This window comes from Gouania willdenowi, chromosome 7 (assembly GCF_900634775.1).
Source record: "Gouania willdenowi chromosome 7, fGouWil2.1, whole genome shotgun sequence".
Classification (NCBI taxonomy): domain Eukaryota; kingdom Metazoa; phylum Chordata; class Actinopteri; order Blenniiformes; family Gobiesocidae; genus Gouania; species Gouania willdenowi.
In genome coordinates this window covers 33585481-33729659 of record NC_041050.1, presented here as the reverse complement: position 1 = coordinate 33729659, position 144179 = coordinate 33585481, and the positions used below count along the sequence as shown (strand labels likewise).

The window sequence follows — 144179 nt, the reverse complement described above, 5'->3', positions numbered from 1 at the left end:
AAAAAGTGGCTAAAAAAGCTACGTCATGCACACGAAACACTACTTCTTGGTCACGGAATACTATTTTGGGGGCCAAAAAACAATTATACCGTATGTACAAAATACCATTAGCATTAGCACTACAGTTGTTGTCAAAGACCATGGAACGGAGCTGCCCTCCTTGATACCGTGCTGCTTTTTTTAGTGTTGTATAACCGAGTGTGTGTCCCACTCAGTGTATGTGTCACATTCATAACACCAGGCTTTTTGGTGGAAATTGGACTCACTCACCATGACCTCGGCTGTTGTTTTTGCACATTGTCAACTCTGTGTTGTAATGTGAGGAAATAATAAAACAATGGACTTTCTTGATTGCAGTTGCATCATTCCAGGCTGACTTTTGACGAGATCACTCCAAGCCCTTAGAAACCAACAAAGTGAGTGTGCTTGGTGTCAGTTGTTTTAGACTGTAGGAATGATGTAGCTGTAAAGGATTCATCATGCAACGCTGTAATGGACCAAGGTTAGCACTGCTTACACCACTATGCAGATGATCTTGTAATATTCACCTGTCAGCAAGTGTCTCCTCTTACTGTGTAACAAGATTAACAATTACACTGTGTCTCATTACAGAAATAAGGAAACTTTTCAAGTTGCCAGATGCCCAGAGTGCTACGTCAATAAAAACTGTGAAAAGGCTGACGACCCCTACCAACATCAAAAAAAACTTTGAAATCGATCCAAAATCATTCAGGTAATTTGCTTGATTACAGTACCATCACTTCAGATTGACTTTTGACGAAATCACTAAGCCTTTAAAGAGTCTCTCAACCTCAAAACCACTTTTTTTCTGCTGAATACAAATGTATTTGGGTATGAAGTAGTGCTGTTGATTGATCCTGGTCTAACATTCAACATTTTATTCAAAGTATTTCAATTTGTCATATTTTACCCAGCTATTACGATTGATTTTTGCTCTTGGCTGAGAACAAGATCATGTGACGATTTGGGAACATCTTGCGTCACAAACAAACACTGTTAGCCCCGCCTCTTTTATAAAAACTAGCACCCATGGGCTCTACAATCTGTGGTGAGTAGGTTGAATTGAGAGAGGAGTGAATAGAGAGATATATTGATTAATGAGTAGCTAGTTATCATAGCATAGATTGTTCATTGGAGATTTTATAATTTAGACTGGGTGTGTCTTATCTGCTCCAGGAGCCCCGCCCATAATCAAGGCATTTTTTTGAATTTACCACCTCGTGGCAGGTCAGGTGAAAGCAGGGGTTTAGTTACTCTTTAAAAACAAAAAGACATCAAGCAGACTCACACAGTAGGGATTCTGTAACTGTAAAGGACTTTTGCATCATGTTTTCATTTGAAAAAAAACAAAAAACGTTGTGTCGTTCTTGTCGTATTCACTTGTCATTAAGTGTCTCCTCTTTCTGTGCATGCCTCTAACGTATTATGTAACAACATTAACAAGTCCAGTCACATGATCATGACAGAAGCAATAATGTGGATGTTATAAAATCCACAAAGGGATGTTTGTCTAAACAAATCCGATGTGTAAAACTGCAAACATAGCAACTGTTCTTTTTCCAGCCACTGTTTCACCTCATGAATGTTAATGATGAGGTGTTTGGAGGGTTATTTACAGCCAAAGATTGAATGCAGGGTTTATTCCCTGCCTGATAATGCCCCACTGTTTGTCTTCATGTGGAGATGGAGCGATGTTTATGCTCAGAGCTACAGAGCCTCCAACACGCCCCTACACAGACAGAGGCAGAAAAAGAAGGAAGGAGCCTTAAATAAAAGCACTAACATGGATTACTCGGGGTGTATTTGTAAGGAATGTCTGTAAGAATGGGACTCAAACACACATGCATGTTGATGCAGGACACAGTGCGTGCGTGGGCAAAGTCGCCAGCTCAGTGGACACAACACACAGCATGCAGGAGTCATCATGTGCTGCCATAGATGATCATCATAATGAATGTAAGGACCCAGACATGAGGAAGACACTACTGCAAAAAAAAAAAAAAAAAAAAAACCCCTGAGCATCTTAACAAAACTGACTGCTGTCCACATGATTATGAGCAAAAGACACGTCAGATTCTGTAAAAGACAAAAAAGCCCTGCTAAATAATTAGTTAATCCTATTGATGTGTGCATTATTTATGCTCAGCAGTCACAACTAACGATGACGGGAAAAGTTTTAGAACTCAGTTCACTTTTTCTTGGCTCTCAGAAATGATAAAAAAACTTTCTTCTTCCATACTTAGATATTACATCTGCCTTATGTCAAGCATGCCCTGCAATTGCCCTGCCAATGCTTTTCAAAGTGTGGAAAGATCTCCAGGCCTCACACGCCTTATACTTGTTGAATAATGCATGCTTAAAATTACAGTTGCAGCGATTGCCACCGCAGTTAGATCTGTGCAGCCTCTTCCTATTGATCACAGTCCCTATAATTCCCTCTGTCAAAAAGTGGGAGGGGACACAGCAAACTCTGATTGGATATTCAGCTTTGTCATCCTTGTAAACAAGGTCTGTCTGGGCAGGGTTGCACTGCGAAGACAAATTGCACATTTCTACCAATGCAGGGGCAGGACCTTTAGCTATAATGCTTTGTGAAATGCCTGAAATAACCACTCAGCAGATGTGCAAATAGTGCCTGTGGGCGGTTTCCTCTATATTTAACCACACTTTTGGACTTGTTTACAATACACAGCCGACGGCTTTCGCTGTCGGTAATTCCGTCATTACCCCCAGCAAATTGTCCACAAACAAGCCTATCATTTACCACTGAAGTAGTTACCGGGTAAAGTGACCCAGGGGGCTTAAAGCCAGCTTTATGTCTTCTGCCCATGCTTTTCTTTCTTGGGATCACATGGATCAGGAGCCTTTATTCAGGTAAAATCCATTAAAAGTGGGCAGGCTTGCAGCCAAAACTGTCCTCTGCTACACCACACCACTGTTTCACTATTTAAATTGTCCATATTCATTTTAGATAAGAAGGTAGTAAAGAAAAAAAAAAAAAAAAAAAGGACATTATAGCAGTGTTTTTCAACCTTGGGGTCATGACCCCATGTTGGGTCACCTGGAAATAAAATGGGGTCACCTGAATGTGCAGTTAAAACTTATTTCTATTCCTTGGCTTTTAACCCTGTATGAGACTCTCCCTCCCTGGTTTTAGTGTCCTAGGGTTTGTCATTATTCACTGTTGTGCTTATTAATTACATCAGTTTTTGTTCTTGTTTTACTTAGTTTATTTTACTGTTTTGCTGTTGTTTTTATCTATTTTGTATAAAACTTTGTGTCAGCAGTAGCTGCCTTAAAAGGCCATATAAATAAAGTGATTAAAAAATGATAAAAAAAAATAAATTTTTATATTTTAAATTTTGTTAAAATGGTTTTATTTATTTTTAAATTATTTTTGCACTGAACTTTTTTTTTTTAATTTTTCATTATGTGCACAAACATAACAAAACAACATCCCAGAGTTCCCTATTAAGCCCTTAAAGAATAAATAGAGTAAAAGAATAATAATATAAAATAATGAATAAAGAAAAACAATAACATACTGTACATATAATAAAATATATACAATCTATCACATAAATAGATATGAAGTGCAGGAAAGGAGCAGAAAGCTCAAAAAACCTAAATAATTTGTATTCTTCTTCAAATTAAAACATATACTATACTATATACTATATACTATATACTTTCTCAAATGTAAATCTATTTCAAATAAAAAGCAGTTTGTAAATATCTAAGCTGACACATAGTGTCACTTTTTATTTGTAACACAAATCTTTCTCTAAAACTAATTTTAGAGAAAGAAATGTATGATATAAAAATGGGGTCACACAAGAAAAAGGTTGTTTTATATTGATCAAAATCATTTAAAGAGGTGTATATTCAATAATGCTTGAAAAAAACTAGGATACTGTAGTTTAATGTAATACAATCTTTTACTCACACTTCAAAGAGGGGAAGCTATTTAGCTACATTTGTTCCTGATGTTGTATTTATGTACACCTGCTTTTCATGCTTGAGGCTGTGTGTTTGAAATCATGAGATGAAACGACAAAAAACCAGAAAAGGCTTCTCTATGTTGGAAAAATAGGTAAGCTTACGCACACCATGTTGAGAATCTACCAATTTACATTAAAAGGAACCAAACTGCTTTTTAATGGTGTATCTCATTAGTTAGCATTATATTAGATGTCACGTTGCTCCAACCCTCCTTAATCTCTGTGTGAGATCATACAATTACAAATATACTGAGAGACCACTGGGCATCATATTCAGTGTCAATGTTTAATTTGAACACTGTTGTTTTGATTTTAGCCATTTTGAGTTCATTGATAATAATAATAATAATAATAATAATAATAATAATAATAATAATAATAATAATAATAATAATAATAATAAAAATAAATTATTTTTGTACAGCACTTAAAGCTGGGGTAGTCAATTTATTTTTTTAATTAAAAAAAAAAAAAAAATCTTATTAGCATTGAAGCATTGTAAAAGTAATAATTTCTGGAAAAAAACGTACGTCTGCGTGCTGTCTGTGCCTTATATTAAGTATTTTAGTTAATAAAACCCCGGAAGACAAAGTCTTGGCGGTCACCCCTTCCCGCTCCAATCACAGGATTTAGAAAAAGGAGGGGTGAGCAAACCCCCACGAAGGAGCCTCCTCATTGGCTGCCGCGATATATAGTGAAGCGTGTGAACGGTGCAAACTTGTTTTCAGTCTTGGACTAACTTTGGACGCGCAAGTGGCTGTTTACCTTCTAGACAGGTCATCTAATGTTCCATTTCCCTTTATTTTGTGTGCATTCTTTTGCGTGGCGACACGTTTTACAGGTAGTGCACGTTCAGCTCTCGCACATGATTTTGTAGGAGGAGACTGGGAGGGATTATCAGAGTGGGGGGCGGGATTTAAATTCAGCCATGCCCCTCTGACATGCTTCAAGAATCAGGTAGTGCAGCTTTAATAACTCACTAAAACAAAAAAGAAAAAAAGAAAAAAGAAAGAGAGAAAAAGAAAAAAAAAAAAAAGAGAAAAAAATTAACTCACTAAAACTCAATGAAACAAACACAATAAAAAGTCAGTAAATGTGAAACATATCTTCTAACTAGTTTTTGAGCCATTTTAATGATGAAAGTAACAAAATATTGAGAAAATTCTGGATTTTTTTTAATTTTGAGAATGCTATGGTCCGGGATGCGGGGTGGCTACTGCTCGAGGGCGGCTATGGCATCCTGGTTGCGGGGGGGTTACCGTGGGCTGCTCCGCTGGCTCGTCTGGGCGCTTTGGCTTTTTCCCCTGGGGCTCACGTTCAACGGGGTTGTCGCTGTGTAATGGGCCAGCTTTAGTTGAAATTCATTTTATTTTGAAATATAATTTTTCTTACTTATGTAATTTTGTACCCGTTAAGATAAGATGTTGCTTTTCTTGTCACATAATGTGGAACAAGGAAAACAACCCCAAATAAACCAAACAAAAGCTGACAGAATCAGCTGTTTGTACATGTGTCTGACCACAGTCAGTTTTGATAGCAGGGGAAAGTTTTCCCTCTCTTCTGAAACAGAACAGAACATCACTGTGTTTTATGATCTGCAATTTCTTTTCTTATTATCCTCCACTGCCAGCCATGGATGTGAGCCAGAAGCTGTATATACCAGCGATCCAAGCATGGTCCTTCAATAAAGGATAATAGAAGTGACAATAAGATTTACCATCCTCATTCATCTTCTCCATTACTGTCTCCAAGAGACTGGAAACGAGCCCGTGCCCTGTCCTCAAAGACCACCTGGATATCTGCAAGATTTGGCATACATTGGAAATCCTCACATTCAATTTTAATTTAATGCAGTTGTGCTTTAGGGTTATATATATATATACACACAGTGAATATGTAATACAGTTATTACCCATTACTTGAACACTATAGACACATGCTTTAAACAAAGTAACATAACTTGAAGCTGCTGTTACTATACCCTGAACAGTGTAACCTTACCTTAATCAAAAGTGCTGCTTTGCACTTTAGTTGCATTTCTGCTACACACTTGCTCCTGCATACGACACACTATTTCATACATAAGACACTTAGTTCAAAAAGGAACTCTCAGGGTACCGTCGTGAAAACACATCTATTCTAAACACAACGCACATTGGGTAATTGAAAATACTTTGACACACAACTGAAAATACTTAGTGGCAAATATGAACACCAATCAGCAGCTGCTGTACAAAAAGCCATCAGTTTAACCATTTTGAGAACTTTGAAAGCATAGTGGCAAGGGGAGAGAGAGCGAGAGAGAGAGAGAGAGAGAGAGCGAGAGAGAGGACATGGTCGAAGAGGCCATGCAAGGACAATTATTTCAGATGATATCAGAGCGACTTTGTTGGACCATCTCATAAACCATGGTCTGACTATTAGGGAAACTGGGCACAGAGTCCACCCTAATCTAAGCCGGTTCACAGTTTCATCCATAATAATGACATTACGACTGGAAAACAGGTATGTCTTAAACTCTCTACTCTACTCAGACTGTATCTAGAGTATTTACAGTACTGTACCATATCACATTATGGTACAGTGGTACAGAACTGGTTCACCAACCATGATCCATTTGAAGTATATACTTGCCCCCGTTACTCGCCATTTCTGAATTCTGTATTGGACTTTGCTTGGAGATGGCGTATATGAAAGCCAACCACATGCCCGTATGCCTCTTCTGCAGGAAGTGGATATTTTACCAATGCTTAGCGAGAAAAGACATTGCTTGTGATGCTGATGAGATCCTGTGGCCAGACCCCAACAGACGGATGGATCCATCCACTGTGTTTACAGTATTTTTGTTTTACAGTATTTCTGCTTTAACTGAATTTACTTTACTGTGAAATACACTGTTGTAATTATTTTGAATTGAGTATTTCATTTTTTGATTGATGTGAAAACTGAATGGAACTGAATAAAAACAGTGAAAACTACAGACTGCAGTGTTTTGTATAAAGTAGACGAGTGTGTCGGGTATCATTTTCTTACCACAGTGACATTTTGAAAAAGGATTGTTAGGTTTTTATAGCAGAGTTTCAATTGGACATAAATGTGAATGCTTTATTTCTCAGTCTTGTATCTTATTTGCTTGTGTTTAGAGTTTTGACACAATGAGCCAAGTTTTAAAAACGTGTTCAAGCAATGGGTAAAAACTGTAATATAATTGAAAAAACATGGTGTATTTGGTATGAATACAGCAATGTATAGAAATGTGGTTCTATGTACACTATAGGTGAAGTCTCCACCTTTATTGGTATACGGTAGTAATTATTGTGTTTATATGTATATATCTTACGTTATGTTTTTAACTTATATATGGATAGTATATAATATTACTGTATGTACATTGCTTTTGTATATAGATGTATATAATGTATGTATATATAAGTAGATTATATCCAGAATTGGAGTGGATGAGGGTTTTCTGAAATTTCCTAAGAAACATATTATGATATATTATGTCAATCATTAACACAGGAGCGCCAAAAATGTATCTCTCTCCAACACAGCTACGTCCTCATATGCGCTCTTATTTTGAAAACAGCAATTTGACAACAATATGAAAAAAACTGGCATTTTTGTTTGTTTGTTTCTGTCTTCTAACATAAGAAATTAACAAAAAAAAAAAAAAAAAAAAAAAAACGTTTTATTTATCTCTTTTTGACCCTGATTAAAAAAAAAAAAAAAAAAAACACCTTGAATTTCAATCTTGATTTTTTTAATAACAGAAAATCCATAATCCAGGGGTTCAGACTATGGAAAAATCTAAATGATGACATCAAATTATCAAGATCATTTAATATGTTAAACAAGCTTGTGGAATGTATTACATTGAAGAAATGTAGAAGTGAGACTATATTGTGGTTTCAAATGAGTTGTGACTATGACTGTAGTTTGCCTTTATTTAATGTAATTGTTTTTTTTTATGGAGGGGGCAGATGTTTTTTTTTTATGTTTTTATGCTGCTTTTTATTCATCTTTTCTAGTTTTTTTTCTAATGTGGAGGAGAAATAAATTTGTTTTAATGTCTTTAATGAAATAAATAAACAAAAAAAAAGCTTTCTATAATATACTTTCTGTTCATATTTCTATGTACATATAGCCTCAATAATTGTACGGTTAATTTAATCTCCTTTATTATTGTGCTATTTTGTTGTCTTTTTTTCCTGCACTTTATCTGAGCTGTAATGAATGAGTAAATTTCCCCACTGTGGGATCAATAAAGCAAATAAACAAACAATGACAGAATCATATACTGCATTAGTATCTTTGTGCAAAACCCTTTAAAATCCTCTCATTTATGGCATGTTCGTACACATGTCACCTATGAGCCATTTTTATTAAAAATACAGCTACAACCAGTGAGGCTAGAAATGGACATGTAGACATAAAATTGCCATCACACTGAGCAAATACCCATGCACCTACAGTGAATGACATATGGAGAGGAGTGAATTTCACACTCCCTCTTCTGTAGAGCTGAATAAGGCTCCATCACAGCTGAATAACTATGATAGGAAAGGACAGAGAGAGGCTTTCTAGTAATTGTGCTTGTCAGGAGAGATTTCTCCCAGGCAGAAAATGCGGAGTTAAGAAGAAGAGTGAAGCGCGATAAACGGGCAAGGCAAGACTTGATGGATTCCGAAGGAGGATGACTGACCACTAATCGAGGAAGAGGCACCCCTCTTGTGTCTCTGTATGTCGCCCAGACAATGGAGGGCAAATTAGGTTTTCTTAAAGTCATACAGGAGATATAATGCCTGGTGGAGGATAAGGGACGGACATGAAATGAGGTGATATGGACTGAAAGATGCAGAGGACGCAGCTCCTTGAGGGAGTTTGCAATCAGTGAAGCGTGAAAAGAACTTAAGCATTATGAGCTGAGACAAGTCGTACTTTGTGCTCCCAACTCAACACGAACAAAATGTCAAATCTATCACTGCAGGTGGAGTTTGACACAGTGGCTACGTGGATCTCTGTTAGTGAGAGCAATGTGAATACATTTGTTTTTATCAACTTTTAAAAATGAGACTAATTTACCGTTTTAAAAACTGTATTCCTCCATCTTGAAATCACATGATTGATGACATCATACGGCCCCACTGCCTGTAAACATCCCATTGTTTTCTATTGGAGTATACATTCAGTCGGCTTTTTAGATCATTTAGCAGCTTTTTCGGTCAAAATGACAATTTGTGCTACTTTTGGTTGCTGTAAATAATATTCAAAAAGTTAAAGATGTTGATGTAAACCTCTTGGGTTTACCGAAATAGGATAAAAACAGTTGTGACCCAAAAAATAATCTATGACCGCTGGGGGCGACAGTTCCAACCCTGTGGATAGAAGTCCTGTTGGGTGGGAGTACTTCAACAGTCTGTCTCACTAACTTCAGCCACCAGAGCGTGTCAGCGCACTGAGCTAAAAAGCAGGCTGAATGCTTTACTCCAATAGAAAACAATGGGATGTTATAAGTTGATAAGAGAGAGGAATTACTGCAGTAGATTGACGTCGGATGGTCTATTTTACTGTCATGATGAGTGAATATTGTAGAATAATTCCACACTAGTAGTAATACAAGTGCAACAGCAGCTCGATGGCTATTTGCTGAGTTTAGCTTTAGCATTAGCTTGATTTCTAGCTTTAAATGCTGCATACTCAGTGGTGTGGTGGTTTTTTATGGTGAATAAGGTAGAGTTTTGTTTGCAGCGCCACCAGGACTTATTTCTGCATTATAGGAATTACAAATTGCGATCCTTTGCTCTCTTTTTTTGTGTATGACTGCCGAACTGCCGACATGCTAAGCCAACCGTGTCTCCGTGTCCGTGAGTGTTGTTCTCCTGTAGCAGAGGCATGCGCACGCAGGCACATGCTCACATGAAGTTTCAGAGCTTTCAATTGTGTCTTTCTGATCCATTTACACGTATGATTTACACCATAACTAACACCAGAGCGCTACTGTTTACCTTCATATTTAAAAGTGCAACGTCAAAAAAGGTCAGGTCTGAATCTTGGCGCAGCTTAGCGTTCTGAAAATTGTGTAATTAAATACACCGGTACGGCAGTATATTAAAAATTCACATCATAACAAAAATATATACCGGTAGTGGGTATGAACCGGTGTCATGAACTGAGTGCGCATCGTACTGAGATTGTATATGCTCATACAGTATATGCGCATGAGCGCACATGCGCACTACTGGAAAATTATTTTTTGCTAAAGAACTAATAATAATTTTTTTGTTTATTTTTGTTTTCTAAGTGATTGGACACTTGTTTTATTTATTTATTGGATTATGTTAGGGTTAGGGTTATAACCTCAGTACAGAGGTAAACTCAGACAGTGACACCGGTATACCGTCCAGCCTTAGTTTACTCTATATTTAATTATGTTACAATTTGACATTTTATGGCTTTAGCCCCACCCCTTTAACTGAAAGGCTTAGTTTGCATTAACAAGCAAGTAAACACTTGTCAGAAAAAGCAAGCTGTGAGAGTAAAAGCATTCATTTCACAATCCAATCCAGTCTGCTGGGGTTTTTTTTTTTTTTCTCCCCTGCCATGCATGTTTAGAAAACTTTGTTGAGAGCTTTTCTTCAAACTTCATTAACAACCTGTCTCTACGGCGCTCTTCTAATCATCAGGATGGAGGAAAATGCTTGCTGAAGTTTATATTTGCTTCCCTAGTTGTAACACTGAGCTGACTCCTCCGGGTGGTGAAATTAAACTGAACGCAAAAGAAAGAGGCGCTGCGAGACGACATGATTAAAACAACCACAGTCAAACTTCACATAAACAAAAAAAAAAAGATTCACATTCTCAATTAACGGAAAACAGTGAAGATGTTTCACAATGTGGGGCCACCTCTAAAGAATAGAGTCTGTGAAGCACCTTTTCCTTTTTCTCTTTGCTTCAACAATTGCATTTCTCATGATCTATTCAGTCAAATCTTACATTCACAAGAAGTACTCGTAATCCCTGTGCAGATTTCTGTCGACTTCCTCTATTTATTCCACTGTATGGGTGGCTTTCTTTGTACCACCGATCTGGCAGTAATCAGGCTGATTCAGTGTGTGCACATGAATCTCTAAGTTTAAAAAGGAAGAATAGTCACAGATGACTCGCTTTTTTTGTCTTAAATAAATACAATTTGCATTGAAACAGAATAAGAATTTTACTACATTCGTTTGATGAAAGCATTTTTGCTGATTACCATTAATTACTGTCCGTCATTTTAGCCCCCCCAAAAAGCAAAAAATTATAAAGTAAAATAGTTTTTTACCAAACTTTATTTGTACTCTTTGTTCAAATATGATGTTCCTAATTTATCCTCTGTGCTTTTGTCTCTCAGCTTTAAACCCAAAAGTCGGGTTTAACGCTGTATTTAATTTAGGATATCAAAGCAAAGGTTGTTGGTAAAATATAATACCTAAAAAGCATGAGAGATAGAGCAAGTAAGAGCTGAACCAGAGTCGTTATTAAAAACAGAAAAAGTTTAAAAGAAAGAAAAATGCATTAAAAATGTTAATATATATTTTATACACAAGGCTGTAATTATCTTAGCATTAATAAGGTGTCATGAACGCTGTCATTAAGTGTCGTTCCCTAAATTATGACACCTTTGGAGCAATGTTGGCATTTTTTAGGTTAGGTGGAGGAATTTAGTGGGGTTAGGTAGGGTTAGGGTAACCAAGGGTTAGGGCGGGGGTGTCATTTTGGTTCAGGGGCCAAATACAGTTTGATCTCAAGTGGGTCACAGATTTTAGGAGGGAAAACAAGCAATTTTAACATTTACGTCACCAACTTTGCACTTTATACGACATGTAAATGATACATAGAGTATGTAAGGTTCGACAATATCCAGGCATCAGTCCTGCAGGATTTTCTCTTTTAAATTTCATTTATTTTGTGACCAATTTTTATTTAATTTGGGGAAATTATGTGAAATAATTTCAGGAAAATGTGGTTCTTTGAACATTTTGAGATTTCAAATGACTGCAGTCATGTGATCCTCCAAATATTGTGGAGTTTCATTGAATTAGTTACATTATTACAACTGAATTATTTGGCAATTTTGACAATATCTTAATTTTTCTTTCTTTTTAACTTCATTTTTAGCCTTCCTGACACCTTCTTCATGCTAATGACAGGCGTCATGTCATAATAATGTCAACCTTTACAAAACTAAAGCGTTACCATCTTAAGCTTAACCTTCTTTTATCAGTGACATCTTCAGACGAGTGTTTAGTTGTCTGAACTGAGCCGTGTTGCTGTCGCTACCACTGAGTTGATTACAAACCATTTAGAATAAACCAGCAGCTGCAGCAGCAGAGCCAAGCCAATGGAACAGAGCAATCTGCTAAAGACACGGCTTTGTTAAAACAACAACATCCACACTTTGGTATCACAACAACCACTGTCAGTCAATGCTTTCATCAGTGTTTGAACTACTCCTTACAGGGACGCCACATCATTATGAGGGCTCATTGCTGCAGTGTAGAGCATGTGTGTGTGTGTGTTTGAGTGTGTGTGTGTGTTTGAGTGTGTGTGTGTGTGTGTGTGTGTGTGTGTGTGTGTGTGTGTGTGTGTGTGTGTGTGCGTGTGTGTGTGTGTGTGTGTTTGAGTGCTCAGCAGCCACATACAGCATGCACAAAGAATCAAATATTCTATGTTGTCGTGCTGAACAAAACCATTATAATAAAAATGAGTCTGTGTTGCTTTTCACATCAGCACTATAGCAGTATTTGTTAAGTCGATTTTGAGAGATTATGTCTGACCAACACAAACCGAGTTACTCTCATTAAAAGGAACTGAGGGAACTGGAATGGAAACATCCTTTTTTCAAAATTAAATACCCGAAAGCCATATTAAAAATAAAATACTGTTTTTCTTTGCAGCCCAGCACCAAATGTACAACAGACCAGTTTTTAAGGACCACAGCACAGTAAACTATAACCTTTTTGCCTTTACAGCTTTTATTATGAAAGGCCATGACTTAGCATTAGCATAAAGCTATGTAGCACAGTTAATACAGAACTTTAATTTGAATACATTTGTTAAAAGAAGTACTGTATTATTTGGAGGGCTGTGTGATACGGACCAAAACTCCATATTTTTTTCTCGAAATGTCAATATACGATTTGAATTTCGATATATTTTTAACTCAATAAAATCTAACCAGATAATTATGGGTTAAATTTGCTGAATTTTGCCAAATGCCACACAGACACATTTATTAACAAACAGTTGCACAATATGTGACACTTTTGGCTTTTTCTCCTATAAGGGACAGCATGTGTGAGTGAGTTCTGTAGTGTGACTTGTAACTCCTAAAACAGGTATTTTAATACAAAACAAGCTGTATCATCCAAATTGAAATCTCGATATATTGCGCAGGCCTTGTTATTTGTCCTTTTGGGAAAACTAGTGCACACCAACATAAATAGTGCTGCTTTGCATGTGTTAAATGCAAACGTAGATAGACAAGCATTGTTGTAACTTTGCCAGAAGGGGAGTCATGAGTAGAAAAGTCAACTACATTTGTGTATCATTTCCAAAATATTAATGTTGCCACCCGGCTGAGTGAGGACTTAAGCCTGAGGCACATGTTTATTTGTAACAATGTAAAACACATAACCACTTAATGCATGGAGTCTTTGCATATTCAAAGGTCTGAACTATCGAAAGGATGAACTGAGCCTGAATGACTTCAGTTCAATATTGGGGATATTTTTATGTTAGATCAGAACACACTGTTATTACTAAACTCTGAGGATGTAACGATTTATCCTTTAGAGCAATGAATTGATTTATATTCCTACGATCCAACTACATTGATCTGTGCTCGGCAAGTTGGCCTTCTGGATGACATTAATCGATCTGAAATCGTTTTAAAAAGTAATGAATTGATTGTATGGATACAAGGAAACAACACATTGGATTTAAGCACGACATATTTTATAACGATGTGCTTTAAGTGTTAGCTCGTTAGCATTAGCTTTGCAGAAGCCATGGTAAAACAAAAAGTAGCAGGTTTAACCATTACTAATTTAACAGGAACAGATCTTGATCGCACTTCATTTTTTATATTACTATTGTATTATTGTTATGTGTAAATCTAAGCAGAAAAGTCAGATAGAGGAACAGGTAAACATCATGTTGGTTGGACTTTATTCAAATAAAATGTGAATAAAATGTTGTTTACTTGTTTGTTTATGTCCATAATTAATTCATAGACGATTCAATTACAAGAAATATCAGGAATCTATGAAACCTCACCTGTACTGTATATCATTCAGGCATTTATTTCACTCACACTGGTTCAATTATTATTTTGGCTAAAAAGTTACTGAATCGATTTCAAGTCACTGAATTATTTTGGATCAAATCGCTCTAAATTAACCAATAATATTGTTCATGAATCGAATCTGCAACAACGAGTCGTGATTTGAATGGAATCATTGCTAAAATGAATCGTTACACCCTTACTAAACACCTTAATCCTGGGAGTCATTAAGAAGATAATCAGAGTAAATGTTCCACAATAATGGCAGCATTTGTTGACGGAGCAATGATGTCAATGAACCACCAGACATAGGCAATTGGCGGCCCTCAGTCTAATTTAGTGTGGCCCCCAAAGTAAATGGACAAAATGACAGAAAAATACACAAAACAAAAACAAGAATACATTAAAAATACAAAGAATTACAATATTGAGGAAAATACAGTAAAAGAACAGAAAATACTCCAAAAAACACACAAAACTACTACATGAATGAACAAAATGACAACAGCAATACACACAAATACTCCAAATAACACAAAACAACAACAAAAGTACACAAAAAACAAGAAAAATAGAAAAAAAAAATCTAACAAGCAAAACAGAAATACAGTACACAAAAATGACTCTAAAAAATACAAAATAACAACACGAATACACAATATGACTCCAAAAAATATGCAAAAGAACTACAGAAATGCACAAAATGCAATCACAACAAGCAGAATGACAGAAAAACACACAAAATTACTATAAAAACTTTTTGTTCTTTCCTGCGTTAATGCTTAGATTGCTCATTATTCAAAATGCTGATGTGAATGTTCATAATGTGGCCCTTCGATCAAACAAACACATTTTTGTGGCCCCTGCTGTGCAGAAGTTACCCATCTCTGCACTAAACCTTCCCTAAGGCAAACATATCTAGTCTGATTTGTGCGAGACACAGACTGTTATAAGATGAATGATAGCTGCCTCAGAATAAGACTAGTCAAATGTGTGTGTGTGTGTGTGTGTGTGTGTGTGTGTGTGTGTGTGTGTGTGTGTGTGTGTGTGTGTGTGTGTGTGTGTGTGTGCGTGTGTGTGTGTGTGTGTGTGTGTGTGTGTGTGTGTGTGTGTGTGTGTGTGTGTGTGTGTGTGTGTCTGTGTGTGTGTGAAACAGGTGGCAACTGATTTCCCATTTGCATTTCTCCCCCAGTCGGATCCACCAGTATTAATGAAGCTCAGCTGTAACTGGATTGTGGACACAACAGCAGCAGTTACACCTGGTTTTACGCGCAGCTCGTAGCAGTCTGTGCTCATTAGGCTGATTACAGCGAGTGGTGAGGAACAGGCGGCAAACTATTTAAAGTATGACGGATGAGCTGATGCGTCATGTGGGAATCAGGCTGAGTTCAACTGCAAACAACAGAGATGGAAATAGAAACATCATATTTGGTGTGTCACTACAAATAAATCTTGTATAGATCTGTTTGACAATCAGACGCTGGTTTAATTCAACCTAATAACTGTGATTGATCATCTCTGCAGCATCTCTAGTCAAACACACATCTTTTGTTGTACTTTATTTACTTCTTCAAGTGGGTTATCGCTCCAAAGGGGTCCTCGCTGGCCCACTTCTGTCTCAGCGTGATCATTTCTCATTTCAAGCCTCAACCTGGAAAAGGTTTGCATGAGTGTTTGGAGACATATCGATCGAAGCCCTGTGTGTCGTTGTGGTCGAGTCGGGTGATCAAAAGCCTTAATGCATCTTCTGTGGCTCATGCGTGTTATGCAAATTGTCGTGTTTTAATGAAGGCATCATGAATCATTCAGGAGTGGTACACAGAAAAACACACCGCAGGAACCAATTCCAGTATTGAAGTGTTTCTGCCTGCTGTCTTTTAGACAGAACTTAACGCTACTTGCTTATTAACTAATGTGGTTGAACTAAAATAACCTGTTTTTGCTACATGGGCGCACAAAACTTTAACTCAACCACCTAATTCAGTTTTGTTTGACCATCATGTGACAATAAGGTTACTATACAGTTTAAAATATAGGCCTACTCATATGCAGAGTTTGTGGGGGGGTGGGGGGGTATAAAAATTGTCAGGTTCTGTTTGGTTTTAGTTGATTTTAGCCCTTGTGGTCCTCTTTTTGTTTTTTTTGTGAGTCTTTTTTTATTCAGTCTAGTTTCCGTTGTAGTTTTTATTTCATGTTTTAACTCTCGTGTCTTTGTGTTCCCAGGTCTTCCTGCTCATCACTGTGGTTGGGTTGTGAGTGATTAGCTCCCTCATGTTTTCCACCCAGGTGTGTCTTGTTCCCAATCAAGCCTCCATCACTATTTAGCTGAGTGCTGGGTCACAAAACGATTGCTGGTTCATTGTCAATGTTACCTTCGTGTGTCCTGCTCCCAGTTTTCCATGTGCCTCCATGTGCCTTTTTAAGATTTGGGTTTTTTGTTAGTTGTATAAATAAATATAGGTTGTGTTTGAAATTGCAGAAACCCACCATTGTGCTACTGACAAAGCTTGAGTTTAACTTCAAAACAAGAGCCCTATTTACGAAAGAGATGCTTTTATTTTGAAAAGGGATTGTTTGACTTCTAGCTCGAAGGCGGTCCCAGGACAATTTTACATTCCGCTCGCAATGCATCATGGGGCAGTTGAGTATGACTAGTATGCCCTTCGTGCATACTTCAAAAATGTCCCATCATAGTAGACATCTGGGTATTTCTCGCATACTTGATCATACCATACTAACTAATTTGAATGCATTAAATACTTGTTTTGACGTCAGACTTAGTAGTATGAGTATGAGCACACTTTTTCTGCAGGAACGGGACGTACCTGGTCACATGACTACTTCTCTCCAGGTAAATATGACGTGCTACGTGTAGACAGAAGAGGAGACTGCTACATTTCTTAGTGGTATACTTAAAAAATTATTACTGCCACATTAGGCGTGAAAGAACAAAGGAATACAGACTCTTATAAGGAGGTTTGGAGCGTCCGTCTTCTTTCACCGAAGTCTCGCGGGATGAGATTTCAGGGGGGTTGCGAGGTTCCAGCCCAAAATAACGTTCAAAGCGCAATTATACAGTTAGAAATATCGCTATTTTTTAAAATCTGTCATGGAAACCCAGCTAGTGATAGGTTTAAGTTGACCACAAATCAGGACCATGGACAGCTCTACACCAACTGCTTTTTTATGTTGCTTTGTTATAATCCTAAAGTCAGGCCCAGGGACAGCTCAGCTCGAAGATAATGAGGTCAATAGAAAAGAGCTAGTAAACTTTGTGACCGTGTTAGCACTGATGTATGTTTAGAGCAAATTATTCTGAGGATATGGCACTTTGTAGTACAAAGACGCAGGATTAAATTTAGCCAAATGGTGGTGTCCATCAGAGGAACAAAATTATAGAATACAACTCCAGAAAACATCAAAAACTGTGGCAATTACCAAACCTTTAAAGCACTTCTCAAAAATTGGTTGAAAACAAACCACTCATACACCCATTGATAATAGTGTGCTTTTTTCTTGGGCTCTTTTGTTCCTGACTGCTTTTTTTTAAATTGTAAATAAAGGCCATTAGTGAGCTTTCCTCTAGTGGTAGTGCAGGCCCTGATGTATTGAAGTCAAAATTATTAAGATTGCATCTCATATTCTTTGCTTTCCTTTAGCTGACCTTTTTAATCTATATTTCTCTACCTGTGAAGTGCCTTCTATGTGGAAATGTGCAAAGGTTATTCCCCAACATTCATAACTATAGACCAGTTTCAGTAATTAACTGCATTGTCAAAGTTTAATCAACTTTCTGACCATTTATCCAACAATAATTTGTTATCACCACTACTGAAATTCACTTATATTTTTACTGGTGCTTTATTAATTGACTCTACCAAAGCATTTGACATGGTTGATCACTATCTCCTACTAGACAAAATTCATGTGATTGGTCATGACACATACTCTCTTCTCTGGTTCAACTCATTTAGGTAGCTAACCAGATTTCAGGGTATAGATAGCGGTGTCCGTCAGGGTTACTTTCTTGGTCCTTTTTTGTTCACAGTCTTCATCAATGATCTCTCTCTCACCTGCACAGATTGTAATATTCATTTTTATGCAGACGATATAGTAATTTACTGCTCAAAGTCTGACATCACCGATATTCAGCTATCACCTCAACATGACTTTGATACAGTGCAGCTATGGCTTCAAGATCATGAACGACTACTTAATCAAAAAAAAATCTCACTCAATATTATTTTGGTGGAATAATATTTGTACATATGCCCGTGAGGAGAGCTCACTGTTCCACAAATGAAAAATGATATGAAATTATGGAGAGGGTACTTTTGATATGAAGAGGTGGTAATTGGCAAACTTTCATTAATTATAAAGCCCCCTTTGATTGGAATGATCTTCCTACTTCTATCCGCTCTATAACCTCATTTAATATGTTTAAAAATGTTCATGTGGAACACCTTCAAAATGTATATGTCACTGTTTTTGAGACTTCTTGCTCATACCTTGTATTTGTTAGTTTATTTCTTAAATGTTGTTAAAACTTATATGACCTTTGACAGTAGAGAGCCCTGTGTGTTTGGTGTGTGTGTGTGTGTGTGAGGTATGTAACATACTGTAATGTTTGCCTCTATGTATTATTGTTTTATATTGTGTGAAATGCATGTATAGCTGCTTCTGTCTTGTTTTGAACACTACTGAGGACTCCCTTGAAAACGGGATGGTTCATCTTAAGGGGTTTATTCTATAAATGAATAAATATGTTGATTCATGTTTTCTGTCGTCAGTCAGTTTAATGTTTGTCTCATTGTGCCATGTTGCTTAACTGTATTTTAAATGTTATTCAACTGTATTATGTGTTATACCACATGTTTACCTGCCTTAGGATGAATTTAGCTATTCATACATTTCAGTAAATTACAGTAAATTTCCCCACTGCTGGATCAATAAAGCTGCTTCTTCTTCTATTGTGCTAACTCTGGCATATTTATGTTGACACATTGATTAATATGCAATGTCCTAATTCAATTCAATAAATACATGAAATGAATAATATATATATATCATTAATGCTCACAACCTCTTGTCTGTAGCTCTGGCTCTGTTTTAGTAGTGATGTTGATGTTTTTTCGTTAAAAAATTCACTTTCTGCTGAGAACTCTCTCGACACAATGCGAGCGCACATCTCATTGTCCACTTTGTCCTGTGCAGATGTTTCCAAAAATTGTCCCTTTCGGCCTGTGACACAGGCAGGCTGGCTTTGAAATGGTATTACCTCTGCATGTCTCATTAGATCGTGCTACGGCTGAGTGTCTCTGCTTCCCCTCCCTCTCATCATCCCCTCTCCCTCACACAAAAGCATGCGCTCACACACACACACACACACAAACATCCACTCAATTGCTGGCTGGCATTCGAGGGTGTCTGGGCTTGCATGTAAAGCAGTTTACTGTGGAAAGAATAGCCTTCTTAAAGGATTCTCTGTATGCAGAATCATACCGATCTATTTGACTTCGAGTGAGAAAATTCAATTTTAGCAGAAGGTGCGAGCAGCAGCGTGCTGAGATGAAGAAATAGAAACAGAAAGGGAGTGCTTAAATTAGATGGGAGTTGTTCTGGTTGTTGCTGTCTGTGCAAGAGCTTTCATTTGAGAAACGAATGCGTTTAGAGTTTCTTTTATTTAACTTTTGCCAAAAGTGGAATCAATAGAAGTTATAGGTCACAAAGTTTTATTAAGAAAATGAAGAAAAACAAATCTTCCAGATATATCTCTGACGGAAACCATTGCTTCTTAATCTACTTGGAAAATGCAGAAAAGTGAAAACTGTAAAATATAAAGCAGTGTTTCTTAAATAGGGGTACACAATGGCGCTACAGAGGGTACTTCAGAGAGAGAGAGGGAGGGAAATTAACAAATGAAAGCATTATAAACATGTTTTATAATGTTTATCTTTAGTTAAAAATTCTAATCACACTGAATAGTACCAGCAACTCACAAAACGACAACAAAACACACAATAAGAGGAAAATACTGTGTACTGAAAAATAAAAGAACAGACAAACAACAACAAAATACACAAAATGACACCAAAATGACACACACTAAAAGAGAAAAATACTTACAATTACCAGCAACACACAAAATGACAACAAAGACACACTAAATGAGAGAAAAACACACAAGTACACGACAAAATATAACAGAAAAACATCTGAAAACGACACCAAAAACTCCCACACTAAGAGAGAATAATTTAAATCATACCAACAAAACACTAAAAAACACAAAATACAAGACAAATATACTGAATAATTAATAATACACAAAATTGCACCAAAAACACACACATTAAGAGAGAAAAATACTTACAATTACCAGCAACACACAGAACGACAACAAACACACACTAAATGAGAGAAAAATTGACAAGATCACAACAAAATACACAAAAATTACATAAATATACAAAACAACACAAGAAAACAACTAAACGACACCAAAAACTCCTGAGAAAGAGTAATTTGAAAAATACCAGCAACACACAAACAATGAGAAAATACACAAAATGACACCAAAAGCACGCACACTGAAAGAAAAAAATACACAAGATCGCTACAAAATACACAAAAATAACAGAAAAGCAGAGAAAATGACAAAAACAACCAAACAACACCAAAAACTTGCAGCTTGAGAGAGAATCATTTACTAACCATACTTAAAAATAAAAAAGAACAAACGGCAACAAAATTCACAAAACGACACCAAAAACTCATGCACTGAGAGAGAATCATTTAAATAATACCAACAACAACAAAATCAAACAAAATACGAGACAAATATGCTGAATAATAAAGAGAATGGACAAACAACAATAAAATATACAAAACGACACCAAAAACACACACTGGAAAAAAAAAATACACAAGATCACAACAAAATAATAACAGAGAAACAGACAAAACAACATAAGAAACAACCAAACAACAACAAAAACTCACAACCTGAGAATAATTTAAATAATACCAACAACTCACTAAGATAACTATACTTAATAATAAAAAAACAAAAAACACAAAACAACACCAAAAACTTACGCACTGAGAGAGAAAAATTTAGATAATACCAACAACAACAAAAACATACAAAATATGAGACAAATACATGAGTCAGTATTGGTCCCACATTAGGAGGGAGATAACAGTAAATTATAAAAACGATCATTCTATTCAGGAGGCACTAAATACTGTATCATTGCAGTTAGTTACAAAATGAGATTCTTTAAAATGTGTTATTACTCATTAATTTCATTATTAGCTCACAGAATTCTGAGTAAAGTGCTGATATGAAGTGCTATCCCCAAGGTTAAAGGTCAATCTTGGCTGCTTTTTTTTTTATTGCTGGAAAGTGTTTAAGACGTGACACGTAACCTCCAGGTTTCTCACCCTCCATTACCTCCTGAGGTGAGGGGCCCCCATCAGAGAGGGAGCTGTCCCTTTAAAAGTAGAAAGGAGTGCCTACATTAAACGGCTCCTATTGATCCCTCTGCAGATGTTTTAAATGCATTCATTCAAAAGCCGCCCAGAGAGGAGTGAGTGTCTCCTTTAAGAGCATTACTAGGAACACCTGTCACGGTTCCCCCCTCTCTGAACCCAGCAGTGTTCAATATTGATGAGCACCTCACCTCTGCGTTGCACTACTTTTCCTCTTTATTGAGTAGTAGCGGCATGGCCCCGTGACCAAACTGTGAATCCTGTCCACTGGTTGAGTGTGTTTTATCCCGGATTTCAGCTTGAATTGTGTAAACATTGACACGAGAACAATCTCAAACTTAAAGCGTACCGTGCAAGAACCCAATCGATTTCCTCCCACCAGGCAATTTCCAGAGTACTCGGCCAAAATATCAGCTCCGATCAAAGTGAAAGGGAGTGATCTGCTACATGTGGGGAGTTTGTGGAGGAAGAAAATCTGATGCATTGAGCAGGGACTTATTCATGTGATGATGTAAATAAACACAACTGAAATTTAAAGAGGTCACCTGCACACAGGGGCGGACTGGGACAAGAATCCGGCCGTGGCGTTTGCTCCCATGGGAGCCTCTGTTGCAAAACTACAATGCAGGAATTCCTCATACATTAGATTCCAACCTGGTGTCCGGGACCCCCCCAGGGCGGAGCCAAGGATCCTAAGGGTGGTGCAAGGCTTTGTCTGCTCTGAGGCTACCAAAATTAGATTTGCAACTATTTACTAAAATCACGATAAAGCTGTTATTAAGTCAGTGATACTCAACATGTGACTCTATATTATTCCCTTAAAGATGAGGAACATTTTTAACCCCTTTTACCTTTTTTTGTGTCCAATTTCCTTTGTCCCATTTTTGCCCCTTTCAACATTTGTGACACTTTTTTTTTTTTTTTTTCATATTACCGCTACCTTTTCTTATTTTCACTACATTTTGCCTCTTTTTGTTTCACATTTTTGCCTTTTTCTCTGGTGTTTGCCACATTTTGCTCCTTTAGGCCACCTTTTGCTATTACATATGATTTGTTTCTTCTTTATTTGCCCTTGTTTGCCACTCATGATGATTGCTTTTTGCCCATTTTGGTAACTTTTCACTCTTTTCTTGCCACATTTTTACCACTTTTGGTGCATTTCTATTACCAACGTTATTTTTTGTCCTTTCTAAACCCATTTTTACTACTTTCTTACAATTTGTTCACCTTTTCCTCCCCATTTCACTGCTTTTAATTCATTTTGCTGCATTATGACCATTTTCACCCTTTAACTTGTTTTTTTTTTTTTTGCCACTTTAACACACTTTTCACCTCTTTCAAAGGTATTTTTTAACAGCTTGACTCTTTGGGTGAACGAGATTGAGTAACACAGTATGAAGTAGTTTCATCAAATGTTTTTACATGAGAAAAGAAAATGAAGGAATTTGCACCGCCCCATATAAGCCTTCTGATGGGTCATGTCAAAATTATCAAATTGGGCCGGACCACTTCGGGTCGACGGCCCACCGGGTTGATGCCCAGTATACCAGATGTCCAGTCCATTATTATCTGTGAGAATGACCTTTATCTTTCCATGAGCAAAGAATACGTCTCTCATCCACCATCCTCCACCGTTTGATTACGACTACAAATTGTCTATTTCTAATCACTCAGCTCAAAAAGGCGTTACAGCTGTGCATTCAAAGGTAAAGACAAGAGCCAGAGACATATATTAGAGGAGTGTTTCTCAAATGGGGGTACGTGCACCCCTAGGGCAGAGGTAGGCAACTTTTTTCACAAAAGGGCCAAAAAAAGTGATTTTCTCATCCGAGGGCCACATTATCAACATTAATGTCAGCATTTAGAATAATGAGCAATACAGTAAAGTGTTTTTGGTGTCATTTATTGTTTTGTTTTGCTTTTTGTGGTCGTTTTGTGTGATTTCTTTCTTATTTTGAGATTTCTGTTGTTGTCTTGTGTGTTTTTACTGTCATTTTATGTGTGTTTTTGAAGTCATTTAGCGTATTTTACTCTCATTTGGTCTGTATTGTGTTGTTTTGTGTGTTATGTGCCAATTTGTGTATTTTTGTTGTCATTTTGTGATTTTGGAGATATTTTTTGTGTATTTGTTTTTTGTGTTTTTGTTAAGTTTAAGTTTTGTTTAGTTAAAAAATGATTATCATAATAATGATGATGGAAATGATCTTAATTAGAACATGAACTGACAATACAAAGGTCAGACTTGGGTTCTTGAGCCAAAAAAGTTTGAGGACCTGGCGCCACTCACCAGTGAGGGATGTGAAAAAAATCATTCCACTCACTTTTCACAGAAGGATTAATTGTTCTAAACATATTGGTCCAGTTAGATTGATTGAATGGTGATCATGCCAATCACAGCTATTTGACGAAGCTGCCGTACCGAGAAGGTAAACAAAGAGTTAACAGCAATGAGTAACGCGTAGGTAAAGTGACAAGAAATGAGTTACAGGTGGCAAAAAATGGTCCAAAATGATCAGAAATGTGACAAGAAAAGACTGAAAAGTGACTAAAATGGTCCAAAATTATCCGAAATGTGGCAAGAAAATACTGAAAAGTGACTAAAATGGTCCAAAATTATCCGAAATGTGGCAAGAAAATACTGAAAAGTGACTAAAATGGGCCAAAAGCAGTCAAAAGTGGCAAAACAATTGTGAAACAGGGAAAAAATGTGGAACAAAAAGAGGCAAAATGTAGGGAAAAAAGGAAACAAGTGGTATTTATTGGGCAAAAGGTAGCTTATTTGGATGAAAAGTGGCAGAAAATGGTTAAAGAACCAACAAAAATTGTATAAAAGTGTTAAAAATAGACAAAAATTTGAAAAAAGGGATATTTATATGCAAAAAGAAGCTGAAATCCGAAAAAAAAAAAACAAAAAGGGTTAATGTTTTGGAAAAAGGGCAAAAAATGGCCAAAGAAAAAGGTAAAAAGGGGTTAAAAAGTTTCCCCTTTTAAGGTTTTCTGGGGGAATAATAATTTAAATTGAGTCATAAAGAGCCATATGGTGGGTATCGCAGACCTAATAACAGCTTTATCATGTTTTTTGTAATAAATGTAATAAACTAAACTGGGAGTTGACGGTTGCTCTACCCTTAGAACACTCTTACTTTTAAAACAGCTGCTCCCCCCTGTTGAGAATCATTGTATTACAGGGTTGTAAGAAGCCAAATATCAAGAATTAAGGAAGAATAAAAACTTCAGAAATGATGAATCTACAATAGATCGACTTGTGACTTAATTAAGCCTTATATCGTGACTGCCTGTAATCATGAGTTATTAGCATGTGAATAAGTTAGATATTAGTTTTGCTTTAAAAGAATTCATATCTTCTTTGGAGGAATCAAAAAAGTTAGCGCGACACAGAAGGTTGGTTAGACTTTTGAAGGAAAACGTAAAAGGTTTCCAACAAATGATGGATGACTCCATCACTCCCTGTCTTAGTTGGAATTTCAGCATCATCAAAGGTGACACATTTTTCCCCCCAGAGCTGAAAAACGAGAGCGAGTGCAGCTTTGGTTTGGATAATTGGGGCTTCGGGATTTAGTGGCGTAATGGGAGCACATTGACTGCAGAGATAACTCTTTTTTTTATCTCCTGACTTTCCAGCAGATGACCACCTCTGTTATTTTCTTCATTTTGTTTTATAGAGACAATAATAATCATAATAATAATGCATCATGCAGTTTGGTTGTAAAACATGTATCGTTTTATACGAAATAGGTTTTAAAACACGCTTGGATACATTTTTATGAACTTTTTTGTATAGTCTTGATTATACACTAGATTCATCTAATTATGAAAATAAAAGTAATACATGATTATGTGCTTAACTCATTTCTAAATGCTCCAAAACTGTATTCTAAATGCTCAATATACAGTGTATGTGTGTGTATAAAATATAGATATTCGACTGTTTTCACTGGCAATAAAACATTCATTTACGTCTATAAAAAGTTTTTTTTAGCTTTCGAAGTAAGAGAGCTATCAAAAATGTAAGAGGATTCCCAGGAATTTCACATTGTATGTACAGTATATACTGTATTTTAATGTCATGGTACTTGCACAGTTGCCCATTGGTAATACAGAATGCCAGGTCAGGTGGTTTTCTGACTTGTATAATTGATTTAATATTTTCAAACCATGCAATATGCATGCATTACAGTGATACATTAGGGAAGTCTTTCAGTGGAGTTAAAAAAATATAAAATTGTGTTCAGGTTTTCTGAATATCTGTGTAAAACCTTTCCTAAAGAGTGGAAAAGTAAACCATGAATGGGATACCAGTTCATTATGGGTCTTACTCACAGAGACAACTACTAAAATATATACCATTCCTCACCCCTTCTATTGTTCTACCCCGACTCCCCCTCCCTTGTTCCCTTCCCCTTTAACAAGGTGTAACACTACCCGCTTTTTTATATTCTCCTTTTAATAAAGTTGTTTTTACTGTTCCTTAGGGAGGGCTGGTGATGGTCACAATTATGCAATAAAATGGATTTACCTCTGAAAATGCAAAAAATAAAATCAAAATCAAAAAAGGAAATATATATATCCTCTGTTATGGATGATTTGGAAGCTACAAGAATGAAAACTTGTGTACTATGGAAGAAAAAATGTAAATAAATCACTTACATCCTTAAGCATAAAACAATAGGTTATATAACGATAACAATTCCTCCAGCATCTCCATATTTAAAGTTCTTGAGTTAGCATATATTTTACAAAGTGTCTAAACTTCCGGATCCGAATCTCAGACATATCTGACATCCTGTGAGCAGGCGCAGCTACGTCACTGCCGGACATTTTCTACATAAGCGTAATGTACATGTGTTAACACTGTTACAATAGCCGAGTGGTCTAAGGTGTGAGACTTATAGATGTTCCTTTCCGCTGACATGGGTTTGAATTTCACTTCTGACATATTTATTTATTTTTCTTCATTTTAACATATTTAGCACAGTAAATTTCACTTTTAAAAATACATATATGAAAAAAAGAAACATTTAGGGTATGTCCTGGCTTAGGGATAGAGTTAGGGTTAAGGCTAAAATGAAACTGACGAAACTATAGCTAGAAGGACACGGGTCCTGCAGTGACGCGCTACTACCAGCATTGGGCTTACTGCGGATCTATAGTCAGGATTGTCTGAGGTCCGGGTCTGGACCAATAGCAACAGCCTATATTTTATTTAAAAACTTTAATGTCATTTCTGTGACTATTAATGAGGAATTACAGGCCTGTATAATAAAATACAGTTATAGCACCCAATTTTTGATGGAAAATGATTGCAATCACAAAAAAATGTTCAAGCTCTTTCATATGTTGGAGATAATCATTGAATTTGTAGGAATTCAAATGTCATTTTCACTGATCTGGACTTGGCCATTGAGTTTGAAACACCTACCCTAGAGTTCTCTCAAACTCTTATCTTTCACTTTAAAGACAGACTGTAGATCTATTTCTGTCTTTTTACACCAACCACTTTGCTGATTAACATCCATATCCCAAATTGCTTCTTAAAAGTGCTTCCAAAGTAACTTACCTGACTTTTTTTCCAGTTTTTCTCCTGCTTTTCAAGTTTTTCCTTTAGTTTTGAGCTGTGTGAAGTTAACCTTTCGTAAAAGCCCCGCCCCCCTTATTTACTTTTGGGATGTACGTCATGGTGTGCTTTTTGGAGCAATACCTGCACAATATCCTCCAGATCCAGGCAAAAGGGGTTAAAATATGCTGTGGAGGGATATATTCAACATATTTCAATAAACAACAAACGGGACGTTACAACTATGGAAGCAAAAACATGCCGGACCAGTAATTTTCCTGCACTACTGGGTACATTTTATTATATTATAGTGTTCATATCCTCTTTAAGCTATTAGAGCATTACCGCAGCTAATGGGGATCTTATTAAAACAAACTGTTACATTAGCTCGCTAGCTGAACCTACTGGTGACCCAAGGCTAATAAGATAGCAGCTATTAACACTGCTAAGTGGTAACAAAGCCTGTTAATGTAGATGAATAGAGATTGGGAGACTTGTATACTTCAGGAGGATGTTGACTATTGATAGTGTTATAGTAATATAATAGTTGCTAACAACTGTATACTCCGACAAGATGAATTAACGTTAAAAACATGCACATCTCCCATACTACACATACACGCATACCAGAGACGTGCTGTGATTACTAGGGTTGGGTAGGCAGGGCGTTGCAAATCGAGACCACCAATGTCAACACCAATGACAATTTCATATGTTTCTGCTGGCAAGTGTTAATCTAACAAAATCAACATTGTAAAACACCATTAGAGAAACAATTACTCAATATAGCCTGCACTCCCAACAAGATATATCTCATGACACGGCAGCGCATCCGTTGTTTGTGTTGAAAACACAGAAACACTCAGAACAGCCAATCCTTCCTTTTGTACGGTGGCTGGGAAGTGTCAGGTGAATGCATTTACAGAAACGAACACAAATGCAAAAAGGTCACAACACGGATGCAAAATGGCCACAATGGAAGCGTTTCCGATGGACCGGTATTACAGACGGACACGTTTCTGGCGGATGTTTTTAACCCACCAGAACAGAGAAGAACAAGAAGAAGACATCTAAACACGTATGAAAGTAAGTGAAAGTTGATTAGGATACTCTAATATTTTTCATATCAGGCTATCATTTCCTAATACTGGTCCGTCAGAAACACTTCCGTTGCGGAAACACTTTCGTTGTGGCCGGTTTGCATTTGTGTTGTGACCTTTTTGCATTTGTGTTCGTTTCTGTAAATGCATTCACCTGACACTTCCCAGCCCCCGTACATTTGTATCGTTCCCTGTGGAAAATACCAACAATGTTCTGACCTTACCTTTGCTGAAAGTCTGGTAGCTCAGGTGTTGGTCTCCCATCTTCTAAAAGCTGTCGTTTTTCCTCAAAAGAAAGTTTATTTATCGTCTCTAGCGCTGTCATCCTTCCTGTAGTGTTATCTCGCCCACTAGCTAGAGAACATAGCAGCAGTCACGCTGGATCAATTCACTAATGCACTGTGAACTTACGTATAGCATTTAGCATAACACGGATACGTCCAAAGGCAGCGTACAGAGCTGCCTTTTTACGTAAATGGTTTTCATCTTGGGGAACTGACTGCGCATGCGCAAACACATAAAAACACGCAATGGGAACAGAGGCAGAGCAGCAATGTGCTTTTGGGAGAGGGCGTGACCTCCTCCTCCGTACAGCAGAGTGAGACAGCTGTGCAGTGTCTCTGGCGTACCAGGAAATAGCGCTGTTTAGTCATTTGGGCTAGGAAAAGCACAAATTGCTGACACTTTAAGACTTATAGGTATTGTAGGCTATCAGAAATTGAAAAATAAATGATTTATAACTATATTATAATTAAAACAAATAATCAAAATATCAATTCACCCTTGAGTAGGCACTGCCGACCTTGCCTACCCTGACTGCACGTCACTGACGCATACTGACAAACAGAGACGTTTTTATAGTTTTATTGTCCATTGTAGACATTGCTGCAGTTGAGTTTTCGGCTTTGGAAATGAACAGAACATGACTCCCCCAGCTAAACTCTTGGGGTACCTGGTCTGACCTGCACAAGCCATAAGCACACCGCTTTACCATTGTGCCTAATGTGAGCATGTCGGACCTTGCTTACATAGTAACGGTTACTCGGATGTATGATTGGACAATGACTGTGTTTGTGGGCGGGGTTTTGCCTAAGGTCAGTTGAACCAGGCCCTTAACCATTGATCCTAGTCTGTACCGCTTAAAACCACAACCGTCCTGCTGCAAGGTTGTAAACCTTGCCAATAAATACAAAACTCTACCAAAAATATGTATTAAACATGTACATTTGGGAGTAATCACTATGCAGACGTGGGTGCACTTTACATCACAGAAAGAAGGCAGCAAATAAAAAGTAATACATCAAACTGCGTTGAGGAAAAATGTACTGGAATGTAATTCTACTTAACAAAAAGCTCTGTTTCGCTGTAATTCTAAAATAAAACCACCAAAACTCATCCAGTAATAGCCAACAGTAAGAAGATGCATGATTTACAAGCACTAAAGCTTGTAAATACTATGACAAATTGCTGCACTTTGAAATCCTTCCCATCACTAACGCAGAGGCCTGAAGATGAAGGCTTTATTCACAAATTAAGCGCTTAACAAACTCGCTAAATGAAGGAACGTCTGCGCTACTTAATCCTTCCTAATCTATTTTATTTGTTTCCATCACCAACCCAAACTACCAAGAAAAGGCACAATGGCTTCATAAGAAGAGATATTTATATTGTCTGATTTGTATAGTACAAAATGCAATAAGAGGTTTAAAAAAACAAAGGATTCATGTATCAATATAAAACATATCAGTGCCTTACAAATAATCAATAGTGACACATTTGCATATAAAAAGAGTCACAGAGATAGGAAAGAATTAGCTCCGGAATATTGGTCATCATGAGGTTGACACTGTCCTCAATAAATAGGATTTCCTGCAAGCATGGTGTCAATGCTTGCAGGTACAGTGTTATCATTTACAGTGTACAAAAAATGACATGTCTTTACTATGTATTGGTTTGTGTTACAGTATAAAAACCATGTACATTTCTGAGGATTTTGGCTGAAAAGGTAGAAAAACACTCTATTTTCATGATAAATCCACACACTCTATCAAACTTCAATCATTCTTTTTACAGTATGTACAAAGACTGGGCGGTGTGGTCTTTTGTTTTCACGTAAGACTTCTGCAAAAAAACTTTCCTCAGTGTTTGAGTCACTTTTATTCCAAAGGCTTTGGCCATTGGAGCAGTATTGAACAGCAGTACAGCCGACTTTGAAATGTATCTCCAAAGGATTTGAAGTCGAGCGTTTCAATTGGAGCCAGGCTTTATGCAGTGACACGGCTGAGTCCACTGGGCTCGCTTACAGAGTCTCTGTGCTTGAATCCAGAATATTCTCCGATAAATGAGCCGTCCTCGCTGAATTCTCCCCCGCAGTCTGTGTAGTCGACCAGACTATCTCTGCTGAAGCTGTCCCCGACCACGTCGTTTCCGTTCAGGGAGCACAGGCTACTGCTTCTCAGCGGTTTTTCATCGCTGTCACTGCCGTCAAGAACAGAGGACAGGCGAGTTCAGTGTTGCGGTGCATAAACAAGTCAATTTGTACAGCGCAGAGATGACATTTTCAATGCAACACACATGACACTGAATGTTTGTCTTTGATAAACACATACAGGCAGGGATGGACTGGGACCAAAATTCATCCCTGGCATTTCCTGTCCAAACTAGCCCACTATACATTATCAGCAGACACCTCAACAAGTGGCACATTATGTCTTCATTTTAATTATTATTCCTCCAGAAAACCTTAAAATGGGAAAAACTTTAACCCCTTTTTACCAATTATTTTTGGCCATTTTGCAACTTCAATTGTCCCATTTTTGTCCCTTTTCAAAAAGTTCTGACACTTTTTTCAGATTGTGTCAATTTTTGCAAGGTTTTTTTTTTACACTTTTATCCATTTTTTGTCCTTTCTTTAATTTTTTGGCCACTTTTTATCCCAAAAAGATACCTTTTGCCCAATAAATACCACTTGTTTCCTTTTACCCTACATTTTGCCTATTTTTGTTCCGCATTTTTGCCCTGTTTCACTTCGTTTGCCACATTTTGCCCATCTGAGTCACCTTCCTCTTTATTTGCCCATTTTTTTGCTACTCTTGACTGGTTTTTGGCCCATTTTCCTATTTCTTGTCCATTTTTGCAAGTTTGTTTTGACACTTTTATCCAATTTTTGCCACTTTTCACTTTCCAATAAGCTACCTTTTGCTCAATAAATACCTCTTGTTTCATTTTTCCCTACATTTTGCCTCTTTGTTCCACATTTTTGCGCTGTTTTACTATTGTTTGCTACATTTTGCCCATTTCAGCTACCCTTTGCCATTACATACCACCTGGTTCCTCCTAATTTGCCCATTTTTTTGGCCACTCTTGACTGCTTTTGGCCAGTTTGAATCACTTTTTACTCTTTTCTTGCCACATTTTTGCCACTTTTGGACCATTTTTCCCCACCCGTTACCATGGCTGCCTCCACTCGCTCATAAAACAACAAAACATGTAGCGGACCGGACCGGTCCACCAGGACGATGACCAGTATGCCAGATGGCCAGTCCACCCCTGCATACATGACTATGTATTCCACAAACACGAAGAAGCTACACAAACAAACAAGAACCACTCATAATGTTGAGCTACATAAATAAACCAAATGGCTCCTATACTATAAGCTGGGTTTTAAGGTTTTTAATGCATCACTACAGACAGCAGGCATTGGTGGATGCAGCAGTTACACAGCAGGAAAAGGGAGCACGAGGGAGGTAGAGAGGGCTTGCAACAATCACTTCACTAATTGCTAATTGCCAAGGCTTCAGGACCAAAGGCAATTTCAAATCTCTTTAGAGCCAACGATGGAAATTGCAAGAGTGCAGAAAGAAAGAAAAAAAGGAAGAAAGAAGAGAAGAGGGAGGTGTGTGTGTGTGTGTGTGTGTATGTGTGTGTGTGTGTGTGTGTGTATATTGGGGGAGGTGAGGCTGAGATTGAGAGGAGGAGGAGGAAGCGAAGGGGCATATGCAATCCCAGACAAACAGCCTGTCATTCCCAGTTTTCCCAGGGGCGCCCACACGCGGCTGAGAAGATTAGATGCCAATTTAGTGCCGGGCAAATGGCTAACTCGCAGGTGTCCTACACGAGACGCATGGTCACCTAAAAGCAGGACAGAAATGTCCTTTATCTTTTCCCTTATCCCCTAATGGAGCAGTATTTGCTCAGCCTCTGCTTACTGTATTACTTTTGTATTCATAACACTAAGCGTCTGCGTTCAAAAACACTCAGGTGGCTCATATATGAAAGTGCTATTTGAGACGTATAATAGTTGACACTTGTGTGCAGAATACAAGCTCGTATCTTTGAGGGAAATTTCCGTGCAGACGTGGTTCGAGCAAAGATTATAAATTGAGTCTCGTTCATGGGAATTTTTAATAAGTAATCTTATCTGTTCTATTTCATGGAACCATTTATGATGCAAACTGCAGGTCCACATTTCAGTCCTTATCAAACCCTCTTTCTCTGACGACTGTTGAGCTCGTGAAGATAAGTGGCTGTTATCTAAAAGCAGAGTAAATGCCACAGCCGCAGCAACCCGCCCACCCTGACTTTGACTACACTGATAAAATGGAGGCTTGAATGCTTTTTGAGCCCCGGCTCACTTGAGACTCCGGTCAGAATCAGCTCAGTCTCAACTGTTCCAGTGAAGAGTCTTTCCATCAGGCTCACAAACAGATTAGAGATAGAAGCACATCACTGAGCAGAAAGCAATTAAATTAGTGGTGCCATTGACCCATGCTGACTTGGTTTGAGGGCAGCCCGCAAGACCTCACGCAAAAGTTGTATTTCGATTCCTGGCTTTGTACCTGAGGTAGTGTTTCTTCAACTTTAATGGCTTGAGGAAGAAAACTTGCCAACTCCTGCTAACTCTTCCAAAAAAAAAAAAAAGTATGAGAAGATGGGAGCAAGGGTGTAGAAACCAGGGGTGAATGGGAAACAACCAAGTTGGCTGTGTAAAATATTGCCTCATACTTTGGGCTTATCAGGCTAAGACACCTGCTGTTCTATCCATGGACAGGGGCAAAGCAGTGGAGGCCTGTCTCTAAAGAGGAATCGTCTCAAGCATAATTACTACTTGTCATCTCCCTCTAGACCTGGAGCAGAGCAGTGGGTGGTATGCTGCCATCAGAGATTTAAAGGGCAAAAGAGAACTCAGATATCAACTCTAAAACGAGGAAACGGGTGACACAGACTTGATAAATGTACTGGTACTCTTGAGATAGGGGGGACTGATACTCTGAACAGCCTCATGAAATCAACCATGAGAAGCATTCCAAGCTGAAAACAGCAGGAGAACATCTGCACTGGCGAATAAACTAACGTCAAGTCTTTCCACACCTGCTGTCTCAGAAGAAAGTTGATTGGCATTAGTCTGGTGGCCGTAAGTGTGACGACTACGTTGTTTGTTCCCACACTTTTTTCCACAACAATTTTTCAAAACCTTTCCAAAGAATTTTACCAAATATCCATGACTTAATTCTGAACCGCTAAAATCTATTTAAGACCATTAGAGTACAAACATGAGTCTACTAGTGTAGACTAGTGTAGGTAACTAACTTACCTGGAGAGTGAATTTGCGTGAATTTGTGAGATCTCGTGATTATGGGTCAATAATGCTGCCGATTTGCAGCTCTTTCACTTTGTAACGCTTTACATCTTTGGGAGTTCATATATTTCAAACATTAAAATAAAATAGGCAATATTTCCAAAACTTTACATTATTCCATGACTTTTCAAGACTGGAAAATCTTTTTTTTTTTTTCAAATTTCATAACTTTTCCAGAAATGTCATGACCTTGAGCACCCTGTCTTTAGCAAGAACTTGCTTGCAGTTTTCAGCAGGTGCCAAAATCTACACCAGGGGTCACCAACCTTTCTGAAACTACGAACTACTTCAAAACTAGTGAATAATCCGAAGAGCTGCCGGTTTGATCTACATTTTGTAAATACAATGTTTTTCCTTGTTTCACTTTCATTATTGAGTGCAAAAAAATGAAACTGAGCAATAACTTTAAAAAGGTAGGAAATGTTTCAACATGCAACGCTTTCTTTTCTTAATTCAAGCAATTGTTTAAATTTTAATCTAAGTAATCATAGAAGATTTAACATTTGTAGAATTGAACAATTTTTGTCACAAATCTACTTTTCCACACATTACAATCTGCAGCTTCTTTAAAAAAATCCTATTTGTGACACTGTCAATGAAAATACATGTTTAAAGTTTAAAGTTAAAGCACTTTTCAAGTGCAGCAGTATGTAACTCTACTAAGGCTCTGACTACAACTGTTAACCAGGGCCGGCCTTCCCGACAGGCAACACAGGCGGCCGCCTAGGGTTCCCTCGAGACATTTGCATTATACCTGTAGGTGTTGTATTGTATTATAGTGTATTACACAACATTTTAAAATAGGTTTCATTTTTTTCAATAGTCAGTTGTGTCAAAGAATTGCATTGTTTTTTTCATGATATTTAAAATAAATAATGTGTACACTGTGTATAGACTTGGAAAAAAAATTAAAAAATTTCATTAAGTAATAATGCCTAACTATGCCTCGAGGCTACGGTCGGCCCTGTTGTCACCTGTATATTTATCTTTGTGAGTTTGAAGCCTGGTGAGTAAATCAGATTTTGGACAAAGCTCATTGGTTACCAGTGCTGCTGTTAGAACAGGCCTGAGGGACCATGTTGGTGACCCCTGATCTACTCAGACAAGTTAAAACGTTGACAAGATGACATAAAATGCTTACCCACTGCACAGAAATGCCTCCATCACATGTCCAGGTAGGGCTTTAAAAACATACAACAATTTAGCAAAACAAACTCGGTGAAAAACTGTGGAATTAAGTGATGGGAAGGACATGAGAGAAAAGGTAAGAGTCGACCGAAAAGCCAAAGGTTGCTTGATGTTCACTGAGAAGAATATTTGACTGTTTCTGAGCTTCAATCTGCTTTTTTCACACGTCATGACTTTCTTGTTTTTTTTGTTTGATTGCCAAAACAAACTGGGATTTTTGATAAATTCTTTCACTGAGACCAATTCATCACTCACTCTGACTTTTTTGGTAAAATACTGAAATTACACTCAAAGCATGAAATCTAACTAACTGTTCTTTGCAAACGCAGGGAGAACATGCAAGATACAGCCTTAAACTTCTGATGTACTAAAGGCATTGATGCTCACCATTACACGACCGAAAAGCCACAGGCTGCTTGAGAAATATTTCCAGGGAAGCAAGAATATTTGACTGTTTCTGAGCTTCAATCTACTTTTTTCAGGTGTCAACATGACCCCTTCTGTCCTTTTTTACCAAAACAAATTTGTTTTTTGATCAACCCGTCACTCACTCGGACGTTTTTGGTAATACACTGTAATTACAGTCAAAGCAATGGACGGAAAACAATTGTTCCGAGTTGTTGTAAACGAAACCTTTCCTTCCACTTAAGATGAAACTTATTAAAAACAAAAAGAGTCACGAATATTAGAAGCAAAGCATTCACTCAATGTTTGACAAAATTATAGCTTAAAAGAAAACACAAACACAAATGGCAGCAGCCGCGCGATTTGTGAAAAATGATGTCGGGAATAAATACAATGACGAGCAGAATCAAAGCAGACAGAAGAGGCTATTTTAGGTGATTTCAGCACAAACAAAAACACACCATTGTCACAGAGTTGCGGCAAAGCTGTCAACCAAAAAAGGATTCAGTCTATTTCCCTAAACCATCAGTTTGCAGCTCAACAATGCAAACAATGGTAAATTCTACAGCTATTCTGAAATACAACAGCAGTCTGCTTCAGACTCAAAGGAGCAGCTTTTCCTCCCATTTGTATAAATGCTCGTTCCACACCCACTTCATTGGATGAAGGAGAATATTCTCCATCAGCATTTATAACAATTTAGATCAGGATCTGAAACTGTGAGCTACTTCATAGGTACTGTATAGTTTGAAGGGCTACCGGTTAGAAAAGCTAAATACTACATTTTCAGGGTTTCACTTTAATTAGAGGGTAAGATAAGAAAGAAGGCTAACAGTGATATAACCCTCCTATTTTCCTTGGAGTCAGTTTGACCCCATTCAAAAAATAATATTTTTTTTGGTTCATATTTCATGACTTTTCCTAATTTGATGGGTACAATTGATTAAGCATAAAGAATACACATATTGCAAGCATAGGTGTTCCTCTGGGGTTTATTTGACCCCAAGCTGTTTTAGCTGTGTTTCATTATCAAGCTGTTATTCATGTAATCAACAAATAAACAAAGTGCCTGACACACACACAAAAAAAAAAAAACTTGGTCAACAATTATCTGAAAATCATTTTTTGGAGGCAAATAACCCTGGGGTCAGATTGACCCCAAGTGTAAAAAGTGTTCGTAATATTTGAGGATAATAGGAGGGTTCAAAAGGTAGGATAGATTAAGGTTCAACATGAAACTCTTATTTCTCCCAATTCCTGCATTTGTTTAATTTACGACGAAAAGAACCGGGGGTGGTGAACCCACATGTCCAAGCGGGACGTTTGCGGCTGGATACGCACTTGAAGTGCGTGGAAGACGTGGAGGACATCAACATAATTGGAATAATGATAGTAGGCATGCTGCTGATTGGAGCTGGTGGTTTCCTTATCTATCGAAAAGTCCGTACTACGCTGGTGACTGTTTTGGAAAAGCTGCCAGTGATTTCTGAAGGATGGAGCAGGGCTCTGAACACTCAGACTCATGTGTTGATTGATATCAAAAGCAAGCTGCTTTTGGATCGTCTACGCGTTATGGATAACAATTGGGAGAAGTTGGAGGCCCGGCTTGGAAGTGGAAGTTAGGCCATTCATTGAATTACAGCAGAGAGACCGAGGACAGAAGGCTATTGAAAATTGACATAGCCTGTATCAAATCACATTGCTTATCTCCCTTTCGGCTCCCCAGCCAGCCAAGGCTACAGCCAAGGTTGTCTCATCTCTTATCACCAGGAAGTTTCTGCAGACGGCGGCTCTTACCACCACTCCCCCCCCTGCTCCTTCCCTACATTCCCAACTGCTGATGCTGAACTTTGCCACACTTCATCTGGCTGTTGTCAGTAGCGCAGCTACAGGTCTTCAACTTCAAACATCTCCCCCCCCAGCCCCCAACCCCTCCCATCCGCAGCTGCATGGAGGCGTGGTAGCAGAGCCCATTGGCAGCCCGAGTGCGACTGGACGGCAGCGCGTCAACGAAACAAGGAGGAAACATCCGCCGTAACATCAGCGGCAGCGGCCGCACCACACACATGCGATGAAAGAACACGGAGCGAGATAAAAATGAAGATGATGAACTTCCAGAAACCTAACAACGAGCTAACGCTCGCGCCAAGCTAACGTCACAAAATGCATTTTACTACAGTCTTTTCGGAGATAAAAACGGCAAAATGAAATGACTAATGAAAACTTTAGACTTAAATTAAATCACGTAGGCCATATCATCAAGGATCTAAAACGAGCACACAGCGCTAACATATGAAGACGGTGCAACTGCTAATGCTAACAAAACAATGAGAGGGACGTCTTATCATCACACTTTTTAGCGTTATTTACAGCTTACCGAAGTGCTCTGTTCGTCGTCTCCAAAGATAGAAGGAATTGAACCCTCAATCAGACAAAGTCTTTTGGCAAATCCTTCTTTATACTGGTGGAGGTTGATGAAGCAGTCATCCTTGAAGTGCTTTGCGCACACAAAAATGACCTTACCCACAGATCTGGGTATATTTCCGTGAAAAATAAAACTCAACCAGGCACTTCAAAAAGGTTCTGATGCTGGGAGACGGTGTAATGAAGCGTGTGGGTTACTACATCCAACAACTGACTTATCCTCTCGTAACTTGGACTACAAAATAAAAGCGAGAAATAAAAATGGCGGATTGCTTGAAGTGTTGGGCTTGGAGTCGATGTCCTAATTTGGCAGTTCCGCTGCAAATACTGTGACGTCATTGTTCAAAAAATGTAATAGAGAATAGAAAAATCCAAACAGATTGAAAAATATGTCCAAAACAGAATATAAAGATATCTACGGAGCACCTGAAGAGACTAATTTGAACTTTTCTGTACTTCTAAACACTCTAAATATACAACAAAATGCATTTAAGGGCTAAAAAAGTGGATTTAGCATGATATGTCCCCTTTAAGGTAAAGGGAAAGTTTATTTTAATGCTATTTCTGACTCTGAACGCTTTTTATTGTACTTTTCTATTCTTATTTGAACTTTATTTGGGAATTTTGAGTTGAAGAGCAACAAACATACATTGCAATATTAAGGAATTCATAATTTTTTTTCATTTTAGATATGTAAATCAACATGTATAAATTACTTTTAGTCAATTAATGGGGAGATAATCGATAATTGAATCGAATCGCATCGAATCGAACTGGAAAAAATGAATCGTTAGATTAATCCATGCATCGACAAAATAATTGCTTGATTAATTGTTTAAAAAATAATCTTTTATCCCAGCCCTAATATCATATTATATATAACATATCACTGACCATACACCAGATCTACAATACTTCAAAACATTTGTCACAATGTTTAAGTGAAATTAAACATTTTGAGATGGTTCATTTAAATCTGAATCTTTATCAGCACTAAGTAATAACTACTGTATATCTCTCATATGCATTTATCTTGGGTTACTGTGGCGGGAGCTTGTTTCAATTGTAAAAATGTAGCCTGAGCTCCATCTACAATCACAGATGATAATGAACAACCAAAGGTTCATCTGCATTCATTTTACCCCGGGTAGTAGAAAAGAAGGAAACACGGCTTTACATTAGGTGAAAGTCTGAGGCCAGGAAAATGTCCAGCTCCTTGAATAATAACTATTGAGCTAATAATCGGATAAAGTTAGCCGAAAAACGAGTGGCTCCCTCCGTGGTGTTGTTTTTATTGCATACTTATTTCATTCAAGACGTGAGCTTGCATTGCAGGAGCTAATTATTGAGCATGCATTGAAATACAATGAAAACAAAAAGAGGCATTTGGGAGAGTGAAGTAAAAAGTTTACTGCCTCCAACTTTATAAATGGAGTAAGATTATCTATTCTCTATTAGAAAACACTTACATAACAGTGTAATTAAATTAAAGGGATCAAATGGAGGATTTCTGTAAGTTACTGATTAGAGTTCTACTGAGCTGTAATGCAGCTGTAATAAAAAAAAAATAATAATAATTGATCCTATTCAATCAATCAAACTGAGTTAAAATGATTCTTTTACCCAATGCATGTTCTCTTGCTGTCATTGGGGCCCCAATGATACAGAAAACCGTTAAAAAATGAATAAAATGCACCAACATATGCACTCTCAACTCGACTCTTCCCCACCCCTTCCATTGTCCTCCCCTGACTCCCTCTTCCATGTTCCCTTCCCCCTCACTAAGGTGTAACATTCCCCTTTCTTTTTATATTCTCCTTTTTAATAAAGTTTTTTTTTTTTTCGCCATTCCTTAGGGAGGGCTGGTGATGGTCACAATTATGCTATAAAATAAATGTATTTATTTAATTGCAATAATAAAACATGCATAGCTGTCGCAAAAAGATTGCTCTTCATATAGTGTTGACCTTTGACAGCATGTGCAGACAAGGTGAAAAAAAAATCTTAGAGTATTATGACTTTAATCTCATGAAATTACGATGTTATTCAGATACATTTTTATTTTTATCTCAAAATATTACAACTCCATTATCGAAATGTTCATCACATTGCACTCTCAACTTAACATATTTGACTCTTCACCACCCCTTTCATTGTCCTACCCACACTCCCTCTTCCCTGTTCCCTTCCCCCTCATTAAGGTGTAAGGCAAGGCAAGGCAAGGCAAATTTATTTGTATAGCGCATTTCATACTCAAGGCAACATAATGTGCTTTACATGATAAAACATTCAATTGTTTAAAATCAATAACATTTAAAATCATCAGTAAAATCAATTAAAATCATCAGTAAAATCAATTAAAATCATCAGTAAAATCATCATGACATCAACAACATGACTAAAAATCTCTCTCTCAATCATATGCAGTAGAGAAAAAAAGTGCCTTTAACTTTAATTTAAAAATGTTCACATTGGATGCTGACTTCAGCTCTGGCAGTTTGTTCCACTTCTTTGCAGCATAACAACTAAAAGCAGCATCACCATGTTTACTGTGAGCTCTGGGCTCCACTATCTGACCTGTGTCCATAGATCTGAGAGACCTGACATTCATTCATTCTTTTTATATTCTCCCTTTAATAAAGATTGCACTGCATATCGTGTTGAACTTTATCAACATGTGCAGAAAAGGTAAAAAAAAAATGAATATTACGACTCTAATTTTGAAATCATATGACTTTAATCTCATGTGCCCAATATGCACAACTGTAACATCACATTGCACTCTCAATTAAAAATAGGTGACCCATCCCTACCTCTTCTATTGTCCTACCCTGACTCCCTCTCCCCTGTTCCTTCCCCCTCACCTAGGTGTAACACTGCCCTCTCTTTTTATATTCTCCCTTTAATAAAGTTGTTTTTACTCTTCCTTAGGGAGGGCTGGTGATGGTCACAATTATGCAATAAAATAAATACATTAATTTAATTGCAAAAAAAAACCAAACATGCATCGCAATGCATAAAATAAATGTATTTATTTGGTTGCAATAATTGCATTGCTGTCACGAAAAGATTGCATGCACTACATATAGTGTTGACCTTCGACGGCACGTGCAGACAAAATTTAAATAAATAAATAAATGAAATGAAATGAATAAATAAATAAATACAATGCACCAAAACGATGAAGAAACTAGCTTTCAAATACACAAACATTCTCAATGTAGCACAAGGACAAACTGGTTAATGCACACAACCACAGCCTACAAACTACATGAAAGCATAGGATTAGGGGAACCTGCTATACTCTTAACTACAGTGATTACCTGGACCATTATATGTCGAGAACATTGGCCTCTAGGATGATCCTGGTTAAGCTCATGAGAGCGTGGATTGCTTTCAGGGAAGAACCAAAGTCGTTATTGTGAATCAAATCAGTTTCTAACACAGAGAATGTTCCACTTATACAGTCACTGGAAGGAAATTCTTTTTAAGGGAGATGGAATGTAATGTTCTTATCACACCCTGACAGCACAGCTGCCCTGGTGTAGGCAGAAAGCTCACCTGTATTCATTGAAGGTGTCATCATTCATTTCTTGTGACTCCAGGTCAGAACGGAGATCCTCGTTTTCTTTCACTGCACAGTGGGCAGAAAAAGCAGTGATATTAACACATGGATATACTATAATAAGCTCCATATATATACTGTATATATATATATATATATATACATCTTCAATTATCCTTGTTCAATTACAACTCAATTATGATTAAGTTGACCACCATTTTTTTCCAATTACAATTGAAATTAATTATTATTTTTCACCTGAAAGTCATTAATACCAATAAATCAGCCTAAAATAAATAGGCCCATAAAACGTAACCTTCCTTTTGTGTTAGCTTTCTGTTAGCATCTCTTATGATAACAGGTCAGTTTTGACCCACATCTTAAATCAGCTGTAAAATAGACAAAAAAATATTATCTATCATCTAATTTGTATTTCCTCTCTTGGTTGCCTTGTTAGGCTTCCTAATCCATGAACATATTAATATTAGTATGTTTGGTGTGGGTGTCTGACCCTTTTTTCTGTCAGAATACCCCTAGATTTTTATTTATTTAGTGAACGAACAGGTAAACTTGATATGAAACACATTTGAAGAATTGTTAATGTGTAAGCCATAGAACTGTAACAAGGTTCTCCAGTTTTGCGTTTAATTGCATCTTAAATGACAGTTTTTATAGAGTTTCCATGCCAATAAGTATTTTCACACTCTAGGAAATCTTGCTCTCGTTCAGTTCTCATGCATGAGGTCAAAGGTCAAGAGGGATAAACTCGCCATGTCGGACGGTGTCTGATGGAGATTTAGATTATTTATCCTGTTAAAGTTTTGATTTCTTGAAAGATTTTTTGCGGAAATGTAGTATTGGTCTCCAGCGAGTTAGCTGCTAAAGCTAATGCTGCACACAAGCTGAAAATTCTGGTTAATTCTGGCTCGGATATGTGCATCATTCCCGGGTAGAGTCCGTATTCTGCCTGCTGGAGACCCAGGTAGTCGGTGTTTTCGTCCACCAGGGGTCACCTGTGTGGAAGCGAGGGGACTGCCCTCGCTTCTTTCCTGCTGCCCTCATCGGTTTTTAAAAGTGCTCCAATCGGCCGAAAGTGGCATCAGCGGAAGCCCTGGTCTCCCCCTCGAGTCAGAATATGTGTAATATGAATAATATAAACACTATTAAACTCTTTATATATATATATATATATGTGTGTGTGTGTGTTTGACCAGCTTGTGTTTTTATCAATATAATCTAAAAAGAAAGTACTAACTTTCTGCATTTATTGGTTGTTCTAGGCATATACCTCAGTTAAGTTGCACTAAAGCCATGTTACACTACAGTCAAAGTTGGTTTTAAAGCCACATTAATATTATATTATTTTTTTTATTTTAAGTTGTTGGCACATGGCATGTTAAAGCCAATGTTTTGAGTATAAAATATGCCAATAAAATATATTTCATACATAATGTTCTCAAGAAGGTGTACACATTTACAGATTAGTTATTTTTTAAGTCATATAAAAAAAAAAATCCCGATAGTTGCCTTATACTTTGTTATCGGGATATATCGTATCGTATCGTGACCTATGTATCGGGATACAAATTGTATCGCCAGATGCCAGACAATACACAACCCTATTAAACACTGCAGATCTCGAGACTAAAATTACTAACGTTGTTAGGTTGGAAATATCTACATCGCGAACAAGCTTGTTGACGTTTATATCCCTCTTGACCTATGACCCCCACAGGGGTGAACTCGGTCACAATTCAATTACGATTACAACAGCAGCAAATTTTTCCAATTACAATTAGTTATAATTACGTCATAACTGGAATTAATTATCGATTACACAATTACAAATATAATTGATGCCAACCCTGACATATACACACTATGTTTAAAAATCAACTAAACAATAAAACACTCAAACACCTATACAATATGTCTTTATTATTTTAAACAATCGTAGTCTCTTACAAAGCCCTTACATACAGAAATACCAGTTGATTTTGAGGGAGACAAAGGAGGTTTTTTTTTTATATAAGAAGAGCTGAATGGGCAAAGGGTGGTATCCAACTGTGCTGATAAAATATTCAGCACTTCACGTCAAAAGTTACTGCAGGCAAGGAAGTAGAGTGTGGTGCAGAACCAGAAAAGGAAAAAAAAAGTGTGAAAAAAGCTCAATGCAGGTACAAATGGTTGCGAGACTGAAATTGGCTTCGATACAGGACCAGTGTGGAGGAGGAAAATCAAGAAAGGTCTGTGTGAGTAAGCTAGTGAGCTCAGAGGAACAAAGCCAGGTGATTCCCACTCATCTCACTTCACCACATAGATAATCACAGGCCCCCATATGGACCTCCTTGATATGCATAGACGACACATACAAAAGATGCTGCACGCGTCCCATGATGGATCATCAGTAGCTTTGGAGGGTTGGCATACAGAGGTGTCGTGTCACATGCAAGCAGAACATGCTCACAAACAGCTTTTTGTATAAAGGAGTTGAATAAAATAAGAGTGGCTGTGTTTGAAGAAGCATACTACATGCTAAGGAATAACATAACACGGCTGCTGAACAAACAGTATTTATGTTGTAATTAGTCAAATTAAATAGCTATCTGTTTAATTCAATTACATTCAAGATCATACAGTATGACAATTATTTACCACACTCTAGAACAGAGGTATGCAACTGTTTTCACAGCGAGGCCACAAAAAAGTGATTTTCTGATCTGAGAGCCACAATATCAACATTCATATCAGTATTCAGAAAAATCTGAGCATTAATGCAGGGAAGAATAAAAAGTTTTTATCATTATTTTGTGTGTTTTTCTCTCATTCTGTGTATGTTTGTTGTTGACTTACTCATTATGAGGCATTTTGTGCATTTATGTTGTCCTTTTGTGTATTTTTGGTGTCATTTTGCATTTTTTGGAGTATTTTTTTGTGTATTTCTGTTGTTGTTTTGCTTGTTTGTTAGTACTATGGGTTTGTGGAGTTGTTTTTTGGGGGGTTTTATTGTCTTTTGGTGCACTTTTGTTGTAACTTTCTGTAATTTTGTATATTATTCTGAGCAATTTTGAGTATTACTGTTGTCGTTTTTTTAATTTTTGTCATAGTTTTGTGTGTTTTTGGAGTGTTTTTTTTTGTCTTTTACTGTATTTTCCTGCAATGTTGTATTTTTTTGTGTATGTGTTTTTGCTCTTGTTTTGTGTATTTTTCTGTACATTTTGAACATTTACTTTGGAGGCCAAATGTGGCCCCTGCGCCACAGTTGCCTATGTCTGCCATAACCCCTAACCGTACCAAACCCCACTAGATCCCTCCACCTAACCCAAAAAGGTGTCGGAATTTAGCAAAAGGTGTGTGAAAATGGCAGAGCTTGTAGAATGTGATGTGAGCTTGTTTATAAAAAAATCCACACATTAAATGAATTTCCTGAAAAATGTGAACCAGTAGAGTTAAATATTAAATGGGGTTTATGTATAAAACTTCAAGTAAAGTGTTACCGAACTTTTTTAATAGAAATGTTTTTTTCAAATTTATATACAATCGTATCAATTGTTGGCGATAATGCAAGAATTAATCTCAAAACAGAATAACAGAAAAATGGTCATTAAAGGATTTGACTTTTGAGCAATATTAAAGATTTGTCAAAATTCAGTCTAGAGTATGGTGATTACTTAAGAATAGAATAATTTTTGGTATTGCAACTGTGTAGAAAAATACATTTTTGACCAACATTTTGACCAATATTTACTGCTAGTGTAGTATGCAATTTCAAACACATCAAACCACATGTAAAATGACAAACGACCAAACCCTGGTCAAAGATAAACTGACCTTTTTCCATGGAGAACAAGTCTTGTCGCTGGGGCGGAGGCGTACCTGCATACTTGCCGGCTTTGTTTTTTCGCAAAAAGCAGGCGACGAGCGCGATCAGGGTGAGTAGTGCTACAACGCACATGGTCCCGATGAGCCAGCCCTTCGTGGGGACACTGTTGCTCTGACTCGCCACACCTGAGAACAGAACCAAGCAAGATCAAAACCTTTAATACAAGATTTTAATACAACGAGACCAGCAAAGTCTTTGATGAGAGAGCGCAAACCTGCCAAATATCTTCTTTGCCAGATATTGGCAGTTATTTGGATCAGTGATCCTGATCACCCATTAATGCTGCGTTCACACCAAACGCGGCACAAAATGTTTTCTCGGCCAGATTACACACAAAGTCAATGGGAAGACGCGGTACGAGGCGAATTCTTCTCCTGTTGGGCGGTGCGGTTTGATCCACGCGGCAAGAGTGTTGGCCGCGACATACGCTTTGGCTGCGCTTTGGCTGCAACATGCGCAGCCATTTTTTTCGTGACATTCGTCATTCACTTGAGTTGAAAATATTGAAATATGACGTCAGACCATCAACGCAGACATCAAATTTTAGCGTGGAGGAGAAAATAATCATGGCGTGTGACCTGGAGCTCTACAACACGGCAAGTTTTTTTTTACTGGGACCGGACCAGGAAAGATTTGGTATGGAGGACAAAAGGAGAGTTGGATGCGTCGCTGGTTAACCTGCTGAATCGAGGAACGCCGGCGTCGACCGTTTTGGCGACTCTTCATCTTCCACAGAAGGTAAAGAGCAGCGATTTTCCCGGGGTAATTCATAGTTGATGGTGAAAAGAAACCAGAAAAGAGTCCGGTTGGCGCCTTCTTTTATTTTCACTTCAGACGCACGTATGAAGCGAATCTGGGGCTAATCCCACCATGGTGCTCCAGTACAGAATGCCACAGGAAATCATTCCTGCCTTTGGCAAACAGCTTTGATCGTTGTATATATCTGTATTAGATTTGTATATTTATATTATTATTATTTTATTATATATTATTTTTCACTACTGCAATATGTGCATTTGTATTTAATCCTTATTTAATTGTCAGTCTTTTACTTAATAATGGACTTTTTTCTTTCTCTTTCTTTCTTACTTTGTTTAGTGTTTATTTCTTTAGTTTGTAATATTTTTCTGAGCGACTGTAACAAGAGTAATTTCGCACTATGCCCGCGTCACAAAAATGTGCGCGGAGTGCTTTGTGAACGCAGCATAACAACAATAGTCCAAATTTTTGGGTAACCCGATATTTTCAAAGATTTGTGATGAGATGCGCAATCCGGATCTGATCTGGATGAAACTCAGTGAGTCAAAACTGATAAGAGTTATTGAATTTTTGACAATGATGAGATGAGGGATTTTTTAAATTTATTTTTTAACTAATCCACAATCAGTATATATTCATCGAAATCCCCTCCAAAATGAAATGTCCATGGCCCAATGTCTATGTTTGGTCAAAATCGATTAAATACGTTTGACTTAATCTGCTATCAGTCTTACAAACAAAAAAATAAACGGGTGATATTTACCCCCACAAAGGAGGTAAATATCACCAGTTCAACTTACAATCACGTACTTTCACACCCAGCCTTAAATCTTTTCATACACATGGTCTGTCAGTGAGTTGAGACCTCAAATGAGTCACGGGAAGTTTAGAATGTGACCATTCAGAACCCAAACCACAAACCTTTCGTCGTGGGCCAATAATGAAATGAATGAAAGTGTATCTACACTATGCAGTGATGCACAATGCTCTCACCTTGGGATCTCGTCTGGATAATGTCTTCAAAAATGCTAGCGTTATCACTCGGCCTCTTGACCATGAGGCGTACAGTGTAGGAGGTCCCGGGGTCAAGCCCATCAATGATGTAGAAACTTTGAGGAGCGTTTAGAGGCTCAGAAACCCACCAGTTACCTTCACCTATGCAGCCAAGCAAAAGAAGGGTCATCCGGCAATGCGCATTAGCATTCATGCTAGGAGGAGGAGGAAAAAGGCGAAAGGCAAAAAGCTTTTCTAGTAGACCTATCACATTCATTGATATAAAGAAAAAATCCCAAATATATCGTTATTTGACATTTCTTAGAATTTTTAACAGTAAAGGGGCAGGAAAAGTAGCTTACGGTTATTCCTATACGACACATAGAGTTGAAAGTCCTGTTGATCATTCCTGGCAGTCCAGGAAATTTTGGCAAAGGTGTCACTCACAGAGCAGCTTATGTTCAACAGGGCTGGAGAGGATGAAGAGAAAAGAGAAAAAAAAATAGAAGGGAGGTGAAGAAGAAGAAGAGGAAAGAAAAAACACATACAGGCGCAGAGAAAAGCAGAAAGGAGATAGGTAAAGAGGATTAGCAGAAGCAAAGAAGATCCCTCACTGCTCGAAAACACTGCATCAAGCAGAAACCCTTCAACACGACAGTTTAAAAGGTAATATTGGGCCCAAGACTAAATAGAGAAGAGCAGGATTTTGACTCATAAAGGCTAGATATAGAGATCGTGGGCGGGAGTGACATATAGTCTTTACTTTTTGTAAAGAAGAGCTGGAATTTTCTTGAAACCGCCCACATTGAGCGAATGTCAAAATAGATTGAAATGGCTTCATGCCTTGAATCCCATTGTCAGTTATGGGAGGAGATCACAGATGTGTGTGTGTGTGTGTGTGTGTGTGTGTGTGTGTGTGTGTGTGTGTGTGTGTGTGTGTGTGTGTGTGTGTGTGTGTGTGTGTGTGTGTGTGTGTGTGTGTGTGTGTGTGTGTGTGTGTGTGCGTGCGTGTGCGTGTGTGTGATATTTATTTCGGGGTGAGCTGAATTGACTGGAGAAAGGGAAGAAAGGAAGCAGTTGTGGTGTGACATGATAGAGAAGCCTCAGATGTTAGATTCTCTTCACAGTGGTGTCAGGTCTATTACGCTAAAGCGTGCAACAAGGCAGCGCAACAGAATGGATTGTTAGAGCGAGAGGGTAAAACTGCATCAATAGAAGTGGCTGTAGAAGTACAGTAGATACAGTGTCGCTACCTGTAGCAGGAATAGGACTAAATGCACTGAAGTGTAACTTTAAGTTGTCGTTTTGCTATGGATCGTTTTCACCAGGGGTGGACTGGGACAAAAATTCCGCCCTGGAATTTTCTATCCAGACCAGCCCACTGTACATTATCAGCTACACCATGTAGAAGCTGTTATTGTCTTTCCGCCAAACGCTGTTTGTCTGAGAGCAAGATAACTTGAAAGGTTATCAACGGATTTGGATTACATTTTCAAGAATTTTTGATAATGGGACAAGGAACAAACAGGTGATTACATTTTGGTGATGTTCTGGATTACCAAAAATTAGAAAATACCTCTCATGGATATCACAATATGGGTGGATGTGAGCTGTGACGTAACCAGCTAATCCGGATTCAGATTTAGATGTGTTACTTTATGATGTCATATTGTGCTTTTTTTATGTGAATTTGTCATTTTATAGGTCCTTCAGTGTTTTTTTTTTTTTTTTTTTTTCGTGCTTTTGTATATTTTGTTGTTCTTTGTGTATTTTTCTATCGTTGTATTCGGTTGTATTTTTTTCATATTTTTCTGTAATTTGTGTGTATTTTTCTCAGATTATGATGATTAAACACTCGTTCATGTGATGAAAGGAAGACGGACAGACCTTCGTGTGTCATTATAAATACGACCTAAACTACAGCCTCAGATTTTCCCAAATTTGTTTTTTTAACGAATAATCAGAACAGGCCCAAAAAACTTCCTGAAATCATCATTGGCTTCATTGTCAGGTTCCAGTTTCTTAAAGCTTTCCTTTTTAAACCGACGGAAAATACAGAGTGAACATCCTGAAATGGAAATGACAACGTTCTTATTATTTCTAAAGTTTTTTTTATTTTTTTTTATTGTTTTTTAAGCTAAATTAAGCAGAAACTGCACGGGCGGAAATGAGCTACTTGGCGAAGGTCTGCGCTCTCAGAGTGCTTTTCTAGTTAAGTCAGTAATGCTCATCATGTGGCTCTTTATGTATAAATTTCAATTATTATTGCCCCAGAAAACCTTAAAAGTTGGAAACTTTTTAACCCTTTTTTTTACCTCTTTCTTTTGGCAATTTTGCAACTTCCTTTGTCCACTTTTTGCTTCTTTTCAAAAAGTTCCTACACTTTTTTCAGACTTTAGCTACCTATTGCCAATAAACATCCCTTTTTTCCTATTTTTTGTCCATTTTTGTAAGTTCTTTTTGACACATTGATCGAACTGTTGTTTTACGTTTAATTTTTTTGGCCACTTTTCATCCAAAAAAGCGACCTTTTGCCCACAATAAATACCACGTGTGTCCTTTTTCCTTACATTTTGTCTCTTTTTGTTTGACATTTAGCCCGTTTTTCACTATTTGTCCCTTTGTCCCATTTTTGCCCTCAGCTACGTTTTGCCAATTTTTAAAATCCCTTTATTGCTATTTTTGGACTATTTTTGCAAGTTCTTTTTGACATTATTAAATGTTTGTCCTTTCTTTATTATTATTTTTGGGCACTTCTCATTTATTATCCCCTTGATTTGATGTGGACATCACAATTACAATAGCAACCCAGATGTATTGTTTTGAGCGTTAGCACATGTGCTAATTTACAACACCTGTCTACGGAAGGCTTTTAAAAAGGTTAAAGTAACATAAATAATAAGAAAGTTAGGAGGGAATATGCACTGCACAAAACATTACACACAAAATAAAATCAAAATCAAAGTTAAATAGAGTCATTAGTAATAGAGCAGAGGCAAGATGGGCAAACGAGAAACCAGGTAAAACTATTAATGTGAACATTGGTTTTGGTTTTAGCCATTTTTTTAGTACATTGTTGTAAGTATTGTCACTAGTCATCCAAATAATCTACCTATTGCCCAATAAATGCCACTTATTTCCTTTTTTCCCTACATTTTGCCACTTTTTGTTTCAAATTTTTGCCCTATTTCACAATTGTTTGCCACATTTTGCTTATTTAAGCTCCCTTTTGCCATTACTACCTGGTTCCTCTTTATTTGCAAATTTCATGGCCACTTTTGACTGCTTTTGGCCATTTTTAGTCACTTTACACTATTTTCTACTATTTTCACAGTCACATTTACCAATCCACTAAAGACAAACTCTTTACTGAGCCTATGGCAAGCTTTTAGCAACACCAACGACATGCACATGTACAGCCTTGTCTATCTCTACCAGCACGCCACTATTCTATGTTGGCTAGCAACTGAGGCTGCAGGCTATGACACATACTGTTCAGTTCAGGGGCCGCAGCTGACGACAGGGACGAATCTTCAGAGGAATGAAAAGAAAATGTAATACAGAACGTTACAAATATATGGAAAACACACTTCAAGGTCTATGCGCTGGGCACACAAACACACACACACACACACGCAGTCGTTTGCTGGTGTTGGGATGGATGGTGCAGGATGAGCAAAGCAATCTCACAAGGCACGAGCAATCTGTTTGTTACCTCCAGCCAAAGAGCTTTTGTTTTCAATTCAGTTTGTTTGTTTGTTTGGCAGCAAGATTACGAAAAAGTACCTGCTGAATGTTGGTAAAACTTAATGGAAGGGATTCCATAAAACAAATACACAGAAAAACATTGTACCCATGTGCCTTTAGATGATGTGTCAAACTCAAGGCCTGGGGGCCAAATCAGGCCCTATAACGCATCCAAATTGGCCCGCAGGGAAAAGTGAAAATGTGTGAGAAAACATGAATACTTGGGTAAATTACCAAATAAATTAGTTGTGGATATCCGAATAGGGTTGCAAAGGGGGGTGAAATATCTGGCAAATTTCCATGGGAATTTTGGCAATATTAAAAAAATAAAACGTTTTCATCCAAATTATTTGTTGAAATTAAGCAGAAATACAGTTATTTTTTGAATCACTGTGTCATATCCAAACATAAATATTGGCATCCATGCAAAAACAATACACTTTTTAAAAAAACTACAAGGATGCATCAGTGTTGAAGCATTGAGCCTTTTTTCCTGAGCTTAAAGAGAATTTGGACGCTCTTTATCATTCTTCATCATCATTTATCATATCATATCCAACCCTAACCCACCACTTAAACAGTGGATAGGAAAGGAGGAACAGTGGATAGGAAAGGAGATAGGAGGGACTATTCGGTGTGTTTGGGTGAGTGATTAGCTGCCTCATGTTTTGCACTCAGGTGTAGCTCGTTCCCAATCAAGCCTCCCTCTCTATTTAGCCGAGTGTCCGGACGCTGAATGATTCCTGAATCATTGTCAATGTGATCCTTTTCCCTTTTATCCTCGTGATTCCTTGTGTCATTTTGTCTTTTGTAAGTTGTCTCATTAAACATGGACTCATATTTTGAACATTGAATTGTCCTGAAACGTCACACAGGGCTCACAGTTTTACATGCCTATATCACATGACTGCAGTCAATTTTAATCTTTCTGTGTTGAAAAAAAAACCTCTAAATTCTTCCAAAATTCTACACTTTCCTACAAATAATCCCACAAGATTCCCCTAAATATTATACAAAAACTGATCAAAAAAATTGAGAAATTTACACTAATAAAGATTCTGCAGGGACTGATATCTGTAATGTAATGCTTGGATAATGTATAAGTAGATACAGACAGGAAGTGCAAACTAGGAAACAATAATGGTGAACTTCATTTCCTGATTTCCTGCGATCCACGTGAGCTCAAACTGGTCGTATTTAGTTCCTGAATTAAGGTCAGTTTGATACATGTAGTATACTGTATCAGGCACTACTTTAGTTTGTCGATTACCGTCTTATTTTTGATGTAAAGTACTTTTTATTTTGTATATTATATCAGGTCAAAATAACCTGGTGTTAGTAATGGTGTTACAAATTTCAGTAATAGTGTTAAAGGAAGCTTTCATTTCTACTGTTTGTCATCTATACATTCAAACCACAGAAATCTAATAAACCAAGATTGAGAAAATGGGCATTTTAGTTAATGTAATTATTCTGTTATACCGTATTTTTCGGACTATAAGGCGCACCGGATTATAAGGTGCACTATCAATGAATGGGACTGACTGGATCTATTTTCATACATAAGGCACACCGGACTATAAGGCGCACCGGTTTGTTGTTATTATTATTATTATTATTATTATTATTATTATTATTATTATTATTAAGCAAAAACAAAATAGTCAGATAAGTCAAACTTTATTCAACTCATTAACAATAACTCTCAACATTGTTCAAGTTTAACACATAAAGTACAGAACAATACACTCACTTTTTCAGTTCAGTATGTTGAAGCACAGTACAGGTACATATCACTCCACGAGGCGCCTGACTACGGTAGCCCTGAAGCACCAAATATCCATCAAGAGGTGCAGCTTCATAGTTTACCAAAGTTTTACTAAAACATTTCGACATATTATTTTCATACATAAGGTGCACCTGATTATAAGGCGCATTGTTGATTTTTTAAAAAAATTAAAGGATTTTAAGTGCGCCTTATTGCCTGAAAAATACGGTACTTTATAACTAATATGTCATTTCAACAAAGTGCAAAAGACTAATGAAGTGTTAATGTGAATATGTATAATTATTGAGTGGATTTAATACTAACTCTCTCCTATGTGTACCATAATTGAATAAAATGTCACCAGTGGAAAAAAGGAAATCTTATTTAATTGCCTGTATTGTTCCTCACATTGTTTACTGTGAATACTGTGTGGCCTTATTTGAGCCTCTGCTAACAGAATATAATGCTTTTGTTCACAAAACCCCTGTTTTCTCTTTATAACTGATTGGTATCCTATTTACAGTGTATATATATATATATATATATATATATTTATTTATTTATTTTTTTTATTATTTTTTTTTTTTTTTTCAATTTTGAGTCTTAATTATTATGTTTTTACTTAACTTTGAATATTGTTTTGACAGTGACTGTAGACCAGTAGGGAACTTGTTTTTAATAGAAACTAAGTTGTTTAAAAAATGTGCTAAAGAGCTAATAATTGGTTCGATTTTGTAAGAAGGGGTTTTAAGTGGTTTTGGATGCTATTCTGTTTCCATCCTGCGCTGCTTTGTAGTATATAATTGGTGCTTTTCTCCCCTCTCTCTGCTGTGATGGTTAGCTGCTCTTTGTTTTACCCATTAGCATTTCTCATAACTCTGCCAACGTTTTCCTGTTTTAACTAAGTGCGGCTTCAGCTCATCTCTCCCCAGGAACACATTTCCAAACTGATTCATGTTTTGTCCTGAAATCTGTGTGATTGTTTGCTGTGCATGTCACGCTGCCCTTTATTCAAAGTGAGCACACAACACTTCATTGTATTAAAATGGCGGTGACATTATAGGCTCTTCCATTTACAAAGGTGAAATGTCGCCTTCCTTTCCCGTGTCACTCAGCCACGCCATGTTCTGATTCACTATCAGTGGAACTATTTACTCCTGTACAATGTGACTAACAAGCCCTCAGGACAACTACATGAAACAACTACTTTATCTGTCCATCGAGCCTTTAACCCAACTATATTTACACACAATGCCTCTAATGGCTCTCTGGCAAGATCCAGAGCCTCTGAAAAGAAGTACTAAAGCAGAGTGCTGTCCGGTTTTAAAGTATTTATTATTAAAGACAACAAAAATTGTATGTAAAAAAAAAAAAGAAAAGAAAAGAAGAAAATAGTTTTTTGATATTCTAAATGTTTTTAAAAAATGTGTTATGTTTTGTTTATCTATTTATCAATAAATTTGACTAAATGTTCTACACCCTGTTCATTAGTCCTGCTATGTAAATATTTTTACGGCAAACATATCAATCACCAGGGTTGGGGTTAATTATATTTTTCAACTACAATTATGTCTTCAATTACTCATGTTCAATTAAAACTCAACTCGGATTACAGTTCAAATTTCAAAGTCAATTACAATTATATTCTCAATTACTAAAGTTCAAATTCAATTAATCACAATTACAGAGCATTAAATAAATAAGATCATAAAACTTAACCTTCCTCTTGTGTTAGCTTTCTGTTAGCATCTCAAATGATAACGGGTCAGTTTTGATCCACGTCTTAAATCAGCTGTAAAATACACTTAAAAATATTATCTATCATGTAATTTGTTTCTCGTCTCTTGATTACCTTGTTATGTAATGGTTTAAGTCCTACTTGGAGGAGCAAAGTTATTTTGTAAGCATTGGAAACTTTGAATCTGACAAATATCCTGTGGGGTTCCTCAGGGCTCTGTTCTTGGACCCCTTCTTTTTAGCCTTTAAATGCTTCCTTTTGGACAAATTCTACAGAACTGTAAGGTTGATTATCAGAGCTACGCAGATGACACACAACAATATCTATTGCTGAACCCAGATGACTATGGTCATAGAGATGTTGTGTGACTGCTTAGAAAAGGTAAACTGCTGGATGAGTGAAAACTTCCTTCAACTATACCATGACAAGATGGAGGTGATTGTCTTTGGTAACAGTGAAAAAAGGACTGCTATCTTTAGTCTTGATCTTTAAAAGCTAAAGACCAAGTCAGAAACCTTGGTGTTCCGATAGACTCAGATCTGACATTTAGCAGTCAGATTAAATAAATTCAGGTCAGACAGTGGAGCCCAGAGTTCACAGCAAACATGGTGACGCTGCTTTTAGTTGTTATGCTGCAAAGAAGTGGAACAAACTGCAGCAGAGCTGAAGTCAGCACATGAGAACATTATTAAATCCAAGTTAAAGGCACTTTTTTTCTCTACTGCATGTGACTGAAAGGGAGATTTTTGATCAAATTATTGTTGATTTAAAGATTTTACTGCTGTTTTTAAATGATTTACTGCTGATTTTAATGTTCTTATCTTGTGTATGAAATGCGCTAAACAAATACATTTTCCTTGCCTTGCCTTTCTGATATCTGAATTATGTATGTATTAATATACAAATTTGAAAATGTATTTTATTTATTGATTTTAAAGTTTCTGTACCCTGGTCATTAGGACTGGCCTCTCATTTTAAGAGAGTCCTGCTATACACACATGTAAATAGTTTCAGGCAAACATTTTAATCATCACTGACTTAAATGACTTTCAATTTAATGCTAAATAATCACTCAGAATATGTCAAGAATGTTGAAGTGAAGCAAAATACTGATTTGTTCTTTATTCTAACATCCATTTACTCATTTACATGTAACTGGTTGCAAATGTTTCGGCAGTAATTTTTAAAAACAAAACATGAGCAAAGCTCCTCCTGCTGTACTTCAATAATAAACATTACAGTAGCTACTTCCTTTATATTTATCATCATTATTATTATTGTTGCTGGGTTGTTTCTTTGTTTTTTGTTTTTCTTTGTTTTTTTTTTTGTTTCGTGCACCGACTACCAAGTCAAATTCCTTGTACTGTCCTAAAAACTGTACTTGGCCATTAAAACATTTCTGATTCTGAATGAAAACTTGTTTTCACCTTTACATGTTGTTAGTGACCCCGCTTAATGTTTTCTCTTGCGGCAGTTTTCTCTTAAGATGTTTTACCTTCCACATCTTCGTCCAAAATGAACTCCAACTGAGTCAAATTCTTGTCGTTTACGTAATTAGAGCCTTGACACTCACCCTCAATTTTTGCCAATTCCTTGAAGGTGGTTATGAGTTCAGGAAGATTTTGATCAAATGTTTCTAACCTTCTTTCTTCTTTGCATGCAATGGAATTAAATGTATTTTCCATTCACCATTTTACACCCTGCATGTTCTTAAAAACACCACAGCACAATAAGCCTCTCGGTGGTATTCACACTGCATTTTCTTTAGTATGTTTTTAATGTTTGATTATGCAAATGTGTGGCTTACACACCAGTAGCCCTCCTAATAACACCGTTTTTAATTTTTAAACATCAGCTCTTGAGGCTTGGTTCTTCATATTTTCACAAACACTGTGCAGCTAACTGCAAGGTAAGAATAAAGGCAGAACATATTTCTTTAAGCAAGCAATGACGGGTAAGGGTGTGATGTATGTGATCTCAGCTTCTAAGCTTCATTACTTGTAACAACGGCAAAGTTTCCTTTTTTTAATGCACTTCAAAAGAATGGGTCTATATTTGTCTGTGAGCAAAAGTTGGCACAGCTTTGAAGTGAAGGCATAAACTTCACCCCCCACGATGCAGGTTAACTTTCTGCCTTGGGATATGACAGTATCCTATCATAAGGTGAATGATGTTTTAAGTATTTGTGAGAAATACTCCAAGCAATACCAATGTTTTCAAAATCCAAAAGAACGTGTGTAAAGAAAAGAAAATGTAACGAAAGATCCATTACTGTGTGAAATCAATATAAATTCCAGAATATATTTACATACTTTTCATGTTTCCAGCTATGAACACATGGTCACAGTGCTGGTCCCCTCCCGGTCAGCCTCAGAATAGACTTTAAAGTTCTGCTGTTGGTGAATGGGTTTGGGTCCAGAATACATCAGTAGCTGGGTTTCCATTATCGATTTTCGCAAATCAAAAGCGATATTTCTAAATGTCAGCAAAGAATAATTGCGCTATGAACATGTTTCCATTGAAGGTTGTTTTTGGGCAAGAGCTTCTCTGCAGGAAGACGTACACCAAAACCTCCTTAAAACACTCTGTATTCCTTTGTTGTTTAATATGGAAGTAATAATTTTTAAGTATAATGCAAAGAAATGTCCTGGTCTCCTCTTCTGTCCACACGTACCACGCCATGTTTTTTCGAAAAAAGAAGTGGTCATGTGACCAGGTTCTGTGACGTGTGTTTGCGGAAAGTGTTTAAATAGCGCTTTTGCGGCACATTTCAAAACGTCTGAAATTCCTCCTCATCAAAGTATAAAAACATTTTCGTGATATTTGAGTGTTCTTTTTTTCAGAAGTAAGTTGTTTCCATTACCAGTTTTTATTGCGCTATTTCAATTTTGCGCATTTCCATTTCCAAGGGTAATGGAAACGTAGCTTGTGAGATATTAGTCAGGTATGAACCCAGCAGGTCTCTCAGATCTATGGACACAGGTCAGATAGTGGAGCTCAGAGTTCACAGCAAACATGGTGACGCTGCTTTCAGTTGTTATGCTGCAAGTAATTGGAACAAACTGCCAGCAGAGCTGAACTCAGCATCACATGAGAACATTTTTAAATTAAAATTAAAGGCACTCTTTTTCTCTACTGTGTATGAATGAGAGGGAAATATTTTCTGTTGCACTTTTTGATTATGTAAAGCACATTGAATTGCCTTGTGTATGAAATGTACTATACAAATAAATTACCCATGCCTCGCTTCTTTCGGTCAGAATGACCATAAAGCCTATGCCAGCTCCAGTAGGTGCAGTACACATGTTGTGGTTGCTGTTATCAGCAACTTTACACTCTTTAATCTGTGAGAGAAACCAGGAGTCTGGCAAGTTCAAAATGAAACCCTGTTTACATCTGGTGAAGCTACAGAGCTCCAGGCCTGTTTGTCTGTTTCTGCCTCTGATACTTAGACAATAAACCCAGTGACTCCTCATCTCTGGCTCTGGGTTTGTCTCCACAAGGATCTAAAAACATCAAATAATAAGCTAAGTGAACAAGCACAGGGGGAGTTATTATTTAACATCTTTAGGACTGGGTCCAATGATTGTGAAATAGCTGAAACAGGAGCCATCTCAGTTGAACTGAGTCTCAGATGAAGTCGGGGGTACTGCAAAGTGTTTTTGTTACTGTGACGGGAGGGTTTCACCTTTCTGATTGACTGAAACGTTTCTCCTATATTAGCTGGATATACTACAACATTACATAAGTCTTATCTGAGCTGTTGTTATCTTTCGTGACTTTTTATTATTATTTGTTATCGTATTTTAAAGAAGCAAATTGGCTAAAGAGAATCATGAGAAAAACAAAAGAATAAGAACAAATCAGGAACAATGTTGTATTATTAACATTTAAAAGTATATTATTATATTTAATAAGTATTAACATTCCTGTTAGCTGTTCTAATAGCGCTGACTTTGAAGTGCCTTCAGACAGCCAGTGTCTGTATGCGTAAATCGTATGTATAAAGACATTTGATACGAATGAAATTTACCTTCTGCCACAGATTATGTTGAAGGTCAGGCAGAAGTGAGACACATTACACTACTTCACACACATTATGCTCTAAGCTGTTGGAAAAGATTGACAATTATAAAAGAAAACAAATGGTGGAGACTTTCTCTCTCTCTCTCCACAGCCCTGCTCTGATGCCTGAGAGACCTCCACCTAACCGAACCCAGAAACACCTACAGACTGTTCTGTGTTCTGTGTGGTTATCTGAAAGAACACCTTCACTGGACGTGAACTGAGCCCAGTTTTGTCAGCCTGAGGACAGCATTGGTCAGAGTCCAGCCTGGATTTGTGAGCCTCGTGAGTGGGAGTAATGGGAGAAAGACAAACTGAGCCATCCTCTCCAGGTGGTGTGCTGCTCTGCAGACTTCCTTAGGTCCAAGGTTCCCAAAGTTGGGTAAAACACTGTGGCAACGTTAGAAACTAGAATATAAAAGGCAGTGACTATCCGTACGGTTGCCGTATCAATATATAGACATTCTATCCGTACGCAGCATCCCTATTTGGCCAGTTTAGGTCACGTGATAGGTCATTCATTGGGCAGTTTAAGTCGCGTGACTAAGACTAAACCTTACCCTAAACTTAACCCTAAACCTAAAAATTGTTGCGATATTGGGTTATAACCTAACCCTAAACCAATGCCTAAACCTAACCCTAAGACGCTACGTACTTGTAGTTCGGTAACCGTACCAATAGCACCGGGGGTTGTCCGTACGGCAACCGTACAAATAGACACTTTGAATGTAAATGGACCAGCAGTCAGGAGCCTCCATGCATTGCCACAAATTACTGATGCAGAGCCCCCTCATACAGCCTCAGACAGAGAAACAAACTCATCAAAAATGCACAAATATAAAATTCAGCCAAAGATTGCAGAGTTATGTGCATTCTAACAACCTCACCCTTCTCATTAAAGAAGTGAATTGTATTTCACAGTTATTGATACATTAGTTAATTCTACATTTGTTTTGGTAGATTCATTTTGACAAAAAAAGACATTGGTTTATCACTGAAAACGCCAGTAAGCGACTTATTTAAATAAAGCAAACAAGTGATAATTCTAAGATGTTTTATTGTGTGCTTTCAGATTGGTTTTTTTATTATTCCTCAACAGGATAGGTAAAATTCTGAGACACATTTTACTGTAAGGCTACGTTGTATTTGGCGTTATATTATTATGTTTTTTAAGTGTGCAGGAGTAGGGGGTACAAATGTGTGAAGGGGTACCAGACTGTGAAAAGTTTGGGAACCACTGGTCTAGGTCCTAGGTTCCCAAAGTGAGGTATGGGTACCCCCAGGGGTATGCAAATTATCATAGGGGGTGCGTGAATGAAAATTAAAAACAATGACAACTTTGGAAACTAGAATATAAATAGAGCGGTTAATGTTAATGCTAGGCTAATGCTAGGCTAATGCTATTACTAGAATAATGCCAATGCTTGGTTAATATTAATGCTAGGCTAATCCTAATGCTAGGTTATTGGTATTGCTAGGCTAATGCGAGGTTAAAGCTAATACTAGATCAATATTAATGCTAGGCTGATGCTAATGCTAGGCTAATTCTATTGTTATGTTAATGCTAGGTTAATGTTATTGCTATTGCTAGGTTAATGTTATTGCTATTGCTAGGTTAATGCTATTGCTAGGCTAATGCTATGCTAATGTTAATGTTGATGCTCGATAATGCTAATGCAAATGATAAGCTAATGAAGTGCGATGCGGGCCAGCACCTGCATCCTCACTTGCATTTTCTTCAGGAAATGCAAATATTCTAGTTATTATTATATATTATTCCTCAACAGGATAGGTCAAATTTACTTTAGGACTACATTGTATATGGCATTACATTATTGAGTTATTTAAGTGTGCAGGAGTAGGGGGAACATGGCTTCAGGTTAAATGTCTGAAGGGGTACCGGACTGTGAAAAGTTTGGGAACCATTGGTCTAGGCTATACCTGGTTTAAAAATAAGAATCCTAATGGGTTATAAGTAGTATTAAAGTATTAAACTGGCCATGGCTGTTTAGCACCTGTGCCAAAACTGCTTTACAGAACATAAATAAATTACATAAACACTTCATCAAAGGTCTGAATTGGTGATTTTTCACTTTCTACATGTGTTAGTCAGAAGAATAGTGCAGGTTATATCTGTGGTAATGCTCACAACTAATTCAAGTTATGTCATTTTATAGTTAAGGGTGTCTTTAAACATAAACAACATTCCTGTAAATGATATTAAATAAACTCAGACCAAACTTATGATTTTGAATAAGAGAAAATGGGAATCTAAAACTTAATTCATTATCAGCAGTGTGAGATGCAGAGCTGCAGACTGAGCCAAGGTCAGTTACCAAGTCTAACAAGATAACGCTAAGTTTGTCTTGAAATGATAGTAATTCAATTTGAATAAAGAGTTCATGTTGAAGTTGGAATCTCGAGATTGTGTAATTTAGTACTTTGAAGAAAGTAACAACCAGGCATGTGACGGCATCTGTGAGGCTCACGAGGTCCTCTGTGAATATGAAAGTAAACCTCCAACTACATTGAGGGATGTGAGCCTTTATATTAACAATAAATATGCATACGTATTTCTCACCCTGTTTGAGAGCCTCCTTTTTTAAAATATCATATTTGCAGGTTATACATGACGTCCATCAGGGTTGGGGTCAATTATAGTTGTAATCGTGTTACTGATAATTCATTGTAACTGTAATCGTAATTGGAAAAATATACTGCTTTTGTAATGGTAATTGAATTCAAACAATTGACTTGCCATGGAAATTATATAAAAAAAGTGTCAATTACAATTTAATTAAAGACAATACTGAGGAACCATGTTACAGTTCTTTGGCTTGCACATATTTATCAACAATTATTACATTATGTTTCATATCTATTATTATAGATATAACTATTCCCACTACCTGTTACTTCTCTTGAGGATATTTTTACCATTTAAAAAAAAAGATTGAAAGCGAGTCATAAAACTGACATAAAAAGGACTCAGACGCCCACACAAAAATATTTTATTACCAATATTTTTATGGATAATGAAGCCTAACAAGGTAACCAAGAGATGAAAAATAGATGATAGATAATATTGTTTGTGTGTATTTTACAGCTTATTTAAGAGGGAAGGTTACATTACAGGGTTATTTACTTCAGGCTCAGTAAATGTGAGTGAACTTTAGTATTTGAGAACGTAATTGTAATTGATTATCAGGGGAAGAACAGGATTGTAATTTGTAATTTGAGTGTAATTCTTCAATTAAGTCAGTTGCGATTGCAATGACTAGCATTCTTTCCAATTACACTTACATTACAATTAATTTTTATCCTCTGAAAGTCAATTAAAATTATGTTCTCAATTACTAAAATTCAATTACAATTAATTACAACTACTGAGCGTGAAATAAAAAACCTCAGTTAATCTTACTATTTTGTTCGCTGCCTTATGATGATTCAGCTGTAAAATACACTAAAAACAAATATCTATTGGTTACCTTGTTAGGCTTCCTAATTAATGAAAATATAGGTTTTAAAATGTTTTGTGAGGGCGTCTGAGCGTCTGAGTCAGTATACCATTGATACCTTGATTTCTTTTTTTTTATGGTAAAATGTAAAAAAGCGTGATATGAAACATATTTTAATAATTGTTAGCTAAATATGTGTAGAACTATAACTGTAACATGGTTTACCAGTTTTGCGTTAAAATATACAATAGTTCCGGACCCGGACCTCAGAGAAATCTGACTATAGTTCCGAGCGTAATGTGCCTGTGTTACCACCGTGTTAGGATGGCTGAGTGGTCTACGGTGCTAGACTCAATGATTTTTCCTTCCGCTGATGTGGGTTCGAATTCCACTTCTGACGTTTTATTTTTTTTTTTCATTTTAACATATTTAACACGGAAAATTCCACCTTTAAACATACATATACAAAAAAAAAATACTTTAGGGTATCTCCTGGATTAGGGTTAGGGTTAAGGATAGGGTTAGGGCTAAAATAAAACTGACAGAACTATAGCTGGAAGGACGCATGCGCACAGGAAGTGCCGTAACTAGTCAGGTTTGTCTAAGGTCTGGGTCCACTGACAACAGCCTAAATTATAATTGACAATTTGTATAAAATTTTCATGGCAATTACAATGACAAAGTCAATTACAATTTAATTACAATTGGAAAGTACAATTTCATGCATACGCGGTCCCCAGGCCCCGCAGGCTTGGTCCCCTAGTTACACCATAATTGTAATTAATGATCAATTACGGGATTACAATTATAATTGACCTCAACCCTGACGTCCACACTGTTGACGTGTCCTTATACGCACCTGATACAGCTAAAGTCCTGCTCTCCTCCATTAATGACGGTCCACAACCGGCCCTAGTGCAGGCGCTGAGGTGAAATCTGTAACCACTGTCTCTCTCTAACCCCCGCAGGTGCAGTTGGGTGGTGTCAGCATCACTGATGTTCACCTCTTGGGTTTCAAGCACTGCCAGTGAAGTGTCATTAACTGCAAAATAAAAAAAAAAGAGATGTCATCAATGCATGTGTCACAAGGGGGTCTATTAGGATCAACATTTTTGAAAAGTCCTTTAGATGGATCATCCCCTGGGTTAATGGAAGGGGAACGTTAATGAGAGCTGACGCAATGGGAGATAAGATAAAGAGACGTATATACAGTATTTATAATAGAGTGAGCTGAAGTAGAATATGTTACATAGAAGCGTGAGGAAAGATGAAAGGAGAGGTATATAAAAATTCAATATTTTTCATTTATGTAGCATCAATTACAACAATAAGCTGTCTCACAGCGCTAGCTAACGTAAAACATCAGGAAGTAAATTAAAGAAAACTTTCAAGAGTGGTTCAAGCAGTGTTTTTCAATCTCGGGGTCGGGACCCCATGTGGGGTAGCCTGGAATTCAAATGGGGTCGCCTGAAATGTCTAGTAATTGACTAAAAAAATAAATAAATACTGGAAGAAATACTGATTAGAAATAGATTTAGATTTTTTTTCAAATTATCATTCTTTTTCAAATTAAAACAGCATGCAGTCTTCAACAACTGTGTTCTATAATTTTAATTTGTAAAAAACAAATCTAGTTATTAATAATAATAATAATAATAATAATAATAATAATAATAATAATATCTAAGGTGGCACAACTTCTCACTAATCCTGGCTACTCTGTATTTGTAATACAGTCTAACAAACGAATCAAAAAGTAATTCTTAATAAAAAAAATGTCTTATATTGTCACCAGGAAGTTATTGATATCAAAACGGGGTCACGATCTAAAAAAAGGTTGGGAACCACTGGGTTAAAGGAAGGACAGACATGGGTAAAAAGGAAAATAAAGCAATAGATGTAAATTAAAAGAGCAGCGTCGTACATGTGTCGTATTACACATTGGTAGGAATCCAATGTTAGGTATTTATTTTCCATGGGACTTCATTTGATTCTGTGTGTGGAAATATTTCTTTTTCATATTTATATTTCATTCACAAAGATGACACAGCTTTGAACCCAATAGTAAAGCTCTATAAAATCCAGGGATATAGAATAAGACATGCTTGCCTTCAAAGGGTTGTTTGGACATCACTTGAGTTATAAAGCTAAAAGCAACACAACAAAAAAGTGCAACACTGACAGATTGCACAGTGTGTGAATGACTGTGTTCAAAATAAAAAATCTAAGATCTGATATGGGAAGAAAAGCAGTGGGGGGGACAGAGGGGGCAGTGAAGCACTGGCCAGACTCGGTAGGTGAGCATGGAGGCGGCACAGCACACACAGTGCTGCTTCTGCCCTCACATTTTACACAAAAGACTTTAGAAATGTCAGCCAACACGAGCGTAGGCATCAAAACACAGAGGGTGTAATAATGAAAGCCCCTCTGACTTGTTCACACAAACTCTGCTCAGGTAGATAGAAGATTGAATTTTTAGTGGCTGAAAAACCTCTGGTTGGATAAATGCTAAACCACAACAACGGACATGACTTTAATGAACTTAAGGTATAAAAACAGTTATTGCGTTGCTGTCTTAAAAAGATTGCACTTCTTGTAGTGTTGACCTTTGACAGCATGTGCAGACAAACAAAAAAATGTATAAAAACAGTCCAAAGAGAATATAAAAAACCCCAAAGGTGAAAGTAATGGATTACAAGTACTCACATTTCTGTAAATGAATTGCTTTTATGGGTACTTGTACTTTTTTCAGTATTATTTTTCTAAATCAGAAATTTTGCTTGTACTTACAGTAAGTATGTTTTAAAAGAAGCAAAGTAATTCATTACATTTCAACTGTTACTGGGTAAATTATTAATTCTTATTTTAAAATGATCAACAAACATTGTGAAACTAAAAAAAATAAATGACCAGACAACAATCAAACGCATCACATCATAGCCAACCAATCAGATGACACGAAATACACATAATTTTATTAATTGGTGTTATTTATTTATTTAATTTAAATTGTACATTTTGACAAACCTTTTATTTTATACAGATGCCTTTATGTAAAATAAATTAAGTTCCAATTGTGCAAGATTTAATCTCGTCTTTTTGAACTTTGTACATGAGATGTTTACTGTATGCAAGGGAACCATGGCAACATTTATTACCAAAAAATAAAGGAGTACTTTGTGTACTATTTAGTTGAGATACATTTGACTTGTACTTGAGTCTTTTGTGTATAAGTACAATTTCAATCAAGTAACAGTACTTCTACTCGAGTCGGATACATCAGTACACCTCTGAGAGACTCACAATGTTTATTAAAATGTGAGCGTCAGTTCTTCTATGATCACTATCCCAGTGAACAGTGCCACCTAATGTCTGATGTGACAGCAACAAAAGCCCCCCAAAAAAAAAAAAAAGAATGGAGCTGGGAACATGTTTTCATGTTTATTCAGGAGGAATCAAACCTCCTAAAAGTGTAAACGTAAACTGTCATATCACACATCCACACATCAGGCCTGCTCTTCTCTTCCCACACCTCTCCAAACCCAACAGCTTCTCTGCTGTTTGCACGTCGCCCACAACACCTCACACCACACACACACACACACACACACACAACTGAGACACACCTAAAGGAAATCTATAAAAGAAAAAAAAGATCTGCATAGGATCACAGTGTGCAGCTTGGATTTTGTGTGTGTGTGTTTGTGTGTGTGTGTACGTACGGAGGTGATACTGCAGGTAATAACCACTGAGGAAACCATTGGACTTCAGTGGCGGTCCCCAGACCAGTAGTATGGAGTCTTTCTGGGGGTTAGAGGCTGTCAGGATGGGCACCTGCTGTGGAACTGAGTGTCAGACAATAACTTTAATGCACAACACAAGCAGAAAAGACACACAGTAAATACCAGAGAAGGGGTCAATTACATTTTTCTTCCTCCTGTGTTAGCTTTCTGTTAGCATCTCTCATGATAATGGGTCAGTTTTGACCCATGTCTTAAACCAGCCTTAAAATACACTAAAGAATTATGACATATGATCTCATTTGTTTTTCTTCTCTTGGTTACTTTCTTAGGCTTCCTAATCAATGAAAATATAGGTTTCTATATTTTTGGTGTGGTAATTATACCCCTCGATTTCAAATGTTTTTTCTTTTTTTAATGTTAAAATTATTAACAGGTAGTGGGAAAAAACGATATGAAACATATTTTAATAATTGTTAACAATGTATGTGTAAGCCATAGAACTGTAACATGGTTCCCCAATTCTGCATGATTGATTAAATTATAAATTACTTTTTTTTAATCATATTTTGATGCCAATTACAATTACAAAATCAATTATCTGTACAATTAAAATATGATTACAACTGTAAGAGGTGTTTTAATTACAATGATGATGTAATTATCAATTACGCAATTACATATACAGTATAATTGATCCCAACCCTGGTAAGTACATACTCTACAACCTGAGAATTAAAAATATGATACATTTTAAGCATGTTTACATTAAATGAAGTAAAAACAAAAAAAAAAAAAAAAAGTAGGTAATGTCTTTATCCAATGAATTATTCTGCCTTGTTTTCTTACATGATATTATCGTGTGAATCATTTTCTAACACTGTTCATATCTTTGTGTCTCCTCACCTCCTTCTGGAGTGTTAAAAATGACTGGATCACTCTTTGGTCCATTGCCTTTCTTGTTGAAAACGTTGACAGTGAGTTTATATTCAGAGAAAGGTTCCAGGCCTGGAACGATAACGTGGCTCTTTTTTCCAGGAAAAGTCAAAGAATGGTGTTCATCTAAAGTTTTGTTTGGGTTCTGCAGGCCTCTTCTTCTCACCCAGTGGACCTGGGGCACCAAAGTGGAATAAAGAAGAACTGATTTATGGCTTTGTGTTTGTCTTTACATCATTTTATACAGTGTTACCTGAAAGATTTTGAACACAGATGGACATATGCAGTATACATTTTCTCTAAAAACAAAAACAAAAACATCAGTAAAAACTCATTTAAGTGTCTTTGGAATAATAATGTTATTTACTTTGACAATTTTTTTTTAGATTTGTGATGCCTCTATGAGACATGTGCACACTGAAGGAGTTGAAGCAACAACAAAAATAAATAAATAATAATAAAATCAGATTTGAAAAACATTGATTCATCCCACGTGTCTTCAGACATTTCAGTCTGACTATTCAAAAGGTGAAGTGTCATCAGCATCAATGAATAAGCGTATACTAAAGCTGAGAAAGCCATAGAAAAAGAAAATATAGACCAATCCGTTAAAGGTATAAGACCTTAAAGTTGTAACTACAGCTGAAATGGCAGTGACAGGAACTTAAACTCAAGATCTATAACAAAAAGTTAGGCTTCCGGTCAGGGTCCTCCTTTTAAATATCCAATACTTGTTTTATTTATTTATTTGTTTTGATTGGGACAGTGCATGTTAATGAACAAACATGGAATGCATGCATGTAAACACGCCGGATTGTAGTTAAAAGCTCATTTCTGTCCGTAGTCCCACGGGTTAGGGTCACGCAGGGGTCACAAAACATTGCAGAATAAAATTTACAAAAGTACATCATTATCAATAAATTATCAAAAGCCCTAAACACAATAATCAAATTATACTTACAAATTAATTCAGCTTCACAACCAGTCCTTCAGTGGTGGAGGAGCAAGGGGAGTGTAGAACCTTGTATTATTTTGAAAATCCAATAGTTAATGTTTTTTAGAACATGACGGTAGTGGTAGGATAGCGTTTTTATTGCCTTTTTATAGAGACTTTCTATGGTTTTAAGTGCTGTGGGGAAAGCAAGTGACCAGGTAGTCAAGCAATAGTTAAAATGAGAAATAATCATTGAATAAAAGTATGTTTTCGCAGCATCCATGGTTAAATTATTTCAAATAAGCCAGAAATTTTGAAGATTAAATTTAACAACCAGTGCCACTTTTTTTGACATTATGAATTGTGAAGCAAAGTGTTGGATCAAGGACGACCCCTAGGTATTTAAATTCTGAAACCAGGTCAAGTTCCACTCCATTCAGAAAAACATTTGATCTGGTTACTTCAACATGGCATTTTGAGAAGTACATGCACACAGTTTTTCTGGTGTTCAACATGAGGCATGAATCCGTGAGGATAGAGCAGCTGTGAGATCAGTAGCTGCTTGTTGGATGGTTTTTGATTCAGTGTAAAATACTGCATCATCCGTGTACATCAGCGAGAGGACGTTTGGATATGAATTTTTTAGGTTATTGATAAAAAGAGAGAATAAAACCGGCCCAAGGATAGACCCCTGTGGGACATCAACTCCAGAATCTAGACAGGGAGATTTGACAGTATCTACTACTATGTACTGTTTCCTGTGGGACAGATGAGATTTAAACCACAAAAGTGCTTGATCCAAAATGTTAAATTGAGTCAACCTGGATATTAAAATCTGATGGTTTACAGAGTCAAAGGCTGTCTTCAAGTCTAAGAAGACAGCCCCGACAAAAGGACTGTTGTCATTTATTTCAACTTTGGAATCATTGAACACGGGATGTAATATTAAACTGTCCTTTGTGCCAAAAAATGGTAGTCACATGAGGTTTACTATTTGAGAGTGGCGTGAGAGATGTCTGATATGGAAAGGATGTAAAATTGGGACGAATCATCAGTAGTGTTCCTTTGAATCAGGGGGTGTTTTGGCCTTTCAAACACTAGACACCCCCATCAAAGGTGGCCAGCTACAGGGTGATCAAGCCTGAGCTTGCATCCCATAACTGTTTCCCCACTCCCTCCTATCTGGAGCTTTCGGCCACCTCACACCCGGTCCATGCAATGTGTTCTTATTAACTAAATGTTTTACGTTATTTAGTTTACTCATTTCCACATTTAGCTAAAATGTTGCTGCAATTAGCAACTAATCAATAATCCACAATTAAATAATGTATTGTACCTAAACTCCAGTAAACAAAAACCACTAAATCACACAAAGTTAATTTACAGTAATGTAAGATCAGGTCAGCAAGTAAGTCTTACATCATAGCCTCCCAGATGTCCGCGCACTGTAGCGTTGGGCACTGGAGTCCAGCTAACCCTCAGAACGGTGGTGTTGATCACTTCCACTGCTATGTCCTGTGGGGCTGCCGTGGGAACTAAAAACAGAAAAGAAAAATTCAGAAATATTATCATACCAGTCACAAATTCAACCGTTTGTAAACAGTAAAATAACATAATTCCTTTTTAAAGCTGCAGTAATTTTTTTAGCTTCATTTGGTCAGAAATCCATAATAATCTTTGCGCATATTGTATTTCAAAGTGTTTTGAGTGGATACTGAACTTTTACACATTCTCTTGTCTCTGTAATAAAGCTTTAGAAATCCAGGAGCGTGATGTGACTTTTCAGCCAATCAGAGATCTTTTTACAAACCAAGTGCTCCATGAGCTGTTTTGGGGTGTTGCTATTGGCTGCCTGACTAAAATCAATGCGTGTTCACGTCCTCTGTAGTAAAAGTGAAATAATAGACATTCCAGTAGGAGAAGTCTCCATCGCGGCGTTAAACACAACGGTTAAACAGCAAAGCAAGCAGGAAAAAGGAAGACTAATGTCGAGAATAAGCAACAGTCCAAAGAACGTGTGAAACTCAAGGCCGGGGGGGCAAAATTCGGCCCTATAGACCATCAAATTTGGCCCACAGGAGAAAGTTAAAAAGACAGAAAAAACCAAATAATTCAGTTGTAGATAAATAATCGCCGGACATTTGTGATATCAAAAGGTTGGGAACCTCTGGTCTAAAACATCAGAAAACTCTCCAATAACAAGATAAAATCCCTACATTTGTCACTAGTCGCTAAGCGCTCCAGAGGTGTGCACCTTCACGAGGACAATAGGTTTCAAAACAGGGAGGGGACGGGGAGAGCATGATTGTTTCTATGCAAGTCTCACGATTCTACATACTGCAGCTTTAAGAGTTAGGAATGTTCTATGGTTTGATGCTTTGTAAACATCAGAAAGAAAGTTAGACAACAAGTTATTTACATACATTAGTGTATCTGTCACAAACTTTGACACATTTGTTCTGCATATGACCTTATCTAAGCATGGAAAACTTGCCAAACTACACACCAAAGGAAACACATGAGCTAATTAAAGTATAGGAAAGTACAACAACCTGCATGGACAGAAAATGCTGGGAATTTGCTCATTTCTTCGTGTCACTGTAACGACTAAAAAGGAGGGAAACTGGAGGAAAGGATTTGCACTTCAGGGGGCCAATTGTTATCAGCCAAATTACTCTTAACATGTCTATAATGTTTATTTTCCACCTGCTGGGTTAGATCTACTAATTTACTACGTAGCTTTTGCTAAGGGTGAAAACTTTCGGGAAAGGGTGTATGAAACGGAAACAAACTTAACCTGAAACATTTTCCCGCAGACAGTGGCGAAGAACCACTGAGGGCGTGAAGAGAAAATAGTTGAGAGTGAGTCAGATGTTGCGATAAAACCGTGCAACTGAGAAAAATAACACATAATTGTAATACATTAAAGCAAACTATTCCACACAACTCACCATCTTCTCCTGAGTAACCTGTGACGACCTTTGGTTCTGGTCCCCAGCCGTGACTGTTCCTGCTCTGAATTTTGATCTCGTAGGGAATAAAAGTGGTTGTGTTCCTCACAACAAAGGAGTGCCTCTTCACCAGATGCTCCTGCCACACATCCTCCACCCCCAGTTTACGGAAGCTCACCTTGTACTCAAGGCCTGGCCCGTTGTGTTCGATCGGCAGCAGAGGCTACAATAACACATTGCAATTAGGATTCGAAAGGTTTTTTTTTTTATTTTTATTTTTTTTTTAAATGCTGCATCGCAGTGACTTTTTCCACATAAATCTTTTTCATCTGTTACCTCCCAGCTAATGTCCATTTGATGAGGAAGATGACCATGGATTTTGATGTTCTCTGGGTTTCTGTCAGGAGCTTTGGCGAAAAAAAAAAAAAAAAAGCTTTACAACCATAAAACTATGGGGCGCCAATTGTAAAGTTGCACATGTTAAAATAAACAGCAACTTTTTGCAACGTTTTGGAACAAACTACGTTTAAAAAATGTTTGAGGAATTTTTTACGTTACTTTTGACCAGATTTACAGCAATATGTGTGATACTTACTTTTCTCGTAAGAAAAAATAAATATAAATGGTAGATATAAATATAAATGTTGAATCTAAATGCTAAATAGTACATCTACATTTTAAATATTACAGTTTAACAAATTAAATCAAATATTAAATGTTAAATCTAAATGCTAAATAGTAAATCTAAATGTTAAATATGAAATCTAAGTCTAAATGTTAACTCTAAATGCTAAATAGTAAAGCTAAATGTTAAATATCAAATCTAAATATTAAATGTTAAATCTAAATGTTAAATCTAAATCTAAATGTTAGATATAAATCTATATGTTAAACATTACATTTAAATCTTACATTTAAACACAAATGTTAAATATATATCTAAATGCTAAATGGTAAATCTAAATGTTAAATCTAAATCTAAATGTTAAATATTAAATCAAAATCTTACATTTAAATATAAATGTTAAATATAAATATAAATGTTAGATATAAATCTAAATGTTAAATATTACATTTAAATATTACATTTAAATACAAATGTTAAATCTATATCCTAAATATAAATATAAATAGTAAATCTAAATCTAAATGTTAAATATTAAATTATATCTAAATTTAAATGCTAAATAATAAATCTAAATTTTAATCATTCAATCTAAATATTACATTTAAATATAAATGTTAAATCTAAATCCAAATATTAAATTTTAAATCTACATATTAAATGTTAAATCTAAATGTAAAATTTAAATGTGAAATTATTTAACATCGACATTATATTTTTACAAGAAAAACATATTTCACAAATATTGCTATAAATCTGTTCAAAAGAAAAATAAATTAACTTCAAATTAACAACTTTACAATCGGCGCTCCTTAAACAAACTCTGTTATCTTTTTTGCTAGCAGCACACATTTTCATATTCCGAGTGCAACGAATGAAGTTAAAATGTGACACAATACAGGCTGATGTTGAAAATCTCAAATGTTCCCAAGAATCCCAAAAAGTACCTTTAATCCCTCCAGTGCCTAAGCCTGACTTTTTCCTACAGTGCTGCTTTGTAAAATCCCACATTCTTCAACAAAGAAAAAATGCAAATAAAAATCAGTGATCCTCACGAGCTGGGGGTGTTTCGTGCCTCCTGGTGGGCTCACTGGGGGGTCCTGGTCCGACCTCGTTCACGGCGTACACTCTGAACTGGTAGTTGAGATGCCCATGGAGTGTCAGCTCTGCTGTTGCCTGGTTACCGATGACTTTCTGTAGCTCCCTCCACTTCCCAGGCTCCCATTTACTCTCCTCGTACTCCACTACAAACTCTGCATATGGAGGAGGGATACATCATACATGCACAATGATAAAGATAAAGGACAAAGGTTTGGCCAATAAATTAAAAATAACTGTGGTTTTTAACACAATTTTTTTTTCTTCTGTAAATCTTTTCAACAAAATCACCCTCAATTACATTTTTTTTTTTAAGAAACATTATTAATACACAAAATTGTAGGTCCATATAGTCACCCATTAAGTTATACAGAATAAATTTACCAGGTCCTTATGTTATATATTCTAATGGATCATATGTTTAAAATCATAATTGCCAAGTTGCTTTGTTGAACATTGGCAGCATTTTATTATAATCAATTATTTTTCATGATTATATTGTATACCTATCCATATTTGATAACTATAGGATTGTATACTGCAGCATCAAATGAAGGATGGCATGATTATCATCAGTCTAAATAAATGTTTTTTTATTCCCCTCCATTCACATATTTTTAATAAAAACAGAATAGAATAGAATATACTTTTATTGATCCCCAAAGGGGAAATTCAAGTTTTGCAGCAACATGATGAAAAAATAGCAGACAGGAATACAAATAAATAATAGCATAGATAATAGTGCAAAACTGAATCAAATTATCAAAATCCAAAGCAAAAAAACAAAAAATTTAAAAACGACAAGTGATGGATTTAAAGGAATTGGTTGTTTTTTCTTCCTCAGATACAAAAACTGTTCTTATCATGTGTAATATTATTTTACATGTCGTTCAAAACCTCCACTTATATACAGTATATTAACTTATACTGTTCTTCACACCTCATTGTTATTATGTGCAATAGTATTTATTCATTTTTTTCCTGTTAAATATTACTTGAAGTTGAACTGTTAAAATCCTCCAGTACCTTTTTTGTGTGCAAATACCTGCTGCTGTAAACAGTTTTGCTTTTACATGATTTATTATCCACCACACTTATTTACATGAATCTCATATTCATAGTTTCTATTTTTTTAACTAGCTAAAAGGTTTTGTGTATTTCTTTCTGCGTAGATTTAAATTGTGTATTTCCTTATTTGTTTGTTATTATCTCTTCACTGCTGTAACAGGGGAATGTCCTTGTTGTAGGGTTAATAAAATCTAATCGAATCTAATCTAATATAAATTGACTCATACCTGTTATTGCGCTGTTGTGATCACTCCCTGGTAACCACGACAACCGGACTCTTCTCAGCTCGAGTTCTGATATTTCCAAGTTTGTGGGAGCATCAGGAATATCTGTTCCAAAATACAAAATAAAATTATTAACATGCACAACCAAAGAATAATACCCTCCTTCTACAATAAACTATAGTTTAACTGTATGGAATATGAAAATGCAAAGTGGTTTTATCTATTATACGTTTGAACAACAACCCTTTATTCTACATTAATACAAAACATACAATATGACTGTCAGCACCAACATTTCCCCAGGTTTTGTCATATGTTTTGTGTTTAGTGTGTATTATCTATAGTGTTAACTTTTTTTTAACCTAATATCTCTGTTATTGTGCTGGGGTATTGTTGATGGCATCCAAAATAAGCTTTTACACACACATCTGTTGTGGACTTTGGCAAAAGCCCTATCTGCACGGGATTAGTTTTACCTAAGGACCACATGCAATTTCTAATAATTGCAGAGAATATCTGTGACGTTTAACTTGTGCAAATCGGCCACGTCAGTAATTTGTAAAGTTCAAAATTCCCTCGCAAATTACCTACTATATTTTGCTAAACTCCGAGGTCCTGTGATAATACTAATCCAATGCAAATAGGCATCGCTGTGATTTGGACAGAAATGGGCGGGATCTGATGCGTGATTACGTGTTGTTTTGTTTCCGATGTCACGGTCTGAGTTTACCTCGTACTGAGATCGATTATGAGCATATATGCACATGCGCACGCTTGCAATCCTAACCCTAACCTTAACCCTAACCCTAACCTAATCCAATAAACTAATAAAACACGTGTTTGTTCACTTTGAAAACAAAAATAAACAAAACTGAATTATTATTTGTTGGGTAAAAAATCATTTTCCTGTAGTGCACATACGCATGTATGCTCATAATCATTCTCAGTACGAGGCAAACACAGACCGTGACACCGGGACGCATGTTTATTTATTTTTGGCGAAGAATGGAGGCTGCATTGGAGTGTTTAGAAAACCTTTTGGGTCCCGGGCCAGCAAAACCTTATCAGCCCGTAACGTACTGCAACAAAAAGAGAAGGCTGAAAGGAAAGAGCGATATCAGAAGCAAATGGTGGATCACGTCTTGCTTTGCACTGTGCGGTAAGAATCTTTTTTTTTTTTTTTTTGTAGCCTTTTATTTAATACAGCTGGCTAGCACTAGCAGTAACACAGCACCAAGCTGTGGTCAAAAGCCTGCAAAGTTGTTTAACATCAACTCACACACGTTGATGTCCGTAAATTTCCGTAAAATCTCAGGCTTAGGATATCCCGTGCAAATGCGCCAGATAAAAAGCAGATGTTGGGGGGGGGTCATTTTTTTAATTACATGTGGTCCCTAGGTAAAACTAATTCAGTGCGAATAGGGCTTTGGAATAACTTAGATTTGTTTGCTTCTAACAAACAGCTCTGTCACACTTGTTGGCACATACTCACTCCCTCTCTTCACTCTTATCTTCATAGTGTCTGAGCAAGTTTATCCTCAATCAGCTGATCGCTGATTGAGTATAAACTTATCTAATCCTACCCCTTTTCTAGATTTCCCAACTTAAACATTAACAAAGTCTGAATTTACTAACAATTTGAAAACTATCATGTGAATAAATCATCAATGCTATATAATACTCACACAGAAACAATGCAATAATTGTTTTTGACATTAACCATACCTTTTTTTGTCAAATAATGTACCGTATCCTTCAACTTTTTTACTCTAAATAACAGACGAGCATCTCGTGTTAATTATCTATCATAAACATACTTCTGAACAATCATTTCTTCATGATTCTTCTAAAACATAATTATGCTGAGAATTATGTGAAATTCATTACTTAGTGTGATCCACAGTTTAACAGATGGTAATACAGAAGCTTTTCGTTGTTGTACAAACTCTGCAAACCTTTCTATTTTCATTCCCTCTTAAGTTCTAACCTCCCTCTCTTCAATGAAACGTTTCCTGAATATTGTTTGGTAACAGAAAATGTGTTGCTTTATTTGACACTTGAGTTGTTTTATGCTGCACCAAGTCAAAAAAATTCAGAATTTTGGATTTTAAAAACAAGCCATTTGTGAGAACCCCAAAATCAACATCGTGAACAATTCTGATTGCTCTTTTCTGCAGAACTTGTATTTCCTCCCATACTCAGGTGTAACCCCGCCCTCATTTTTAAATATTTCTCCCAAACCTATCCTTTCTTAGGCAGGGCTGATGACGGTCACAGTTATGCAAAATATGAAAAGCTAAAAATCTGTTATTCTTCTGTGAAAAGAACACAAGTATTTATGATGTGACCTTACCCATTACTGTGAGCAGTGCAGTGGCATTGACTTGATCAAGGCTTGTTCTGGCAATACATGTATACAATCCTTGATCACTACTGTTCACATTCATAATCTGCAGCATGTCATCGTCCACTAAGTACCTGAAAGTGAAAGCACAGAACGTTCATCATTTACTATTCTCCACAAAAGACAATACAGAAAATCTAATAAAAAACTTTAAAAGTTTTGATTATGATGAAACCTTGTATGAGCATTTTGAGGCTTTTATAAAGCTGCAGTATTTGAAAGAAAAATCAATTAGCCTTGAGCCAAAAAACTGTGGATAATAAACTAAAGCTTGTGGGGTTTTTTTTTTTGGTTTTTTTAATCTCTTCCAATAACAAAGTTTGTTTCAAGAAGATTAAACCATCAGTATTTCTAAAACCTAACAGAAATCATATGAAATCATAACATGGTTACTTGGAATTTTCTTCAAAGAAAAGTGGGATTTCCTCTCCATCTTTCATCCACACCATTTCAAAGGTGCCGCGCAGACTTTTATCGTAATCTGCTTGACACGTCAGTTGTGCGGCCGTTCCACTGATGATCTGAATGTCCTGAGGAGGGTCCAGGATTCTTGTAGGATCTACACACACACACACACACACACAAAATGTGATTGAAGACACAACTGTAAATGAATATGTCAAGTCATCATCAAGCTTTTTCTGAATGTTGCATGATGAAACATGAATCAGATTCAGGAGCGTAGGGCTCTCCAGGACAGGGGTTGATCTGTAACTTCATCTGTCAAACATCTGTATAGGATCCAGCTATCTGCGACCATCAATGGACACATTTAGAATAAAATAGAAAATAAAACTCCTTTATTGATCCCCAGAGGGGAAATTCACTTTTGCAGCAACAAGAGCAGACAGTAGAAGCAAAAAAAAATATTTACTGTACATAGATAATAGAGCAAAAATGTAGAACTGTAGGTCAGACATAAATGAAGTATGTATTTTCTACAGCAGGGGTGCCCAATCCTGGTCCTCAAGGGCCCCTATCCAGCATGTCTTAGATGTTTCCCTCTTCCAACACAACTGATTCAAATGATTAACTCACCATCAAGCTCTGCAGAAGCCTGATAACTATCCTGGTCATTTTAATGGATAGTGAATCGGGGACCCCTGTTCTACAGTCTATGTATGTAGCGGCGAACACCCCGCCCCCACGCTCTGTCTTGTGTTTATAAAGCAGCATGAGCTCGGCTACAAAATGGGTGGGAGGAGGGCGGGCCGTCCTCTGGCCCTACGTCACTGTGTGGGGAGGAGGAAGTCAGTGTCCCGTCTATAGACACACCCATTCATGAATATGCATTAGTAGGCCACAAATCAGCCTGTTTGTGTAGAGTTGCTCAGAAAGTGCCTTTTCAAAGGCTAATACTCTGGAAAACAGGGGAGTTTGGGAAAATAAACCCCAAATACCATGTTTTTGGGGTTCTTAGAACAAATGAAGATGGGTGAAAAATAGCATGACATGGGACCCTTAATGACTTCATGATACCTTATTCATGCAAATGACAGGTTTCATCATGTCATAATAATGACACCGTAATGTCAGTCTCTATGTATTAAACTTCAAGTGAAGTGTCACCGAAAAAACAACAAAAAACAAATAAATAAATAAAAAGGATGTATGGATGCATGTAACCCATCTCTTTGTTTAAAAATGTAAAAATGTTTCCCTATGGGAATTCTACAACAGCCTTCATTATAGTGAAACAGCACAGGTGTGCAGCAGCTGTGCATGATAGTGAAAAGCTAAAACACCACACTAATGAATTTTCAGGGATACCTTTTACATCGAGCACAGCGGTGACAGATGACATGTCCTCTGTATTAATGGCACTGCACACATATTTCCCACTGTCAGCTTTTTCACTTTGGATAATTTTCAGAGATTGTCCGTTTTCAGCAGCAATGAATCGTTCCCCCTCAACGGTGGAATCACCTCTGGACCTGCAGAGTGACACAAAGTACACCTCTGTTATAAAGTGCACAACACCATGAATACCAGGGTTGGGGACAATTACATTTTTCAATACAATTACTGTACGTCTATATTATCCATGTTCCATTACAACTAAATTACAATTACGGTGACTGGCATTTTTTTCCAATTACAATCAAATTACAATTACTTTCTATCCTCAAAAAGTTACAATTAAGTTCTCAATTAATAAAGTTCAATTACTCTCAAGTTAGAATCTCTTAAGATAACGCATCCAAAATAAGCTGTAAAATACACTACAAAATATTATCAATCATCTAATTATTTTTTAATCTCTTGGTTTCCTTGTTAGAATTATAAAAAAAATTAAAAAAAATATAGGTTTAAATATTTTTGGTGTGAGTTTTTGTGTCACTATACACCTCATTTAATTGTTTTTTATGGTAAAATGTGGGAATGCTTGGTATGAAACATATTTTAATAATTAACTACATATATGAAGAAGTGCACATAGAACTGTAACATGGTTCCCCAGTTTTGCGTTAAACTATAATTGACCATTTCTATAGAACTTTCATGGCAATTACAATTACAAAGTCACTTATCTGAATTCAATTACAATTATGAGAGCAATACATTTTTAAAATAACAATTATGCCATAATTGTAATTATTTATCAATTACGCAATTACAATAATTATTGACTCCAACCCTGATAAATACAAAAAGGAAAAATTCAACATGCTCCCTCCCTACTCATATGCTACATATATATTATGTGAGCTGTCATTTCCATTTTTCTACTGTATATTTTTTCAGCTCTTCATCTATTTTCTCCAATTCAGCTTTTAAGTATAGAGGCAGAAATGTTAGAAGGAAACAGAAATCAAAGCAAAACAAGGTTTCAACTTTTGATTAAATTTAGGTGAGCCATCAGCGAACATAGATTCTCAACGGAGGGGGAGGGTCTCTCCTTTAGTGCAATCGATCAAAGTCAGTTCCACACCTGCAACCCAGTTAGCAGATATTTCCTTTATGGGAAAAAGTGCCACAACATTGGACAATCACTGACTTTTAGAGCTACTTTAATGTTAAGTGGTTTTGTAAGTGTTGCTGAATTGTTTTTAATGATCCGTTTCTTATTGTGTGTCTCCTTCATCCAGCTTTAGCTGATAAAATGGCCTTGATTCAAGCAAATTAAAAAGATTATCTCATTATACTGACAGACAGTCAGTGCTGATACCGGTAGTAAGTGGCAGTCCTTTATGAGTCAGTGCTCTCGCCCCTTTGTGTGTCCTGGCTCATGCACTTGCAGCAATAACACATACGTAAGTAATAAAACACAATATTGTATTTAGTAAATTACATGAATATGAAATCATACAGCATCAATACTTGGAGAAATGACATTGAAGATACTCACCATGAGATTTGGGAAGGTGGAGAACTGAAAACACTGCAGTTCATGACGATATCTGCTCCTAATACTACAGCGTACTCTTGGTAGTCCCTCGTCAGGATGAGAGGAGCCATATCTAAAAGTAGGGAGAGAGGCAAGACAAGTAGATGATAAAAATTTGAAATTTGGCAAGAAGAGCAAGAAATAAAAGGACAGAGACACATTTAGAACTCATAATCACGGAAGAGGATTAGGTACAATTCTGATGGAGAAAATCATTTTGTGCAAATGTCGAGATTAAAGAAGCAGTCTGCATCTCTTTTAAAAGTTACTTTTTTTCATATTGTTCATGAGCGCGCAACAGCCTCCGTGTGGCTGTTGTAAGTGACACTGTGTTGTTGCTGCTGCTGCTGAGGTGTGTGCACATTGAGAGAGAGAGAAGCGCTGCAGTAATATGCTTTAAACAGAGCATGTTATAGTACTGTGATGTTGCTGTCCGGCTAACATTAGCTTGTTAGCTTCACTGAGGGAGGGACTTTGGAAAGTTTAGAGGCAGGGCAAGAGAGCAGTGAGGAGGGAGGGGGAGAGAGGGATCTGACAGTTGCGAATTGCACTTTTAAAGTCAAGTTGTTGAGATTAAAGTCTAAATTTTAAAAATAAACTCAAAATACAATATTGTGATGAAGGTCGAAAGGTTTGCCAATGAAGCTGACGAGGGATAATTCACCATATACAACAACGGTCTCCATCCAAACTGGCCCTAATCTGTTTCTGTACTGTTCCTTTATAGCCACAAAAGGGACTGAATGCTCCATCTCCTCCAAACTTGACTGTTTTTTTCTTCTGAACAGAATTAAGCATCACGTTAGTTCAGGCAGGCACGGAACTCAAGCTAGTCCAGCCCCTTCATCTGTCAGTAGCTGTTAACAACTGACAGCATTCATCCCCTAATTCAGTTATTCATTCAGCTGATCATGTTCCACCCAACCACTGCAACAAGCTTACTTCCGCACGCTTTGTCCGCAAACGCCTCACAACCAACCCCCACCCCAGTCCCTCCTCTTTTGTTTAATTAAACAGTGTCTTCTGTTGGCATCTAATTTCCAGGGGGTCCTGCTGACCGCTCTCTCTGCTTATGCCTCTCCATGTAGCTATTGTTGTTAAGCCCAACTTTGAAGTGTAGTTTAACGCATTCATGGATACAAAGCGTTTCATAGACAGCCACATCTGCTGTTTATTGTCATATGGTCAATTGGCCCTCGTCAGCTTCCGTTGACTTCATTAGCTATTTTGAGTTCATTTTCAAAATTTAGACTTTAATCTTGTCTTTTCGACTTTAATCTCAACATTATATTTCAACTTTATTCTTGAAATTTCAAATTGAATCTCAACATTTCAACTTCAATCTCAACATCTCAAATTTATTCTCGACATTTCGATTTTATTCTCGACATTTCGATTTTATTCTCGACATTTCGACTTTGTTATTGATTTACCCAAAAACATTATCTCCATCAAAATTGGCCATAATCCTCTTCCGTATATTATAGATTCACTAATAGAGATTATGAATGAAAACTGTTGTATATAAATGTGCTGCTGCACTACAAACCCACTAAAGGCTCTGAGTTGTAGATGCGATATTAGAAAGATGTTTAACTAAAGGGAGAATAAATCAGTCCGTTTAGCTGTAATATGTGCATACAGCAGCTGACAAGAGGGATGAATTAAAGTCGTGCATTGCTTGGAAAAAAGGCAGAATATAGGCATTACACGCTGCGGTTACATGAAATAAAGTCTTTGATGACTGATGATGGGAGTGTTTCAAGTCAGCGATGCATTTGAAATGTTTAAAGTAGCCGTGGATACAATAAAAATGAGCTCTTAATGGAGGAGGAAGAGGACAATGATTACTGACACAAACCCTCTGAATTATTCTCTCAGAGATAGTAATGTATGGAAAAACAATCTGCATTTTTTGGTCCTCATTTTAACTTTTTGTTAATGCAAACAATGCCACAAATGTATTAAGCCAATGGACTGTGCAGTTTTTATTTGTTTATTTGTTCATTGGATCCCCATTAGCTTCCACCGTGGTGGTTACTAATCTTCCTGGGGTCCATAAAAAAATCAAGATTCTAGTGTAGAGTATGTAAGAACAGAAAAAAATGAAAGACAATTAAAAATATATAGAAACATTACATAAAAAGCTACATCAAGACACATTTTCATTACAATATCAAATAAATAAAAAAAATGCATGATATATACATTAAGTTTAAAATCAAGTTCTTCCTAACTAAGTCATCAAACCATCATGCTTTAGATGGAGACCCCTGACTCTTTAATTGTAAATCTCCATTTTTTAGATCTTCTAATAAGTGCATTATGAATAAGATTTTAGGTCAAACTTATAAAAACAGTGGGCGCATCCCTTAAAAAAGGATTATTGATACAAAAAAAAAATTCTAAGAATTGTGAATTTTTCAAATAGATTGTCCTCATCTGCTCCTCTTTTCAGGAAATACAATGTTTTGACCATATTTAATGTTAATATCTATTGCATTTGTCTCCACGTATAAATTTGTGCAAATGTCCAATGTTATGTCCAGAGCTTGGAGCAATTTTCTTAATATAGACTTCAGATGTTCACGCCTACTCCACCAGCCATTGCAGAGATTTGCATCTGCCCTTCTGTAGAACTTCGGCCAGACAAAATCCACTCAAATATAGAGGGCCTTCCCTCTGGAATCATTTATCTCTTTCTCTAAAGACTATATCCACTTTTGACTCTTTTAAAAGACAGCTAAAAAGAATGTTAATACACAAGTAATCTTTAAATATGTGTATGTATGTGTATATATATTTAAAACATTGACCTTCTCACTCTCTTGCACAATTATGTTCTTTTAATCACTGTGCAAATAAAATCAAATCACCAAAATACTATATATATAAATACAGCAATGACATTTTTTCCATGATTTCACATATGTGGCCTAGAATCTTCTTTAAAATAATAATTCAAGACCCCACTGGTTGCAAATCAAAACAATCTGCAATTAACTTTTGTATAATTTGAGAACCATTAGAAGATAAAACTTAAAGAATAACAGATAAATATTCATATTTATCATAGAGATTAAAATACATGTAAAAAAAAATTTAAAAAAAAAATCAGGCCATAAGGGGAGTTCTCATGAAAATCTAATTAGAAGATTAGTACAAAATAACAGATTATTCACCCAACAAAAAGAGGAAAAAACTTGTTCCTATTTTGATAGGATGTCCCAAAAGCTGCATTGGTTATCTCAAAATAGGAATGTTATAATCACCAAAAAGTCGATATTGAAAAAAATTAAATGAACAAATAGTGTGATCTAGATATAAAAAGCAAGTTTTCTTTTAAAAAGAAAAAGCTAAATATATTAGGGTAAACATATTCGAAGTACTCATATTGTTACAGATTTGAACATTTATTCCAAAAGGAAGGGTGGTGGTGTGTGTTTCTGTGTATTAATGACAGTTGTAGCTGGTTATTATAGGGTCACGTGTTCCTGATGATACTCACTCATCACCACGAGGTTAACATTGGCCAGGATGCTGCCATGACTGTTGGAGGCTTCACACTGGTAGACTGCACTGTCCACTGGCTGTAAATTATCGAACACCAAAGTGTCTTCAAGCACACGCACGTTAGATGTGTCGTCTGGTCATGAGAAAAAAAACAACACCAGAATCATAACATAATCCTCAGAGGACAACATGAGATGAAAACCAGTTAATCTATAATAGTTTAGTATTAAATATATGTTTTTGTCTGGTTCTGTTTGGTTTTAGTTCATTATAGCCCTTGTGGTCCTCTGTTTGTTGTTCTGTGAGACTTTGTTTATTCTGTTTAGTTTCCATTTTAGTTCTTGTTTGGAATTGGGACGAGATTAGGCAGTTAGTGTCCAAATAGTCCCTCTTATCTCCTTTCCTATCCACTTTTCCTTAACCCCGTGGATGATGTCACAAGGTTAAGAAAAGGTGTTAGGAGACTTCCTAAAAAAGTTAGGGAAAGGCGATCACGTTGTTTTTGACAAGCAGATGCACTTCCACTAGGTGGCGTAATAATTCGACGGCGGTGAAGGTTAGTGACATCTGCCGTGGTGAAAAAACTACACATTTCCAAAAATGGACTACTAAAAGCATTTATAACACTTTAATAAAATTTCAAATATCACAAGGTTTGAATTAAAATCAAAGGAAAAGATGCTAATACGGCAACAAGGAACAAAAATGAAAGTAAAAGAACGTCACATTGAGAATGGTTGCTCACACTCACCTTCAACTCATAAATCAACATTAATCCAAAATAAGTATGACTTTATGAAATTGTTGCATTTATACAAGATATAGGCCTACATGACTTTGTAGGCAAACAAATGTACAACAGTACAAAACATTCCTAGGTGAATGAAATATGTTGAATAAAACATAATGTGTTTTTGATCCATTTTTCTTGAACGACAGAGTGCTCTGTTTTCAGTCATCATGAGTTTCCGTGAACAATCTGATGAGCGGGTCCCTTTAAATGTTGTCGCCACAAGGCATTGTGGGGCAGCATTACATGGTCTCCTTTGGTAAAGGATGTATCAGTGTTTCCTAAGCAAAAGAAGGTTATAAAGGAAGCACTGAGCCTCTTTTCCTAAGCTTTTAGAGAATTAGAATGCTCCTTATCAAGTGGATAGGAGAGGAGATAGGAGACTATTGCAGACAGTGTATTTGGGTTTCTTCTTCTTCTTCTTCTTTTGTGTTTTATGGCAGTTTTCTACCTATTCCAAGGATCATTTTTAGTGCCCAATCCTTTTGCGGGTCTTTACGACAGAGCTCCTGGGACGTGATTTTTAAATGTGAACCGACAATATGACGTTTGTTATTTATTTCAATATTACATATGTAAATATGTGACTGTTTTGTGGTTTTTTTAATTGTTAATTTTAAAAAAAAGGGTGAAAAAAATAGATAAAAACACAATACACAACATTGACAATCAAAAACCAAACAGAAAATCAAATAAAAAACAAAATAAAGTAAAATAAAAATTTTTTTTTTTTTTTTAAAGCAGGGTTTCAACCTTCCCCGCGACCCTGAAAAACAGGAACACGTGGGTCTGAAAATGGATGAATGGATGGTTTCAACCTTTTAAATAATACACAAACTGCCGTAAAATAGGCCGACAGGACGTAGACACATTTCACGCATGCGTTGAAAGGATCCGAAATGATCAGGCCAGCGAAAGGATTGGGCACCAACAAACCTTACCGCCAAATACTGTGCTGGAATTGGGACGAGACTAGGCTAGTTACAGTCTAAAATCTATCCTAAATTCTTCCGATTCATTTTGTTTTCTGCAAAAACCCTAAATAAAATCCTCACTATCTCCTTATCTTCTGCTCTAAGTATATTTATTACATTAAAGACACCCCTTGTTCTGTCTGCTGGACTGACTCAAATATCACACACTGTTGTTCACGTGATGTTTGGGTTGTGGGTGATTAGCTGCCTTATGTTTTCCACCCAGGTGTGGCTCATTCCCAATCAGAACTCCCTCACTATTTAACTGAGTGCTGGGACACAATGACTGCAGGTTTATTGTAAATGTTTGTCCCCTGCTCCTGGTTTTCCTCTTGCTTCCTTGTGCCTCTTTTGGTTTTTGATCATTAAACATAAGCTATTAGTATAAACGTCATACACTTGGGTCCTCCACTTACATATCTTCAAGTTCTGTATTTGTGAATAGTAAGCTATAAACATAACTAAAACAAAATAAATACAATTTTAAGATTTACCGAGAGTAGAATAAGCCTGATCTTAAATGTCTGTGGAAAAAAAGGTGAACTAAATTACCAATGATATTAACATTTCATCACATCTTTAAACACAAACCTTTGGGAGTTTGTGTTAAAAATAAGTAAACAGGTACTTTTGTCTCTGCTGACCTGCTGCTGAAATGACGTGTTGCTCTATTAATAGTCACTTTATCAGGCGTGGACTGGGACAAAAATCCACCCTGGCATTTTGTGTCCACGTGCATTGTTTCAAAAACCAAGCTTTTAACTTGGCCATTTATTAACCAATTTTCACCATTCAAATGTTGAAATGTGTCAAAAATTCAGATCTTCATCATCATCCATATTCTTCATCACAAATTCACCTTCAGTGTGGAGTTTGCAGGTTCTCCTTTCCAACTTAAGACTTAAATTGTTAATAACTTGGCCATTTATTAACCAATTTTTACCATTCAAATGTTGAAATGTGTCAAAAATTCAGATCTTCATCATCACTCATCCTCTTCATCATCAATTTTACTTTAGTGTGGAGTTTGCAGGTTCTCCTTTCTCAATTAAAACTTAAATTGTTAATAACTTGGGCATTTATTAACCAATTTTCACCATTCAAATGTTGAAATGTGTCAAAAATTCAGATCTTCATCATCACTCATCCTCTTCATCATCAATTTTACTTTAGTGTGGAGTTTGCAGGTTCTCCTTTCACAATTAAAACTTAAATTGTTAATAACTTGGGCATTTATTAACCAATTTTCACCATTCAAATGTTGAAATGTGTCAAAAATTCAGATCTTCATCATCACCCATCATCTTCATCACCAATTTTCCTTTAGTGTGGAGTTTGCAGGTTCTCCTTTCACCATTAAAACTTAAATTGTTAATAACTTGGCCATTTATTAACCAATTTCCACCATTTAAACTTTGAAATGTGTCATAAATTCAGCTCTTCATCATCATCCATCCTCTTCATCACAAATTCACCTTCAGTGTGGAGTTTGCAGGTTCTCATTTCTCACCTACAACTTTAAACTTTAACTGTTTGGCCATTTATTAACCAATTTTCACCATTCAAACTTTGAATTGTGTCAAAAATACACCTCTTCATCATCACTCATCCTCTTCATCATCAATTTTCCTTTAGTGTGGAGTTTGCAGGTTCTCATTCAGACTCAGAACTTAGTTCTTTCACAGCTCAGCCATTTTCCAACGGATTTCCACCATTCAAACTTTGACATGTTCAGCTGTTTGTTCACTTTCAGGTCATACTGGGATTTTTAAACACACTACTGTGTGAACTGGACTTCTCACTGGTTTCACTGGTTTTCCCCTTCAAACTGGGATTTTGACACATACTGCTGTTTAAACTGAACTTCTAACTGGTTACACTGCTTTTTCCCTTCATACTGGGGTTTGTACACATACTACTGTATAAACTGGACTTATAACTGGTGATACTGGTTATACTGGGTTTAATGGTTTTACTGTTTACTGGGCTAATGTTAATGGTAGTGTAATGCTAATGCTAGGGTAATGGTAATACAAGGCTTTTGCTAATGCTAGGTTATTGCTAATACTAGGTTAATGTTAATGCTAGGTTAATGCTAATGCTAGGTTAATGCTAATGTTAGGACAATGCTAAAGCTAGCACAATACTAATGCTAGCGCAATGCTAATGCCAGCACAGTGCTAATGCTAGTGCAATGCTAATGCTAGCACAATGCCAGCGCAATGCTAATGCTAGCGCAATGCTAATGCTAGCGCAATATCAGCGCAATGCTAATGCTAGCGCAATGCTAATGCTATCACAATGCTAACGTAATGCTAATGCTAGCGCAATGCTAATGCTAGCGCAATGCTAATGCTAGCGCAATGCTAACACTAGCGCAATGCTAATGCTAGCGCAATACTAATGCTAGCACAATGCTAACGCTAATGCAATGCTAATGCTAGCCCAATGCTAATGCTAGCCCAATGCTAATGCTAGCACAATGCTAATGTTAGCGCAATGCTAATGTGAACGTAATGCTAGCGCAATGCTAATGCTAGCGCAATGCTAATGCTAGCACAATGCTAACGTTAGCGCAATGCTAACGTTAGCGCAATGCTAACGTTAGCGCAATGCTAATGTTAACATAATGCTAGCGCAATGCTAATGCTAGCGCAATGCTAATGCTAGCGCAATGCTAATGCTAGCACAATGCTAACGTTAGCGCAATGCTAACGTTAGCGCAATGCTAATGTTAACACAATGCTAGCGCAATGCTAATGCTAGCGCAATGCTAATGCTAGCATAATGCTAATGCTAGCGCAATGCTAATGCTAGTGCAATGCTAACGCTAGCACAATGCTAACACTTGCGCAATGCTAATGCTAGTGCAATGCTAATGCTAGCGCAATGCTAATGCTAGCGCAATGCTAACGTAATGCAAATACTAGCGCAATGCTAATGCTAGCGTAATGCTAATGCTAGCGCAATGCTAATGTTAGCGCAATGCTAACGTAATGCAAATACTAGCGCAATGCTAATGCTAGCGTAATGCTAATGCTAGCGCAATGCTAATGCTAGCACAATGTCAATGTTAGCGCAATGCTAATGCTAGCGCAATACTAACGCTAGCGCAATGCTAATGCTAGCGCAGTGCTAATGCTAATGCTAGCACAATGCTAATGCTAGCGCAATGCTAATGCTAGCACAATGCTAATGCTAGCGCAATGCTAATGCTAGCAAAATGCTAATGCTAGCGCAATGCTAACATTAGCGCAATGCTAATGCTAGCGCAATGCTAACGTTAGCGCAATGCTAATGCTAGCGCAATGCTAACGTTAGCGCAATGCTAATGCTAACGTTAGCGCAATGCTAATGCTAGCGTAATGCTAACGTTAGCGCAATGCTAACATTAGCGCAATGCTAATGCTAGCGCAATGCTAATGTTAGCGCAATGCTAATGCTAGCATAATGCTAATGCTAGCACAATGCTAATGCTAAGGCAATGCTAAACACCTAAAACTTAAAACTATAACTGTTTGGCCATTTTTGAATGAATTTCCACCTTTCGAACCGGCAACCGCCCACGAGCCCCTCCCACGATTTCCGCGGAAATTGTCTAGTTTTATGTTGTTGAACCTTTTTTATTCTGAACTGTGTATTTGGTGCACTTTTTGATTTTAATCAGTATTGTGACTTTTTTGTCTGTGAAAGGTGCTATACAAATAAATGTTACTTACCACACTAGCCCACTATACATTAGCGGACACCACATAGAAGCTGTGATGCTCAACATGTAGCTCTTTATGTCCTAATTTTAATTATTATTCCTTCAGAAAATCTAGAACGGGGGGAAACTCTGTAACCCCTTTTTACCTATTTCCTTTGGCCATTTTGCAAATTCATTTGTCCCATTTTTGCCCCTTTTTCCTATATTTTGTCAAATTTAGCAAGCTCTTTTTGACACAAATCAAATTTTTTGGCCACTTTTCATCCAGATAAGCTATCTTATGCCTAATAGATATCACTTGTTTCCTTTTCGTCCTACATTTGACCTCTTCTTGTTTCACATTTTTGCCCTTTTTCACTATTGTTTGCCACATTTTGCTCATTAAAGCCACCTTTTGCCATTATACCACTACCTGGTTCTTCTTTATTTGCCCATTCTTTGGCCACTCTTGACTGCTTTTGACCCATTTTAGTCACGTTTTGCCATGTTTTTGCCCTTTTTGGAGAATTTTTGGCCACCTGTTACCATGTCTGCCTCCAGAGCGGCTTACATTGGGTTGATGACCCATCGGGATGATGCCCAGTATACCAGATGGCCAGTCCACCCCTGCACTTGACCGATTATGCTAGCTTGAAAAACCTATTTTTGCTTGCTTGTGTTCTGTAAATTGAAATTCCAATCATATATGAATTTTATTTCTTTTATTTTTTGGTGGGGGTTGTAGTGTGGTGATTGTTTTTAACCCACGGTGCCAGACTTTTATGAAATTGGCTTGGCACATCAAATCTTTTAAAGATGAATTGTGTTTAAGAAGACGTTCATTGGTTGGATTTGTTTTTGGTCTAAACTTTATTCTGAATGACACATTTTGAGCTGAGCCTTTGGACTCCACAGAAAGAGAACAGCAGACTCTCGTGTCGAACCTCAGGCTCAGTAATTGAAATTCTCCTTGAAAGTGGGGGGAAAAAAAACATGAATGAGAACTGCTTAGTGCGTCTCACCCACCTTTGAAAATTTCTCCGTTCCTCCGCCATGTAATGTCTGGCAGTGGATTTCCACCGACTGAACACTCAATGTGAACATCAGACCCAATCACAGTCAGCTGGCTTTGAGGAGGCTCTGCCAGCCACTTGGGTGGTTCTGGAAGAAGTTGAGAATAGCCATGTTTGTTTAATCGTTAGAACAAAATGTCATGCTGGTTTACTCTGCCTTCTCTTTTTAGTGTAAACAAATGAAACCACAAATGCAGAGATGATCAGCCTCTTATGTTGACTAACCTTCCACTATGACATCAAAGTAGTGCACTGCCTTTCCAGCCGAGTTCTCTGCTGTGCACATGTATTTCCCCTGATCCTGTTCTTCTACAGCAGGTACAGTCAACAGCCTTTGAAACTTGGTCAGCTCTACACGGCCTGTCATGTTGCCTCCCATTTTCATCCATGTTACATCTGGAGTCGGACTAAAGCAGAAATCAATAGGCACAACATGTTTCCTTACATATATAATGAAGGTGGTTAGAAATGGGACGATACATCGTGCACATGGGCATCGGAATAGGAAGTTAAAATGTACTGGGTACCCAGGGCTCAGAAGTCTGTTAAATATATATATGTACAAAAATGCTTTTACATTGTTTTTAGATCATTTATTTTGGAATAACAAGGGCCCAGTGTGAAAATGAGATGGTTGTTAAGCACATTTATTGTACTAAAAACAATTATTCATGCTGCATCAGGGCCCTAGCTACCACCCCTTTTAAAAACAGTGCAAATGGTACGACCCACATGTGGCAGGTAGGCTGCGTAGGAATATTCCCTCCTATCTCCTTTCCTATCCACTTTTACATCACAGGGTTCAGGAAGGGTGTCAGGAGAGGAGTTAGGGAAAGGCCATCACATTTGTTTTGACAATCAGACACACTTCCACTAAGTGACGTAATAATCTGACAGAAGGATAGTGATGTCTGCCGTGGACAAAAAACGACAATTTTCCTAAAATGGACTAAAAGAACATTTATAACATTTTCTGCTGATACAGTATAATCTTAAAGATCACACGGTTTGAATTCCGTGAGCACTAGGGTGTCCGTTTCCTTTTAAATGTTATCGCCCCAAGGAATTGTGGGTCAGCATTATCTTGTCTCCTTTGATAAAGGATGCGTCAGTGTTTCTTAGGCTAAATGAGGTTATAAAGGAAACATTCAGCCTCTTCGGACGCTCTTTATCACTTAAACACTTCCGGGGGTGAAGGGAAGTGGATAGAAGGGAATATTCGGACGCAGCCGTAGTCTGAACTGTGGATGTGCCATGGAGCGGGAGATAGACAGCAGCAGGAAACCATGTCTTTCCTTAAGAAAGACAAAACCAGATGACCAAAAATACAATAAAAGAAAGGAGGGAGAGAAGGTGAAAAGGGGAAAGTGCTTACTCACTTCTTCAGAGGTGAGCTTTAAAACACTCACATCTTTTTTAGGCAATATATTATTTTGATTGAAATTAGCTACGCTACTAAATGCTGGAACGTTCCTCTTGCATGCAAATCCTAATTGGAAATACAACAATAAAAAAAAAAAATGATTTTGAAGACAACATTTTGCTGCCACCAAGTCTTAAGTAGGTGGCCAGAGTGTCCCCGTGACTCTGATCATTCTATATTTACCTTTTATTAACCAAATAAATACATCAATATGATTAATATAGTTTTAATAGCTGCACAGAAAATATATAGGAGCAGCAGGCCCCCATCATGTCCAAATGATACGTATTCAATAAACCACTAAATAGTAGGACATATTTATAAAATGGAGTCATTAGGTTATTGTGAAGAAAAAAAGAAAGCTGATATAATAATGCAAGACAACTAGTGTAGTTTCCGGGCAAAAAAAAAAAAAATTTGGTGCTACGCCCCTGATTATGATATTGATATTGAGATATTGCAATATTAAAACACTATAGATACATCGTCGACGATGATGCTGCAAGTGGTATCACGAGAGTAAGTATGTAGGTATACCCAGAGGTGAAGTTAAATAAAAAAAATTTTTTTCCAAAGTGCATTTTTTTTTTTCTTACCTAAAATATTGTCCCGTATTGTGTACTTTAGATATTATAATTGATAATTGATAATGCATTATGCAGTAATTAGACAGTATACACACGTACAGTCCTGCTGGTATACACTCTAGATGCAGAGTCTCTCCCTTCAGCAGCACCTTCACTGTCTGAACACCAGGGGGCAGCAGCAGGCTTGGTTTTCTGGCTGGGGGGGCTTCTGCTGCAAGATATTACACACACAAACAGAATGGTCTGATTTCATTCCCTATTTAGTAAAAAAATATCATTAAAACAACAAAAAAACAAAAAGAAGAAAAAGGTCATGCTAGTGTGTTCCCTCTTACGTACAAAATGTGAAATATGTAATTTATACCATCACTTACCGATATCACTGTTATTAGATGATCCATTGTCAGATTTCACTGTAATAAAAACAAAACACTGTTAGGATCATGATTGTATTAATAGTAATGGCTTCATTTCACCAGTAATGTGTTGTTCAATATCTGCTATCAAATAATTAACAGAGGAATAATATTCTACCCTATACACTCACATTAGGGGTCCCTTAAATAACGTTAGTTAGGCATTATTAAACATCAATTATCAGTTGAATAATATTATAATTATCATTATGATGTATTAACTAACATGAACTAAGTTAATGCATTAATACATGTTAAATAATGTAATGAGCTATCCTTACATATACATTATAATGATTATTATAACATTATTAAACTGTTAATGTTAAATAAGGACATTTAACTACATTATAAAACATTTATTAATGTTAAGTAATGTTTGAATTACTAAGCATTAATTAACTGCTTATTAATGCAATAACTAATATGTTAGGCAATGTTAATGAATACATTATAATGATTTTTACAACATTATTAAACTGTTTATGTTAAATAAGGACATTTCATTTCATTATAAAACATTAATTCATTCTTAGAAATATTTGAATTACTAAGCATTAATTAACTGCTTATTAATGCAATAACTGGCATGATAGGCAATGTTAGTTAATACATTCTAATGATTATTTTAACATTATTAAACAGCTAATTAATGTTTAATAGTGCCTTAACTAATGTTAATTAAGGGACCCTTATTGTAAAGTGTTACCATATTTTTTTTTTATACTGAACGCTACTTTCAAATATGACTGAATTGTAAACGGGCAAGAATTTAGTCTTTGTGCCTTTTTATATTTTACAGTATGTAACATATATGAATCAAGCACATATACTGTATATTTAGAACCTACAGCTCATGACGAGGACAGACATGGCAGTTTTTGGGAGAATGGTGCGTATTTCTGAAAAAGCAGCAATGCAACAGTAATCTGGACGGCTGTCCTGCTGTAAGGCGTTTGAGAAGTACAGATTCCCATCAGTTCCCATGGTAACCCTCTCATCCTGCTTTATATGTTTGAGACCTGTAAAACAAAACAAAAAAAAAGTGGTGCACAATGACACGTAATTAACGTGCAAATGTAAGGAAATGAAAAAATTACAGTTTAGTCTGGTAAATACAACATTCTTAGACCTGATCAAACGTCTTTGACTACCTTTGCAGTGAATTTTAATTCAAGGATAACATTTATCCTGAAGTATTATACAGTATATTCTAATGAAGGTTGTTCTTCTAAAGGTCATCCTTGTATGGAGCATAGAATTTGTAAGTGTTGGACCAAAGCATGAATGGTTACGTTGCTCCCATTGTCTAACAGCGCGGGTAAGACATCTAGTGTTTATATATGTCTATGGTGGTTTGCCTCCAGGCTAAGCCCCGCCCAACAAAATACGTCACAATCTTTCCAAACGATCAAAGGATCTATATCATTGGTAGAAATGTGTAAACATGAAAAATAAATCAATGTAAAAGTTAAATCTAAATGTTAAATGTAAATCTAAATCTAAAAGTTAAATCTAAATGTTAAATGTAAATCTAATTGTAAAATTTATATCTAAACGTTAAATCGGTCATAATTTTGAAACATTTAGCTTTACACTTGGCAACAGATTTAACATTTACATATAAACATCATGTGGTGAGTTGTGTGGACGCCAAAAGACACTTTATAACTGTACAATGCAAAAAGCAACCAATGCTGTTCCATTTAGCCTGCTTTACTCGACTGGTTGGATTATGCATGAAAAACTCACTAATTCCTATATGGTATGTAAAAAAAGCGACCAGCTCATCATGCAGCCAAAACTGCTTCCTTTTAAGGGTGTGATTTCCCAAAACAATGCATGACCAGCAGGAAATAAAACTTGGAGAATAACTATAAGCACAAAAAAGTAAGATTGCTGTTTTAATTTCACGAGAAGCGTTCCAGTATGAGCAGTAAACAAGGAGGTCAAGTTGCCCTGAATAGGAGACAAAAGCACTGGTTTCTAAAGAAAGTCTACTATCTCCAAAATACTCTGCACTTCCTTGTTTATTTAGTTTGTTGCCTTTCTTTGCTTTGCTGTTGCTGGATACCTGAGAATAAAACTATACTTAAACGTTAGTCTATCAGCAGCCTATCCTCAGGTTAATGCTTCTGTCCACCAGAATGCCAGAAAGGCACTTTTTATCCCGATGCCATGACAGAACCCTAAAGGTTTTTTCAAAACAAAGCCCAAACTCATTAAAAGGAACCGAAGTGAACTTTTATAAACTGAATCCGTCATTTATGGCCCTTAAAGGCCACACAGTGTGCATTATTTCAGCAGATAACATTTTTCAAATGTAATTTTTAGATTGGTCAAAATATCTAAGAGCAGCAACATTTTGTTCATTCCGAAACACGATGAGGTGGTTTCACTTTTCGTAGCACTTACCAGCCTCCTCATTTATCATTTTAATATATATATATATATATATATATATATATATATATATATATATTTTAGGACAGATGAATGTAAATTAATTTTGTGCTTGAATAATATAAATGGTATGGCTTTTTGTTTTCACAATGTTGATTTGTATTCAATTCTTTAAAGAAAATATGAATTTTGATACTTTTTAAGCAAGGTGCAACAGTGGCTGTCAAAGAAAACTTCTTGCATTTAATCAACACCTTTTTTTTTTTCTGTAAAATCATTTAGAGTAAACAACTTGTGTATCGACAAAGCTTTTCTGTTCAGTAACTATATTGATTAATACATTTAGTGTGTATTTAAAGCAGACACCAGTGACCTTAATTTACATTTATGGATACATTAATGTTGAATAACTGCTTAAAAAAAAAAAAGAAAAAAAAAAAAAAGTGTTAAATAAAAATGTAAAAGAAGCTCAACTGTCAAAGTTCAATGCAAAGTGAATGAAAATGAACTAAATAAATGCCTTGCATGTGCCAAGTTTGTGTAATGGGACTACTTTTAAAAGAGCGGAGTGCTCTCAGTGTTTTGTATGATTATGATCTCATTTCTCAACTTTGGAATTATATTGTTGTGTGATTTGCGTTCTATAAAGCAATGGCCCATTATACTACCTCTCTGCTTATTGTTGATGGTTTCTATTGCCAAGGCAAAATTATTATAATTGCTACAACAGGACAGATGTAAAATACACAGCCTGCCACTGTAATCAAGCCTCTTACTGTGTGATTGTATTTAAAAATGTTTTCTGAAGTCAGAAGTTATTGCCCTTACACACAAACAAATGAGACTCATCAAAGACAATGGCCCTCATTTATCAACCGTTCGTGCGTTCAGATTTAAGCGTACAGTGTGTGTTCTATCAAATTCACGCAAGCTTGAGTATTTATCAATTTTTACATGAACGTACGTTACTATCAGATCTCACGTCAGGTCTGACCTAGTGTACACAAATCTGAGACTGTGGATTTGTGGTTCAGCCAAAATCTGGCAAAATCTGACTGAGACTGAAACTAAAGTATTAAACAAGCCTCAGCTGTCATTTAAGCATAAACAGACACACATTCATAACAGATCTAAACAGATTATAAATACAAAATCAAATTCATCTAAAAAAAAAAAAGCCCACATTATTACTGACACCCGGAATTTTTGGTTTTCCGTCATTAAACCCACTGATAAACCTTGCTACCAGGTAGGAGCGCATATGTTCAAGAATCAATAGTGCGCAACACGCACCCGGGGCTGTGTTGGACCAGCTGTATGTACCACATAGGAAACTAGTGACATTATTTTATCCTGTTTTGTACAACAATCCAATGGTGAATGGAGCAGTGTCTGATGCACCAGTGCAGCGTGAGGAGCCAAAGCCTAACCAGTGGCAGCACAGCCTCCACTGAGGCTTTTACAGGGATTCATTAAAGTCTTTTAAAGTGTTATTTATTGCCTAATGCGTGCAGACAACTGATGCTTATTTAAACTTCATATTTCCATGTGTATCTCTGCTGTGAAGTTGTACGTAGTGCGCACAGGGGGGCAGACGTCACCTATGAACGTCTTCATACGGGGGCCGACAGGAACAAAACTTGCAAACACAAGAACGCAGTAAAACCATACCTTTATATCCAGTTTCCACACTGTCAAACAGCACATGAGGTGTGGGGATTTCCTTTCTTTTTCTTACCAGCGTTTGTTTGACCTCAGTCATGTGACCTATTTGGCCAGTTTAGGTCACATGATAGTCACGCGACCTAAACTGGCCAATGACTGACCTAAGACTAAACCTTTCCCTAAACCTAACCCTAACCCTAACCCTAAAAATTGTTGCGATATTGGGTTATAACCTAACCGTCACGCTAAACCTAACCCTAACCCTAAGACGCTACGTACTTGAACTTTGATAACTGTACCAATAGCACCGGGGGTTGTCCGTACGGCAACCACACAAATAAACACTTTCTTTAAATAATAACTCAAAGGTGTTTTCAGTATTACCGCTAGACATCCAGTGAACCTGAAGCGAGATGACGGTCTCTGGTGGGTTGCACTCAAGAATGATTGGATCGCCCTCATTCACGACAATGGGTTGGAGAGTTTCCTTTTGAAATTTTGGGATATCTAATAAGAAAAACATTGATGACTAATGGGTAAAAGTAATTTATGTTGACCAACATCTATTCAATTCAGAAGTTACTTACGAGTAACTATGAGCTCAATCTCCTCGGTCATGGCAGTTCCCAGCTTGTTAGAGGCATAACATCGATATTTGCCCTGGAACTGGAATAATTGCTTGTTTTGAAGCACTAAAGTACCAGTTGTGGAGTCTGTTTTAACAGTCATGGTGTCAGAGAGGATAACATCTGCATTGTCCTTTGTCCATCTGTATCTGTGAGAGCAGGAATCCATCGATTAAAATCACAGAGTGTTATCAGAAAACCATACATATCATCATATTCTACTTACAGAGGTGCTGGGTTACCCTTGGCTTCACAGCTGAGAGTGACATTGTTGTCAAAAGGAAGTGCAACAATGGGACCTCTTGTATAGCTTAACATGGTTGGGGGCTGCTCAACTAAGTACAGAAAAAGACAAACAACATTTTTAAACATGCACTGCAATATTAACATATACAGAATGCAGGTCTGCAGTTATAAACAAGCCTTTGCTGGAACAGCTGCCACATAAACAATTATCTCAGGGTTTTTCAACCTTGGGGTCAGGACCTGGAATTAAAATAGGGTCGCCTGAAATGTCCAGTAATTGGTTAAATAAATAAATAAATAAATAAATAAATAAATAAATAAATAAATAAATAAATTGAAAATAAAATTAAAAAAAATTCTTAAAAATGTCTTTTTAATTTTTTGGAATATTATTTTTCTAATTAACACATCACATCACATATACGCAATAAAGATAAAATAACTACATTTTATAATTAAACTTTCTCAAATATAGATCTAGTTCCAATGAATTGCAGTATAAAAATAGGAGGTGGCACATCTTGTCACTTGTCACTTTGTGCACTAATCCTGGGTACTCTGTATTTGTAACACATTTTAATAAACATGATCAAAAAGGAATTATAGCAATAAAAAAAAATGTCTCTGCGGTCGCCGGACATTTGTGGCATGAAAATGGGGTCATGACCTGAAAAAGGTTGGGAACCGCTAATTAACCCAGTTATTCAACTGTATATATGATATGTACATGCATTCTATAAAGCCTTAACATTAAGTAAAAATGATGCATTGCACACGCTTTTTATGTCATCATTAAAAGCCGAAAAAGAAAAACTAGTCAGCACTAATCTTCTCAGCATGGCACCCGTACCTTCCAGTGGAATGTTAATGCCTGCTGCCCTGAAGGTCAAGGTCAACAGCAGGACAAGCTGAAAGCTCCCCACCAACCCCATCACCCTGTGCAGGCTAATGGACACAGAAGAGACCAAGAGAATGTGTCGATCAGCTGCCATCACTTGGAATCTGTAAGGCACATTGGACCTGGCAGAATGAGAAAAAAAACATAAGTGTATTTAAATAACTAGTACAGTGCCCGTCGGAAGTACATTTTCATATAGTGGGAGCTTAAGTAGAGTTGTCAATTATGGCCAAATGAGTATGTGTTTGAAGATTGGATGTACATTTGCAGGTACAAAATAAAATAGCGTGTGCAATTTCCCAGGTTTAATTCTATGGGACATGCACATGATAAATGTGTTTGGTTTTTTTTTTTACTAATTTTTATATATTTTTCGTATGGTATATTTTTCTGTAATGTATGTTTTTAGGAGTCAATATGTGCACACACTCGGGCTATGTGGAAGCTGTTCAAAAAGTTTCAGGTCGAACAGACACCGCGTCAGGGAGAAATTCGCTCCACAAACACACACACACGCACGCACGCAGAACTTCCTTGCTTTTATCGAGAGATAAATTGATTAAAGCAAGGCAAATGTATTTGTATTTCATATACACAAGGCCATTTAATGTGCTATACATGTTCAAAAAATGCAACAGAAAACGTTCAACAGCTTAAAAATCAAGAAGAACATTAAATCTTGATCTTGATGAAACAATTAAACTAAGTATGAATATAATGCAGTTAAAAAAAATGTACAAAAGCCATATCTTTTACAGAAATGAAGACGAAGAAAGTAAATCTCACAGATGTTGATGACGCCTGTGCATTTTGTTTGTTTTTGTTCTGTTTTTCTTAATAGCTCGATTGGAGTATTTATTTGTATTGTCAATTTAGTTTATTTCATTAGATTTTGCAGTTGTTAGTTAGTGGTGAAGAACGGGGGTAGGAATTGACAAGCAAAGGCTTCTTCCTGTCCCTTGTCAAAAGAAACAAATGTATTATATTGAAATTGACTTTTTTTTTTTTATTTCATAGAGATTTCTGTTGAGGTTTGTTTATTGGTTTTTGTTTGATATAAATTAACAAAACCAGCAGTAAAAATTAGATGAACAATAACATGATTAAAAATCTCCAAAATGTCTCCAAAAAAAGTTGTTTTTTTTTTATTTCATATCATCTGTACCCTAATATTTGTTATAATAAGTTTATTTGGTGATCAGTAGGCTTACTTAAACTGTATCCTGCAACAGTAGCTAGGAATTTAAAGCATTTATTCACATTTTGTTGACACTGTGGTCACTTTTTAGATTTCTGTTTTAATGCATCTCTCAGAGTCTCTGAACTTATTCAGGAATATATTGGAAAAATGTTTCCGTGTACCCTCTGCAATGTGCTCACGTAGCCTGGCAAATTCAAAGGGCCTGCACTAAAAAGCTGGACAAGTACAGTATATCCAGGATATCTCTCCGTTAGCCTAACCAACCATTCTCTGTCAGCCAGACCCAGTACTACAAGCAGGATATAAATATGTATGAGATTGCAGCGTCAGACCAATCACAATCACAGACAAACTGTGTAGAGCAACTTTTGTCACAATTGAGGAATAATTGTTTAAAAATATGAAGAATTAAAATCCATAATTCAGACCAAAAACAACACTGTTGCTACAGAAAAGGCAGGAAGAAAAGAACACAGACAGGAAGCTGCCGACACTGTTAATGCATAAAAGTGTGAGATTATACAATATCTAAAGCAGAACTAAGTAACTTTTTCACCTTAATAAATCCTTCTTGTAGTCCCTGTGAGGGTAATACAAGTGTTTATGGGGTGATTGGGGGGTCTTTCATCCCAATATAAACTAATGCTAGATTATGTCCAGCTCCGTGGCTGCACACGGTTGTCTACAAATTTTTCAAACTTATATCTTGGCGGAGCCAGCAAAAAAAGGCAGAGAAGACCTTTGTCCGAGGAACGAAGCAACTCCATGAAGTGACAGCTCAGCAGCAACATACAGCAATCACACACGCTGTTGTCACGGCAACGGGCATGCACACTCGCAACCCAGCGCTCCATCAGGCAGCACACACACAAATATCCATTCATCTATCTATCCATCCATCCATTCATACATACATTTTCAGAGCCGCTTTGTCAGAACCCAAACAAACACATCACACACAATTTCCACCCTCCCTTCCGTATTACTCCCACCCCCATCATTCATTTATTTTACTTGTTTCTCTTCCTCAAATTGTTCACATGGTCACATGGGACTATATGTGTGAAAGCACCCTTAGTGTCACTGTTGTATTAGGATTTTTCAGTGATTGGTTGCTACCATCTTGGGAGAGCAAAGGTGCGCATGTAGCTCTAGGGTGGGACAGGCGGCTGGGGGTGCGGCATGTTTACGACAGTGACATAACCAAAAGGGACCTTTAGGGGGAAGTTAATTAGTTCTGCTTTAATCCATGGGACGATAAACAGACAGTGCTTTAATCAGCATGTTTCTATTCACGTAGTCCTCCTCCATTTATCATAGCGTTGTAGTAATCCACACTCCGAATAAATCAAGGAAGTTAGTGTGATAAGAGGAAATCCAGCTCCATAGTACAGGCCAAAAATGTTTAGTGGCAGGAAAGATAAAAGTTTTTAGGAGTTTGAATATCTGCTCACATCACTGCCACTAATGTTGATTGGGTTGGTATGATGATAGATGGTGGAATTAGTAAAAACACCTTTCATTCCTCATAAATCTGTTTAATTTCAATTTTCTATGCTAATTGCTCAGTGAAATCCTCACAAAATACTCATAGCTATTTGTCCTTGGTTGCATTCTGTTGTGATGACGTTGTAACATCACACAGTGGAGCGCTTGTCATGAGATTAGCCTTTGAACTGTAAAGCCTGGCTCGTGGCATCGTATGGGATGCTTACAGTAAACCTGACTGTCACAAAGACTAAGCTGCTGCCTGCCAGCGATGGATGGATCCAAGATGGCAGCTCATGAAATGGATCAAAGCCGTTCAGTGTTTTCATGGCTTAGTTCTCACAGAGCTGAGACGGTGGTGGCTGTAGCACCGGCGATGCCAAATGGGTTCACGATCCAGTTAATCCTGCCATCAGGAGAATGGAGACAAGGGAGCTCCACCATCATAAAGTAGGGTGCTTAATAACTGCTGACTGCTGCACTGGCTTCAATAAGGACACAACTCTACTGGTGTTGTGCCTTCTTAATGAGGAAGGGCAATGGGGTAATTGTTAGAGACAAGATTTGGGATTAAGCTGCTGGAATTTAGAATCAATTAAATAAATGGAGAGATTGGTGGAACGCTGTGATTATGTTGTGCAGGATTGAATAACAAACAAAGCCAGTTTGTTTGTTTTTTGGTTAGTTCTGTGATTTCAACAATGCAATTGGGTTATAGAGACCAGAGGTGTAAAACATACTGATGTTTCCTATTCAAGTAGGATTATTGTTTGATAGAAATTGTACTCAAGTACAAGTACAAGTAAGTCATACATAAAATATTCAAGTGCAAGTAAAAAGTAGCTTATTTAAATAGTACTCAAAATAAAAGTTACGAGTTACTTTAACCCCCCACGTTTGTTTTTGGTAATAAATCTTGCCACGGTTCTCTTGCATACAGTAAACATCTCATGTATAAACTTAAAAAGGAAAAGACCAAATTGTATAAAATAAAAGGTTTGTCAAAATGTATAGTTGTAAAAAAAAAAATTTAAAAAAACCCCAATGATTTCAATTCAAAATAAAAAATAATTATCAGGCTCTAAGTATAGCTACATTTATTAACTCTAAAACTGAGAAAATAACCTCCATTCAATGCTGTTTTGGTGCCGTGAGTTACAATTAATCTGATTAGTTGGCTATGATGTGATGCATTTGATTGTTGTCTAGTCATTTCATTTGTTTGTAGTTTCACAATGTCAGTTGGTCATTTTAAAACAAAAAATTATAATTTGCTCAGTAACGGTTGGGTGTAGAAATGTAACGAATTACTTTAATTCTTTTAAAACGTACTTAAAGGTCCCATATCATGCTATTTTTCACACATCTCCATTTGTTCTAAGAACCCCAAAAACATAGTATTTCAGGTTTATTTTGCCAAACTGTTTTCTGGAGTAAACTGTCATCTCAACTGTTTGAAACACGTAGCGAAGCTGCTACATCACTTTCTTCACCTCCTCACCTCTAACCACAGGAATAGTTCATTTAATGGAAAGCATTTGTTTCGTCCAACCTCTGTGTTGCATTAGGTCACAAAAGTGTTAGATCACATCAAAGGCGATACAAAGCGATATAACGGCTACTAAAAATGGAACTGATTGTGAGCGGTCACGCTGCGCCCTCTGAATGGGGCTAAAGGAATGTATATCACTGTAGCAAAACTATAATCAAGAGATTTTTTCATAACACTGCCTCTTTATGTACAAGTAAAATCACTGATTTAGAAATATACACAAAAAAGTACAAGTACCAAAGCAAATCAAAAACAGTAACGTGATTAAAGTTCACAAAACTGTGGTCTACAAACAACCAAATCATGAACAAAAACTGTTCAAGGCAAGAGATGATGGGTAACACTTTATAATAACTGTTATAAGTAGTTAATAGATCATTAATAAACTGTTACTTAATGGGTTATAAATTGCTTAGTTTGTTGAGGATTTGAAACCGTGCCTTACATTTAGCCAATAGATAATGTACAAGCTGTTAACGATTTATAAAGTACATGATAACTGTATGTTAATGATTTATAACTACAGCGGGGAAAATAAATATTTAATACACTGCCGATTTTGCAAGATTTCTCATTTCCAAAAACTGGAGAGGTCTGTAATTTTTTATCATATCTACACTTCAACTGTGAGAGAATAATGTTAAAAAAAAAATTGAAAATTCCACAGAAACACATTTTCACTTAATACATTTTCATTTTATTGCATAAATATATATATATATATGAACATAATGCTTAAATAACTTTGTATATGTTTGTAAATGAGGAATAGTTGCAACTTTATAATAACATCCCAAATAATAACGTACATAAGGTTTTAACTGATACTTAACACGTCATTAGTCAGAAGTTTACTAATGGTTTAATCATGATCTATTACTAAGTTAAAAGGTGTAGTTATAAATCATACCGTTAATATGTAATTTATAAATTGTTGATTGCTTGTAAGTTATCTCTTGGCTATCTACAGTATAAGGCACAGTTATAAATCATTCACTAACATTTTATTAATGATCTATTAACTACTTATAATAGATAGTGATCATAAAGTGTTCCCGACAATGGTTAGAATTTAAGGGTTGAACTTAACTTTATTCATCCAAAAGTGCACACGACTTCAATAGCCTTGTGCACTTCTGTTTGTGGTATAAAATAATGGAACAAACTTGATTATAATTTAAAGTCTTGAAAAAACTCAGTGATATTAAAAAGAAAAAACAAAACAAAACAAACAAATTATAATTGATTCTACATGCATACCAAGTATGTGTTAAAATGCATTTGGTGGAAACTGCTAATGGTTATTTGTTAAGTAGCACACACATGTACTTACATGCCCGCTCAAGTCGTCACACATGAAAAGTTTTTTTTTTTTTTTTTACTTTACAACTTTGCATGACTCATGCTTCAAACACAGGCTTTGATTCTTTTCATGAACCTGAAAAGACCTTGTCAGGCGAGAGTCCTACACCAGCCACTGGTAGCATAAGAAGTGAGTCCTTTATTCAAGAGTTGTGCTGATCCTCCAAAACACAGCAACAAGCGTGCAGGTAGCTTTCATTCATGCGCAACAAATCCTCTGCCCGGTGCACACCCAAACCCAACCCCCCTTTTGTGCGTAGGACAAATTACAAGGCTTTCTGTGATCTGTAAACCTGCAACTCAAATGGCAACTCAAACAAAGCTGGAGTGCTTAGTTTTCAGGGTATTCATGAGCGTAAAAGGCAGTGAAGTTTCCTTGTAAACACATGATAAAGCATTTGTTTACACTGAGGAATCTACTACTTGAACACATGGCAGATCATAGCCACAAATCCCCAGGGATTGAGTTACCTAAACCAGGAGTTGGAGAGGGCATGAGGAGTGTGATTACTACATGACTAATCTGTGCTGACAATCACCCCCCCATACTGTAACTTACCCCTACCCTTCTTCAAAGTAAACCCTAGTTGTACCATATATCCTCTATATGAGCAACCATCATTTAAATACATAAACAAAGTGCAAAAGAACCGAATGGAGAGGAATCTTTGCCAGAGTACTGATATATCCTAAGTAGAAGTACTGTTACTTGATTGAAATTGCACTCAAGTACAACTACAAGTAAGTCATACATAAAATACATAAGTACAAATAAAAAGTAGCTTAATGAAATAGTACTCAAAGTAAAAGTTACTTGTTACTTTCATCCCCATGTTTATTTTTGGTATCAACTCTTGCCACGGTTCCCTTCCATACAGTAAACATCTCAAGTATGAACTTTAAAAGGAAGAGACCAAATCTTGCACAATTGGAACTTAATTCATTTTACACAAAGGCATCGGTATAAAATAAAAGGTTTGTCAAAATGTACAATTATTATTATTTTTAAATAAAATAACACCAATGAATTCAATTCAAAATAAAAATAGTTTTTAGGCACAAAGTATAGCTACATTTATGAACTCTAAAACTAAAAACATGCTGTTTTGGCGTCGTGCATTACGTTTAATCTGATTGGTCGGCTATGATGTGATGCATTTGATTGTTGTCTGGTCAATTCATTTTTTATATTTTCACAATGTCCGTTGATCATTTTAAAACAAAAATAATAATTTACTCAGTAACGGTTGGGTGTAGAAATATTGTTTAAAGCATACTTTAGTACAAGTAAAATTACTGATAAAGATATTCAAAAAGTACCAATAAAAGCTACTCAATTACAGTAATATGAGTACTTGTAATCCGTTGCTTTCACATCTGCAAATTACTTAGCTTCTTTTGAAATGTACCTAAGTACATTTAACATTATTGATTTAGAAATATATTGAGAAAAGTACAAGTACCCATAACAGAAATATAATTACAGTAAATTGAGTATTTGTAATCTGTTACTTTCACCTCTGGTTTTTACCCAAACATATATACAGTAAATGCAAGATACAACTGGACTTAAAAGTGTAACTTATGTGAAGTAATGAGTACTTACAATATCTTGAGTCATTTTACATGTTGGGTCCAGTTCCATCAGAGGCCCAAAGCAGCTGATCAATGAGTCAGGAGATCAGTCCAACAACTCTCTCTGAACTAAACTAACATCTCTGACATGCCCAACCTTCTCCACCACCACACACTGCATGGACACGCCCCCCTGACCCGCCCCTTCACTCAAGCAGCAGCTCAAGGAGTGACAGGAGACTCACTGAAGTGACATATGTCGCCAAAGCCTTGCACTGGCTAAAAGGGTCTCTCTCAGGATGTGACAATGAGTGGGACAAAGACTGCACTGCGGGGGCTTTACTGAGTGGCTATAGACGAAGTGCTGGCATGTCTCTCACACTCTCTCTCTCTCTCCTTTTCTTCATCATACCATCCTGATCCTGCCTTCCTCAAACTAAAGCACGCCTATTCACACCCGCCTAGTCTGCCCCAGTGCTTTTTTTTTCTTCTATGCAATATGTCCTGACTGCTTTCAAAAGGAAACAGTGTCATCCTCTGAGAAGACCAGATCTTTTGTGGCAGTGGGCTTTCGTTTACATTCTGTGCTCCAGGGTAAGTGATAGCAAGACGAAGTAGAATAAAGAAAACCCTGGGCTTTGTGTTTGTCTTAAGGTTTCATCTATATATATATATATATATACAGTATATGTAATATTTCTTATTCACTCATTTTACTTGCACTTGAAGGCACACTGTGTAACTTTTGGCCACTAGGGGCGCTAGACTTGTAACTTTCACGCAAGTGCCCCTAGTGGCCACAAGCGCTGCAGCACTGTCGCAAAAATCAACAGTCAGTCAGTCGGGCCAGCCTCCCCTGTCTTTCTATTGTGTATGCAGACTGTAGTTGACCTGTAACGTCGGGATAAGGATTGGCTCTAATGGCTAGGGTGCGAAGCGGGGCTGGGCTCGCACCGCGGCTACAGTCTATGGGCTGGAGGAGCAGCCATCACCGAGGCACGTGCGTGGAAAGCCCAAAGCGAAGGGAGCTCCCCCTTGTTCTTTCATGAACTACATGAAAAAGTATAAGCAGAGAGAGCGGTCAGCATGACCACCTGTAACAAAAGCACAGACGTGGATGCTCTCATGTTATTAACACTTACCGTTAGCTGATGGGGCTGGGCTAGCCGTGCCTGCCAAAACTAACTCAATGCTTATTTTTTTGTTTTAAGATGATCAACAGCCATTGTGAATCTACAAAAAAACAACAATCAAATGCATCACATCATAGCCAACCAACCAGATTAAACGTAATGCACCGCTGGTTATTTTCTCAGTTTTAAAATGTATAAATTTTGCTATACTTAAAGTATGACAATTCATAGGTATTATTTTTTTTTAAAAAAAAAAAAAAAACAATTGTACATTTTGATTAAATTTAAAATTGGGGCTTTCGCCTTTATTTATTTGCATATATGTTTTTACAGATATACAAATTTGTTCTCTGCATTTAACTGCCCAGCAGTCACGTTGTGGCGCTTGCGGACAAACCTTTTATTTTATACAGATGCCTTTGTGGAAAATACATGAAGCTCTAATTGTACAAGATTTGGTCTCTTCCTTTTTAAGTTCATACACGAGATGTTTACTGTTTGTACGGGAACCATGGCAAGATTTATTACCAAAAATAAACATGGGGGGTGAAAGTAACTAGTAACTTTTACTTTGCGAACTATTTAATCGAGCTACTTTTTACTTGTACTTGTGAATTGCATAAAATTACAAACAATTACAATCAAGTAACAGTACTTCTACTTGAGTAGGACATATCAGTACTCTTTATACCTCTGGTTTTAATCCTATATCCGTGGGATAATCAGTACTTTTAGTATATTCAACTTTAAATAAAGGTTTATGATTTTAAATATTTGCCTTTGAAATAAATAAATCTGTTTTAACTCTTCTGTTCACGTAAACAATGAAATGCCAACTCACATTGTGTTGAAGGAGACTGTGTCAACATGAGAATATTTGTTCAATTGAGATATCTATACTAACATTGCCTTTAGAAGTGATCTGAACAAGAAACTATTGGAAATTTACTGCCAAGCTTTCTAAAATCTCCCATTACCACTTATTAAATACTTTAACTTGGATTATATGAATACTGGAAACTACAGTGAACTTGCTTTCAGAGATTTCAGACTTCCCTACTTCTAGTTTAGGTACATTTTGTCCCATCCTTAAGTCATTGCTGGTAATGAAGGGCTGAACATAATTTCACACTTCAGAGATCTGGCGACACTTTAAATGTACCTTTGCAATGTTTAAAAACTGCCTGCCTCGTATAAACAGTGTGATGAAAAGTGCAAAAAAGCAAACCAATGGGACTGTCTCGCACAAGCGACCAGAGTTTTGCATGCTATGCTATGTACTGTACATGTGCAAAAACCAGTATGGTAAACGGAAAGCAACATAGCTAAACATACATTATTAGGCTTAGGTAAATATGTAGATATTACACAGAGTCGTAAGCACTAAAGCAAACAAAACAAAAATACTGCAAAAAATGAATACAATCTAAGTAAAATCATGTTTTGTTTAATATGCACAAAGCAGTATTTTCCCAGCATTTAAAAAAATATGAATATACAAAAAGTGTTTGGGTTTTTTGTTAAAGTTTAATAATGATTAAAAATAAAAAAAAGTATAACAACAAATTCTAACATCAAAATTTAAATGTATTTATTTATATCTCAAATTAAAAAACAACGACTGCAGTGACTTAAATTTCATCATGTGAAAATCAATAGAAAATTCTATGAAAAGAAAGGAATTTCTTTTCAAAAATAATTACCCCAGACCGAGTTTACTCTGTTTAAACCATCATAACAGCAGAAATAAATGGGAGATGCATGTCGTTAGTAAATTCCAACCCCTACAACTGCACGTGCATTTCAATCACCTGTAGAGACTTTGTTATAATGCTTTACCACTGCACTATGAGAGTCCCCGCCTTTGGTATTTCTGATAATTACACACCTTCTACCTCTCCTGAGTTACAAACAGGTCAAAAAATTCACATCAGTTTGAAAATATCTTGATAGTCAACTTGTGTTTTGAAGGTAAAATGACATTTAAGTGTCAGTGCGTGTTTACAGGGAAATGATAAAAGGGCGACCGCAACACACCTAAGTGTTTAAAATTATAACTGTTGTAGGAGTCACTCATTCATGACTCATGAAAGAATTCACAATGGAGAAAAATACGTGACTCTTCACACACAGCGTTAATAATGGACTGGTTGCCAGTCCAGGGTGTATCCTGCATTGCTACACGAGTAAAGTGAGAGAGGCTTCAGCTACATCAGGAGAGTCAAACTCATTTTAGTTCAGCGGCCAAATACGGAGCAGTTTGGGAGATTTTAGGCAGGACAATTAGTAATTTAATCATTATTGTGCTATAGTTTGCACTTCCATGTACGACACTGATAAGATCAATGCAATAAGTGACAGATATCAGTCCCTGCAGGATTTTTACTTTCAATTTATTTTGTTTTGTGACCAATTTTTATATAATTTGGGGAAATTTTGTGGAATAATTTGAAAAACTAATCCCTATCACATGATTGGTAGTCATCTGATAGGAAGTATGTGGGGGGGGGGGGTGACGTGAGCCCTGCCAATATTTCAGTTTGTGTATTCAAGATATCCACAACTGAATGGTTGGTAATTTACACAAGGTTTCATGGTTTCTCAGCCTTTTTTTGCTTTCTACTGCGAGCCAAATAGGATCTTCCAAAGGGCCAGATTTGACCCCCGGGCCTTGAGTTTGACACTTGTGAGCTACATGACATACTATGCTTCTACATGACCTACATGGCTAATTTTTGTTCGGATTGAAGTAGGACCCATAGTGGGTACACATGATGTGAAATTTTGGAAATACATGATACTGAGTGACAATAAATCATGTTTTACAAAAATCTGTAGTCCGCCCCCCCAAAAAAACTAGAGATTTACATCAAATATAAGCCAATTCTCATTAGGGAAGGCTAAAAAAGCAGAAATAATAAACAATAGTACTAAGATACACATGTTTTTGTACAAAACAGTTCAGGCGGAAGCCCACTTTGCTACAACTGTGCCAAAGTTTTCCACAAGTTTGGAAACAAGTGTGTAACTGTAACATGTCAGTCAAATTGATTCTAATCATTATTAGTCTTATGTTTGACCATGAGTTTTTAAGATGCATGAAAGCCTAATAGGAAAACATTGGGGTGAACACACAAAACAACCCATTTAATAAAACATTTTCCAACAAAACTTTTTCCCTACAGAGGTTTCATCCATTACAAAACCTTTAATTATTATTTAGTGCTAAAAACAAACACTTGATGAACATAATTATATGCTTGATGATGACTGGTTTGTACTGTCCATGTCAGTTTCTCTTTCAATGTATTATTACCAACGTATTTCTTATACCTGTGACAAACCATAGTAGGATTCTAAAAAAAGGCCACGTGTGTCATCTGTCGTTTCAAACAAAGGAAATCTGAAGAAAGAAAGGAAGTCATTTTAACAACTGGCGCCTGTGCTGCATAATTCATTTGCACGCGTCTGTCTGCCAATGGGTGGGTTGTTGCATTGGCAGCACTTCCAGAATTAGTGTTAGTCTCCTGAAATCCGGACTTAATATTTGAGTTTTTAATAGATACCAGCAGTTACATTTCTTTCTGTGTGTTCTAATGTTGCACTGCCCATTTTCACACATGGCTACTTGGTATTTAGAGTAGATTAGATTGTATGTTATTATTTGAATATTATTGTTATTATTATTTTATTATTCGTTATCATTATTTAATATTTCTAACCTTGTAAAGCACTCTGAGCTGCATTCTTTTGTATGAAAAGTGCTCTTTAAATAAATATTGATTGATTTATATATTGATCGATATCCCACAATGGAGAAATCCCCTTAATACAGCAGCAAAGAGATAAAACAAATAAAATAAAAAATACACAATTTAATTTACCCTATGCAGAAAAGTAAAAAAAAAAAAAAAAAATTGCAATATCCAAATTTTCCAATTTTTTTTTTTTTCACTAACAAAACAAAATAGATAATATTCTCTGTTAAATATATATATATATATATATATATATATATATATATATATATACAAAAAAAGGAAGTATTGCACAAGTTAACAATATAGGGTGCAAAGAACAGTTCTAGTAAATATACATATTAATGAATATAATTTTTTTGTGGGAGCTAATTATTCAGCACATTGGGCATTTCATTTCACTGAGAAACTGTTAATTTTTTTATATATCTTGTGTACCTTTTGTTGCATCTTTATCCTATAAAGTACAAAATCAATTAATATTATGGTACTACTACAATTGTACAAAAATAAATAACATAGTGAGATAAAGATAAAAAGTCAGTGAACTTAATTAATGCATAATTTCCACATAATTAAAAATAAATCCTATCATAACTAATGGTTGAATCTTAGTTGTTGAAAGAAAGGAAAATAGCACATTGCCTATTTAATTTGATGCTATGCACAAACTGTTTTCTATATTTAATCATATCTAATTTCCTGCAAAAGACTGAGTCAAAACACCTTTGTAACGTGGATTATGGACAGTTGTCACTATTTACATTTCATAATCACATATTATGCATCACTCCTCACCTGGGATGAACCACATCCCATTTGTGACATTGTAGTTTAGTTTTAAGTACTTATGTCCATTATTCTCTCTTTAACAATGATTTTACCCCACCTTTGCATCTTAGAGTCAACATATCATTGTGTGACTTCCGTGACGAGTGCCTCAACACGGTTCATGTTTTGTTTGAGTCTCGGGGAATGCAGAAAGCTTTTAATCATGTGTGTGTCTGGAATTCATGCAAGCAGTCCTCTGACACTAGTCATATCCAACCTGTGCTACCGGTGTTACACAAAAAAACAAGAGACATATACTTTCACACTGTAGTCATGGTAGGTTTAACCCTACACGAACACTGTCGCTGGGTGATTTTCACCCGAGCAAATGTAATTAATGTAAATAATATATTTACACACGTTTGGCAATAGTGATGATAGTGTCCATTGCTACCCAGTGTGTACCGACTGCATCGAAGGAATAAAGTAAGGAAAAGTGGTCCTGAAATGTCCATACTATCTTTATTTAGTCCAGTAGTTATAGTAAAAGTTATATCAAAAATTAATATGGTGATAAAAATATTGTTGTCAGTTGATCTTTTTTACCCAATCAAACAGTGCCATTTTTTTGTTGCTCTATTCTGCAGCTGTTCTTGTGCCAAGGAAACAGCAATGCTTGTTTTATTATTGCAATTAAATACATTGATTTATTTTATTACATAATTGTGAGCATCATCATCAACCAGATCATCAACCAGCTTTCACTAAGGAAGGGTAATAAACACTTTATTAAAGGAAGAATATAAAAAGAGAGGGCAGTGTTACACCTGGGTGAGGGGGAAGGGAACAGGGAAGAGGAAGTCGGGGTAGGAAAATGGAAGGGGTGCAGAAGAGTCGACTATTTCAAGGTGAGAGTGCAATATGATAATTATAATAATAATAATAATAATAATAATAATAATAATAATAATAATAATCTTAATTAATAATTTTACATAGAGCGTTTTTGGGGACTCAGAGCCGCTTTACAAAATAAAGAAATAATACAAATAAAACAAATGATGTTATAGTTGTGCATATTGTGTTGTGAAGAACACAACTCTAACTAGTCATGTATTGTCTACTTTTTTGGCATTTATTATACCGGGTAAAAATCTTTTGACGTTAGTGGTGGTGATATTGATTTTAGCGATAGTGTTCTAGGACAGCAATTCTCAACTGGTGGTTTGGGACCCAAAAGTGGGTTGCGTTCCTGAACTGGGTGGATCGCAGACAGCTGGTCAAAAATAACTAAATACTGAATCTCTCATGTTGGACTTGTCTTTTATTTTGAAAGAAACTTTTCTTTTGACAGGCGTGCTGTGAAATGCATGTTACACAGGAAAATTTATAGATTTTATATGTGCGTTTTTTTAAACTAAATTTGTTTGGTTGAATTCTAAAAAAAAAAAATGTGGGTTGTGATTTAATGACCGTGGCAAAATGTGGGTCCCAGGGTGAGACCAGTTGAGAACCCCTGTTCTAGTAGATTATATATATATATATATATATATATATATATATATATATATATATATATATATATATATATATATAAAGCAAAACACATTCTAATGTTGAAATGCAGACAAGCATTGCTGTTCCTTATTTGTATCTATTTCAATTTTAAGGACACAAAGCTTCTTCTTCGCATACTTCTACCTAATGGCATTTTATTTGTATCATAAATTTGATAGAATTCATATCACTTTTCCTAGACGGCAATGACCTGCAGGGTCTGTGACCCTCTTTGACATAGATTTACCACCCTGGTTACATCATTTCCAAAAAGATACAGATAATAAACGCACAACTACATTATCACCATCAAATGCATTTCAAACATCCTCCTATTATACAACATCAGAGCTCCTGGTATGTACACACATGCTGTATACAGCTTGAGCGTCAATCATCAAAGTGTAGCCGCAGTGGCAGCTGTGGTTTAGCACTCAGCACTTTGTCATACAGAGAGTTGTGGAATGACACGTGAAGATGTTACTCAATAAACAGGAGCCCGTCTGGCATGCAAATTCACAATGTGACTATAACAGATTCTCTAAGTACACACACACTCTTTGTGTGCAGACTTTAAATGCTCCATTACATGATCTTTTTTGAATCTATAATTGGGTGTTAAAATCAGAAGGTGTAAAGCAGGGGTGTCAAACTCACTTTAGTTCAGGGGCCAAATACGGAGCAGTTTGAGCTCTCGTGGGCCACAGATTTTATGCGATAAAATGAGTAATTTTAGCATTATTGTGCCCCAGTTTGCACTTTGACATATATATACAACCAATAATATCCATGCATTAAGTGATCAATATATTCAGGGCTTTAAATTAACACCCGCCAACTGCGGGTAAAATTTTACTTTGGCGGGTAACATTGTAGCGTTACTAGACATTTTGATGAAGAATGAAACAAATACCACTGTGTCTGTTTGAACCGGCAGGCTGCGTAAACAATGCGACAAGTCATTGTTGCCAGATTGGGGTGTATTCCGCCAAGAATTTTGAGGGACTTTGTGTGTAGTTAGATTTTAAAACGTAATATATATCTGGCAGCTCTGCCGGTTGTATTAATCCTACATTTCCCATGAACACCATAGGACTTAGGTACGTGCTTACATTAGCGTGTTTGTTATGGTTTGGTTCTCAGAGAAGACAAACGAAACTGCGCAAAACAAACAATAGGAGCTGAAATTAAGTAGTAAAATTAGTTAGGAAAAAACAAACATGTGGAGATATTTATCAGGTGTTGAAAAACTTGAACTGTAAAAAAAGTAAGGCTGCTGCCGACATGAGGGTAAATGTAGATGAAAGAGGTTCTGAAAAGAAGAAGAAATTGAGGAGTTTTATTACTAAATGGATGTTGGGTCGTGGTAGTGGGTTTTGTTTACATTTGAAGATCATGAATGTTAGTAAAACATGTATTCTCTACAGTACATGTATTTCTTAGTACTGATTACTTCTATTCTTTCTAACTTCAAACAAAGTTCCAGAGAGTAATGTTTGTTTATTAAGGTATGAGAATATACTTTATAAAAGGTTCACTTCTCCGACACACCCAAAGTTCCATATTGCACCTTTTAGGTATTGATACAACATTGTTTTTAAATTAAATGTTTATATATACTGTATATATACCTGTTTAATGTATTTCTGCAACTAAAAATAAAAACAATTTTAAAAAACATGAACGCTTAAATCTATTCTGTGGCTCATAATGTATAGTTTATTTTTGCTGGGAAAAAAATTAAGAATCTACTAGCCATGCTGGCTGGTGATCTCAAAAGTTAAGTTAAAGCCCTGGATATATTGTATTGTATTTTATGTATATAAATAGCAACAGTACATATCAGTGAACATACAATAAATGGAAATATGTCAGATTATAGCCATAGGCTAATTTCCATCAGCCCCAACAGGATTTTCACTTGAAATTTCCTAGATTTTGTGACAAATTTCTATTTCATTAAAGAAAATTTTATCTAATAATTTGAGGAAAATGTAAAGAACTTTTTTTTTTCTCTCCAAAAATTTTACATTAAAAATGAACGGAAAAACTGTAACTGTTGAGTTTTATTAACACAATGATTCTCATTTTTACATTCTCCTGTGGGCCGAATTGGATGCTCCAAAGGGTCGGATTTGGCCCCCGGGCCTTGAATTTGACACATGTGGTGTAAGGGATGTAAAAGTTACAAAAATATATTTCTGTACAGAGAAAACCAAAGTTGTCTTTCCAATATAGACTCTACACAAGAAAGAGTGAAGCATCACAGAGACAGTTTGAAGATGAACAGTCACACACAGGTTTTCAGGGTCAAGGAATTCAATAATATATCTTAAAATGCTATAAATTGTGCTCAGAGCAAGATCCACGATGGCCACCATCCATATTACAAATTTCAATCTTACCATAACTTCAGTTCTGGTTCATAAAAACATGATCTTTGTGGCAAAATGTAGGTTTTTGGGAACAAGGATTGTCATGAAATAGCTTAAAATACTGTAAATTACATTCAGATTCCAACCAATTTACTGAAAACCTATAATTTGCCACTGAGATCATGCGTCAATGTCAAATAGAACCAAAGTTATGACAAAATATCCTAATTGGCAACAGGGATGGTGGCCATCTTAGATTTCTTAATTTTCGATGGAAACCATTGGTTTGCCAGCGTGGATCCCATTAAACAATGCATTCAGTATCTACTCAAAAAACCCATGTACAAATTATCATGCCTTCTTCCAGAAGTGAACAATCATTTGCACATATCTGTAACACCCTTTTTGATTGATTGGTAAATGTGTTGTTCAGTTGGATTAACTGTACCGCAATTGTTCTAATGTGAGAAGAAAATCCTCTGAAAGAAATATTTCAGGTATATTCACATAATCACGCTCCCAAGGCTTAAGACTCACATTAGAGCAAAACTTGCCTGGTCTTGAAACATACGCACATCAAGTGTGGCTGCATTCCCTCTTCCATGTGTTCTCACACTACAAACACGTACTGTATGTGACAGAAACGATCTTCTTGTCATTTTGAATAATAAGACTTTGTTTAAAACATCAGGGTATTTAGGTTTTCTGAGCAGAAAGAAAGACAGAAAAAGTCATCAGGAGAACATTCTCTTCCAGTTTTTGCTGAATTAAAAAATCTTGTAAAGTTTGTTAAAATGAGTATCATCCAAAAGGATTACTGATGTGAAAACATCTCTAATCTAGTAATAGAAATACAATACATTCCTTAGACTCAGCTTTAAAGTTCTGCTGCTGGTGTATAAATCTGTGAATGAGTTGTGAGATGTTAGTCAGATCTATGGACACAGGTCAGATAGTGGAGCCCAGAGTTCACAGCAAACATGGTGACGCCGCTTTTAGTTGTTATGCTGCAAAGATGTGGAACAAAAGCCAGCATCCAATGTGAACATTTTGAAATCCAAGTTGAAGGCACTCTTTTTCTCTACTGCGTATGACTGAGAGGGAGATTTTTAATCATATTATAATTAATGTAATGTTTTTTTTTCCTACTGATTTTAATGTTCTTATTGATTTTTAAACTGTTAAATGTTTTCTGTTGCACTTTTTAACCATGTAAAGCACACTGAATGGCCTTGTGCATGAAATGCGCTGTACAAATACATTTGCCTTGCCTTGCCACAGCATGTCAGGAGAAGTCTCATGAGTCACTATGAGAGCCTTGTCAAAGATAAGGAACTTCCTCAGAAACAAAGATGTGGTTCTGGATATCCATGGGTATCTGCTACTCTCTATTGTTGGCATGCTAATCAAAAGCTGGATGACTGAAGTTTTTAAAACCTAATTTTATGGGATTTTCACAGCATTACATTTCATTGGTTGTCTGCAGACACTTTTCCAACAACAAACACTTTTGTCATGGTTCAGACTGAATCCAGTGTTTCTTTGGAGGTGGAAACACCAAACTAATGGAGCTTCTTTAACATTTTAATGGCATTTTATAAGCAAAGGCTCATAATCTGCGATAATGATTTCAGCTTCTTATTTCTATTAAGAGCTGGCTTTTTTGGATCCCAAGGGGCTTTTGTTGCTTACATCCTAGGTTCCCAATGTGGGGTACGCAAATTGCCATAGGGGGTACGTGAATAGAAATAAAAAAAAACATTGATTTATGTACCCAAGTTAGTACTTTACACAACGTATACCTCATACATAAAGTATGTAAGGTGCCAACAATATCCAAGCAGGATTTTCTCTATCAAAATTCACTAATTTTGAGACCAAGTTTTATTTAATTTGTGGAAACTATGTTAAAAATTTGCGGGAAAATTTACCTTTTTGAACAATTTTAAATTTGAAATGACTGCAGTCATGGGAAAAATGCGATTCTCCAAATATTGTGGAATATACATTGAATTTGTGTAAATAGATATCGGAGAAATCATTGTTGATTTATCTACAACTGAATTATTTGGTTTAAAGGGCCAGATCATTGCTCTAGGGCTACGTTATATATGACAATATATTATTATGTTTTTAAGTGTGCAGGAGTAGGGGGTACATGGCTTCAGGGTAAATGTCTGAAGGGGTAGGGAACTGTGAAAAGTTTGGGAACCACTGGCTTACATTAATTATTACTAAATTATCAGTAAAAAAAAAAAAAAATGAATTCAAAAGGTGTCCAAACTTTCCTGTCACTCATTTCCCTCACCTCCACCATGTATTCTCAATCTTAAAAACAAAGCGTTTACTCTGGTGCATATAATTTATTTTGCACACCCGTGCACCACTTATGCGCACCTTATAGAAAACTACATTGAAGAAAGGTAGATGAAGCACAAAATCCAACTACTTTAATGTTTCAGCTAAAATGCACTACAGTGGCTTAACACAGGATTTATCCCATCAACAAGTTGAACTCATGTTGAAGAACAGGCATTGACAGGGTGAGCCTTCCCTGTGAAAGAACCAGGCTCTCGCTTCATTTGCATTTTTGGAACCCCATGAATGAAAACGTCTGCTCTGGTTTATGTGGCCAATTGAAAAGGTTCATTAGGCGGCGTTTCAGGGGTTTTGCTGAGTAAATCGGAAGTTTGGGAGGTGGTATGAGAAAAGCATCAGAGCTTCTAAAAAGAAGTAAAAGCTGTGAGAGACAGTGTGGCAGAATTGCACAGCAGGCACTCTGCTGGATATCTATTGCATGTGAACAGGTAATCCAAACCATCAATCAGGTCAATAAATGTTTCCACACAGACACTAAACGTGTTGGCAGGCTGTAATTAAATGCAAGGTTGCAGGTCTCACATTCAAATCCAAGTTTCAAACAAAGCATGTTGACTGTTGAGTCTGATTTTGCAATATGTCCTCTGGGTCCTTTCTGGAAGAGCAATTAACAAATGCTTCTATTGTTATTAAATGTTATTAAGTTATGTTATTAAAGAAGTTTAAATGCCACAAACATCTTTTATTGTTTACCAAGACAGGTTCAAATATATTCTCTTGTTTTCTATACCCATTTCATCCTGTACAGCAAACCCATTGTAGTTTAAGGGCTAAGTTTTATTTGCACAAATAACAAAGCATATTATATACAGTGGTTATAAGAACATAACTGTGCAGGAGAGAGAGAGAAGACCTTTAGAAGTCTTATAAGACCACCTCCCCAAAGTCAATTTAAAAAAGAACAGACATGAGCAGGTAAATTAATGTCAAATAAGGACCAGTTCAATCACAAAATAGACGCATGTTTGAAGCAGGATAACAGCATTACTGTTGGAAGTATGGAAGGCATCAACAACATCTTAGTAATGACAGATACTTAAATGTCCTTTGATTTCTGGACTGATTTTTGTTTAATTTGGGGAGATTTTTGGGAATAATTTATTACTGATATTTTACCATTTCTATACCATCCAATATGAATTAATTAATCTTCACTTCCCACCTGTTCCTGTTGAGGGTTACAGGGGTCTTGCTTGTGCCTAATTCCAGATTAAATCTGGTGCAAAGCAGACTACACCTTGGACACAGTGCCATTTTTTTTGTCGTATTATGTTAATTTATATTCTCTTCCAATCCAGAATCGGCCAAAAACGACTCGTAAATCAACACAATGTCTTCAGGGTAGGGGTGGAACGATACACTGGGTTTACATTACGATGAACACTGTGTGTTTCACAAGATCGATATGATATAATATTTTGGTAAGAAAAAAGACAATAAACCTATTATTTATTCATTCATGTATTTATTTATATTTATTTATTTATTATTATCCATCCATCCATCCATTTTCTGATCCCCTTGTTCCTTTTCACAGGGTTGCTGTATTTATTATCATATTTATTCAATTTTATTGATTTTTTTACATTGAACTCTGTATGAGCAATTCAAGTTTCAAATAGAATAAAAAAAAAAAGACTTTTTTTTTTCATTTTGCCACTGTCAGATTGGCAATTCATGCCAGTATGAAACTAGAACCACACAGCTGACATATGGTCATCATCATCATGACATCCCTTCAGAAAAAGTGGGTGAATAATCTGACACATGGTGAAAAACTGGTTCACAAAAAAAAGGGAAAAAAAAGAAACAAGAAAAGAAAAGAAAAGAAAGATTTAGCTGCCAGTTTTTACTGCTGCAACTTTAATCTAAGTTTAAATCAAATGCTGCTGTCGGGCCATTGTTGAATACCAATATTTATGGTATGTTACCAAAATACGCGATTATTTGTCTGTAAATACCAACCACAGAAAGGGAAAATGTTGTAGGTTTTTTCTTGGTTAAAACAATAAATCGGTTTAAAATCACTGCTAAGTTGGTTTACAATAACAGGTCGTTTTAGCATTGCTTTGCAGAAAAAGTACCATTACTCTGATTGGTTGAACAACAACTTTTACTTGACTGTAGAGTTAAAAAAAAAAAAAAAAAAAAGGTTGACATACTTTTGAAAATAAAGGTTATCTACAGTTTAAGCAGCTTTATGTGTTATGGGGACATTTTAGACAAGTTGAGAGACGCTAGCGGATGTTACAGGAACATCTACTTGGCCTGATCATAACACAGACACAAATCAAAGCCTGCCAAATAAGTAGAACACCAAAAAATGTTGTGCAAGAATATCAAAAGTGAGGCTGTGACCCTGGTCATGAATGAAATCTATTGGGTGTGAGGAAAATGAAAACAGACAGAAAAGAGGGGAGGGGTAGCTCCAGGTCTCTAGTGCCCAGGAGAGGAAAAATACCATGGGAAATGAACTCATTAGCATATGAACAAGACTCCAGAATGTTCAAAGCATGTTGTGAAAGAGAAGGGCTGTAGATGAGTAAAATGATTGTCAAACTATATAGGCCTAATATGTACAGTATGTAACACATCCAAACACTATAGAAGTCTAGGTGACATTAGGATAAAGCTGCAGGAAATGATTCATAAATCAACTTCACATCAAACAAGTAAAGGCAAATATAGCTTTAATGATCTACTACCGGTGCTTGTTTTATTATCGTAAATTTGTCAAACAGATATAAAAGCATTTGCTGTTTCCTGATCTTGATAATACATCTAATATTTAAAGTTCAACAACTTTACTATCACTGTTAATACTGTTCACTTTTTTAAAGGTTGGATGACTGACTACTTGTACTTTTTGATAACAGTTATACTGAAGTGCTATATGAATTAAGTTTATTTTTAAATAATGCCTATTTGAAGCAATAGGACTTTGTCAGTTTGAGCATGTAATTAACTCATTCTAAAGTTGTACTTGTTGTGTTTTTAAGTTATGCTTATTTATAAACAAATGTCATTTCATTTAGTCAAAAACTATTAGTTAAAGTTACTCAAAAAGGAAGAACATGTTCACTTTGAGTGTAAACTTCTTAATTTACAGTGATATAGAAACAAACATATTTTTTTATTAATATTATGACAGATCTTAAACACCAGAAATGGGTATATTATAAATGTTTTGGTGTAATTTTGTCCTTTTTTTCATTAATTAGAATTTATCGTTGGTTCCTTAAAGTAAAATGTCTCACTGTACTGTAATATTTGTAAGCTTCACATCAGAAGCAGAATTTTGAAGTTCTGTTTTTCACCTGTGTGTCAGTGGGAACTCTCCTGGTTAATGTGAACCAACCCAGCCTTAAAGCTTTGCGACATGTATGAGCATGAAAGTCATGCATCATAGCGGATTTCTTCATTCCTGTTTTTCCCAGAATGCATCTCAACACACGCACGTATCTGCTGTACAGTAAGACACGGTTCATAAACAAGATTTTTGATCAAATCTGGTTTGAAATGAGCACTAGTGGGAATTTCAGAATCAGAAAATTACAAAAATCTAATGTCATCTGGTCTGTTAGGGGAAGAATTGTACAAATTTGTCTCCAAGCATGAAATTTAGCACGCATATGTTTTTCACCTGCTGAATTCAAATCTGCCAAGAGCCAGAGCCAATTCTCAATGGGGTTGCCAAGTTGGGCAATTCAAAATGGCAGCCACCCAAAAACATTTTTTTCTATTACTAGCCATCCAAAAGTCACAGTATTTAAATTAAAAACACTTTTCTAAGGTTTTGGACCTCAGGGATTCTAAATATGATGCCTATTTGACAGTAATCTTGACTGGCAATGCCATATTGTAAAATCCAATATGGTCACCTGTGAATAATCAACATTGAACATTTATGACCAAAAATGTCTTTATTTTAAATTTGTCTAGCCCAGCATAACTTGGTTCTATTTGACAGAGAAGCACGATTTCAGTGGCAAATTATAGGTTTTCAGGGCCAAGGAATTCTACAATTTATGTTGAAATACCGTAAACTGTGCTAAGAGCAAGATCCAAGAAGGCCGCCATTCGAATTGCGAATTTCAATCTTACGAGAACTTTGGTTCTCTTAGACATAGAAATGTGGCTAAATGTAGGTTTTTGGGGACAAGGATTGTCACGTAATAGTTAAAATACTGTAAATTACATCCAGAGCAAGATATAAGACGGCCACCACAACACTTTGCACATGGAAAAGGCTGAAATTGAGATTTCTTTGCAGCCACAACTGTGCATTTTAAAGGCTAAACGATATGATTTAAATCCCCATCAAAATGTGAATTAATATATCTATTTTCATTTTTCATCGGGCGACCGTGGCTCAGGTGGTAGTGGGTCGTCTTCTGATCGAGAGGTTGGGGGTTCGATACCAGTACCTGACTATGTGTCGAAGTGTCCTTGGGCAAGACACTGAACCCTAAAGAGGAACTATTCTTGAACTGGAGGAATGGTAACAGGGAACAAGGCCAACACGAACAAAGATAGAGGACAACACTGACTACAGATGAGAATACACAAAAAAGGACGTTCAGAAGAAATCAAGAATGTTTTGACCAGAGAGACATGTAAACCCATGTAAATTTGCGATGGTAAAACAGGGGACGGGACCCGGATAAGCAAACTGCTTCTCTCGTCTCCTTTTTCGGCATGTACAAAAAAGAAAAAAAAAGAAAAAAAAAAAAAAAAAGTGAATGTAACCATGTCGGAAATAAATTGAATAAATAAAAAATAAAAATAAAAAAATAAGTTGCTCCCAGTGGTCGACTAGCGCCTTGCATGGCAGTCCTGTCCCACTGGTGTGTGAACGTGAGAGTGATTGGGTGAATGAGCTGATATGTAAAGCACTTTGAGACTGCTTCAGTGTGGTGATAAAGCGCTATATAAAATCAAGTCCATTTACCATTTACCATTTATTTCTCAGGAAGATTATATTCATTGTGATGCTGGTGCATGCATAAGCATTAATCTTATGATGGGTAATTTGCAGCACTTGCCAACATGTACAATGATTGAACTCAAACTTTTGATGTAGATATCTGAGTTATGAGAAGATTGGCAATACGGATGGTGGCCATCTTGGATTTCTTGATTTTGAGTGGGAACCATTGGTTTGCCAATGTGGATCCAATTAAAAATGGATTCAGCTTACCCAAAAACTGCTTTCTTCCATAAGTGAACATCTTTTTGACATATATGTCATGCAACTCATTAAAATCCCCATAACAGACCAGACTACTGACAAATGTTCAGGAGATAACCACACATCAAGAAAATTTACTTCAGAGTCTTGCAACCGATGCTGTCACCTTCAAGGCGCTTCAGATGTCAAAAGTCTTTTTCTGTGTTTTGGTCTCAAAGTAAGTGCGCAGCAGTGAACACATCACTGTTCAAAAAGAAAAGTGCAGATGAATGCTGTGGAGAGCATTTCAAGTGCCAACAAACCATGTTCCTTACTCACCAGGAGGAATGCTGCCTATTGTCAATTGAACTGGTGCTAAAGCTCCTGAAACTGCAGCAACGGGGGGGTTGCAAGCCAACCTAAGGGAGCTTACGTGACTGCACTAAAATCCCAAATCAATGCACTCTGCTGGTGCCCAACACAGAGACTTCAATTGCTTCAGTTCACACAGGGTGCAAAGTTATTTGTGCCCCCCGAGTGAGGCGTTGATTTCACAAAACATTTGCCAGCTGACGCGGTCACGACCTCTGCTCTCGGTAGTTAGGAACTGGTGGAGCTGAGAGGCAGGAAGCCAGACACTATGGTAACAGGAATGCTGGTATCCACGCTAGAAAGATTCACTGCGACTATTTTAGACAGCGCCACAGAAACTAAGATGTAATCCTTTGACGGGTGAAAGTTTGATACTAACACATCTGTCAACAAATGTTTGAAAAGGCTGAAGGACAGGCAGAAGACACACTGAGTTCCTGACAGTAGCTGAGTTTTCATTACCCTTGGAAATATGCAAAATCTAAAAAAAAAACACTCAAATGTCACTAAAACGTTTTCACGCTTTCATGAGGAGGAATTTCAGATGTTTTGATAATGAAATGTGTCGCAAAAGCGCTATGGAAACACTTTTTCCGCAAACACACATCACAGAACGTGACATGTACTTAAAGCTGATATCCGGAGATTCTGAAAAATCTGTGACTATATGATTCTTTTGAAATGTGAAAAAATACCTAATTAGTCTTTTACTATGGTCTACAGCCAGTTGTCATTCATATACATTAATGTACATAAGTCCCTCCTTCGTCCTATAGACCCTTATACAAATGGAAATGATCGCTGATTGCGCCCAGCCAATAGGCTTTGACTTCAATCAAAGTGAATGTAGAACTGTGCACAGAAACAAGGCCGCGCGTCACAACAGCAAACAGGTAAATATGATTTTGGCTCCTACCTGACCCATAGACCTATATCAGGGGTCTACAACCTGCGGCTCTGGAGCCTCATGTGGCTCATTGACTCTTATGCAATGGCTCCCCATAGCTTAAAAAAAAAAAAACATTGAAATAAAGAGTTGTTTTTTTTTACAGAGGCTATTAATGATTAATGACATTTAAAATCGAGATATTGTTAACCAAAAATAAATCACGTTGTGCAATGACTCAGCACCTTCCTACTTCACCTCCTGCAACATCTACAGACCATTAACTTTTCTGCACCTGTGGCTAACCTTCAGTTTTAAATCCCTGGTATAATAACTAAACCAACAAAAACACTATTCTGGAAGAAAATAGAGATTTTAATTGTGTGGGAACAGATTCATTAAACCACCAATGTGCCGGTTAAATATGCATACTTTATGTGTGGCAAGAAATGAGCAATTAGCATGTGTTGATCACATGATCATGTTAACAAACTTCAAGTTACTTTTTGTAGCCCTTTAAATACATTAACTAAAAAAAAAAAACTTTATTATATAACGTTGTGTTCATGTAAACTGAGATGTGTAAGAATTTGAAGATGCAAGATACTGTTTTATTTCTTGATGTCAATTTATTTAATTTTATTTTTAACTCTTTTTAAGTTTCCATTTACATGATCAATATAAATCAAGTCAAATTAAATCAAACATTGTTCTACATAATTTTAACTGTATAGAATTTAATACACTGGTATTGTCTTTATTGAGAAGGTATTTTTTTGGCTGCGAGAGGACTTTAATCCAGGTGAGATGAGGTTAAATGGTTCCTTGTATAGTAAAGGTTGCAGACCCCTGACTTATATCAATGCAACCCAATGCGACCTTGTTATGTTTCGCGATACACGTGCAGAAAAGTAGAGGCGTGGCTTCTGGTAAATTGGGAGAGGCAGTGGGAGGAAGTGAGACTGCTTAGGACGGGACATCGAGACGTTTATCAGCTTTAAGGAATGGTAAGAGTTTTTAAAGGGAGAATATGAAAAGAGAGGGCAATAGCGGCATTCCCACTGCCATTGGAAAAGCACATAATCTAATTAGCGCAATAAAAACTGGTGATGGAAACACCTGAATTTAAAAAAACACTTAAATATCGCAAAAAAGTTTTTTACGCTTTCATGAGGAAGAATTTGAGACGCTTCGATATTGAAATGTGTCGCAAAAGCGTTGTGGAAACACTTTTTCCGCAAATACACGCCACAGATTGTGATGTACATGGTCACATGACGCAAAGTACCTGGTCACATGACCACTTCTCTCCTAGAAAACATTGCGCGGTACGTGTAGACAGAAGAGGAGCCTGGGACATTTATCAGCTTTATACTTATGTGAAACAAGGAAAATAGAAGCGTAAATCTCTCAGGATGAGATTTCTCTGGAGTTACGACGCGCCTGCCCAAAACAACCTTAAATGGAAACACGTTCAAAGCGCAATTATACTTTGTACATTTAAAAATATCGCTTTTATTTTGCAAAAATCTGTAAAGGAAACCCAGCTTGTGGCACCTCTATTTCATACCACAGTGCTCCTGACTTCCTGTCTTAGTTTCTCCTGTAATTATTTCACAAGCTTTCCAAATGTGGACTGCTGATCCTTGGAGCATGCCAATAAATTCCCTTCATGGTCATCTCCTGATCAGTGCATCCAAGCATCATTAAATTGCTGAGTGAGTGAAAAGCCTGCGCTCACATCCTTTTAAGGCACAAAAGCCTGGAGGCCCCAAACAAACTCACAGCAGGAAGGAACAACCTGCACAGCAGCAGGGAATATTGCAGTAAAGGATTACAAGTACACACGTTTTACTGTAATTGAGTTGTTTTTATTGGTATTTCTTTGAGTATATTTCCAAATCTGTAATTTTCCTTGTACTTAAGTACGTTTTAAAAGAGGTAAAGTTATTTGTTAGATTTCATCACCCAACCGTAACTTATTAGTTATGAGTAAATTATTATTGTTGGTTTTGAAATGATCAACGGACATTGTGAAACTAGAAAAAAATCACATCATAGCCGAGCAATCAGATGAAATGTAATGCTTCTCTCGTCTCCTTTTTCGGCATGGACAACAAAAAAAAAAAAAATAAAGGAATAAAACTTCTGTGAATGCAACCATGTCGGAAATAAACTGAATAAATAAATAAAAAATAACTGTACGGCGCCAAAAAAGCGTTGAATGGAGGCTATTTTCTCAGTTTTAAAGTTCATAAATTTAGCTATATGTAGAGCTTGAGAATCTTTTTTTTTTAAGTTATTTTGAATTGAATTCATTTTATTTTAAAAAATAACTACATTTGGACAAACCTTTTTCGTTATACAGATGCTTTTGTGGAAAATAAATGTAGTTCCAATTGTGCAAGATTTGGTTTTCTTCAAGATTTATTACCAAAAATAAACATGGGGGATGAAATGAACTAGTAACTTTTACTTTTGAGTACTATTTAATTGAGCCATTTTTTTCTTATATTTTATGTAGCACTTAATAGTACTTGAGTACAATTTGAATCACGTAACAGTACTTCTACTTGAGTAGGAAATATCAGCACTCTTTACACCTCTGGAATATTATTTTAAAAATGGTGAACTTCTCCACAAGTATTTCTGCTGATACCTTGTTTTAAATCCGGCTTAAGGAAACCAGGACGACAGAAAGGTAATCAAAAGTTTCAATTTGCTTTAAGATCCAGTTAAACCTGCAAAGTACAAGTTGTGACCTTATGTTTCTCATAGCTGAGTATCGTTTTAATTAAGAGCAGATTAGACAGTGTATGGACTTCCCTCTTTTTTCATGTCTGTAAAATTGTCAGAGTTTCGTCTTCTTTAAACCATTAATCCGCGTTGAGCCTCTGCTGTGAATACTGATATGTGAATTATGTGCATATAGGGATATCTTTTACATTCTTACTAGTTAGGACATTTTTGTTTTTGTGTGTGTACGTTTTAAAGCATTTCCCTCCCCCCACACAAAATAGATTGGATTGTTTTGACAGTGACGCAGTTTATGAATCATAGCATATTATGGTTAAACATGGCTGTCGTTTCACATTATAGAGATTTTTGTTCCTGAAAATGACTAAAAAATCCAAAGTTACGCCTTTAGCAACATTCCATTGTCATAATAATGAAAAACACATAAATCAGATGCCTGGAATTTTTACCAGGTGGCCTGAGATAATTTTCAATCACAATGCAAAATATTCTAACAACTCAGGTCTACATAGTGTGTATTGTAATATTCATGAACTACATTTTTGTATTATTATCCATTTATGTTTTATTATTCTATTATGATGTTGCACTTGTATTTTCACCACAGCTCTGTAGAGCATTTTGTGATTTTTTTATCTGCAAAAAGCGCTTTATAAATAAATTACTTACTTACTATTAAGTATGTGTTAACCTGTATCCATTAGACACGTATGTTTACAAAATGTATTGTTGGTTGTTATATATAACATATGTATATACAGTATAATATATATAATACTATGTGTGTATGTATCAATTGTGTATGTTGTTATTGCTATGAAGAAGTAGATGAATTACACGTTGTGGATGTGCAACATGGGGTATTTTAGTGTGTACTTATTTTATATATACTATTGTATGCTGTCTATAAACATTATCAAGAAAATGTATGAGAGTTTATTAGCAGGAGTTTGTATTTGAGTAATAAAAGTCTCTCAAAGGCACAATAATAAAGTTCATTCTATCATTAATGATTCTGGGCTACAGAAGAGTGTATGAAAGGGAGCAGTAAAATGTATTTTCTATACGCTTTTTTATTTTATTATTTAAAGGTTTTATTTATTTTTTCCCCTGAAACATTATTCTGTATGTCGGTATCAAGTATATGTGTGTGCACGCATGAGTGTATATTATTTGCTTTGATTATCTATTAATTTTGTATATGTATGTAATTTGGCTTTGATTATTTATCAAGATTGTGTATGTATGTTATTTTGCTTTGATTATCTATTAATATTGTGTATGTATGTAATTTTGCTTTGATTATCTATTAATATTGTGTATGTATGTAATTTTGCTTTGATTATCTATTAATATTGTGTATGTATGTAATTTTGCTTTGATTATCTATTAATATTGTGTATCTATATTATTTGCTTTGATTATCTATTAATATTGTATATGTATATTATTTGCTTTGATTATCTATAAATATTGTGTATGTATGCAATTTTGCTTGGATTATTTATCAATATTGTGTATGAATGTTATTTTGCCTTGATTATCTATTAATATTATGTATGTATATTATTTGCTTTGATTATCTATTAATATTGTGTATGTATGTAATTTTGCTTTGATTATCTATTAATATTGTATATGTTTATTATTTTTGCTTTGACTATCTATTCATATTTTATATGTATATTATTTGCTTTGATTATCTATTCATATTTTATATGTATATTATTTGTTTTGATTATCTATTCATATTGTATATGTATATTATTTGCTTTGATTATCTATTCATATTGTGTATGTAAATATTTCTGCTTTGATTATTTATTAATATTGTGTATGTATGTTATTTTGCTTTGATTATCAATTAATATTGTATATGTTTATTATTTTTGCTTTGATTATCTATTCATATTTTATATGTATATTATTGTGCTTTGATTAGCAATTAATATTGTATTTTCTAATATAGACGTCAAACCAAACAAATGTAACATTACATTTGACATATTTGCCACTGAAGAAGCTAATTATGCATTTTTTATTATGTCTTTTAAGTCGTTACATGTTGGTACCACATTTCTGTTGATTATAAGTGACTGGGGTTTTACTCTTCCCAGTGGCTCACTGGTTAAGTGGTTGACAAACCCACCCCCTGCCTGGTAAGACTCTTACTCACTGGTCTTAATGGATAACAATGAGCCGCTCAGATGCTGACTGCAGCTAAATATATACTTCATCCTGTCACAACATATTTGGCAACATTTAAAAACAAATGATTTATTCCTAAACTGGACGTGACAGGAAAAGCTATTATTACAATTATTTTAATCTATTATTTTAATTAAAAAATGTTTGTATAGTATAAACCATAGTGATTCTTAACTGGTGGGTCGGGACAGCTGGTCAAAAATAAATAAATACTTAATGTTTTGCATGTTGGACTTTACTTTTATTTTGAAAGAAACTTTTCTTTAGACAGGCATGCTGTGAAATGCATGTTGCACAGGAAACAATACAGATTTATGTTTTTAAAAAGATTATATATGTGTGTTTTAATAGCTATTTTTGAAAAACTAAATTTGATTTGTTGAATTCTAAAAATAAAAGTGGGTCGCGATTTAATGACCGTGTCAAAAATGTGGGTCACAGGGTGAGACCAGTTCAGAAACCCCAGTATAAACTATAATTTATCAGTAATATTTTTTGAAGCAATACTAATTGTCTCCCCGTTGTCCAACTACAACATGTTGCTTAGAAATCTATTTAAAAACAACTATATAGCCTAATAATGGAATGAACAAGTGATAACACACATTTTAAAGAATCACATTTTGTAAATAAGTGCAAAAAAGCAGTATTTAGTGCAGTGGTTTTTTTGGATTGTGAACTTATTTTGATATCAATAACTAATGGCGACCCTAAAGCTCAGATATTTGTTAACTGCATTTTAGTTGACCTAGATTTATATTTCACAAAGTGAAAGTATAGAAATATGTTGTTTAAGATTGTTTGTTGGTTTAATTTTCAAAAAAAAAAGAGAGAATATTAATTAAATAATTTCAAAAATCTACTCTGATTTTTCAGATATTTCAGGTGACCCCATTTAAACTCCAGGCGACCCCACATAGGGTTCCGACGCCAAGGTTAAAAAAAAATTATTTAGTGCTTCCTGAATAGATTTTATAATTTCCGGTCATCTCACACCTGACGTGGGACCAAGACTTACACTTTATCTGTTAATATTCAACTCTCTCTCTCTCTCTTTACCCCCTGTAATACCATTGCGTACCCCCATTTGAGAAACGCCTGTTTAACTTATTGTGCAACAGCCAATAATTATACTATTATAGGGTTTCCAAAGAGTCAATTATCTCTTGTTGTTTTCTTTAGAGGCAGTGGGGATAGCATGCCTAGCATGTTGCGACATATGCTGGTTCTACTTGTCTCAGAGTGACAGGGTTTACGAGCTGTGAAAAAGTAACACTGCAAGCTAGTTGTTTCTAAGTTTCCTCTGCGTTTCCACGAGGGAGAACTTTACTTTGGAAAGTTTTGATTTCCATTTCATGGTGTCAGATCAGGATGAAATTTCCTGTGTGAATCCACTGTCAGTTTGGATCTAAGGCTTTAAGAGAAGTGCCCTCAAACAAACCGCTCACCACTTGACATTTAGAACTTGTCTTTTCGGAGCCTTTGATAAACCACACAATGCTAGTGAGTCATGGATGTTGTGGAGGAACCCCCCCCCCGAGACAAAATATAAAATGTTTTAATTCTCTTTATAGTTCAGTTTGGGTAGAATAAAATTTACATATGTTTAGTCTTTTTTTTTTTTTTTTGCTAAGCCCTGCAAGACATACAGTACAATATGGGGGGAAAAATCTGAAAAAGCACCACAATAACGAGACAACAAGCTGTTTTAAATTCAAAGCTGACCCTGTTCTCAAGCATATAATTGCTGTACTGTAAAATTTTGTCCAATGAAACCCCTCCATGTATCCACAGGGGGGTAAGAATCCCACCATTCCCTAATTGCTACATTCTACTCAGCTACAGTCCTATGGAGGACTCCAAACCCATTCATTATGACACAGCTACACACTGATAAACATACAACAAAGAAACAATATCATCCCAGTGAGTGAGGAATAGACGGAGAGATAGGTTACATCTGTCTGCTTACACGGGAAAACAGAGAGAGTAGTGCTAACACACTCAATAAGAAGCCTAGCACAAATAATTGAATGTGAAAATAAAAGCAAACAAATACAAGCTGGACTCAAAACTGAGGCTCATTATGATAGGGTGACCATACCCAATAATTTCCTCTTTTTACATCTTTTCCCAGGGACTTTGAACGCATCTCTGGGAACAAGTTTAAAAACACGTAAGAAATGGAGAGATTCCACCAGTTTCTGAAAGCTATAGAGTTGCTCTTTACAGCCAAAGTGGTTCATTACAGTAATTTTACTCATACGTGACGGAATCATTAGAGATGTCGCTTTATTTTAATGAAATCGTCACACATGAGGAAAAGAGAAAAAGGACCAAAGCATTCGGGAAGTCGGGCTTACGTCACAGATGACGTTAGCGGTAGTAAATAAAAGGACACCATCTTGAAATCGGAGAAAACAACTTGTCTGCCTCGTCTTTATTTTAATACAGGAGTGATTTATATCAGGAAACACTACCAGAAGAGGCCAGGGGTTGATATAAGGCTAAGTTATCCATGCTAGGGATATCTGAGTGTCCATACAAAGTCCCAGCTAACACTTGAATGAACAAACCAAAATATTGGCCCAATTTCACATACCCAAATCTTTACAATTACCAAATAAATTGAACCCCGTGAGTATATACCAGTGTTCAAAAGTTATTCTGATAATATCACGCGTTAAAATCCTCACACACCATTAATCACAGTGTACAGTACTTTATAGTGGAGCTACAGCACATATAAATACAACATATTGCCATCTTGAATGAAAACCAAAGCCACCAAAATGCCCCTAAAATGATCATTTCAGATCTTAACTGTTCACTTACCGGTTATGAAATGTTGAGAGAACATGTAGACGTTACCTGTTTTACCGATGTCCACCCTACCAGACTCCAACTTTTCAGACCGTCCTATGAAGGAAAGCCAGCTTTTTCTTTGTTTTTTTTTTTTTCTTTTGGGACAATATAAAAAATGTTATCTCTGTATTATTTTTTACTTTGGACAAACAGCTCTTCGGCATCGTGAAACCCGTCACAACGGGAGTCAATACGTTAATGTTGTTTTACCCCCAAACAAATATGGCAACTAACCCCGATGCTTGACTTCCTGAATGGGACGATGTAATGCAAACTTTCCCAATTATTTATTGAAGTTTATATTTAATGTTTATTTTATCGCTATATTGCGTAATAGGTGTTTTTTTTTTTTTTTTTTTAAGCCTAAAGAGAGAAATTATTTTTCAAGTCTTATGGATAACTTTGTTATCTACTATATTGTATTTTGCCGTTACAAGGTATATTGAAGAACACTTTTTGACTAAGAGTAAAAAATACCGTACATTGTGATCATTTTTCTAAACTTCAACCTGTAATTAAAACCTGTATTTACTACAGCATAAGCAAAGCTAGGCTATTATGATATGTGCTTGTTTTTTTTTGTAGCTTAGTGGGGTTTTATCAGCATCAGCTGCAAAATAAAAACCCGTTATTTTTTTCTATACATCTGTGAGAATATAATGTGTTAGTTAGCCAAGGGAGAAAAGTGAAAGTCCCCGTTAGACCAAAAAGTGCACTATTATATATATATGTAATAAAACTCACCCATGAATGAAGGAATGGAGTCAGTGGTCTGTCATTGAGGATCGTCTGGCTTTAGATCACATTAGGATGAAGCTGTGCAGACGGAGTGACAAACACTTCCCTCGAGAATGCCTCAAACTTTGAGTGTGTGTCTCTTCACCTCGGTCTCCCACTGAGCGTGTGTGTGCGTGTGTGCGTGAATGTATTGAATGACAGCCAAGAGTGCTGTCGTAAACAACTGCAAGTTATGACTCAAGTCTCTACAAGGTCGTTCCTCTATTTTGGAAGCTGGAGAGGTCAAAGGACAAGCTTGAGTGTGTATGTGCGTGTGTGCATGTTTCTATATGCGGAATGGCTCTTGTCATGTACTATATATATAGTGCTACGTGTACCCAAAGGCTTTAAGACAAAAATGTGTGTGGAAAAAAAAAGACTAATAGTTCACTGCGTCAGTGAATGTGAAAGCAGTGGAATGTCAGATAACCAGCAGAGAGACACACTCCTGACTATTTGCCCTGCATTATGTATGCATTTTTGTCCAGAAGAGTCGGTGCATGTACGTCACCCATGCAGAAACATGGGGAACATTTACAAAAGCAATACGCGTTCAATTAATCATCTACCAAAAGAAAGCCATCGCTTTAAAAAAAATTCATTATAAAAACCTGTTATTAAGAAAACACTAACATCTGTTGAGCAATATTTAAAGTTTACAGTTCAGAAGTTTGATGGAATTCATGACAGCCAGAAATGTACAAAGCAAGTACAACCAGGTACAAACCGGTGTTGAAACAATGTTGTTGTTTAGTCTTTGATGCAGTGCTGAATTCCACAAGCAAGACAGCAATGATATGGATCATATTTGAAACGTCAAAGAATATTATGACATTAAGCAATTATTCTCTCTCCAACGGATACAGAAGTGCAGACCTTAAGTGCCAAAATTAATACATTTTCTTTATTGTTTGTTAGATTAACAAACAATTAATTATTTCCCCCAAGGTGGTTAAAAAGCTCCTCGATGGCAGGACCCCAGGGATGGATGAGATCCATCCAAAGTTCCTCAAGGACCTGGATGTTGTGGGTCTGTCATGGTTGATACGACTCTGCAACATCGTGTGGACGTCAGGGACAGTGGCTCTGGACTGGCCGACCGGGGCGATGGTGGGGGATCGGAAGGTGTGCCAGCTATAGAGGGATCACACTCCTCAGCCTCCTTGGTATGGTCTATTCAGGGTTACTGGAGAAGAGAGTCCGCTGGATAGTGGAACCTCGGATCCAGGAGGAGCAATGCGGTTTTCCTGGTCGCGGAACCGTGGACCAGCTCTTCACCCTCAACAGGGTCCTTGAGGGTTTTCCCAACCAGTCCAATGGATGCTTTGTGGACTTGGAAAAAGGCATTCAACAGCGTCGCTCTGGGATTCCTTTGGGGGGTTCTCCGGGAGTATAGGGTATTGGACTCCCTGACACGGGCAGTTCATTCCCTGTAAGACCAGTGTCCGCAATGCCAGCAGTAAGTCTGACTCTTTTCCAGTGAGGGTTGAACTTGGCCAGAGACTGCCCTTTGTCAACAATTCTGTTTGTAATTTTTTATGGACAGAATTTCTAGGCGCAGCTAGGGCATTGAAGGGGTCTGGTTTTTTTCCTCATGATTGGGTCACTGCTGTTTGCAGATGATGTGGTCCTGTTGGCTCCATCAGGCCATGACTTTCAGCTCTCACTGGATCAGTTCACAGTCAAGAGTGAAGTAACCGGGATGAGAATCAGCACCGCCAGATCCAAGTCCATGGTGGTTCAAAAAGGTGGAGTGCCTTCTCCGGGTTGGGGATGAGATCCTGCCCCAAGGAGGAGTTCACTTGTTCACAAGTGATGGAAGGATGGAGCAAAGATGGAATGGCGGATTGGTGCGCCGTCTGCAGTGATGTGGACTCTGTACCGATCCAACGTGGTGAAGAAGGAGCCGAGCCGAAAGGCAAAGCTCTCGATTTATCGGTCAATTTTCGTTCTTACCCTCACCTATGGTGATGAGCTTTGGATCATGACCAAAAGAACAAGATTGTGGGTACAACCTTTCTCCGCAGAGGAAGCTGTTGCTCCATCGCCTTGAGAAAAACTAGATGAGGTGGATCGGGCAACTAATTAGGAAGCCCCCTTGACACCTCCCTGGCGAGGTGTTAAGGGTACGTCCCTTTGGTCGGCAACCCAAAGAAGACCCATGACACCTGGAGAGATCATGTCTGGAAATGCCTCGGGATCCCCGGGAATAGCTGGACAAAGTGGCCAAGGAGAATGCTAAGAATGCTGCCCCCGTGACCCAACCATGGATAAGCGGCAGAAGATGGATGGATGGATAATTATTTCAATCAACCAATGAAGTATTCTAGAAAACAATTAAGAAATTAATAAATCACAAATAAATGAAATGCTCAACAACATCAACAAAAGAAAAGAGCAACTTGTCAGCCATGTTATGTCTAATTTTATGAACAAAACAATCTAAGTGTTGAGGTTTATTCAACGCCAGATTAATAGACGAGAGTTAATCTGTGGATGAACCCTAACCACATAAGTGTGATTTATCACTGATAACAGGCTGTGTGTCATCTCATAGCGTCCATCTCTGATCTTTCAGGCAAAAACATGCTCACATCTGACCTGTTAATGCTTTATCAATCAACCCTCCGAACACAAACAATGCCGGCTGCTGACAGGCTGTTTTCTTTCCCAGGCCAGCACATCATCTGACTTGTCATAGTATGTCCTTCATGGTCTTTACACTGTACCGGCCAACACCCAAAACCTTAGGCCAATGCCAATGTATGCGAAAAGGTAGGATTTCAAACACTGCTGTGCTATCACAAATAAACAGACAATCACATCTGCACATTGAAATCTATACTTAAGTTGTGAAAAAGTTCTCAAGGTAAATTGTGCATTTAAAAACGGATCCCACAAAAGGCACCAGAATCTTTTGTTGTTGTCCATCCATACCTCTGCTCTGCTCCCCTTTGTATTGGACTCATTCACTGAGCTAAAGAGAAGACGCCAACTTTTCAATTACAACTTGAACCTGCAGTGAATACGGCCTCCTGAACCTTGACATCAACACTTTTGAGAACAAGACTAAAGCACTGCGAATGAGATCACACGATTTCACCCAGTATGCAGTCATTTTGCCTCACTGACCTGTAAACTTGACCTCAAGCTAAGGCTCAAAGCACTTTAGGCTGATAAGTGAGGTCTGTCAATTCCTACTCACACTTTAGTTAATACAAGCAATACATTCCATGGTATGTGGAAGGAAAAAATACTTAGTGGAAAACTCTTTAGTGTTAAATCTATAATCATGTAGTCTGTCATGTCTGTGCTATATTAACATCCCCAAAGATCACCCACACTGACCTGTTATGTTTTCAAGGTTTCCCATGAAGGAACTCCACAACCATGGTGTCAAAAGGCTTGTTGCTATGGTAATACATGTATTTTTTTTTTTTTTTCATTTTATGGAGGCATTTTTTTTTTTTTTTTTCTTCCAGCAGTGTAACAATGCCCCCTAGTGATCTCCTACTTTGCTTTTTGCACAGGTTGAGCTCTGAAGCTTAACATAATTGGACTGAGTTTTTAATGTAATTTTATTCAGTAGTGATTTTTATTGGATTGATTTTATTTGGTAGTTGCATCCATTCTTGAAAAAAATATTGGTTTTTAATTCACCGTTGCAACCTTTTGACAAATAAACTGTGTGCACTGACCATTCATCTGAAACCGCCATAACGCTAAAGACCATTGGTTATTACTTGTCGTCAAGCATAATAAAATCCTCCTAAAATATACAGTAAATAATGAGAAGTTTGAATGTTTCCCCAGCATTAAAATATTTCCCTCAAAATATGGCTTTAGGGTTTATATTTTTTGCTAAATTCTTCTCATTTTCAATTATAGATTTTAATTTAGAGCTTACGTTGCCGCTCAAACAAAACCACGACGAGAAGTGCATGATTTGATAATAAATCTTAAGGTTTTACATTAGCTCGGTCAAATCTATTTGGTTTCAAGATCCACACAGAGCAATATTCAACTTCAAAAAGGGCGGTATATGTCAGTGCCGTGCTAGTTATTAAACCCACTTCACTGCTATTTTGTGTAGTTTACATGAAAAATCAATGCATGTTGTCGTAGATTTCTAAAAATAAAAATAAAAACAACAATGACAATGTGATCCTTCGTGTATCTTTATTTTATCTTGTTTTTTTAACCCTCTGATCGGAATGGTTCCCAACCTTTTTTGAATCAACTCATTTTGAACCTGGTGACCCTAAATACAGTTTTTATAAGTAGTTTTTGATAATGGTTGTTATACTGTATTACAAATACTATAGAATAGAATAGAATAGAATAGCTTTATTGATCCCACAGCACAGATCAGATCAGATAAAGTGCAATAAAAACGACAACAGAAGGCAATACACAGGAAAAAACCCAAAAGACACAAAAAAAATAGTGCTCTGAAGATAAAATAAACAATACAACACAATATTAGCCAGAATTAGTGACAAGTTGTGTCAGCTTAGATATTTATTATTATTATTATTATTATTATTATTATTATTATTATTATTATTATTATTATTATTATTATTATTATTATTTAAGTATATAATACAGTTGTTTAAGATTGTATGTTGCTTTATTTTGAGAAAAAAATGTATTTCTAATCAGTCATTTTTTATTTTATTTTTTTTTATCAAGTACTTGACATTTCAGACAACCCCATTTAAATTCCAGGCGACCCCACCTGGGGTCCCAACCCCAAGGTTGAAAACACTGGTATAGGTTTTACCCTGTGATGCAACTCTAAAGTCATGCAGCTTTTTATTTATTTATTTATTTATTTATTTATTTATTTAAATAAAGGTTACTTGTTAATGAAAAACTCATCGCCAGGTTTTTATCATTTACATTTATGTATTGCTATGCTTGTAAATCAAATTTTATAGATATATCTGGATATATACATGTCTGTGTGTGTGTGTGTGTGTATATATGTGTGTATATATATATATATATATATATATATATATATATACATACTGTATATATTTAGTTGTTCTCATATGCAGCATGTAGCCATTGCTGTTGGTCTCAGATTGATCACAATGTAGGGAGGCACAAGTGTTGGAAAGACAGAGATGATGCTCCTAATGAGGAACTGTGCCAGAGAGAAAGCAGAGCCTGGTCCTCATGTTGGAAATAAATTACACTGAGTATTTTAATGACTGTTGCCAAACACTGTGGTGAAAACACTGCGAGCCCTTCAACGTTTCTGTAATCGCCTCCATGTCCACAGAACTCATCAAAGCTGATGCCGAGCACGATAAAAAGGCAGATGATGGATGTTAAATCGAGATGGACTGTGGATTAATATTGACCGATAACTGCAATCAAAGCTATAAGAAGTTTCATTGATTGACTGAAGACCCAGGAATTTGATTGTGTGGGAGAATGTCTGTAAGCTCAGCATTGCAGTGAAATACAAGGAGTTACATCACCAGCCCTTCCACTGCATTACCGGCCGCTCATGAGACTATTGGTACCCAGGGGAAAAGTTGAAATGTTAAATGGTTTTAATAGAAGTGCACTTTGGGAATATGTGAGGGCTGGTCTGTCCTGCATGTCTGTGAACACTGATAATATTCTGTGGTCATATATAGATTCTATTGCAGCATCTCGACATCAGTCACTCATTTTTTGTAGAATAAAGACTTGACTCAAGATTAAATTACAATTTGGATCAGGGTTTTTCGATTGCCCGTGCAGTAGTCATGGTTTGGCTTTGAGAAAATGAGATCAATTTAAAGCTCTGTGTTATTCTCTGAAGGTATGAGAGCGTGACTGTGTGTGCACGCATGTGAGAGACAGATTAATAGAGTAAGTCATTGGTTTTAAATGACCGTATGTGTACACTATACAGAGAAAAAAGAAAAAGGATGATATGGTGTTGCAGAATTAGGTTAGAATCGTACTGTTGATTTAGGATTGTCTCTACATAAAATAGTATAATTTATAGATATTTGTCTGCAGTCACAGTAGTAAAGTCTATAAAGTATTTTAAACGTCACATTATGACAGTAACTATCAGAAACACTTGTATTGTTGGTAGATCAAATGCATTTTATCTACCAACAATATGTCTTTTTTCTTAGTTCATTTTCATTTTTTTTTCATTTATTCATTTATTTATTTATTTATTTACATGTTTTTTGCAGTTATTCAACATTAATGTACTCATAAATGTAAATTGAGGTGATTGGTGCATGCTCTAAATACACCCTAAATCTAATAATCAATACACTTTATGCAATTTCTGAACAGAAAAGCTTTGTAGGCGTGTTCACACTTTGTTTTCTTTCTTTCTTCTTCTTTTTTATTTATTTATCGCAAGACAAACGATGCACGTAGAAACACAAAACCATAGAAAATAACAAAAGTCATAGTTTTCATTTTAAAAAAAAGAGGGATCTTTAAATTTTTATCAGGTGTGTCAAACTCATTTTCACTCAGGGGCCAAAATATGAAGCAGTTTTATCTGAAACATCTACAACTATATTATTTAGTCATTTACACAGTGATTAATTCTTTCTGTCTCATATCCACTGTCTTCTGCGGGGCCGATATTAATGCTGCAAAGATCCAGATTTGGCCCCCGGGCCTTGAGTTTGACATATATGATTTATATGATCAACACTCTAGCACTGATCTGTATTCTGATAGGATAGTCGGATAGCTCCAGGATGTTGACAGCATATTATATGAGGATAAAGTGTTTCAAATTCCAGCTGAGGTTGTGTCAAAAGTACTTACAAGGTTTAATTATCAAGAGGTTTTTAACGTACATTCAACATATAAACATAGTGTCACATTGACCCCCAGGGTAAAATGTGTTAGTAATATTTGAGAATAATAGGAGGGTTAATTGAGCAAAATTAAGACAGATATAGGAACCGCTTAGTGTGCTGTTAATTAGGGATGTCCCGATACAATTGTTTTTTTTTTTCCATTTTCAATATGATACCGATATTGCAGCCTTGCGTAACGGCCGATTCCGATATTGATTCCCTATCAGCATGAATCATACATTTATTACTTTTTTTTTCTTTAATAAAAAAAATATAATTATCTATGTGTGAAATGTTAGAAAAGCCTTTATCAAGTGATGTCACTCAAACAGAGAACAATAGTCAGCAACAGTGGGTATGAGAAAAACTGACCCATTTATTATTAACCAATTGGTTACATACATTTTAACCTTCAACATAATATCTACAGTATTCTACAATTGAATGAAATAAATCAAAAATTAATTGGGGGGGGAAAAAAAATCGTAGAATCCGGAAATTTGAATCAGATATTCATTTTCAGGCTAATATCGGACCAATATCCAATATCGATATCGAGTCGAGACACCCCTACTGTTAATTACCGTTCTTGGCCAAAATTGGCTACAGAAATAATAATAGTAATAATAATAATTTCTATTATTATTATTACTATTATTATTATTATTAATATTATTTTCATTTATTTTTAAAACAATGGATATTGATATGAAAGTGTAGGACCGAAAAACTGGTCTGACTATATTCTACACCATTTTAAATATCTAGATTGCACAATTATGTAAAATCTGCAAGCTGTATGTTACTTTTGATTAAAATAGTGTTGTTTCAATATAGTTCAGATGCTAATGAGCAATTAAAGCTGATACCCTGAGTTTCTGAGAATTGTCTCGATGTCACGCCCTAAACAGCCTCACTTCCTCCAACTGCCTCTGCCAATTAACCAGAAGCCACGCCTCTACTTTTATGCAAGCGCATCGCGAAACATAACAAGGTCGCATTGATATAGGTCTATGGGTCAGGTAAGAGCTAAAATCATATTTGCTGTTGTGACACGCGGCCTTGTTTACGTGCAGAGTTCCACATTCACTTTGATTGACAGTCTCAAAAACAGGAAGTTGAAGCCTATTGGCTGGGCTCGCTCTGTGATCGTTTCCATTTGTATAGGGGTCTATAGGACGGAGGCAGGACTTATATACATTAATGCAGGGGTTCTCAACTGGTCTCACCCTGGGACCCATATTTTGCCACGGTCATTAACGGTCGCGACCCACTTTTTTTTAATTCATTCAAGCAACCAAGTTCAGTTTTTCAAAAATAGCTGTTGAAAACATACATACATAACCATAAATAAATATATATATTTCCCTGTGCAACATACATTTCAAACTAAAACACAAAGTCCAACATGAGAGACATATTTTTGACCTGCTGTCTGCGACCCACCCAGTAGAGGTCCGCGACCACCAGTTGAGAATCCCTGCATTAATGTATATGAATGACCACTGGCAGTAGACCCTAGTAAAAAAAACTAGTTAGGTATTTTTTCTCATTTCAAATGAATCATATATAAACATAGATTTGTCAGAAACTCTGGATATCAGCTTTAATTAATGGTGAATAGGTGTACGTTAATTATACAGTGTTACCAGATTTTTATATGCGCAATACTAAATTATAATACATATACAGTTAGGATTTGTACAGAAAAAATAGTTTCCTAAATACATATAGTTTTGCTTTGAAATAAAATATCTTTAAATTCTCTACAAATACCAACAATCCACTATTAACTAAACACTCAAGTATCGAATGTGTCGAACATGAACAAAGTTGTATGTTTTATATGGTGCAAAGCTTTTTAGTCCATGTATACTCATTAATCAGCTTGTTGACCATTACAAGAGCCATTATGTTAAGAAGTTGGAATAATTCATGAGGTTGACATCATGATGCTTAGGCATACAGTATATAGGGAAATGGATGTGTTCACCTCCTAACCAGCTAATGATCAAAAAAAAGAATGAAAAGCAGAGTAGATCACGTGCAGTTGCATTATTGGTAAATTTTGCACTTTCCTTTAATTTCTGCATCATTTGATCACTTACAAAAGTGCAAGTTAACGCCGTAGAAGTGCAGAGTAATCACTTGTTAGCAGCTGTTAGAGGTTAATTGTGTTTTTGCATTTTGTTGAGCTGGCTGAAGGGGTTCGCTTTGCTGCATGTTTTGTGTTGGGATTTGAATTTCACTGCATTTTTCTTAAAAATCAGCAAATATCTTTCTTTTTTTGTATTAATCCCCAAGGAAATGTTCTTGATATTTTTAATGTATGCATGATCGTTGTGTCACTGACTCGGAAAGAGTGGAAACGGAGGCGTAACTATTGAAAATCTATAAAGTTGTCTGAACCTCAGACCTCAACGTATTTGAATCTCACTGAGCCAAGGTATATCTCTTTATTGAACACTTGTGAACACTGTGTGGAAATAGATAGCCCATAACGTTGATGTGTGGGTGGTGTGGGTCCAACATACAATAGGTGTCTATCAGAGCACATTAATATTGTTTCTTTCATTGCACTGTGAGGGTTCACTGACATTTAGTCCTTTAATACTCTCAAAATGAAAACAAACAAAACCGCAGCTTCTGCCTCACCTCCTCACAAAGGAAGCAAACATTTCATTTAAGGAGGTGCAGCTAAAGGCCAAGGCAGCAGTTCGGGTTGAGCAAAACACAACAGATTGAGAATTTCATCAAACTTTTGATATCTTATTTTTATTCTTTTTTTTTGTGACAAAAAAAAAATATTAAAAAAAATATATATATATATATATATATATTCATAACAATACTGTATTTTATAATATTACATTTTATGTATTATAATGATAAAATGTGTTTGTAATGTATTTATTCATTACCTATTTCATTTAAAATGTTGTTTAATGTAACTTCTTTGAAATTCATTTGTTTGTTCTTTTGGTTTGTTTTTGGGTTTTTTTTTTTGTTTTTTTTGCATTTTCTTGCATTTGTCTGATATAGTTTTTTTTTTCCTCAAGAAATATAAAAAAGAAAATATTCTTAAGACCAGAGGTGTAGAGAATACTGATATATTCTGCTCAAGTAGAAGTACTGTCACTTGATTGAAACCGTACTCAAGTACATGTACAAGTAAGTCGTCATACATAAAATACTCAAGTACAAGTAAAAAGTAGCTCAATTAAATAGTACTAAAAGTAAAAGTTACTATTTCCTTTCACCCCCGCGTTTATTTTTGGTAATAAATGCATACAGTAAACAACTTATGTACAAACTTAAACACAAAGAGATGACATTTTGCACAATTTGACCTTAATTTATTTTCCACAAATACATCTATACAATAAAAGGTTTGTCAAAATGTACAATTCTTTTAAAAAATAAAATACATTTAATTCAAAATAAGAAAATTCTCAGGCTCCAAGTATAGCTACATTTATGAACTCTAAAACCGAGAAAATAACCTTGATTCAATACTGTTTTGGCGCCTTATGTTACGTTTAATCTGATTGGTCGGCTATGATGTGATGCATTTGATTGTTGTCTGGTCATTTCATTTTTTGGAAATTCCCAATGTCCGTTTATCATTTTAAAACAAAAAATAATAATTAACTCAGTAACGGTTGGTTGTAGAAATGTAACAAATTACTTTACTTCTTTTAAATTGTGCTTAAAGGCAGGGTAGGTAATTTTGGAAAACTAGCATGATTTTGAAAGTAGAATCCGCTTCTACCCGTCCCCTCCTCTCTGTGCTCCCTCTAAAGCCACTCACATGCACAAGCGCCGGTGCTCTAGAAGCGGACCTCAGCTCATTGGTTCTATTGTGTAGAAACTACGTTGTTTCATGTCTCATTCAGCGGTAAGTAAAGACTAAACTTTATCATTATATATGTTAAAAAACGTGACTAAAAACTCTGTTTTAACTCTGTTAGAGGTGACACGCTTTACGTGTGGGCTCGTGCACGCAAGGGGTCGAGAACGAGCAGGGAAACAGGAAGAAATGGAAGGAGTTGGTTTCATAAAAAACGAATCGTCTTCCGACATTTGTTGAAGTTTTTACAGGTTTACAGCTGCGACAGATGACGGATTTTCTTCGTTCCTTTTTCAGAGCACATGAGATCTTAATTTCTGTCAAGACACAAAGACAATTTCAACCAAAAATTTAGAAAGTGTATCTGGAGGAAAATACCTACCCCACCTTTAAGTAGAAGTAAAATTACTGATTTACCCAAAAAATTAACTCAATTACAGTAACATGAGTACCTTTAATTTGTTTCTTTCACCTCTGATTAGAACCAGCAAAGCCCATTTTTAGTTGTATGAGCTGCAGCGATTTATAAGAAATATGTCCCTGACATAGAGGCTAACCCTGCAGGTTCACTAACTTTATTGATCTAATGTGTCAGAGGATCTGATTCAGGGCAGCGTCACTGAACCCTGAACAGAAAAATCCTGATGTATGCACACATACACATGAGGTGAGTCAATGGGAAGCATGGCAAAGTGGGAGCTAAAATATTTATAGGTCATGAATATTCAGCGGAGAGTACTTTTGTATCATATCCTACAACAGTTTTATAGTTTTAAATATTTATAGCTGCTGAAATGAATGGATTTTCACACAGTGTGTGTACACAGTGTTGTGTAAACACACAGGAAGTGCAGCTTGCCTTTTCTGATCAACAGTGTTTCCTAAATGTATGGTTAAATCAAGAATTCATCTGATATAAGATGGGGAATGTTTTTTTTTCTTCTTTTCTTTCTTTTTTCAAGATTGTAAAACATTGCAATTTATTCCTTTCAACAATCTCCTCTCCCATACGTGGAGTTTGTGTAGCGGGGTGGGGGTAGGGGAGCATTTCCCCCCTAGTGGTCAAAAGTTGTCATTATAGTTTTCCCAAATGCATTTGAAAAAATACAATTATCAATATAATGTACATAATATACAGATATAATAAGTGCCATAAAACACAGTGATTTGTTGTTCTATTTTTTTTCGTTTGCCGTATCAATATATCAACATTTTATCTGTACGCAGCGCCCCTCATTGGCCAGTTTAGGTCACGTGACTAAGACTAAACCTAACCAGAAACCTAACCCTAACCCCAAAAATTGTTGCGATATAGGGAATAACCTAAACCTAACCCTATCCCTAAGATGCTACGTACTGTACGTGTACTTTGGTAAACGTACCAATAGTACCAGGGGTTGTCCGTAAGGCAACCGTACAAATAGACACTTTCTTATTTTTTGGCGCTTGAGTCATGTGACTTGGTTCTTCTTCTATTGT

The 144179-nt window shown here is 36.3% G+C and overlaps 1 protein-coding gene across 6 annotated transcripts; it reads right to left on the bottom strand.

The window, feature by feature from the left end:
- Positions 1-30163: 30163 nt before the first annotated feature.
- On the bottom strand, positions 30164-132299 carry LOC114466567 (neural cell adhesion molecule L1-like protein). Of its 6 annotated transcripts, none has more exons than XM_028452098.1 (26): positions 131976-132162; positions 97775-97944; positions 96905-97013; positions 96640-96827; positions 96437-96559; positions 92836-93006; positions 91943-91981; positions 91668-91779; positions 89784-89965; positions 89512-89646; positions 83029-83166; positions 79482-79593; positions 77903-78066; positions 76526-76691; positions 76082-76206; positions 73732-73833; positions 72394-72591; positions 71050-71120; positions 70714-70936; positions 69182-69297; positions 66799-67003; positions 65875-65997; positions 63012-63194; positions 45618-45749; positions 41738-41810; positions 30164-30996 (listed from the first exon to the last, which is right to left on the bottom strand). In XM_028452098.1, the coding sequence occupies exons 2-26, from the start codon at positions 97914-97916 to the stop codon at positions 30783-30785; spliced, it is 3546 nt and encodes a 1181-aa protein (XP_028307899.1). In that variant the 5' UTR covers positions 97917-97944; positions 131976-132162; the 3' UTR covers positions 30164-30782. The 6 variants fall into 6 exon arrangements, with proteins under 6 accessions (XP_028307899.1, XP_028307897.1, XP_028307898.1 ...); XM_028452096.1 differs by having other exon boundaries at positions 45573-45749; positions 131976-132158; XM_028452097.1 differs by lacking the exon at positions 131976-132162 and adding an exon at positions 105032-105183 and having other exon boundaries at positions 45573-45749.
- Between the last annotated feature and the right edge of the window lie 11880 nt (positions 132300-144179).

Bases quoted from the DNA above. Each gene is read 5' to 3' on its own strand.
- LOC114466567 (XM_028452096.1), bottom strand. From the start codon at position 97,916: ATGGCAGCTGATCGACACATTCTCTTGGTCTCTTCTGTGTCCATTAGC. The intron at 97,014-97,774 runs GTACGGGTGCCA...TTCTGTACTTAG, and splicing joins CATTAACATTCCACTGGAAG to TTGAGCAGCCCCCAACCATG. The intron at 73,834-76,081 runs GTAAGGTCACAT...ATTTTGGAACAG, and splicing joins TGCACTGCTCACAGTAATGG to ATATTCCTGATGCTCCCACA.